Source organism: Microtus pennsylvanicus, chromosome 6 (assembly GCF_037038515.1).
Source record: "Microtus pennsylvanicus isolate mMicPen1 chromosome 6, mMicPen1.hap1, whole genome shotgun sequence".
In the NCBI taxonomy this organism is placed as follows: domain Eukaryota; kingdom Metazoa; phylum Chordata; class Mammalia; order Rodentia; family Cricetidae; genus Microtus; species Microtus pennsylvanicus.
The window spans coordinates 25,642,563-25,786,741 of record NC_134584.1 but is presented as its reverse complement, the minus strand read 5'-3'; the positions used below and the strand labels follow the sequence as shown (position 1 = coordinate 25,786,741).

At 43.5% G+C, this 144,179-nt stretch overlaps 1 protein-coding gene across 4 annotated transcripts; it reads right to left on the bottom strand.

Moving 5' to 3' along the window:
* Positions 1 to 56,008: 56,008 nt before the first annotated feature.
* Npr3 (natriuretic peptide receptor 3) lies at positions 56,009 to 116,904 on the bottom strand. Of its 4 annotated transcripts, none has more exons than XM_075975873.1 (8): positions 116,452 to 116,904; positions 104,587 to 104,709; positions 94,335 to 94,501; positions 73,619 to 73,754; positions 67,023 to 67,117; positions 63,996 to 64,131; positions 62,312 to 62,399; positions 56,009 to 61,325 (listed from the first exon to the last, which is right to left on the bottom strand). In XM_075975873.1, the coding sequence occupies exons 2-8, from the start codon at positions 104,699 to 104,701 to the stop codon at positions 61,214 to 61,216; spliced, it is 849 nt and encodes a 282-aa protein (XP_075831988.1). In that variant the 5' UTR covers positions 104,702 to 104,709; positions 116,452 to 116,904; the 3' UTR covers positions 56,009 to 61,213. The 4 variants fall into 4 exon arrangements, with proteins under 4 accessions (XP_075831988.1, XP_075831987.1, XP_075831986.1 ...); XM_075975872.1 differs by lacking the exon at positions 116,452 to 116,904 and adding an exon at positions 114,750 to 115,721; XM_075975871.1 differs by lacking the exon at positions 116,452 to 116,904 and adding an exon at positions 114,750 to 115,621 and having other exon boundaries at positions 62,312 to 62,396.
* Positions 116,905 to 144,179: the final 27,275 nt, after the last annotated feature.

The following is a 144,179-nucleotide window of genomic DNA, read 5'->3' as shown; positions in this document are numbered from 1 at the left end:
CCCATTTTGCTATTCTGCACAGTGCCAGATTTTAAACGTGCAAAGAGGCCTGCTGACTGGCCCAAGGTCATCTGTCCAGGTTGGTGACAAAGTTATCTGTCTTCTGTTGAACAAAGACATCAAATGATAAAGACGCAGCTGCATAGTTGTGCCAAATTTCCACAGTATTTTTTATTTGGTTTAGCTACGGAATTTTCTAACCGTGTTCCAGGGGATTTGGAGTACACAATTCACAAGTACACAGTTTCTTATGTGCTTACAACCCTCAATACTCAAACAGAAAGGAATTCAAGTTGCAAACAGAACATCTCATGCACTGAAGAGCTCTAGAGAATAACCACTCACATTGTTCATCACTCTAATGGAGCTGCATCATAATTCATAAATAAGTGACGTTTGAATCCTTTTTCTCTTTTATGTTCCTCAATAAAGCCAAATATTACCAAGGACCCTGTGGTGGCACATGTAAAACATTAGTGATGGATCGACGTCTGGTGCCCCATCACAATGTGACTGGGAGCCAAAGCCACACATCTTCCTGCACCCCTCGCTTCTGCTTCCATAAAACAGATGAATTCAGTTGGGTTGATCTCTACATCCCATCCATCCTATTTAGATCCAATGTGAGTTAGTGTTCCTCCGCCTGAAATTCCTTCTGGCTAGAGTCGAATTCATTGTAAGGCCAAACTACAAAGAGAATACCCCAGGGCAGGAGAGGCAGCTTGGTAGGGAAGTGCTTGCTACACGAACGAAAACGTTTAGTGTGGCGGTGTGTTCCTGTCCTGCTGTCGTTAGGAGGTGAGGGACAGGAGGGTTCCTGGAACTCATGGTCAGCCAGCCAGATCCTCAAGCTCCATGTTCAGTAAGAGTTCAAAAAATAAGAGAAAATGATTGACAAGATGCCATCCCTCTGGCCTCTACATGGACGTTCAATACCCTCACACACACACACACACACACACACACACACACACACACACACAGGAATATACACAAACCACCACCACCCCACAGATCATGTTCACATACAAACACCACCTAGACACACACACAAGCACACACTCAAAACAAAGTTGTTAGTTTTTTTAAGCCTCCCAAATTTGGAAGTCTGTCACCTTTGACTCTCTCTGTGCCTTTTCCCACAGTATTTCCAGCAATAACACATTGATGTAATAATAGACAGACCTTAGGCCTCACCAATAGCACCCATGGGGCTTCCGTATTTATATACGCATTTTATTTAATACCAGCCGTCTTAGCGGTTCTCTGAAACCCTACTATCAACTCTTCAGGCAAGAGAAAAAACATGGATTTGTGGTAGGCCATTGTGGGCGTGAATGTCATAAGAGGGCCATCCGCTCAGTCTAGTATGATCAGAAGTCACAGGGAAAGTGACAAGACAAGTAAGTAGATCGGCAAGAAAAGAGACTCTGAGAGATTCTGCGTTCTTGGGTCTTGAGCACCACCTACCCCCGCGCTGTTTATGCAAGCTGCCTTCCACAGATGTGCCCTTGCTATGGAAGAGAGTGTCTCTGCAAAGGATGTGGGCCACTGACTAAACAGATCTCACTCATACATCAAAGGCGTGTCCATCCTGGGTACTTGAGTAACACCTTATTCTTGACCACACATTGACATCCTCTTGCTAAGTGATTTGGTGCTCCCTAATGGTTATTAGATCACTCCCTCACATTAGTTAATGTTCATCCTACCTATGTCTTCCCATCTAGTGAAAAAAATTGAAAACGTGAAAAGATTTATTAGAAGTCCATGTTTAGCCAAAATACAATCCAGTCCCAAGAAGGTTAGCTATTTATCTGAAAATTTGACCAAGCAAATGGACACAAACCAACAAAGCCCCATCAACAGCTGTCTGAATTTATCATACCTCCTCTCTTACGAGCATTCTAACAAAAAAGGTTGTTTTCAAATTCTTAAACACACATTGATAAAGCTGAGCCGAAGAGATAAGAGATACCGTTATCACTTGGCTAATGGGTTCACCCCAGGTTTCTCAGAATGCATACACCAACGCTGTCCTCCTCTAATTTCCCTTTCGGTCCCCTTTCCACATTTTATAAAACAAACCACTTTCCGTTCAGATAAACGCTATGGATGGAAGGTTTGCAGGCCTCTGGCCATTTTCAGTTCCCTGCAACCCTAATAGGAGAGCTGGTGACTACAGCGAGGAAACAGGTTGTGGCCGAGAGAGTTTGGTTTTGTGAGACTATAGAAATGCAAGTGAGGCTAGGCCACTTGTTCCTGCAGCTGCCATTCCTAAGCATTTACTCTCTCCGGGACCACTCTGGTTAGAATGGGAAAAATAATTGAGGCAGATTACTGTATTCTGCACCACAGGGGTGGCACCGGAATGTTCTCTCCCCTCAGATCGAATTCCCATTCAAATTCAAACCCTCAGAAAACAATGTCCCTGCTCCTGGCACCCTTCGGTGCCCAGTGGATAAAGCAGTTTGTTAAAATGATTTCCAGAATGTTGGTAGGAGTACAGAAGCCTGCCATGTGGCCTTCCCGCTTCTCCCCACCACTCCGCTGCTGCCCCGTGATGGGGCTTCCTGGACCCTTCAGAGAAGTACAGCTCAGCTTGAACATCACCATGCTGGTCATGTACGATGGCTCCACCTCTAAGCCTAGAACTCAGGAGGCTGAGTCTAATGTACCTTGAGCACAGGACATTTAAGCACTGCCTCTGACCGCCAAATGAGCTATTTGGCAGGATCTGAGGGGGGAAAAATGAAAGCAGAAAATGCTTAGGTGATAAATCTCCTTGAATAACTCCTCTGTAGTTTTGAGCAATATCCAGATATTCCCCTCCCAGGAGAAGCCATTATGACGATGGTGTGCCGTGGATGTGTGGACATCTGGGAGAACCTTGTCTAAGCAGATCTTGTCACACCGTCTTCCCTCACACTTTCCCTATCTCTGCTGAGTTCATGCTCTTCAGCCAAGTATTCAAAATGGCCATTCTAGGGGGAGGGAAGGACCTGGGCAGGCAGGAGTGGTGGTAGGGGAAAGTGTGGTCGATGCAACATATGTAAAAAAATAATTTTTAAAAAAAATTAAAGGGCATTCTAAATATTCACTGGTCTCCACCATGCAAAGGCTTCACAAAGTCCCCTGCAAGTTAAGTTCACCCTCTCCCTGGGGGTTTGATTGGCAGACCCCTGAACACGAGTGCTCCCTTCATGGTCTGTCTGCTTTAGCTCTCCTCGATAGCCTTTCTCCGTTCATCGAAACTCTTCTTCCAGGAAGCTCTTTAGAGGACAGATCCGCAGCACCCACGTGAATGCTGAGCAGCCCTGCACCCCACCTGTGGTGCCATCACTCGGGGGGCAGGGACAAAGGACACCCCTGTCAGATCTGGGTTCAAGAGAGAGAGGCCCTGTCTGGATAAAGATAGTGATAAAGACATCTGACGTCAGCCTCTGGCTTTCTCATACAAACACAGATACATGTATGTGGATTTGTGTGTGGGTACACACACATGTGAAAAAACACACAGGCACATGTGCATACACACACACACAAGAATGGGATTTCGAGCTCTGTATCAGACCGCCAATTGCAAGCTGCATTTTAGCAAGATCTTGGGAGAATTGTATCTAAGTTAAAGTTTGAAAGGCCCTGCTATCATTGTGCTCTAAGCTTCTTTAGAACTCTTTCCACTGCCTTGTAGCTTCTCCTGGTTTACTACATGGAATTATTCCATCTTTTAAATGTGGCGTTACATTTTACAATGATGCATTGTTTCTTTGCAATTCTTCGCGGTTTCTTTGCAAATACGCAAGTCAATTAGCAAATAGAACTAGTACATCTGTATTTAAGAACTTAAAATCCGAATTTTTTCACAAACTGGAAAAGATACAAAAAGGTATATCCACCTGACATTCAAACTGCCCTTTAGAGAGAGAAAGCAGAAGGAATGTCCACCTTCTGATCCACTAGCAGAAACATTTGTACTAAGCGAAGAAGACCCATGGTAGGAAAGTGTGTGTGTGTGTGTGTGTGTGTGTGTGTGTGTGTGTGTGTGTGTGTGTGGTGGGGGGTGATCAGTACCTAAGTTCAGAGTCCCAGCAAATTCTTAACAAACCGCACATTCACTGACAGTTTTCTGTGGCTCAGAGCGACAGCCTCTACCCTCCAGATTCATGTTCTCTGATGTCATAGGAGTTGTAGCCTCCAGAGGAAAAAATGGGAAGCAACAGAAAAGATTCATGTTCCTTAATGTCTTAGAGGAAGTGAGAAGGATTGGATATCAAAGACATTCTTTAAGTAGCTAGATATAGGAATGAGGGCTGGGTGGGAGAGAATGGAGAAGTCATACGGTGCAGGCAACAACACTCAGGACGAATCGCCTTCCATCTGTGTGTGTGTCTGTGTGTATGTGGATGTGTCTGTCTATCTATTTCTCTTTGTCTCTTGTGTCTGTCTGTCTGTCTGTCTCCCTATCCCTGTCTCTGTTTCTCTGTGTGTGTTTGTCTGTCTGCCTGTCTGTCTCTGTGTCTCTGTCTCTGTGTCTTTGTCTGTCTCTCTGTCTCTTTCTATCACTGTCTCTGTCTGTCTGTGTGTATCTGTCTCTGTCTGTTTCTGTGTGTGTGTCTGTCTCTCTCTGTGTATTTGTCTGTGAATGTGTGTGTGTTTATGAGTGTGTGTTCATCAATGTCTGTATGTGTATGTGCCTCTATCAACTTTAAATTTCAAATATTTAGAAAAGCTGCATGGACCTGTCATTAACATATTGTCACTATCTCCTTTATCTTTTTTTTTTTTTTTTTTTTTTTTGGTTTTTCGAGACAGGGTTTCTCTGCGGCTTTGGAGCCTGTCCTGGAACTAGCTCTGTAGACCAGGCTGGTCTCGAACTCACAGAGATCCGCCTGCCTCTGCCTCCCGAGTGCTGGGATTAAAGGCGTGCGCCACCATCGCCCGGCTATCTCCTTTATCTTAAATGTCTGTTTTCTGTTTCCTTTCCTCCCTCTCTTCCCTTTCCCTTTCTCTGTAACTATGGCTACCTGTCTATGTGCCCGTAACTATCTGATTATTTTTAACTATTTGAAAGTAAGCCACGTGTGTCTTATATCTTTATCTCAGTATTTCAGTGTGCATTTTTTCTGAGATAGAGTCTAACTGCATAGTCCAGGCCGCCCTTAAAGTCACAATCCTCCTGCTTCAGTCTCCAAAACACTGTTGGACTACAGGTGGGTTCCACCACACCCAGCTTCAGCGTGTATTTGTGTTCCATAATCATGTTTTCTATAGTTTGAAACTTGCTAACTTCCAGAGCTTTCTTGCGGCGACTCCACCTATCCTGGCGCATTTCCAAGATTAAGTTAAGTACATCCCCTTGATTCATTAAGTTCAACTTGTTCTCTTGTTCTGACCCTTCAGTATTTTCAATGTGATTTTTCTCTTGTGGGTGACAAATTCAGTATTACATCATGGTTTTCCCCCACCAGCTCTTGTCTGCACAGTGTTCCCATCATTCCCTCCAGCAGACTGCTCCTACTGACCAGGCTATGATAATGCAGAGCCAGGGGTGGTCCCTGAAGGTTCTCACTTCATGGAGTCAGTTGAAGTGCTTGGTCTGCGATCTATTCCATCACCCTTAGAGAAAAATCAGAAAGTATATTTGAAAACCTAAAGCCAGTTTTATTATGTGCTGCTAATTGTGTTCAAACCCTCTTGTAAAGTCTAAACTCATACACACAAAATGGGACTTGGGACAAGTAAGAATTCTCCCCACCACCCTCCCTACTACACAGTGTATGAAATGACCTGTATTAAGTCAAGACTATGTACAAACCATCCATACATGTCTGTTTCTCATTTTCACAAGTGAACATGTATATATGATATGACTGTCTGCATGTGTGGATGTGTGTAGGCACACATCTCCGCCACTGTGTACACACATGTGCACGTGGAGGCAGGAGGATGATGTCGATGTCACCCTTGACTGGCCTCTGGTTTTAAGGTTGAAGCAGAGTTATTCACTTGAACCCAGAGTGTGCCAATTTGGGTAGTCTAACTATCTGGATTTCTTGGGGTATCTCCTTTTCCACCTTCAAAGGGCTGGGATTAAAGGCAAGCCGACACACTTGCCCAGAGTTTCATGAGTTCTGGGGATCTCCGGTCCTCACATTTCTCCAGCAAGCACTTTAACCCACTGAACCATCTTCCCAACCCCTAATACTTGCTTTAACAAGGCTTAGCTTTTAACAGTGTTTTTCAGAAACATCTCTGCTTGCTTCTTGGGGATCACCTGTGATGATACGTCATCACAGAAGCACAGCAAATGTAACACCAGCAGACACACTGCAAGAAGTTCCCAAGAAGTCCCTTAGCCTCCTCTTCTGCTCCATGTCCCCATGATTCTGTGGGATCACCCTCCAAATAAATGATTGTATGTATTTTACAAGAAGGTATTGATTGTCAACTATTAAAAAAATAGTCAAAGGGTGAATCCTTCTAATGGGGACTTTTCCAGTCTGTCAAAGTCTGCTTCAATAGGAATCAAAAGAAATCATTCCTTTCCTCAGGTTACCAGGTCAGGAATCAGGTTTGTCTCTTCTAGTTTGTAGTTCTGCTGCAATGGACAATTGACTTCACCCCTCTTAATTGTAATATTTTTTATCAGAAAAATAACAACAACTACTTCTAGGGCAATTATTGTAGAGATTAAATAACAAGTTATGCAAAGAATAAACATGGTGCCTGGAACATTGTAAACAAATGATTAGTAGATACTCCATTATCGACACCCTTTCTCTCTGCAGAGCACTTGAATTTACTTATTGTCTCTGGAACATCCTTCTGTTTTATTTCTTTATAAAACACGCACCCCAGCATCTGCAGCAGTGTTCCTCAACCCTGCTAGCTTCATTCCTATAAGCAAAAAGGTTTATCCCGTTTTTGTGATCTGCTACCGTCAACATCACTAAAAATACTCTTAGCGACTGAAGTATTTAATTTGAATTTTCATTTGGCTTTACCTTGTATAGCTGGCAGAATGGAATTCATCTTTCTTTTCCTCCAGGCCTCTAGAGCTCAGCAGTTCTATCCCATATTGTGACAGCCAATATTGCACTGTTTTTCCTGTCCTCGGAGGGACACAGATGAGCCAGTCACCGCAACATCACTTTCAAAATGCCTCAAAGGCAATAGAAGAATAAAGAAGGGTATCACAAGCATGATACCCTTGAGAGAGAGGGTGCATGCCTGACTCTCTCTCTCTGACTTCATAGGAAGCATCTTCTACTGGTCAGCCCTTCCGCTCACTTGAAAACTGTCCGATGCTCATCATAAGGACCCCACACCAAACCTTTCATTGTTTCATCTTCCCCATTAAAACTCCTATTAGCTTAAAACCAAGATTTCAATGAGTATTTATTTTTAAGAATAATGACTAGGTCAAATGAATCCATGTCTAGAATAAGAAATGAGTGCTGACTGGAAGATTGGCTCATTCTCTTTCTAGTTCCTGTTTCTTCTAACCCGTTCGTTCTAGTTTAGTAATAAAAGCATGGAAGAATGTATCAAGAGCATCCAGTGTCCTCCTAGAAGACCTCCGCTAAACTCTTGAGCTACTTATCCCTAAGGCTACATTCTCCAAGGTGGAATTCCAGTGTGAGTGGCTCATGTGTACAAGTGTTTGGAGTGGAGGAAAGTGGGGGTGTTTGCCTGGATGTGAACAATTGCTCCTTACATAGCTCTTTGGAAAGTATGAATTATGTTTTGCATATTAAGCAGTCTTAGAGTAGACCCTACCTATGCAGAGAAAATTTCAAACCTGATACATGTATTGGTGAGACATATAATGGTCCTTTGCAATTCTCTAAGTGTCCTTTTTACAGTGGTAGCTTATGTATTGAGGAGACATAATTTAGAATGAAAGGTAGACATATTAGATGGTTATGAAGCTTCAACGCAGAGTCTTATGCTATCGGCATCTTTGAGAAATAAAGTTTAATCCAAGATGATTGGAGAAGATGAATCAGAGGTGAAAGAACACGAAATAAATACTTCTGCTGTTTAAAATGAAATTGCTTTTGGGCATTCTTCCATCTGTGGAGAAGCAGGAGACAAGATTAATGTTTGTTTGACATTCTAGCCATTAGGTATAAAGTTTAGTCTTCGGTGAGGAAAGGAGATCACTTGTACCTTCAAAAATGGGGGACAAAAAAGCCTTCAGCTAAGGAAGGAAAAGTTTAGACAAGATATTAGGAAAAAGAATGATTTTATGAACAAGACCAACAGGGTATTCATGGAGGTGCCCAGAAGAGGTCAAAGGAGCTGCTATGTAAAAATCAAAAGGGGGGGTCTCATTAAGATATCACAGAAGTAAAATCAACGTCTTGAACATGCAAACAGAGACAAGATCTGTTTCAGATCCTCTGAAAACTGAGCCCAAAACTGCACCACTTTATAACAAACCACATACAAAGCCACAGGTAAGAGGAGTAAACCCTGGAAGATTGACATAGTTAGCTTCAGCTGTGGATACAAACATAGAGTCTCCTGGGAAGAATAAACATCAGTGAAAGAATTAGCCCCCATCAAATTGGCCTATGGGCATGTCTGTGGGATTATCTCCTTGAATGCTGATATATATAAGAGGAAGCTGGTGGGCAGTACCATCCCTATAAAGATGGACCTGAGCTGTATAAAACAGAAAGGTGAGTATGAGTCTGAGAAGTCAGTGAGCAGTGTTGCTTGTGTCCTCCCCTTCAGTTCCCACCTCCATGATCCTTCCCTGGCTTTCCTCAGAGATAGACCACAACCTAAAATATGAAGGAAACGCTTTGCTGTCCAAGATGTTTTGTTCGAGCGTTTGTCATGGCAACAGAATATAAACTAGAACAAGGACTCTCCTCCTTCATCCTGACATCTCAAAGGCTTTTGGAAATACGCTAAGAAAAGCATGTTACAGAAGAGTGGGAAGGATCAAAGATGGAGCACGGAGATCTAAAATTTCAAGCACATGAACACATATTTTGAATTCCTTGAAGCCTTGTAGGAGAGCAATAGTTTGTGAACTGGAAAATCACTTCACAGGAAGATCAAAGATTAGACATGCACAACAGACCTGGAACTCACTCTGTTGACCAGGCTGGCCTCCAGCTCACAGAGAAGAGCCTGCCTCTGCCTCCCAATGTTGGGATTAAAGGAAGACGCCACCAAGCCCAGCTAGCAGGTCCGCTTTTCAATTGAAAGACAATTGAAATGCCACTTTATAATTGTACAGTGACACTTTTTGTCATAGGTCCTTTAAAGTTAGCAGAACTTTTTCCAGATTATACTTTTGAAAATATATACCTTTGAAAGAAACAATTAAACTTGGATTCTGTCCTTGGGCCAGTCGGGAGCGGGGGGGGGGGGGGTGGAGAGAAAGAGAGAGAGAGAGAGTCTTGTGATTTGGAGCTTTAAATTTAATCGTTTAATTTAATCCTTCAAGCATGCTATGCATTAGCCCAATGATCCACTCTAAAACAAAAATTCAGTCAGTCATTTGTGTGGACACAGCAGCTAACATGCTATTTGGCTTTGTTTGACTGAACAATCATTTTCACATTGCTCTGCAGTAGCTTTGCAAAATAGTTGTAGACAACGGCCCTTCTGTCTCAGACGTCCCTTTCCCCATTGGCAGACAGAGTGTCTGGCTTTATCTGGCTGGCTAGGACCATGACATTTTCCTTTCTCCCTTCTCTATATAGCCCCATTCTCTATGAGAATGAGCATCCCTGAATTCAGAAAACCTTTTAGAATTTGAAGAAATCTCAATGTTCTAGTTAGCCTGATTGTATTACAAATCATTCCAAAATTTAGTGACTTAAAAATACAACAATTTCTTATTTCTTACACGTTCTGCAGCTCTGAGGCCATACATGCTCAGAGTCTTTCAGGAGGCTTATGAACTCTGGAAGATCTACTTTCATGGGTAGCTTGCTCACTTTAGTGCCAAAATAGTGCTGACCTTTGCCTCTGGTTCCAATTTCTCTTCATATTGAAGTTTACACAGGCCTTCTTCAATATCCTCAGAGCATCATAGCCAGATTCCACCAGAGCAAGTGACCCAAGACTTTTGAATCATCTCTGCTATATTCCATTGGTCACAACAGACCATCTCTGATTCAGTGAGGAGCTATAAGAACCACATGAATAGCAAGAAGCAAAGAGTAAAGGGATCCACATCAGTAGCATTATCAATGGTGAACAAGATGCCAATATTACATTTCTGGATAGTTATTCATCGAATCCAAAGTTGCCATAGCACCTAAGTTATTTGATTTTCTACAGTTTTGTGTAAACACTCAAGGTCTTTCTTCCTCCTGGTTTTAGAGATCTTTCTATTGCTATGGCTGTTGATGTTGTAAGTGCCTATATTTATATCCGGAAAGGCATCATTTGGTGGTTATAGATGTCATAGCACTATAGTTAGCCCCTGGTGGATTTATTTATTGAATAAACATTTCTTAGATGCTTGCTGCATCCTGGGGATACAATAATGAAGTAGACAAAGAAGATCTTTAGTCAAATAAGCAGATCACAGTGAAGGAAAACAGCCACAAGAGACAAACAAATAGGGAAATGTCATATCACTACAAGTTCTAGAATGAGGACCGAGGATGTGGCAGTGTACGTTTCTAGATAAACAATGCTCTAAGTTCAAACTCCAGCACCATTCCTTAAGGAAAGAGATGAAGGAAGGAATGGAGGGGAAGAAGGAGGGAGGTAAGACTTAAATACAGGATAGGTGGGAAAGAGCTAGGAATTGTGCTTTATTTGGGCTGAGAAGTTAAGTGCATTTTCTCTAAGAAGATGGTGGCCAAATCCTGTGTGGACAGAATGCGTCTGATGAGAGAGCACTCTAGGCAGAATGAGCAGTAAACGGAAGATCATGAAGGGAGTATAAGCTTGGTGCTTGTTCAGAACAGAACAGATCTGAAAGGTGAGAAGAGTTGTCAAGAATGAGGGATGACGTCACATGGACAGGAGCCAGGCTTAAGCATATCTATCAACCAGGCAATTAGTCTTATCCTAAGATGGACTGGAAACATTCCAGGGTCCTTTACCTGATGATAAACGTTCAGCTTTGCCCCTCCATTTCTTCTCTGCTTTCATGAAGTTTGTACTGGACTCTTGTAGCTCCTCCCTTACACACAGATTCCATTCCCTATCCCCTAGAAGGCGGATTAGGTCATGTGACTCAGCATTGAATGGTAGACTATGAAGAGACTGACAAGGACAGAAGTCTCTGTTGATGCAAGACCTTAAAATTGCTCTTCTTCTGTTATAGCAACCAAGGTTACATGGCCAGATGACAGTCAGATGTCACAATGCTGAAAGCCTTCTTCAGCCTTGGCTATTGAGTACAAAGCAAGTTCAAGAAACAAAACTGGTTTTGTCTGACTCACGGAGATGCTGGGCTGTTCATAGAACACTCCCTAGCTTCCTCTGATTAATATGTCTCCAAAATGTTCTTTGTTGAAAAATAAGTTCTAAAGTGAGTGGCTGCCAGTTCATGCAAATCACTTTTAAATCCCCCGATGATCGCTCCTCCAATATAAATTCAATCGATATTCCTTCAGATCTTTGATTTCTCAAATATTTTCTTTGTTCTCATTTCTCTTCCCAACTTGAGTCACTAGGAGACACAAAGCCTTGTCACCACTTGCTAATAAATCAAGAAACTCACATAAAGTTCATGTATTCTTGTTCAGAAAGAATGCAGTTCATCATTTCTAGTTTTAAAGGCAGAGTAATGTCTTGCTCACTGACTGCCACCATACTGACTGGAGGAAGGATTTCACAAGGGGAGCAAGTCATAGAGACACCAACTCCCCTTCTGTACTCCAAACAACTCCTAACCAAGGAGTTCCTTCCAAGGGAAGAAGTGACCTTGCTTACCTTTTACATTTCCCTTCTCAATCCATCTGTGACGATCTACATGTAGTTTTTGCTAACTCCCTCCTAAGCTCGTCAAACTCATCATATCTGTCTGCAAACCCCGGGAATAAAGAAAACCTTCTCCACCTCTGCTCTATGGGAAGCCTCTGCCAGGAGGAGATTGTAAATGGGAGTTCCAAGCGAGACAAGTAAGCTTAGCAAAACTCAATTTCTTTCAAATGTCCTTCTTGAATTGCACCACTTCTAGGCACAGCATTCTCTAAGCCATTTCCAATTCCTCTGATCAAACAGGCTCACTAATACCTGGGGGCTTGGGTCCTCCAAGAGAGCTGATTTTCCCAACCATCTGTTAAAGCTCCAAGGCCCTTTATACTTAGTGAGACCCGCATGTCATATGGTATACATTTTCAACCTCTGAACCACGTCTCAGAAATCTTACTGGAGCAACTTACCGCAATCACACGTGATATTTTCAAACACATTTTCCTTTTTTGAGAATTGAGAGTCTCATGTTGTAATACAACTGTTTAAAAATTTACATATCTAGGAAACAGACATAAAACAAGAGTCTTACTTAGAGTTTAATGTCCTAAGTCAGACTGATGAATATCTTAAATGTCACCATAGAACCTTCATCTTGCAAATGATGGAAACAGAGGCAGAGATCTGCATCAGAGCACTGGACAGAGCTCCCAATGTCCAGTTGAAGAGTGGGAGGAGTGAGAATATGAACAAAGTGGTCAAGACTGTGAAGGGTACACCCCACTGAAACAGTCTACCTGAGCTAATGGGAACTCACCAACTCCAGCCGGACTGGGAAGGAACAAGCATAGGACCAAACTAGTCCCTCTGAATGTGGTTGACAGTTGCCTGGCTGGGGCAGACTGAGGGATTTATCTCTACTGCTTGTACTGGCTTTTTGGGATCCTATTCTCTTTGGATGGATACCTTGCTCAGCCTAGGTATGGTAGGAAGGGCCTTGGACCTTCCCCAAGGCAATATGCCTTACGCATTTCTGAGGAGTGGATGGGGTGGGGTGGGGAGGGTAAGTGGTGAGAATGGAGGAGGGGAGGGAGTGGGAACTTGGACTGGGTATGTATAATGAAAAAAGATAGGTTGTTTTCTTTTGAAAATCTAAAAAATAAAAGAAAAAGAAAAAAGAAACTGGTTGTACTATCACCTTGATACTAGACTACCTCCCAAAATTGTAAGAAAGGAAGAAATTCCTTTTGCCAGCCTCTCGTATATTGTTAGGGTAACCTTTGCAGACTAATAGACATTAACTCAAAATGGATCAGTGACCAAACATAAGAACTAAAGCCATAAAATTATTTTTTGTTTGTTGTTGTGGTAGTTGATATTGTTTTGGAGACAAAGTCTCATGGAGCCCAAGCTGGCTCATGAGCTCAATATGTATCTAAAGAGGACCTCAGCCTCCTGATCTTCCTGCCTCTAACTCTTGGCAATGAGGACTATAGGCAGACATCCCAAAGGCCAACAAAATGAACTGTGAAGTTCTGAAAACAATAAGGATAAATCTTCATGGCCTTGAGTTTCAAAATGATTTCATAACTATGACAATAAAAGTACAAGTAGAGAAAAATAATAATAATAATAATAATACAATAAATTGGATTTCATCAAAATTTTAAAAATTGTACCAATTAATGCTATTAAGAAAACAGCTATTAAAAAGCCACAAAACAAGCAAAGTTATGAGTCCAAATTACTTGTTAAGGCACTAGTTCCCATATTATGGAAAGTATGAATTCTCTGATTAGAGTTCTACCCACTTGAAATTTCTAGCTTCAGTTTCCTTGAAGGGAAAATTCACATGCTGATTTCATCTGTCTTGTGTGGACTTTCCTCCACTCTTTGGGAAGCTGTCTTGCCTACACAATTTAACTAATTATCTTGTCGCTTTATCTCCACCTACTTTTTCATTTTGCAGTTCTCTTTTCTCCTTCTTCCTATTTCATCAACTGACAGAGTGTTTAGCTCGTGTCATTCCAACAGCACTTAAGACTGAACCGAGTGAGCTGCTCCGCAGGCTTCAGAGGGGAGCTGATTGCACACTGAGATACAGCCTGTCCCAAAACTTGGTACCAGACAATAGACCTTCCCAGGGTATGGAAAAAGAGGTTAATAAGGAGAAAGGACTAGAAGGACCAGTTAACAGAGTTTCGTGTGTGTGTGTGTGTGTGTGTGTACTTATGAACATTTCTTTAGAGTGGCAGGTTCTCTTCTGGCTCAGAGTTTGGGGGTACAGTTCATCATGGCAGTGGGTGAAGCCTGCTGCTTGTGGGGGCAGGAGCATGAGGCGCTGGCCTATATCTCTATAGAGCAATGCCAGTGCTCATCTGGCCTTCTCATTTTGAACTTTGTCTTTGTTATTAGTATATATTAATCCATTTTAATAATGAGTTTCATTATATTTTATACATGTATATAATGTGTTTTGATGATATTCCCCTCCCATAATTCTCCGCTTTTCTCTCTCTCCCTTTCTCTCTCTCTCTCTCTCTCTCTCTCTCTCTCTCTCTCTCTCTCTCTCTCTCTCTCTTATTCCTGGTGATTATTTTAGAAAATCTCAAGTCAACTTCCTTCCAGATCACAGTGGGTAGCAACATCATCTGAAATAATGCGGCGAAAGTGCCGTGGCATGATTGACATTAGAACATGACAGATGCTCACGGTATGTGACAGTCTCTGGTTCTACTTTGAAAAGTGTTGAGGAACAAGCAGGATATGGTTTGAGAAGGCTCACTAGCCTAGCAGCTTGTCCTGAGCGGCCATCCCAAGTGAAAATCCAAAACAAAACAAAAACAAAAAAAGACCCAAAATAGCTTGAGTATGCCAAGCTAGTCCTCACACTCCACCAAGTCCAGTTTGATCTACTTCTAATTCCAAAAGGAGATGGCGGCTGGCTGGCTTGCTCTTTGACCCATATCCCTGGCTGTCTCTTCGGGTCTCCCCAAGCTATGACGAATCATTTTTTCTACCTTCCAGCCTTTGCTTTCCCAGCATCTCCACAGGAAGACATCCAGGCTCCAAATAGTTCCCACTTTGCCGCCTGGATCTCAGTGGGACACTCTCCCACGCCAAGCTTGGAGGCTATAGTGAAGACTGCATTAGGGACAGTTGCCTGCCCGCTAGCCAGTGGCCTCTGCTCTGACCTGAACTCACAGAGGGCATAGTCACTCAACAGCGTAATCAATGAACCCCTTTGGCTTCAGGGTGGCAGGGGCCAAGAGCTCCGTCAAAGGAGCCTATGTACTTTCAGCAACTCAGAAGATTCCGGTTGTCTTCAGTGGGCCTGAGAGATTAAAATAAACAAATAAGAAAATGTCAGGTTGCCCTCACATTTCTTCGGAGACTTGGTGCCAGCCAGGGCCACTGCCGACAAGCTGTCCCCAAAGAGACTGTGGTGGTGCCCATGAGGCCAAGCCATGCAACCGGAGCTCTCCCTGCGCTAAGGGCCTGCCCCCTCTCCTCACCCCTCTCTGTGTTTCAAATAATTCATAAGCTACCCATGGCTGTGTAATTACCAACTGCATGAAAAGTCCTCTGAGCCATCTCTCCTGGCACAAAGCTCAGCTCCGTTGAGGCAGCCATTGGCAGCCCTTGAGGGCATCAACACTTTTCAGAGTGTTTGGAACAAAACCTGGCTTGCAAAGTCCAGAGGTTGTTTGTAGTCGAAACTGTCAAGCGTTGTGGATTTGCCTGTGTGGCAGCAAATGCCAGGCCTAAACACGAGTGGAATCTCCATGATGGCAATTCTGGGTAAACACACAACCTCTCTGCATGCCCTAGGTCTTCATGCCTTTGTGGGGCTTTTGAAAAAGCTGGTAAACATGCCTAACTGACAGACAGCTTGCAGAAGACACTGGGTGACATCCCACCTCAGGGCTCTCCTTACAGATGTTTTAGGTCTCTCTTTCAGGTGTACAGATCTTCTGGATCACAACGGGGAATAGAAAGATTTTTAATGCTCTTTGCTTAGATTTCGATGCCAGCATTCGGCTTTTCAACTCTGAATATAACAGCATTATAGATCTCTTTGGAGTAGAGTAAGAAGAAAATAAGTGTGCTTTGATACCAGCTCTGCCATGTGCCTGCACTGAACATGTGTTAATTTCCAAGTACATAACCGTTTGGGGTAGGAAGTGGCTACATCAGGACATCCCTATCAAAGAAGAAAAATCTCCACTGTACTAATTAGCCTGTGCTAATAGAGGCTCACGGAGGTCACCAGTCAGTTCCTATCTGCCAAATGCAATGGCCACTTCTCAGCTCTCAACCTCCGTGATGTCCTGCCTGCTTTTCTTCCCGATTCTATGAAAAGCAGAGAAGACCCTGTGCCTCCACTCCAGACACACAGTCCCTACCTCCACCCAGGTACCCTGGCATCCTGAACAAATGCACTCCCCATGAATATGGCCAAAACCTCAGCTTTCTATCCCTCTCTCTTCATTCTCTCTGGGGACACCCTTCCAAGGCTACAAAGCTTGCCACTATGAGAAAGACTTCAAAGTCGTCTTTGCTGGCCCTGACTTCACATCTGGCACCCCGAATGTCCTGTGGGACTCTTTCCTTCTCCCCTCCCTCTACCACTGTGCTGGTTAAACTCCTGCTCTTCTCACCAAGCAGATTACTCAGACTTAGGGTATCATAGCTCTTTTCCCTCTGTCTTCTGCTCCATGTCATGTATTACACTCCAATGCATCATCCCTTAAAGCTTGTGTTCCATTATCCTACACGATGAGAACCAATGGCTACACTAAACAAGGACCAAACAAGTTTAAAGTTGAAATCACTTCACAGTCTACTGTAACCAGTCTACTGGTTGTCCATTGTTAAGCTAAACGGAACCACCCCGATATTATCTGTAAATATCCCCCCACTAATTTTAATGGATTTCTTCATGCTGCCCCACCATCTGGACTTTCCCACTCAACCTGCCGTGATGTGGGTAGTATCTAAGTGTATTCTCCACCTTCCTCCCCACTTTTGGAGATCCTCCTATGGAAACCTTGTCCCCAATATAAAGATAGTGAAAGGCAACAGGACCTTTAAGAAGTGGGGCTTAGGGGCTGGAGAATTGGCTCAGAGGTTAAGAGCACTGGCTGCTCTTCCAGAGGTCCTGAGTTCAATTCCCAGCAACCACATGGTGACTCACAACCCTCTGTAATGAGATCTTGTGCCCTCTTCTGGAAGGCAGACATACGTGCTGACAAAACACTGTATACATAATAAATAAATCTTTAAAAAAAAAAGAAGAAGTGGAGCCTAGTGGACAGTGGTCTGGTCATGGGGGTTCTACTCCATGAGGGACTGATATTCTCTTACGGGTCTGGAATGTGTCTTAAAAGAATGGGCTTTGACAAGGCAGGCTGACCTTCCTTGGCTTGCTCCCCTCTTCCTTCCTCCATAACTGCTCCCAACTCTTGTCATTTAATGTCCCCACACCTTGGAATTCTTCCATCAAGGACAACACCAGATGTGGCCTCTCTACCTTGAATTAGAACTTCGAGCTGAAGTAAACCTTTTTTCTTTTCAACGTAGCCTGTCTGTGGTACTGTTAATAATAAGAGAACATGGACCAAAGCAGTGTCTGCCTGTGGTGGACCGGATGTGTATAACCTCCCGAAGTGCGTGTGTTGACATATTAATCCCCGTACGCTGTTATTGGGAATTAAGACCTCTGGTGGCAGTTGAGTGGAACCCACAGATAGGATTGGTATTGATAAACTACCGCTGCCCCTCTGGCTCTCCCTGACTCTGTCTCTGTTTCTCTCTCTCTCTCTGTTTCTCTCTCTCTCTCTCTTTCTTTCTCTCTCTCTGTTTCTCTCTCTCTCTCTCTGTTTCTCTCTCTCTCTCTGTTTCTCTCTCTCTCTCTGTTTCTCTCTCTCTCTCTGTTTCTCTCTCTCTCTCTCTCTCTCTCTCTCTCTCTCTCTCTCTCTCTCTCTCTCTCTCTCTCCAGGTACGCACACAGATGAGACAGCTATTTGAAAGCCCGAAAAAAAGGCCCTTCCCTAGAACATGACCAAGCTGAGATGCTGAGATGTGAATTTCACTTTCTTAGGACGCACAGTCTATGGCATTTTGTGGTAGCCTGAGCCACCAAGGAAGACAGCCATTTTATACACCCACTGTTTATCCAGCGTCTGACACATCTCAGAAATTTCCAAGTATTGTTCAAATGAAAGGATGAGTATGTGAAGAGGAGGATTCAACCCTGACTTTGCTCAAATAAAGACAATGGGTTCCACCATGGACAGGACCCACCAGTCTAGTTACCCCAGATGCTGAACTTCTCTGGAACCCTGATTCCCCTCTCCAGTTTCACCTTAGCCTAGGTAGTACAAGCTCATGCCTCCTGTTTAGGTGGAGGTAGAAAATGGTGAGCCACAGGCCAGATGTTGCACACACCTTTTTTTTTTTTTTGCTAATTTTACAGTGTTTTTCAAAATATCAGTAAGTGGCTATCATTTAAAAATTGGATAATATATACACATGTGTGTGTGAGAGAGAAAGACGGCAACAGAATGACAGTGTGTGTGTGTGTGTGTGTGTGTGTGTGTGTGTTGTATTGTGTTTGACACAAAGTCCTGCTTTGTAGCTCAGGCTGGTCTGGAACTATCTATGTTGTCCAGGCAAGACTTGAACTCAAAATCTACCTGCCTCAGCTTCTCAAGTGCCAGGATTACAGGCATATTTCACCATACTTGACTTTCCACTAATTCTTTTTTAAAAGTGATTTTTATTGAGCTCTACATTTTTCTCTGCTCCCCTCCCTGCCTCTCTCCTGCCCCCTCCAGCCCTCCCCCAAGACTTCCACTAATTTATGAAGAGAAAGTCATGGACCAGGAGTGGCATCAGCATCTTGGAACTTTTCAGAAGTGTAAGCCCTTGATCCATGCTTGACTTACTAAATCAAGTGCACAGGTGGGACTCGGTCATCTGTGTTGTAACAAGCCTCTTAGATGATGCCATTGTGTGAATAAAAATTGGCAATAATGACATGATGACATCACCAACCTCTTGAGAGTAGAGCCCATATTACTTTCTGCATTGTACTGATTCCAAGCCAGGTGTATACTATTTAATATAGAACCACCGAAGATAAATGGGGGATATTTGGATTTGGAGGATTTTTCTTAAAATGGATTTTAATGAATAGAGAGGGAAAAGAAAAAATTAATTTTTCCCATTGGGCAATGGATTTGTTTATCTTACTCATTTGAAGTCAGGGTCAATAATATTTTTTTAAAGAGCTTGACAAAAGTTTGGCATCTAAGTGAAGTAGACAAATGCTCCCTTGAACATACACATCTTGGAGATCATAATGCTGAAATTAGCCTTCAATCCGAACATTCTGTTTACACATTTTACAAATGATAAAAACCAAGTTTCAGAGTGGCAAGCTGATCTACCAGCCGCTTTACCTCACGCTAATGGTAGAAAAAGGGTTGTTAGGTCCAATCCAGAACTGCCTGATGTTTGGGTACCTGTCACAACTAGGCCATTAGTGACAGAGTAAACGGGAAGCACCTGCTCTACTTAGAATGTCTCCTGATTGCTTTACTGTTGGGTCATTCTTTCCTCTCTTCCCTCCCTTCTACTGGCTTCTTAAATTTCAGAACACATTTCCATTTTTAAGTGAGGGCCTCCATGGTCTTCCCTCTTTTTGTTTGTTCTCTTCTATTTATTTATTTATTTATTTATAGATTGGGTCTCGTGTGTCTAAAGTTATCATCAAACTGGCCTCAGACTCAATCTGTAGCTGAGGATGACGTTGAATTTCTGGTCTCCCTCCCTCCACCTCCCCAAGGGAATGAAAAGCACTCACCACCACACTCTGTTCACGCCATTTTACAGCTCAGACCGTGTTTCAAGTTTGTTAGAAAAGCCCTCTTTTGTCTGAGCTGCATCCTCAGACCTTCCTCCGTGGCCCCCGATCTCCTAGTGTCCATTTCTGACCTCTCAGGTGGGCATTTCATGACAGGAATACAGAGGTGCAGATGGGCTGAAGTCGATGACCAGTTCTCCCTGCTTGGAAGGAAGATGAGTCTTGCTTGTAGGTGGCCCCGCTCAGCGCGAGGCTGCCTATCAACACACCTGGTTCTCGTTTGCAACACCAAAAGCATTTCACGCTTATTAAGCCTCATCTGTTCTCAATTTTTAAACCCCAAGTTTGGCTTGGTTTGCTTTTAATAAGTGGTTACAACAGAGTCCACCTTTGCAGTGTGATGCTGTCTCCAAACCCCAACTATTGGCATCTTGTAGATTTAGATTAATATGGCTGCTTTAGGATTTTAGTGCCATGAGGGACATAAATCCTGACATTTCTGACTTTCTCATGCAACATAGATTTATTTCCAACACATGTATCAGAAAACCGTGGTAGTCATGTTTAAAGAAAATCATGTACAGCCCTTATCTTTGCATGGTTCTTATATCTCTGCTTTGCTGCCTAAATTTTTTTTAATTTAAAAATGTCTTAAACTTTATGCAGAATTAGTTTGGGGGATAAAAATCAATACAATCCCTCATTGTTACTCAATCTCTATTTCTCGGTATTTTGAAATTGGTCTCACTTGGGGTTTTGACAGCCAGTAGTGGCATTTTGTCACTACCGTTGGCCAAGAAAGCAGATTTAAGACATTCATCTTCTTTTAAAGATGAGAGAGTCAAGAGTCTGTTTGTTCCAAGTTAAATATAATCAAAAGTCACAAGTTTTAAAAAAAGATATGTAACTGATAGTTAAATTTTAACAAGACTTTCCAAGTTCCTTTATAATGCATTTAAAAATATTAATTGCCTGGTATTAAACACATGTAACCATCCATGTATTACCCAGGGATATTTTCCTCCTGTTTCTGGGCAGGATACTTTAATTTTAGCCTGTTAAATTCTTTGATGTTGGCTCTGTGTCACAGGTTTGAGCCAGCATGGCAACAGTGGACAGCCATCCCAATGCTCTTCCTTTAAATTAAAGACCAACCTGAACTGATGGACGTGTTTATTTTTCTTCTAAAATGAGTATAATGATGCTTCCAATTTCGCCGACCTTCTAGAGAAACAGTCCTCCTATGAGAGACCAACAACACTCTAAACCCTCTTCCTGTGTGATTTCAAAACAAATCCCCTTTCACGGGCGTTCTTAAAAGCCCAAGGACATGATTCTGTATTTCACAGCTCTGCCATTCCAAAGCATTTGCCCTCTCTATTGCTCCAGTCTCATTGTCCCTTAGCTCTAAGCTATGCATAGTAGGAGTTCTTTCTGACTTCTTCACCACTGTCTCCTTAAGACCTGGAAGAGGGCCTGGTGTATGATAAATACTAGATTTAATTCTTGGGTGACAGGGTGAATAAGGGAACAAATGAATGGGTGCCAAGATGATGAATGGCTACATCATAAATAAATCTATTGTGATCTGTCTTCAAAGTTCAAAATCTAGATTTTTTTATGGGAATGATAGAAAAGCAGGTGAATTATAATCCTAAATTTCTGTTATTGCTAAGAAAATCTCAAAGCCAAAGTGACTTTTCTGTAGTTATCATTTCATTGATCAAATTTATTAATTGGATTATATTCTTTGATTACCATTGAAGTAATTAAGATATTACAGAATTTATGCTTTTTTTTTTGCTTCAGCGTTCATGAACTGCTTTGTTGTGTGGCTCATAATTGACCTTATATTTTCTCATAGGCAAAGCAAAAATTGCATTTTGTGTTTCCAATAAGATTACATAGATTAATGAAGACATGTGATAGTTTTCCTTTGGATGGCCTGCTTATGTTTGGATTCCCTTTAGACGAGGCTGACTTAGTGGCTAATAAAAGATACAGTGAATCTTTTTATGTCTGTTTGTCTTCTCACAATTCAAGATTCCAGGTTGAATCAACATCAACAGCAACTATCTTGACACCATGCAAAAGACCTGTCCAAACTCAAGTCAGAGAATCTCAGCTTGGAGGAAGAGAAGTGGCCATGAAGTCCCACCCCCTAGCTGAGGAGCTATTGGCTTTGGATTGCTCTCAGGAGAGGAAAAGTCAATGTTCTTTAATGCTTTAACAGCTGGTATATTGACTATACTCTAGGTGAGGTACCATGTGCTGGAGTAGTCAGCCAACACAAACTGGGCTCAATGGATCTGAGAAAGAGGTGAGGGGAATCATGGAGTTGAGTGGTTAGAAAGGTGGGGAGAGTTAGAGGAGGAGGGTGGATATGTTTACAATACATCACGTGAAATTCTCAAAGAATTAATAAAACATTATTTTAAAAACAAGAAACAATTTTCACTGGTAAAGACCATACCCTGTGATGGATACCTCTGTTGTTGCTGACAATAAATTGCCCTACAGGCTGCCTCAAACTCTTAAATTTTAAAATAAAATGATTCTACCAATATTATCTTCTACTTTCAGATATTGGTGTTCAATCATTACCTTTTTAATATATTTCTGTTTATTCTTTGAGAAGTGTGACTGTGTATACCCCTCCCAAGTTTGCCTCCAACTTTTCCTAGGCCTCTTACCACTACACCTCCCTCCCAATTTTATGTCCTCTTTCTTTTAACCCACGGAGTTCACTTAACGCTGCCCATGTATGAATGTGTGAAGGGTCATCTGCTGGAACTCAGGCAGCCTACCAGGGCCAAACCCTTTAAGAGAAGGGAGTCTCCTTCTGCCAACAGCCATTAAATTGCCAATAGCTTCTCAGCTAGGGACGGGGCTCCATGAGCTGCTCCTCTGTCCATGCTGGAATTCCTATCGTCTTGACTTTCATATGTCTTGTGCAGGCAATCACAGTTGCTGTGAGTTCACAAGTGCAAAGACCTTGTCATATCTAGAGACACTATAGTTCTGAGTGGTCAGCGTTGTATGCCTGCCCATCCAACTCATAAAGAGAAACTCGGTCCCAGGAAGTGCTGTGGTTTTCCCAAGATCACAGAGAACGTGAGCATGGCCCCACAGAACAGGCTTCTGGCTTGAGTCAGCACTCTTTCTAAATATGGCCTTGTGAATCACCCCTCAAACTTTTCTGGTCACTCAAGAATTTAAAATATACTGCCCACACACCTTTTGAAGAAAGCTCCAAGAGGATTGCCCCATCAGTGTGTAGGAACTACTAAGGAAAAGGATGGATTCAAGACAAGGAATAGGGATCCAACCTAATGGAAAGTCAAGCCAATTCCAATAGCAGCTTACTGTACCACCAACAGGAGGAGCTGTAGGAAGGGGCCCAATAGGGTCGACTAATGTACAAGCAGAATGTGTGGCTATTAAACAATTTCTTCTAATTCATAAGAGATGGCTATTAAATCATTGGAGACTTGAAATTTTTCTTAGAGGAAGTATTTACACTACAGAAATCAGTAAGTCAGTGAAGACGTGCCCTTCTCTGTACAAAGAGTTAGTTTACACATAGAATACCAATTACAGATGAAAGCCATTGTTTGTAGCTTGTTATTGTGTCCTCCTTCATGTGCATATGGCTGGTGGATAGTTCAAATGTAACATTATTCTTCAATGGGTTCATTGTGTTAGTTATTTTCCCGTTGCTGTGCAGAGATACCATGACCAAGGCAACGCACAGAGTTTAATTTGGTGCATGTTTACAGCTTCAGAGAGTTCATCCATGATCATCATGGCAGGGAGTGCAGTGGCAGGCAAGCAGACCGGTATGGGCTGGAGCAGTAGCTGAGAGCCGATATCTGATCTGTGAGCATGTGGAAGAGAGAGAAAGAAACTGGGGCCTGGCATGGGTTTGGAAACTTCCAGGCCCAACCCAAGTGAGACACTTTCGCCAACAAGGTCATACCTCCTCATCCTTCTCCCAAAAGTTCCACCAACCAGGGACCAAGAATTCAAATATATGAGCCTATCTGGGGCATCTTCATTCAAACCACCACAATCATGAACTTCTTGAGAAGTAAGACTCCGTAATTACACCCAACATTCCCCAGTGCCTACCGCATTGATGCAGCTGATATTCAATTCCAAACTGTTTGAATGTATGACTAGAAATCATGCTTGTTTTTATGTTGGGCCAAGCACTGGGAGGGTGCTAGTACTAGTTGAAAATGGATAACACTTTTACATCAGATACTTTTTGAAAGAGGTTTCCTGTTTGGTGTATTAAAGATAGACAACCCTTCCCTGAGAGATTTCTATCAGCCAGGTTCCACTCTGCATGCCATAAGTATACGGACAGGAATTATTTTCCTCATGCCACAGATAAGAAAAAGAAGATGCCCCAGAACTGTGTCATGTGCCCCATCACAGAGTGAAATTCAAACACAATAAATTCTATATGCTTAACCCCATCCTTACCTTACAAGAGAGAAAATTATCTGTGGATATACAATAAGAATGAAAATCGTGGAATGAAGCTGCTCCACCTAAGGCATGAGAAAGGAATGGAGGCTGTAGCAAAATCAGCAGGTGTGGGCCCATCTACAGGCAATACGCTTCTAATATGAGAAACTGTGTTTGCAGAAGCTAGGGCCCTGGGTTCTTTTTAAGAGATTCTGGGATCCTGAAACGAAATGGTTGCAAGCACTTCTGATTTGATTGAAATAGCAAGACTGTAGAGACAAATCATCTATAAATGGGCCATCTGCCTGCAGGCGCTGTGGAGCCTCCTTCCTAAGACACACATTGAGTACCAGGAGGGCAGCAGGAGGGGTCACTAGAAGAGAATAGATACAGGACTTTGTTTGGATCCCCTCTCAGCTTTGTCCCCCCTGCAGATGCAAGGAGGGAAGCAGAGGAGGAGGAGGACAGGCAAGGATCCACTCCTGGTGCACATTCCTTCTTCTCCAGGCATCCCCGGGGAGGGCACATTCCTCGTCGTCAAAAGAGCAGAGTTGTTGATTTAAAAGATTCTTAGGATATTCTATTCAACACCCCAGAGGGTTTAACTCTCTTTGGAAACAATATAGCTGTGTCATGCCTTAGGCTGCGAGGACTCTATGAGCACAAGTTTTGGGGGCCGGAGAGATGGCTCAACTGTCAAAGGTCAGCTAGGCTCGCAACCAAACAGACAACAGAGTGAGCGAAACCAATACCCTGACCCCTAGAGCCCTAGGTAAAGATTCCCCAGGCCTGACAAGTATTTTCAGGCCCCTCTATGATTTCCACTTCCTTTTGCCAGAGAATTGTGCTGGCCACACTAACTCACAAGTTACCACTCTCTCTAGCTCTCTTATGCGTCCTCTCTCTCTCTCTCTCTCTCTCTCTCTCTCTCTCTCTCTCTCTCTCTCTCTCTCTCGCATAAATTTTAGTTTCTGTAGAAAACTGGAAGACTGAATTATGTCATAGAGCAAACCTGCAGTTCATTCTCAATGAGGTTTTAAGATATCGGCAAAGTGCTCAAAATTACCTCTCAGACCATACACGATCATGAAAGCCACCCTCCTTAAATCCTGCAGGCTCTGCGAGGCTGACTGGAAAGTTTAAGCCTAACACTCATGAGGTAACTCAAGAGAGAGTCTATACAAATCAAAAAATGAGATAGGATCATATGATTCAGAGGTGCGCAGGAGTTACGAAGGGAAAGGCAAAGCCTCAATGTGATCAATGGTCTATCTCAGTGAGGGACCAGGTACCGAAGTACATCTGGACAGCTGCTGACATTTAAAATATATATATACATTGAAAAAGCCCCTCTGTTTCTGATAGTCCTTCCCCTTGAATGACCAATTGATAACCATGAAGCAAAAGAGAAACAAGAAAGGTCCATATGAGACAGCAGACTGTGAGTGGGCCCGACTGAACACAAACTGAGCGAGCTCTCTTTGGGGAGGATGTGAGAAGATCTTGCTGTTTGCTGCACCCTCTGCACCCCGGCTGTGACTGGTTCTGCTCCGAGGCCATGAACACAGTACTTTATTAAGCTCTGCTCTGGGATGGTGACCTGGGGTTGTGACCCTAATTTCTTTTTAACATTCTCGACTCAGTAGTTCTTTCAGATTAAAAGTAGCTCAGAGATGTTGGGCTGCTAACTCAGTGGGAGAGAATGGGGGTGGGGGGGAGTAAGGGGTTTAAGTTCTGCTAAATTTGTTATGCATTGATATTGATGCCCTCCAGTCCATGAGTCTAGCAGGAATAGCACAGACACGCACACACCATCCCCCTCCATTTTTCTAGCGACCTTCTCACGACATCCCACCTTCCACCTCTTGTGTCTTCCAGACAACAGCCAGCCAGCCAGTCCGTGACTGTCTGTCCCTGTCTCCCACTCCCGAGTCCGCCATCTCGCGGCAGCAGCGGAAGTGAATTGTTCTAACTCTCAGCTTCTTCGTTTCCGCACCTCATCCTCACACCAGTCCCGGGATAGCAAGGCTGCATTTGTACTACCGCTGAGATAAAGGTCAAGAAACGAAGAGAGTCAAGTGTTGGAGGTTCAAGAGCCAGGAGGCAGCTCCGAGTCTCCGTGCAGTCGGCATGGTAGCCTCAGCTACAGCACAGGCTGTGGCTTCAGCTGTGCGCCTCCCTGCTCAGGTGCATCTCCGGGTCGATATCAAGCCAGCTCTTTTTAATACGTAGTGAAGCTCCCTCGAATCTCCTCTGTGCTGCTTCTTGCTCAGTTACCTAAGTAAAATTTCTTCAGTGTACACCTGAATTGTTCTGTTTGTTGGTTCTAGATATGGAAGGTAATAATGGGCATGTTCCTGTCAAAGGAGAGAATAAACATGCTTTTCCAAGTGAAAATCAGCAGCATACAGACACCCTCTGCAAAGCGTACGGTCCTTCCCGCATTTCATTCTAGCGCAGCAGAACAACGCATTTACTTTCTCCCCCAGGCTGATTTTCCCCTTAATCATTAGCACAAAATACAAGTTTTCTTTGAGATTCTTTTCATTCAATTATAGAATTTTTATATCCATTTTGCATAGCCCTTCCTTCCTCATCCTGTTCCTCCTCCTCACTCAGCCCCATTGCCCCATCGCATAGCATGAAGGAGGTGGGAGAATGAAAGACAACCTAGGGATGAGACAGCCATGAGCCCGGATCTCATCTGCAACCTGCTGACTTTTCTGCATTAATGGTGTTAGGGAGCTATCCTTAGGAAGTCGCTATGGTCACAGACACACCTTTACAAAGGTCTTCCTTCCGAAGGAACTCCTCAGCATCACGTTTTGATTAGCTTCACGTTCAAGGCCTGGTTATTGCTTCCTTGGTGTGGCCTCGGGCCGCAAGATGATTCCCTGTGAATGAAGCAGTTATTGCTCTCACCAAGAGAACCCAGCACTGTGGGCTCACGTTTGCCTCCGTCTCTTCCCCCACTCAGTAGCTTATGTTTTACATGGAGTGACTACATACAAGCAAATTAAACAAGTTAAAGGCAAAGTCTGTACAGGCAAAAGTGCTGCAGAAAGACAAAATGGAATACTTTGTCATGGTACGTACGTGTAATCCCAGCAGTCAAGGGGCTGAAGCAGGAAGACAGCAAGCTGGCAGTCACCCCCAACTATGTAAAGAGTGAGAGAATCTGGGTCTGTGGGATGACAGCTGACAGTGACCTGGGGAAAGGTAGAGATTTTAGGTTAGTCTGAAGCCCGGTAGGTGTATTAGTCTGTTCAAGCTGCTGCGACAAAATATCACAGGATGAATGGCCTCAAAAGCAGAAAAGTATCCTCTCCACAGTTCTGGAGGCTACAAGTACCAGAGCAATTGTGTCAGCTGTTTCCAGTCCTGGTGAAGGCCCTCTTTCTAACTAGAAGAAGACTGCCTTCTGTACTCTGTGCTCATTTGGCTTTTCCTTGTTACCATCATGAGGAGAGAGAAAGGAGGGGGAGAGGGAGGGGAGGGAGAAAGAGAGAAAGGAGAAAGAGAGAGAGAGAGAGAGAGAGAGAGAGAGAGAGAGAGAGAGAGAGAGAGAGAGAGAGATCTTTGTCCTGGCATCTCTTCTAACAGAGACACTAATCTTATTACAGTGTTGCTTCTTATGACTTTATTTAACCTTAAATATTCCTTTAAGAGCCTCATGTGCAAAACAGATACAATATGACTCACAGCTTCAACATACAAATCTGGGAAAGAAACATTTATCACATTGGGTTATAGCCAAGGAGTGTGAGGGAGAGGGGTTCTGAGAGAAAAGTCTGTGTGTGTATGAGAGTGTGCACATGAGTGTGTGTGTGTGCGTGTGTGTGTGTGTGCATGCGTGCATGAGAGAGAGAGAGAGAGAGAGAGAGAGAGAGAGAGAGAGAGAGAGAGAGAATATGTCTGTGTGTGTTTCTGTTTGTCTATGTGTGTGGCTGTATGTTATGCATATAAACTCACACAAGAAAACACTAATTATTCCTACAAAAGTTATTTACTAAACACCACTCTGAGGCAAGCACATAGATACTTCAGTGCACAAAACAGACAAGTGACCGCTCTTGGGAAGTCGATGTTCTAGCAAACAGAAGCAGAGTAACAGCAGTGGATGCTTAGTGAAGGTTGTTGACCATGTGAAAACAGCCAGCACTATGGAAATAAAAAGAAGGGAGAGCAGGCCAGTGTAAGGAGGGGGGAAGGGAAGGAAGAGTAGAGTGTGGAGAGGAGAGACTGAGCCTGGGGAAGGACGCAGGCTGATGAGAAGAGACCTGTGCTGAAGGTGAGATGGGAGTGTCAGAAAAGCACTCCAGGCGGAGATGAAATAAAGCAGAGAGCTAAAAGACAGGAAAACCTTTGCTGCCAAGGACTGAAGAGGCTAATGTGGACTGAGATGGAGGGGGCATCTGAGTGGCCACAGAGAAGCCCAGTTGCTATTCTGCAAGCATCGTGTCGTGTTGAGAGTCTGAACACAGCCATACATCATCTTAAAGAGGTGCCCAGCTAATGTGTGGGGCTCGGCACCTGAGTAGTCACGGTGTTCATTGCAATAATCCAGGGAAGACTGCAAGCTACTGGGGCTGGGGAAAGGGGACGTGAAACCATGGCCGGTTCTAGATGGTCATTAATGTAGAACTAAAACGGTTTACTGATAGACAGAAGAAGAAGCAGGGGAGGCAAATAAAGAAAATTGGGGTTTGTAACCTTGACTGATCATTTCAAGGCCATTGGAGCACATCTCTCTTCTCTGCCCTGGCACACTTTAGGAAGCAAGAAACTCAGAAGCAAGAAGACTCGGGATCTCAGGGGATGCAGTCTCTGTGGTTAAAGGGCAACACCCAAGTCTCTTTGCATTGGTTTATTGGCACCTAACTAATGACATATAGGCAATTCTGACCACTCAGAAAAGATGCAAGCCCCCTCTCCTGACATCCTTTTCTTAGTTCATTATCCAGCTGCCAACATCGCACACAATGTAGATTTTATTTATGTGTGGTATGGATTGTCTGTCTTTTCCCACTAGAATATAAGCAGCATTTTCCTTAGTCTCTTAACTGGGTATCTCTTCTTGATATACAATAAGTATTTGGTAAATATGTATAAAACTAATGCACAAATGTACCAAAAAGAGGAAGAAGCAGAAGAGAAGGCCGGGTCCATCCAGCTGGGAGCTTCATCCAGAAGGAACCATTTTCCTCTGTTCAATTTCTCAGGTATAAATCAGTCTCTCTGAAGATCGCTAAAAGACCTGACCTTCCCTAGTCTCCTCCTCGGCTGTACTAGCCACGCCCAATAAATTCCACTCTTGTGTGGATGCTGCTCAAACCGAGGAATCCAAAGGATGTCAGGGTCCAACAGTAACAGCTGTCAAAATGGTTAACGTTGGAAAAAGGGCCTTGAGCTGCGACAAAATTAATCATGGCAGCAAAGGAGACAGGGGAGCATGCCCGTGCCTGATGTGGATTTCGTTCTTTGATAAACATTCCTGTCCCATCAGGTTGGCTGTGGAAAGTCGTTACTGTAGGTTGCTGTCTCCTTTTGATTCTGCTGAGATGATGCCTGAAAAAGTGCTGGCATTTGATCCCGGTGCACAGGCTTGAGGAGAGCTGAAATATTCTTCTTCAAAACCTGACGTTTTCCCCAAGTTAGACAAAGACCTCGGGTTTGTTTTAGACTATTAAAGTGTCAGGCTCTTGGTGCTGTAAAACAGGAACCCCCGCCCCAACCACCCGCCTGCCCCCGCCCTCGCCCCCACACCTGCCTCCTATTTCCCAGACACGTGCCCTTGGGCTTTCCCCACTGGCCACAGAAAGTTAAAGATAAAACTTCATGGGAACAGTTCGCTCTCTTCTTGGGAGTAAAATGAGAACACCGAAGGGAAAGGAGAGCAGTTTTGGCCAAGGAGAGGCCCCAGGAGGGGTCAGGGGTGAGAAAGAACTCAATTTGTCCAAGCCGTTGCTGTGGACTGACGATACCCGGCCCCACAGTGCATTTGGCTGGTTTCCCAGGGGCATCTATGCTCCGGATTCCTGGTCATCTATCAAGAGCTGCAACTCGGGATGTTCCCCATGCTCCCTTCCCCTCGAGGAGCATTCTTGCCCTTGGATGCTTTCTCGGCTTCTTTGAGAGAGAGGCCTTAAAAAATATACGCAGCGCTTGGCTCAGGACGTCACCCCACCCTGAGCGCCCTGTTCTTTCTGTATCTGACGATCTACAGGAACGAGTCTTCTCATCTGTTCCTTCACTCCTGAAGCCTTGGAGGATTGTGTTTGTTCCGGATTGAAAGCTTAGAGGACTTAAACAAGTGGAATCAGCCAGCGCATTCAAAACCACAATCCAAGGTGATTATTGCTAAGAGATTTGGAAGCTGGTGCATTGAGAACATTTTTCAGCAGTTTCGTCCTCTGCTGAATTAAGGACTCATGTCGGTGGTTTGCCTTTGCAGAGCTCAGTTCTTTCCAAGGAGACTATTTTACTCTGTCCTGTCACGTGGACACTGCCAGAAAGCCTGTGTCTTACCTCATTGTATTCATTTTCTTCCACTTATAATCTTGAATAAGACTTGAATCGTAGTCTGCACCTCAGAAAAATTACTGGATGATTTCTCCAAAACACCAAGACATCTCACATTAGACTCGTGGGATTCCGGTCAAGAGGTCTTCACAGCAAATCTTACACACACTGCTAAAGACATAAACTCAACCTCCAGCCTCCCAAACAGACGGTTCATGGAAAACAGGAAGGAGAGGCAGCTTGGTGTTCTTTCAGTTAACTGTCTGAAGGCATAAACACAGGAACCCCACTTCCTTATCAATTCAGTAATCTCCAGCGACTCTGCTGGACGAAAGCAGAGCCCTAAAGATGTTAACGCAGCTGGGCAACAAGGTTGCGGAGGACAAAAGCAGCTCCCATCTCCGAGAACAATTCTGGAGAAACTTCCAGGAGTTGGCATTTTGTTGTAAACAGTTGACTTCCAATGCCCCAGAGACCGATGGGCTGGAAGAAGGAATGCCCTCATCAGCCTTCAACTTGACGTCAGAAACTACCGTTGCCCACTCTTCCCACGTCAAACAAAAGTGCCCTGAGCCTTTGGTGAGTCCATTTCCCATTCCTGTCACCGAAACCCCCGATGTTTAGATGTCAGTGCCTCGCTAAAGGGCCCCCAGCCCTGCTGACCAGGAAGATGGAGAGCAAACAGATCTTTATCTGCATGACCAGAGGAACACAGTGCTCCTGGGCCCGAAGCTGGCCAAGGCTATGCCAGGCTTTTAGGATGCCTCCTGGCAGGAGGCTATGGCTCAGCCCTCCCCCAGGCCTGGCACCCTGAAAGAACTCATTCACTGCACGGGGTGAGCTCTTTTCTCTCCAGTGGCTACTCACCAATGGCAGACCCAATCACACACAAGAATGACGGTTCTGCCTGGGGTGCTGAATCTTCCTTCATGAAGCTTTGAGGTTTCTTTTCTTTTTCCTTTTTGTTAAAAAAAAAAAAAATGAAACTCACCAGACACAACTCTGATACAAATGATGGGATGGTTTTTTTTTTTTTAGTGGAGACCAAAAGGAAAACGAGAAAGCTGCATAAAGTACCTCAGAAGCTCCGGCTTCTATACTTCCCCCTACGCTCACATACACATATTCATGCCTGTACACACATGTATACTGGTGTGCTTGCACACCCACACACTTTCACACACACACACACTCACTGACTTCCACGCCTTTCTCTTACACCCTCGTACACGGACAAGCACACACACATGCATCCAGCCACAACACTGGATTCCATACCTACGCTTCAGCGTAAGCACACATGCACACTCTTATATGTATAGACAAACACTGACTCCCTCCTACCCCCACTCCTTCACACGCGCGTGCATGCATAATGTACACAGGCACAAACCCATGCACACATAATGCACACACACTAGCTTATGTGCCTCCTCCTGTACTCTCTCACACAAACACACACACGCACGTGCACACATACATTCACATACACTGACTTCCACAACTCCCCCAACAGTTACACACACTGTTCCATACTTTCTTCTATACCCATCCCTCCACACACACACACACATACACAATGTGTACATTCATATATATTGACTCTATACTTCCCTCCTACAGCCTACTACACACATACACTCACACACACTGGCTTTCATTCCTCCTTCCTCCATGTAAACACACACACACAACAATGTACTATAGACGGGCAATAATTCTCAGAGCCAAGAATCGACGTTGCTTTCTTCTAGTGTGGGAAAAGCCATAAACTGTCCTGGGGACCTCTGTGGACATTCTCTCCCTTCCTGGCTGGATTCCTGCAGCCTGAGCTAAAACCTAAAAGGAGGCATTTTCCTTCTTCCTACTTTATCTAGAGTAATTTCTTCATGAAGCTGTGTTGGGTCCTCCCCTGAGGCCTCTGAATTTTATCTACTTGCATTTTTCTCTCAGTGACTACATAGTTTATGAGTCCTAGCATGAACATAAACATGTGGGTTCCTGTCGAAAACAACAGGGAAGGTTTTTCTCCTGCTGGGGTTCCCTCTTCAGTGTATGAAGGTGTTGTGTGTTTTATCTTGGGAGCATTGGGGAACTCCAAATGGAAACCCTCATAGGTGTCTGGGCCCTCACCCAGCAATATAGGGTCACAGTCTGGACCTCACACTGTCCTGCACATACTCCCATGTCCCCAGGAGAGGCAGACGATAAGAGCAGAGAGGGAGGCAGCACACCCACATGAGAGCAGTAACGGGATTGAGAACACAGTGGGTCAAGGTTGCAACCCTTGTGCCCAGCCTCTGTTCCCACCAGACTCACTACATAGCACAAACTCCAGAATGGCAACCACAGCACATTGGACCTCAATATGAAGCCTATCTCAGCGCACGGTGGGGGGGGGCTTGCACAACTAGCACTGGTGGTCCTGTGTAACACTAGTTTTGCTTCCCTCTACTGCAGAATTTATTTGAGCATAAAACAATCGGGACATTTGAATGACTCAGCTGGCAAAAGTACTTGCTGCTCGCTCTGAGAATTTGAACTGATCCCCTGGACTCACATGGTGGAAAGAACCAACTCCTACAAGCTGTGCTCTGACCTGCACATGTGCATACATGCACAATACAAACACAAGGAATAAATGCTTAAGAATACATGGGTTTTCTCAAAAACATGTATAGGTTTAGCGAAACAGATGGACATGCATAAGAACAGTTAGCTGTATGTAATGGGATCTTGTGTTGTTAGGCTCCTTGTTCAGATGAAGGATTACTGGAGCAAAGGTAGAAACATCCTCAGGACTCTTGATGGATGCTAACAGAATGCTTTCTCAAAGACATGACTTCCATAGCCACTAGGAAATCCCAACAAGACACGTAGACCACAGCTCTGTAAATGCTGCTACTCCTCACAGCTTATTGCTATACCCATAGATGAGAGCATTGCTCAGCCCACATCAGAGAAGTTTCTTCTTGCAGTAGAGGATAGAGATCTACAACAGGACAACGTAACGGGCAGAGAGTGAGACTGTCACACCTCTTTCCAGGGCTCAGGGATCTATGCCAAAGAAGAGGCGGAAAGATTAGAGCCTGGGATGCTGGACAACTCCCGGGAAGCTGCATCTTTCCAAATACAAGGCTGGTGCACATGTGAGCTCGCAGAGACGGTGACAGCGGGGACAGGACCTGCACTAATTCAATCCAGACAAAATCTCAGCCTGGAGAAAGGCAGGTGGGCACACGCTCCTACCCCTCATCCTACCCCCAATCGAGAAGCTATTTGCAATTGGTAACTGCTGGGAAATAACTTCAATGGGCATATCGGTCACACTTCAGGGCGAAACCTCACGCTCAGAATTAATGGCCAACAAACAGATTCCACGGGATTTTGTTAATGTGTGCTTTTCTGGTGTTTGTTTGGTTGGCTTTGTTTGTTTACTTGTCTTTTTGAGAGAGAGAGAAGTGAAGTTGGAAGAGTATCTAGAAAGAGTTCAGGAGAGGGGAAATAGTATTATCAAAATGTATAAAATGTTTAAAAAAACAGAGAAAGTTTTCTGTATTTTATCTGAAAATAAGCATCTAAAATGAAAAGTTATTTTACTTTAGGCTAAAATACGACTTTATATACTTTTTGTATGTCTGAAATATTTTGCAGCTTATAAAGAATTTCTAAAATGTTAGGTATGTTGTTTAATAGTGTCATGCATGGAGCAGTATTTTAAAATGTGACCTTTAAGGTTGATCTTAATGGAAAGGTCCATATTCATAAAGAAAGAAGAGAAAATGAAAGTTCTCATCTTGGCAAATATAGATTTAAAGTATGCAGTATATTATATGTTCATAAATATAAAATAGTGCAAAATTAATAACACCTATATTAAATTTTTTTAATTGAATTCAATTTACTTCCTTTTTTCTTTTAGAGGTCACTTAACTTTTTGTTGTTATTGTTGTTGTTGTTGCTGTTGTTTGACGGGGTCTCTAACTTTGAACTCCTTGTGTAACCAATGACTGATTCTCAGGCTCCACCACCCGAGTTCTGAGATTATAGGCAAATATCACCCTCCCCAGTTTATGCAGTGCTGGGAATATAACTCAGGGCTTTGCCCATGCTAGACAAACACTCTGCCAACTGAGCTGCGACCCTAGTCCCAAGGCTGACTTTATATGACCCATCAAACTCTCTTGCCAGCTGTGTCATATCCTTGAACTTATTAGCACAGGAGACAGCGTTCTGAAGAGAACACCATTAGCACAGGCTGTGAGATCAGCAATTAATGAATAGGAGCTCATGAAACTGAGAATTTTCTGCACAGCAAAAGACACCATCATTCAGACAAAGTAGCAGCCTACAGAATGGAAAAAGATTTTTAGCAGCTACACATCTGATAGAGGGCTAATATCTAATATATATAAAGAACTCAAGAAACTGGGTTTCAAATAATCCAATTTAAAAATGAGGTACAGATATAAACAGAATTCTCAATAGAGAAATCTCAAATGGCAGAGAAACACTTAAGAAATGTTCAGCATTCTTAGCCGGCGGGGAGATGCGAATGAAAACTACTTTGAGATTCCATCTTATACCTCTCAGAATGGCTGAGATCAATAACACAAGTGACACCTCATGCTGGTGCGGATATGGAGTAAGGGGAATGCACTCCCATTGCTGCTGGGAGTGCAAACTCTTACAGCCACTTTGGAAATCTAACTACATTTTCATTCCGCGTGGTTATCAATCGGAGACAGCTTCTGGGTTAGGGATGGGAGCACGTGTCCACTTCTCTTCTCTGCTCTAGGCTGGATCTAGTGAGGCCCTGTGCGTGCTGCCCCCGTCTGTTTGAGTTCACTGGGCACTGGTCCTGTTGTGCTTAGAAGCTTGCCTCCTTGGTGTTCTCCATCCCTCTGTACGTTCAGTCTTAATCAGATTTAATCTCTTTGCAGTTAAAGCCAGCAAAAGCAGAGAGGCATGGCCGCTCTAGATACGGAGAAGAAGTGACAGTCATGTGCCTAGTAGTATCTTCATACCACTGTCCCTAAGGCTCCAGAAACAATGAGCAGGATGGGGTGGAAAGAATGAATGAGCCTGCAGATAAGAAAGAAGAGCTGTAGGTGCTATCCTTTGGCATGACGTAACCAGGGCAATCATGGTGTCATGGTAACAGTGACTGCCAGCAGCACCTGCACAAGACTGGTCCTGTTGATAGCCAATCATAGATCAAGGAGCAGCCCAGTTGCCCCTACTCCTTCCTACTAAAATGCAAACCATTGATGGATTCCGTGGGAGGGGCAGATGTTCACAGAAGCCACTGGCTCATTAGATAATATAACTAAAGTGATTACTAGGAATTTGAGTCTCAATTCAGTAACTTTATTTCATGATGGAGTCTATTCCGTTTGTATATTGTAGTCAGTGGTATTCCCAAGAATAAGCTACCTGAAATCTATCAATGTATCCTGATTAGTTATCAAGGGTTTGTTGTTCAAAGAGACTTAACCAATGTCCCACGAGGAGAACAGGGAGGTTCAGTGTCAAAGGCATGTTCTCTAACCGAAGCAGAAGTCAGCAGCAAGTAGCTCGTTCTGACCTGGCTTCACTGACATCCCATCCTCTGCAAAACAGTGCAAGTCACAGCCAAGTCAAGTGCGCCCCTGTTAGAAAGAAGCCAGCAAAACAGACAGAAAAGACATCAACTCTAAACTCACTCTGCTTTCATCTCCCAAACAACATGTTCTTTTTCTCTGGTTCTTTCGGTGTTTCTAACGGAAGTGAAATTCTTCTCTGGCGTCCAAGAAAGATTTATGACTGAAACAGAGCAGATTTTACCTGGCAGTAAGTGCAGGCGGGACGTGTTCTCTCATACCAGGCCCAATTGCTCTTTATTTTGCAGATACTAATATTAGGCCCGGTTAATCATCACACATTCCTTTTATTAGGTGAGGAGTTACATTCTTGAAACCACTCTCAGGAAAATAATCCTTTCCTTCCAGACCACCCTGAGCTGTAGACTTGGAGTTTCGGCAGTGGTAACATGGCTGGGCCATGTGGCAGACGTCTGGGCAGCCTGAAGACATCTGCTCTTCAGCCTCAAGCCCTTGGAAGTGGTTGGGGAACTTCCTCTTGTTTTGTTCAGTTGGCCCAAGGTCCTTCCCACTACAAACACCATGAAAGTGTTGGTACCACCAGAGTACCAGTCTTTATTGCTTCTCTCCCTCTTCATGGAGCCACCTGGGAGGGCAAAGCCGACAAAATAGGATGCATTCAATAAATTTTATTGGAAGGCACTGATTCAGGCAAGTTAGAGCCAGCCGAGTTTTGTACAAAATACTAAATTGTGAGGATACACTAAATTTCATTCAAAATGTATCTTGTTCTAATAGATCTTCTATAGGTTGGTTGCTAATATCCAATTTGCCATAGAAACATTGTGGTCATATTGTGAGCCTGTCCCCTGATGCCTTTTCAACTCCTGCTGTGCCTGGAGGATAGTACTACACCAAGAACAACAGGAAACCTCCCAGTTTTTTAACTTTGCTTTAGAACAAAGTCACCCAAGTTACAGATCAGAACTTCAGAGTGCAGTGGCTCGGGTTTCTGTTCGCTGATTCTCATCCGGCTGTGGTGGGCATTGGCAGGACTCCCAACAAAAAAGGGGGGTTCCAGAGGTAGCATGGAGACTCCAGGGGAGATGGCAAGTGAGGGAATGACAGAAAGCCAGGTCTTCGGTGACTGTGGGAAACAATGACAGGAGCTCACACATTCCGTGATGGTTCCAGTCCCTGCTGGGTGACAATGGTGGGTAAGGACGGTGAGGAGACAGGAGGGAATAAAGGTGGTCTGCCTTCAGAAGCCGTGATGACCAAAGCCTCTGACTTGGTCACGATCCACCAAAAGGAAAGAAAAAAAACTTGAGAGTCTTGAAATAGCAGGTGGGAAAGGGGCAGTTGGGGTTCCAGCCCTACTAGGAGCTCAGGCCCATGTACTCCCTTAGAAGTAAATTCTTCATTAAGAAATTCCCTCTGGGTGCACCCACACACTGAGACAATGGGGATGTTCTTTTGGGAACTCACCAAGGCCAGCTGGACTGGGTCTGAAAAAGCATGGGATAAAACCGGACTCGCTGAACACAGTGGACAATGGACTGCTGACAACTCAAGAACAATGGCAATGGGTTTCTGATCCTACTGCACGTACTGGCTTTGTGGGAGCCTAGGCTGTTTGGATGCTCACCTTACTAGACCTGGATGGAGGTGGGTGGTCCTTGGACTTCCCACAGGGCAGGGAACCCTGATTGCTCTTCGGGCAGATGAGGGAGGGGGAGTTGCCTGGGGGAGGGGGAGGAATATGGGAGGTGGTGGCGGGGGAGAGACAGAAATCTTTAATAAATAAATAAATAATAAAAAAAGAAATTCCCTCTGCTTCTATTGTGGATTCAGAAAGGGAAAGAGGAAAAAGAAGAGAAGAGAGGAAAAGAGGGAAGGAAAGAGGAGGAGATGAAAAGAGAGGAGGGAAGGAAAGGGGAGAAGATGGGAAGAGAGGAGAGGAGGGGAAAGGAGGAGGGGAGAGGAGAGGAGAGGGGAAGGGAAGGAAAGAGGAGAGGAAGAGAGGAAACAGGAAAAGAAGGGAGAGGAGGGAGAGGAGGAAAGGAGAGGAGAGGAAAAGAGAGAAGGAGGGGAGGGGAAGGGAAGGGAAGAGGAGAGGAAGAGAGGAAACAGGAAAAAAAGAGAGAGGAGGGGAGAGGAGGAAAGGAGAGAAGGAGGGGAGGAATAGAGAAGGGAACAGGAAAGGAGGAGGAGGGGAGGGGAACGGAGGGAAAAGAGCACATTTCCCATGTCATAATCACAATGAAACAAAGAGACAAATAACATGTGGCCAGAAAATCCTTACAGGATCAGTTTCACCAAAGAAACTGAGATAATCTGTACATCAATCTGAGACCTAAAAGATGGCACCATGTTTGAAAACCACCGGAGTCTAGTACCTGATGCTCTGCCAACCCTAGACTCTAACTAGACCACAACTAGCAACTGTTTGACCAGCTCTTACTTTATGCCGTGCCCAAACTTAGGTGTGTAATATTGGTGCAACCCACAGATCGTGAATGGTGTGGATCAGAAAGAAACTTGTTCCCCCACGTGGAGCCTCTGGGAGCTTGCTTTCCTCTTACTCATCCAACGTAGCTGAGATGTGCTTCAGCTGATCAGTCCTCAGAAGGAGCTCCTGGGTGCTGAGCTCTCAGAATCCCCCTCTCATCCTCACCCCCAAGCCAGGCAGAGAGCTCTCCTGCCCCAGGACACCATGCCAGTCTCAGCCTCAGACTGAGAACAGGACTGAGATGCCTGTCCCTGACTGACTTCTGACTTCCAGAGAAGAAAAGGGAAGATGAGAGAGAGGGAGGGAAAGAGTGGGGGAGGGATTCTAATTCAAATTGCTTCCCTCCCTCCTTCCGTTCCTCCTTCCCTCCTCCTTCCTTCCCTCCCTCCATCTTCCCTCTATCCCCCTCCCTCCATCCTTCTGTCCTCCCTCTGTCCCCCCTCCCTCCCTCGCTTTCATCTGTCCTTTTTTTTCTTTTTCCTTCTTCCATCTTTTGCTTTCCTTTCTTCTCAGTTTTCCTTCCTTTCCTTTTTCAAAACTGTCTGAAAATCATGTGCATTCTCTCAAGCAAGTCAGAGAGGGACACTATATGTAGCAATTCCAGCATGCAGAGGGTCGCATACTCTAAGCTTGCAGACACTGAAAACTGCAGTCTGGCATTCCCAGCATACTGCTTGGGAAGGAATCCTTACAGACAGTGGTGGATGGTTCCGGCTCCAGCTCCGGCCCCGGCCTCTTAAGCTCCGTTTACATTTCATAGTTTTTCCTGAATTTCCTTCAACTGTGTCTCCAAACATACTTCTCTAGTCCATAAACTGTTTCGGTGAAACTTGGATCACATTTGATTTGATTCCTGTAACTGCGAGAATCTGAGACAACCATTCATTTCGAAGCAACCCTTTCTATTTGAAAACCTCCCTATGCCAAGTCTCTGTCAGGGTTCTCAATCACAGCACCCTGGTGCCCTCTGCTAATCATGGTGGCCTGCATCTTCCAAAAATAGCAGCTGCTGAGACCCTGCTTGTGGCTACTTGGTTTCATTACTCCTTAATAAACCCTTGTTGATTGAACAAGCCAACATGAATCTCCTACAGCCGAATCTGAGATGAAGGCTAGTAACACTGGAGAGTCCCCGCCTTCCCTGACTATTCTTTTTAATAATGCTTTATTCAGTTTTTTTTCTTTTTTAATATTATTTGGAAAATTATGATATAATCACACCATTTCTACCTTCCCTTTTCTCCCTCTAAATCCTTCCATGGCCCTTCCCCCTCCCCATCGTGATCTTGCATATTTGTGGCCTCTTTATGTTGTTACATTTGTGTGTATGCACGTGTGTGTGCGTATGTGTGTGTGTGTATCTTCCTAAATATATAAATACAACCTGCTCAGTTTGTATAATGGTACTTTTATGTGTGTTTTCAAGGCTGACCATTTGGTATTGGATAACCGATTGCTCTCCCCTAGAGAAGATTATGTCTCTTATTCTCAGCATTCCTTAGTTGCCTGTAGCTCTTCATATAGAGCTGGGGCCCCTTGAGTTTGTCCAGTCCATGCAAGCCTGCTTTTGGCAACAACTTTGTTCAGCCCATGTTTAGGCAGCCATGTCGGTGGGACTTCATGGGTGTAGCTTCTAAGAGACACAATGTCACAGCTAACCCAAAGTTCCTCTGGCGCTTACTAGACTTAGCAATAACTTCGTGTGTGTGTGTGTGTGTGTGTGTGTGTGTGTGTGTGTGTGTGTGTGCGCGCGAACCTGTATGCACACACAGTGAGCGTGAAGATCAAAGTACACCCTCAAATGTTGGTCCTGCTTCTGCTGCTTGTACCCCGATCTTGCCATTGCTGGGATTATATGTGCAGGCCACTGTATCCAGGCTTTTGTGGGGGTTGTAAAACCAAACTTAGGTTGTATGCTTGCAAGACAACTAACTGCTTTATGAACCATGCTGTCTCCCCAGCCTTGGCGTTTACTTGGCGCTGAGTGTGGAATTTCATGAAGGGAGCATCAAGGCTATGTTTGAATGCTCTTGTCTCGTAGTATTACGACATCTGCTAACAATTGTGAGTCCGACCACTCTCAGAATCCTGAGGAATTAATTGTTCACTGACTCACTGCTTCCTAGAGTTTCGCTTTGGAAATGATGGGAATGTAACCAGGATGTAGTCGCACCTGTGGGAACACCTAACACAGGGTGTTGTCCCGGGAGGAAAGGAAATGGGTATCTCTCGTCTTTTTTGAAGTGAGAAGGTATACAAAGGCCCTGGAAGCCACCTCCAAGATACAGTCTTTCTCTTAGGCATTGAGCCAAGGCGAAGAACATTCTGTGAATCATTACTCCTTGTCAGCTTGGCCAAAGCACGGCTCTGGGCTAGAGGAGTGTTTTCTGTTTTGTTTGGTTTGTATCTGGGTGGGCACAGGCTCCGCAAATCTCATGACACCAGCAACCAGTTTGCAATCCTGGGTGGTTTCTCTGGAGCAGAAACTCTCCAACCTGTCCGTGCAAACTTCCAGTAAAGTCTGTTTCATCTCAAACTTAATCAGTTGGCCTTTGTAACCAGCCTCTCAGTTGGTTGAAAAAGAATCCTCTATACCTCTCTTCAGAACTCATAAGGTGGCTGTGGTGAGCAGATTTTTCATGAGCACCTTGTGCCCAAACTGTAATCGTTGGTCAGTGAGCGAGCGCGGGTGCATTCCTTTGAGGTCTCCCCTCCCGCCCTGGACTCAGGAGTCCAACAGTGACATTGGGGCCTCCCGCTTCTCTTCCGGAAGATAACATCTTCAAACAGTAACCTTGTTTAACTTAAACAAGCCTTCTGCCCTCAGCAAAGGGAAAAGTTCAGTAGGAAATCCGCATTTGCTGTTGGGGAGGGCAGATAGGGATTGGTGACTCTAATTCTCAAGGCTGCTTACGAAGCCTGAGCCAAGTTTTCATAGAGGGGGAGTATCGCTAGCAACTTGATTCCCTCGGGTCAGTAACGAGTGTTGGTGTTTTGTTTCCTGAGATGACTTGGAAAATAGGAACAGCTTCCACTCCTCTCAAGCAGAGCCCTCCAGCAAGCTGGACTAGTGAGGACTACCTTGATTCTTTTAATAAAAAAAAAAAAAAGCCTGAGGCCAAATCATTCTATAACACTTTTCAGGTATTTGTCTGGCTAATGCACACCAAAAAATTCTTATATATAAAATAAGACACACACATATAATATAAACTATATAGGTATAATATATATTGCATACATAACCCAAGCACAAGTATTTGCCTGAAACAATTCACCCTTACTACATGCTATTAATTTTGCTTTATTTGTCCTATTCCATTCTATTAAATCATATTCCTGTCCTATAAAAGCACCAGTGTTGAGTTGGGGGGGGGGTGTGGTTTGGTGGTTGAGAGCCTGTGTGGCACGTGCCAGGCCCTGGATTCAGCCAGAACAACCACAACAAAAGCCACAGCTTGTGACCCACAGAATTGATGTTCTTATCCATGACCTAACATATGAAAAACACTCTGGAAGGGGGAAAGGGTACATGTAAAACACAAATCCTACAAACCTCCCACTTCTGGGACATCAAATACAACTAAGGATGTCGTTTTTGTCAAAAAACATTCTCACTAAATAGACTCTATTTATGAGATAAATATTTATGAGTGCCAGCATGGTGTGTGACGTTGCATCTGGCATGTCGTGTATTCCACCCAGTGCAAAGAGGCGAGGAGAGTGGATGATAGTGGATGCGGGAAGGGTGATGAGCTAAAGCTCTCAGGAAAGGGTGGTCAGTGCTCCGAGTCTGAGGCTTTGGTCCCGTTCCCATATGGAAGTGGGGCACATCCAGGCTGAAGGTTTCCTCAGCCCACCCAGGGATCCGAGCTGTCCCTTCCCATTCCTTGTGGCCAAGGCAGGAACAGAAATTGCCCTGGACAAGTGAGAACCTCGGGGTGGCCTATGTGGATGCGGTCCCACCTCCTTCCCTCTGGGACCCTGCTCCACATGCTGGAATGTTCCTCAGATTTCTCTTACTTCTGCTTTCCCTCTACTTGGCCATTTATATTTTAAATTCTACTTTAAGAACTCCCATTTTGAGCTCTCTCCCCCCTCTCCCCAGGACTATAGAAGAGAAGGTCTATAGAAGCCTTACCAGGGCTCCTATTAGAATTCTCACATAGATCTTTCCGGTTGTATAGACAGCCTCTCTCCAGCCGGAAGCACACATCACAGAGCAGGGGAGACTTAAGCAGCTGAGGACCGTGACCATGAGCTGTGCAGACAATAGTCTGGAGTAAGAGATTAAAACCCCCCAGAGAGAAGGACCACCCAAAGAGACACTGGTGAGACTTGGGACGGAGTGGAGAAACCCTAGGCAGGGCTGTTGTGTCTTTTGTCCCACTTATCCCTAAACCTCAGTGGATTCCCTTCCCTTCCCTCAGACTAGTCGTTCTTGCATTCAGAGAGCCAGTAAATAATTCCCCTTTTGCTTTTTGCCTAATTCCAGCTGGGTTTCTGTAAATTGGAAAAAAAAAAAACTCTTGACTAATACAACCCTTAATTGTTCCTAAACCAGATAGTCATGTCCTATAAATTTGCATGTTTTGTTTTATAACTCAAAGGTGGGGTCTTCCATTTGCTGCTGGGGAATAGGTCTTGTTTAACCTAACTCCTGGTTCTGGAGTGCCTGGTCACCGATTTGCATACACCATTGTCAGTCGTGGAGAGAAAACATGACTTTTGTCAATTTTTAGAAACAGCTAGTTTCTCCATGGCAAGGAAGAGAATTGCAGTGACCAGATTTCATTCAGAAAAAAAAAAAACTGATTTTTAAATTTTAAGAAACTGACTCACATTCTTTTGAGTAAATTACCAATCCTTTGGAGAACTTCAAGCCTTCTTCTCCTGAATATTAACTGGCTAAAAGTGTGGGCTGATTGAGACCTCAGGAAGAGCAAAAGAGAGCTCCAAATCTAAGTGACCTTGTCTGGTTAATGCTGGCCTATTCCCTGGGGCTATGTCCCTGATGTCCACGCAGCCGTAGACGCCTCTTCTGAAAGCACGCAGGCTTCGCACTGTCAGCCACGGCTGGACTCAAGAATCCAGCCATTTGCCTCAGCACAAACTCACTACACGCTGTCAGGAAACCAAAACAAATCCGGCCTTAGTAACTATTCAAAATATTCTTGTAAAAGAGGAAAGAGACATGCCAATGATCAGAATGCTGGCATTAGTCCTCCTGCACAGTTCAGAACTTAGGCCAAGGGTTTTCTTCTATAAAGAGATGTGAACAAGGCTGAAAAGACCTGGGGATGTGGACGTGCGGTGGGGGTCGAGTCGGGTGGTAGCCAAGACGATCAGAGCACACTCACCCCACAGCCAGATGATTGTGGGGGGAGGGGGATGACTTTTAATGCTTCTTCTGACTGACGCAGGTCAAAGTTCAGAAACCTAGGGCTAGGAAAGAACCCTCAATAGGATTATCAAGTGTCATGCTCTAATTCATCAGAGGACACACAGGTTGGCTCATTATGGCCAAAGAGGAGCTTGGAGAGTCTGTCTGTGGCCCTGTGCTCAGTGAACAGACAGTGTGCCCGACTCTTAACCTGAGCCATAAGGGGCAGGGTGCTCCTTACCCAAGAACTTCTTCACAGTACAGAAGAGGGGCAGACTTGTAAAACAACCTTGTTTTCTGAAATCACAGGACTCTCCAAACCTCGCTTGTGACTCCAGGAGCTGTCTGCATCTGTGCGCCTCCCCTGGGTCACATGGGAATTCCCAGGTTTGGAGATCCGTGAGGTCACAGGGATGGTAGGAGTGGCACCTGGGACTCTTGATCTGCCTCCCTGGCAGTGATGCGCCATGTTGGAAACTGCAGATGTGACCAGTGTCGAAACGCATCTGTGACATTTGCTAGTTACTCCCAGCTCCATGCCAAGAAACAAGTCCACCAGTGCAAGTGCAGCCATCCAGATAGAGCTACAGCCCTAAAATTTTATCTCAGTTGGGTCTCTAAATCTCACTCCCTATCCTGCTCTGACTTCTTCCTCCTTTCCACTGCCCATAGGCATTTCAGTGGTAAGCTTCCCCTCCTTGACACAGGTTTCTGTGTATCATAACTAAGTTCTCTTTTCCTTGTTACTTATACTGAAACTCTGTAATTTAAATTATATTGATAAACAGGTACTCATATCATCTCCTCTAAGGCTTAGGGAACATTTTGGAAAAGACGACAGGGAGAAAGACCATGAACCACCATCTTCTGCACGGCACAGCCTCCTCGTTCATAGCTCCCAGCAGCTGCAATTGGCTGCACCTGCCCTGCAGAGGACCTCCTTCAATAATCAGTGATGGATCGGGGAGGGGCTCAAAGGGCCATGCCCCTCCCTATGGGAACTGTCGGCTATCGATGCACTGAAGAGTCTACCAGACTCCAGGAAATAGTTCCACACCCTGGTCATATAGACTATCCTGGTTAAACTTACACACAGACACAGACACACAGACACACACACAAAGCCATGAACATACATAGAAAAGGGAGTTGTAGAAAGGAAGAGAGATCATAAGGGTGGCAGTAAGATAAAAAAAAAAGGATAGCTGGGAATAATCAAAATGCATTATATAACTACATAAAGCTTTGAAAAAATTACTTATATTTTAATTTTTTAAATTTTGAAATCATAATAATTACATCATTCCCCTTTTTCTTTTCCTCTCTCCAGATCTTCCCATGTGCCTCCACCCAGATGTCTTTGAAATGTATGATTTATGACATCTTTTTCTTTCATTGTTGTTATGTACATGTTTATGTGTACATATAGTCCCAAATACATAAATATGACCTTCTCAGTCCATATAACGTTACCTGTATGTCTAGGTTTTCAGGGCCAACCACTGGTATTGAATAGCTAACTGGCGAGTTCTTCCCTAGGGAAGATTATTTCTCTAGCATTCCTTTTAAGTGCCTTTAGTTCTTCTTCTAGAGTTAAATGCATAAAAACAAGGAAGCAATTTCTATTCAGCTAAAACATGTTTACGCGCAAAAGCCTAAAGAACAGAAGAAAAAACCTCTCAGAAGCAACAAAGTGTGACACAAAAGTAAAGACAAACAAACAAAAAACCAAACAAAGAACGGTTCTGAAGGGCTGGAGATAAAGCTCAGCTGGTGGACGGGTTTCTGAGCTAGGAGTGAGGGCTATGCCTGGAATCCCAGCACATGGAAAGGAGAGGCAGAAATACTGGAAGTTCAAGATCACCCTCCACTACAAAGGCGGTCATGGCCAGTTTGGACTAGCGGAGGGAGGCAAGCAGGGGCTGAAAGGTTAGAGAATCAATTCTCTCACCAAACTCTATCTTTTGCAAAAATCTTGTAAGTCTATAAACACAAACATTTCCATTTAGAATATAAAAGTCAGTCATTGCCTTTTTGCACTTCTAGTCTAATAGTTGTGCTTTCCTCTGAAAACGAATGAATGCTTTTGGCTCAACAGAAGTACTCACACAGAGAGAAGCTCAACTACAAAGTCACCTTGCTGTATTTCAGAATTTCTATACCCTTCACATTAGTAGTGAAATAAAACTCGGGCTAACTGAGCAACCAAATGACTTGCTAATACCCTGATTACATTTATTCAAAAATTTGAACTATTTGCCTATTGAATCCTCGTCATAGGATGGCTGACTAAGGATGGAAGACAGAGTTCTGAGAGGCAGCACTGGGAATATACTTTCATCCTAACGGTGACCCACCTGCCGGAACTTACTCCTGTGAGAAAATTCAGTCCTTTGTCAGGGCCCCATGGACAGATCCTAAAGCAATTGCCCATGAGCCTCGTCTTTTAGCATCTGGATCCTCGCATCATCTTCTCTCCTTGGGTTTTGGTGTTGCCTAAATCCGGCTTCTATGGAGCGTTGCTGTGTCTCTCCCATAGTTAAGTTGGGAAAGACTCCATCTCCCCAAGGGCTTGCTCCTTCTCTGACTCTGAAGAAGGAAGTGGGCATGTTATGAAATCTAGATGGCAAGGATGTGAAGGTGACCTCTAGCCAACAGCAAGGAGGAAGCTAAGGGCACTCAGTTTTACAGCCACTGGGAAATACTCTCTGCCAACAACGTGAGTAAGCCTGGAAGAGGATCCTCTACCATCAAGATGAAAATACAGCCCAGCTGCTACTCTGATTGCTGCATCCTGAATCCAGAGACCGTGGACAAGTTTTGATCAGACTTCTAAACCTCAGAAATCACAAGATACAAACATATATTGTTTTAAGATACCGTGTTTGTGGCAATTATTGCAGAGTAATGAGTACTAATACAGGGGCATGTCGTAAAAGAACACACTGTCCAGACATGTGTGTGTTCTTACCCCTGTGACATAGTATGCTGGATCATGTCTCAGCTGAGCTGAGATCCGGGCAAATCCCATGGAGCAGTTTCATGTCCAGTGATGCCCTTTGCTTCTCTGTGCCTAAATTTCCTCACCTGTTAAATGAGGGGTTTGTGACTGGAAATACCAAGGAACTTGTCAGGTCAAGAGGGTTCTCTACTTCCAAAGGAAAATGAGACCCTTGATAGCTAGCAGGGAATTAGCCTGAAAGTGATGGAAGAGAAATGAATACGAACTGAAGATTCACACAAACGTCTGTTCTGGAGAGACAGTCAGAGGATGCACACAGGGGCAGCCCTTAGAAACCAGGGAAACAGCCACAGGCCCATATTAGTCTATCATCCAAGTGGTCAGAGGGGGTGCCAGCACTTCCAAGCTTCTTTTGTAGACAACATTCTCAAGAAACCTTTTGTTGGAGGACGTCTAACTCAAGTTTTAGGGTTTGGGTTTTTTTTTTCTAGCGAAATTTTTAAAAAGCTGCCCTCAGTCCAATTCTGAGAAAATGAGCGTGGAATCCCACTTCACACACATGCCCCTTCCCTAATGACAGGCATGGCTTCATTATTAGACCGCTGTCCTGCCTTCTGGCTGGCAGGAAGAGCAGAACCAATGTTCTTAGAAGTAAGCCGGAGCAGCACACTCCTGCGAAATAGTTTTGTGGGTCTCCTTTTCCTGATGCTGCATAAAGAAAGGCTTTCAATGGAGCTGTGGTAAGAGGGTTGTAAGATTTCAAAGTCGGTGGGGGACATAAACGACAGCATAAATTCTCAAACCATAGTGCGCTGAATGTTGGAAATAGAGACGTGTTCTTTGCAGTGTGAGAGGGAAAAAAACCTGCTCATTAGGGCCTCAGAATGAATCTACTCTTACAAGCCTAATCCATGAATAAACTAAGAAATAGAACTCTGCTGAAAAATTCCTCATGGATTTACAAGTTGCTATAAGTCCCTGAGGAGCAGAATTTGACCTATAAAGCCGCCTGGGGTACACAGGTCTGTACAGTGCAGAGTGAGTTTGGGATCTGACATCTCTCCACAACAAAGAGTCTACTGATACCAAATCTGGCTTTCTGTTCCCTGTGTTAAATAGCACTTAGGGTGGATTTAAGAGTAACTTGATGGCTGATGGCTTAAGAAAAGGGAATTTTAAGAGACTGCTGGAAATGAAGAAACAGAAAAGGCAATCTTGAGTTCTTAAAACCCTGGGACTTAAAAATCATTGAACCGAATTTCTCCTCATCTGAAATTTATAATTATTCGCAACTACTCTATAAATATCCAAATTATTAATTACTTAGAAATATAAAAGATATATAAATATAAATATATATATATATGCCTTTTCCCCTCTTGTCCAATGAAAAAAAAACTGTCAAAAGGCCAGTCAATAAGAGGGTTTAATAAATGTACCTTTAATTTAATCTCCCACTCTCTTCTTCATTCAAGTGACACATAGGAAGATTGGGTCAACTCTTGGAATTTGTGATTAACTCAGTTAAATGCTGAATGCATTGTTTAGGTTTAACATGTCAAAACACAATAGCAAAACTTAGCTTCCATCACCTTTAAAAAGGTCAGGATTGGGTTCATTATAGTTTTGGTCACAGTGAAAAATATTTTCCTATCAACACTATACTGAACTGTCATCTAAAGTGCCTTTGTTTTGTGCTTTAATTATGGTGGGATATTTTTTCAAGCAATTCTCAAATGCGAGCACATAACATTCACAGGTTCAGTTGCCTCAGTGGGGTGCATAATTTTGAGAACAGCTTCCCTCCTAACGTAACCAAATAGTGTCACAGGCTCATACTAATTTATTTTCAGAAGACAACAAGTTTCAAGATCAGGAGCATTTGGCTGTATTTGACTGAACTATTTGCTTGTTTTAGTCAAGCGTGTGTGACCCACTGTGATGCCTAAAAGCTCTCTCCCAATAAAATAAAATTACCATCGATCATGAGTCTACATTCACCCTGTACTTTCTGTGTTGACCAGCAGGTAGTGAGGAAATAGAGGAATGTACTAAAAGTATGATTGTCGTGGTTTAGAGCTACACAGAGGAAAAGCACACAGAACTGACTGGAAACGCCAGACAACCAGAGACATGCCCCTCTCTCCTTCCTTAGGAATTCTATGATGCTGACGGGAACATGAAGTCACCAAACTAAACATACCACATTTTGATTTGATGTCAAATGCAAACAAAATCAGATAAGCAAAAAAGTTATTTGATATGAAAATGTTTGTAGTCATTCCTTTAAGACCCTAAAAATGGCCTTTGTGTACCCCAAACTAAGCTAGCTACCCCAGCAGGAGTGATGAGCTCAGGGTCTAACCTGGGGAGATGAAAACCGTGGCATATGATTCTCCAAATGACATGGAGATGAAGTGGGCTTCCCCTCGCTGGGGATGCTAATAAGAAGCGTGTAAGGACAGCTCAGCGGCTTATGCAATGAAACCAGGCGGAATTCGGTGATGAATGTTAGCTGAGTGGCAGTGTTGGGAGAGAACCAAGCTCGAATATTCTGCATGCTTTCTGCTCCTGAGCAGAAAAATTTTAATTTGTCAAAATGCCTTTGCAACCTGAGTACAACTTGAACCTCACACTGCCTTTGAAAGTAGAACAGGGCTCCCACGGGTGACTAATTGGATTACTTGTACACAGCCTTAATTCCAGGGATCATATGGAGACATGCGAGAATGCTCTCACTACCTCCCACTCACTCAGATGCCCACCTTCGAAACAATAATAGAAGCAACGAGCGGTAAGAACGTGGAAAACCTGGAGTTCTTGTGTGTTGTCTGAGAGACGGAGAAAGGTTCAGCCTCTATAGACCACAGAGAGGAGTTGTCCTGAAAATGTCTGAAGTAGAACTGCTCCGTGACCCTTATAGCGACCTTATAGCGATCCTATTGTTGAGAATACATCCCGAGAACTGAAGTGAAAGAGTCTGGGAGCTGTAAGTGCACCTGTGTTCACAGTTGCATCGTTCATGCCAACCCAGAGATGGACTAGCTCAGATACCAAGCAAAAGATAGAGTGAGAAGAATTGGGGGTTTATATGTGTACATATATGTATATGTATATATATGAAGATTAATCACTTTGGAAAGAAGACAGTCTGTCAGTTACTGCCCCGTGGATTAATTTTGTGAGCATTGTGGCAGTTTAAGTCAGGCATAAAAGGACATGTGCAGCCTGATTCCACTTAGATAGACATTGAAACGAGAGAAAATCGGCCAGGATATCTCTTGTGGATGACATCTTGCTCCCTGCTGGGAACCAGCCCCAGATTTCTATCCCTGATGGGGGAAATACAGAGGGATGACCTTGATGCTTCTCCTAGCCACTTTTATCTTTTGGAAAGCGTGGCTGCTTTAAGCCCCAGTGACACTTTCCAGAGAGCCCTGGTGCCCTCCAGCACTGGCAGCGTCTGGTGACCTACAAATATTCAAATCTCCTCAACTGGTCCAGACCCAGAAAGTTGAGAAGTAAATCTTCTGTTCTCCTTGCCGATACCAAATTATTCTAGATTCTAGAATCCATAGTCTAGAATCTACTTTGCAATTAAAAGAAGCTTCCTGCCAAGTCTTGGATGTTCCTTCTAAAATATCACTTAATTCTTCCTTTTAGAAGGAAGGAGTTGGCCTTTTATTGAAACAAACTATAATTTCTTTCCTCCAAGAAATCTCAAGAGTGGTAGTTTGGGTCATGGTTGTGTCAAGCCTGGGGCCAGCAAGCTGGAAGAATTGGAAGTCTCATGAAATGACAGCAAACCATTGCTAAGTCAGGGAACTGGTACACATGCAAGGGGAAAAGAGCCCATACTAAGTGCAAAACAGAGTTCCTTATCGGTGGCATTCACCCTCCTGAAGCAAAGAATTCCATGTTTCCCTGAGAGGGTAAAGAGGAGAAGGGCAGTTAGACCGAGGTGACTCACCGCAATGCCCTCAGAGGCTCCTCTGAGTTCACTGGGAGACCCTCGCTGACATTCATGGCTGGGAATTATGGTCATTCCTCAAAGGTAACAAGAGAGGGTCTGTCAGCTGTGCAATTCCTTTGCTTTGGCAGGACACTTTGGAGTCAAGAAAACATTGGCTGGAGTTCAAGGCCAAGATTTTGGACCAGCTGCCACCGTAATTTTTCAGAAATGTGATGACTGTTCCTCAAGAAATAGTTTCCTAAGGAGGCTGCAGGAATGCCCCCTAAACATGACTGGCTGCAGGAATGCCCCCCAACATGCCCAGCTGCAGGAATGCCCCCCAGATATGCTTGGCTGCAGGATTACCCCCGAATGAACATGACTGGCTGTGGGAATGCCCCCCAAACATGCCCGGCTGCAGGAATGTACCCCAAACATGACTGGCTGCAGGAATGCCCCCCAGAACATGCCTAGCTGCAGGAATACCCCCTTCCAAACATGCCCGGCTGCAGGAATGCCCCCCCGGATATGCTTGGCTGCAGAAATACCCCTGAACATGCATGGTTGCGGGAATACTCCCCAAACACGCCCGGGTGCAGGAATGCCCTCCAAACATGCCCAAGGGGGACTTAAAGAATGAACCTCCAAGCTAAACGGGAGAGAGCTCCAGGTCGTATGTGGAACCTGCCTCATCGAACAAAGTGATTGTTTCGAGACACAGGCATGTGCTCTTTATCTCCTAAAGGACAGACGAGCACAGCTGTGTAAAACCCTCCGTATGTTATCTGTATCGGCCTTCTCTTAAAGGCAAGCTCCGTGCTAAGTGTAACAAGCTAAGCTTCCTATACTGTCCAGTAAGGTGTATATGTAAGGCTAGGAGAAGCGTGTGAACATGTGAATGGCAAGCCAAAGTGCCTGATGGTTAGTGAGATCCAGGGTGGAGTCTTCTCACTTTCTTAACTAATCCTGGACTTGCATGTGTATACCGAAAAGCATTTTCATACTTTGGGGAATCATTGAAATTTGAACGCCTAAGTCTATGGCTTGGCAAACAGCACAATCTCGGTTCTTTTTTAAATGCAGTGTAACACAGTATCTAGACAAACACCAAAGCCATGCCAAGGTTGTCGAAAGAAAGATTTACAGTGTGCCCGAGTTGCTCAAGCAGAGAAGATAGGGTTTGAGCGGTGAGAAGCTGGGTTTTAAATACAGTGTACTGAGTCAGAAATACCATCATAGAGGCATAGATGCAGAACAGTATCTGTGATGAGTGGGGGGATCAACCATCTACAGAAGGCAGTGGAGCATGTGTACGAAGAGAGACACGACAGCACTATTTTGCTCACTGAAAAGGTGTGGAAGGACCATTAGCCTACGTCTCTTTAATAATACTAACAAAAATGCCAAGGTTTTGAGGACATTAGCTACACTACAAAATAATAACCTAAAAATATGAGGTAAATCATTAATTTGTTAACAATTATATTCATTTTACTAATCTAATAGAAATAAAAGTAAGTATCTTAAAATATTTCTGCTCTTTGAGAAAGGTTGATGGTGGCTGGTTAATTCACAAGTTTCCAGAGGGAAGCTAATGCTGAAGTGTTTTGTTTTAAAGAAATCATTACCCTTAATTTCAGGGAAGCCTGTAAAAAAAGTCTCTGCTCAACAATGCACTTATATTCATGATATATTATAAACATAATATTTAAAATACCCAACAGTAATGCTCAAGTGGTAAGGACTAAGGCTTTACTTGGAAGGCCTACTATGCTTCAATCATTCTGAATCTTTATTTTCCTATATTTTTATCACATTTACAATCATACTTTATATGTGGGGTATTGGCTATCAGATGGGAATCATTAGATTGAGGAAGAGGTAGGAGACCTAAATGATTCCACAGTGGCATTCCAATTGTCATTTTCCAGGTAAGCTCGGGTTACTCTCCTTCTTATCCAACAAGGGCTTCTGCCAAGACAAAAGTTTGGGACTCTTAACTGAGGCCATAAAAGCATTTTGGTGTTTAAAGATATCTGTTTAGAGAATCAAAATTTCTGATGTCTTGGCAAAGCCCTATAACAAAACTCCCTTTAGAGCGATTGCAGAACGAGGACATTCCTTCTGACTTTGAAGATTCTTTTCCGAGTTGGAAGAACCTCTCATTCCTCAGCTCACTGAGCAGAAGACGGACTTTGAAGCTCTGTGGCGGAGACCTGATTTACTGCTTCCCAGATGAAAGCCTATGAACAGATCACTAAACATCAAAGTCCACAGCTTTCCTCGTCTCTGAAAGATGGACGTCATTGGCATGCAGAGTCAAGCTGGTAACAGGAGGAGAAGGATGGACGGAAGTAATGCTAATCCCCCCATGACCAGGTGTGAAGGGAATGCCATGATTTTCAATGCTGATTCCTGTGGTATAAATATTGATATGATGGCCATTTTAGAGATAACAAGGTGATATTGCTGGCATGGAGTTGGGAGGGGATGTACTGTCATTTAGTATTCCTACCGTAGATATTGGTAGATGGGACTCTTTCATACAGCAAATGTAATAGAAAAATGGAAATTAGAAGGCAATGTGGTTTGAATTTTTATTACCTTAGCTTTTCACAAAACTTATTTAATTACAGGTATTATTTCAATACTAACCAGCTCACAAAATTCCTAAGATTATAATCATTTGTACTCATAAGGCAGTATGATCCAAACCAACAAATTCTCAAAGAAATTCTGAAAAAATAACTTGGAAACACAACTTTCTTGGATGTGAGAAGGTTGGGTGGGTAGAAATGAGGAGAAAACGCAAAAAGCATCCACTCCGATATGCAGGGAATTAGAATCGGGGACTTTCTTTTTGACTCTTAAGCCAAGGAGCCAAGTTTAGAAATGTGTCCATCTGTTCTGTGGTTTGAAAAAACCTGCAAAGTAGAGATGGCTGATGTATCTTACTTAGTGCTATCATTCAAATGAGCTCATTCATGATCAGTTCTGTTATAGAATCTGCTTAGAAGTTCTGGCTAAAATGTCAGTGTTTGGGCTGGTGAGATAGTTCAGTTAATGAGGAGCTGCTTTGAAAGTGCAGGGACCTAAGTTCAGATCCCTAGAACACACGAAAAGCCAAGCATGGTGGTGTATATAATCCTAGCCCAGGGACAACAGAGACAGAAGGATTCCCCGGGGCTCACTGGTCAACTGCTCTCGCCAAGTCAGTAAGCTCTGGGTTCAATAAGAGACTCTGCCTCAGAAAAGAAGGAGGTGGGGAGAGGCTGGTGAGATGAAGCATTCAACATTGGCTCTTTCACACTGATGGGAGAACCCATGTTTGGATGAAAGCGTTCTATCCCTCTCAAAGTGTCTCGTTATCACAGTCTCCCCTTTCAGTTCTTTCCCATGCCTCCTTCAGAGGTTCATCGCATCCATCAAGACCCAGAGGCCACTTGTCACCAAACCAGACTGAAAAGAAGGGAAACTGACGGTGACTTTTACCAGAAAGGACCCTCCTGGCCTTGAAAGCCTTCCAGATTACTGCTGCTTCACCTAATGTCATGGAAACAGACAGATATAATAATTTTGCTGAATGTCTTACAGGATGCCAGGCAGGTGTCTAAGTCCAAAGTCACCTACCTGGTGTCAGCATTGTTCTCATTTTTCCCACAAGATCACACAGCTCAGAGATCTGAGCCAGGCTGTGAAGCAGGAAGGACATGAGTGACCCAGAAGCCAACAACAGCTCTAGCACAGAGCGCGTTGCACACAGGTCTTTGCTCACACCCACTTCTGGTCTTCCTCTTCTCTGATGCTTAGGAGTTTCCACCTCTGGTGACTGGGAGAGTTACAGTAGGCCTGAAAAGGCGATTCTTTTCCTTGGCTCTATTCTGATGCTAAGAGATGATTCGGAAAGACGCTCCTTCTTAAAGGTGTGCCACCCTTGGTACTTGTCACATTAATAGTTGCTACTTAAGTCAACACTAGATGCTCGTGGTTTAGGGTTGGGTCACAGTCCTAAAACAGTGGTGTTTAGCTCCCCTTGGGGCTCCTTAATAAGACATAACTCCATGGTCCCAAGAAGGCATGCTTGGTCTATCTAGAGTTGCTGTCTGCGTATGATGTTTAGAGAGGAGTGAGTGGTAGGAATACAGGGAAAGAGTCCAAGAATCCAGGGCCCCAAAGTAACAGGAGTAATCCCTGTTTCCTAGAGAATTTCTCCAGGCTTGCACTTCACTCCTACCACGTCTTTCCACACTACCTCACTCCAACCAACATCCTGCTACAGCATTACCTCAAATGCACTGCCAGTGTGAGTAGCGTCTGTGGTACCATTCGGGAACCTCACTGGCCATGGTATCAGAACCAAAGGGACACTGTTCCAGTCATGCCAATCACTATGATGACTTCCCAGAGGCTGAGATAGCCCTTTTTCAGCCCAGATGAAGCTAGAGACACCAAAGGGTGGTCACTCTGCCTGGTACACTGGACCTAAGAGCCCTTTGGACAACAGAATTGACGGTCTCTGTGGGTGATGGGCATATAATATGAACCCGTGACATCAGTTGGACACATGATGTCTCACGATGAGCATGGTTATTCTCCATGCCACCTTCTTCCTGTACCTGCGGAGTCTATGTATTCAGGGTTTGGCACTCTGATGCCATGCTATCTCTGTGAGTTTCCTTTTGTGGGGCAGAAATTCTTGAGTCCTTTCATGAATGTCATTCAAACATTATAATCCATCATAGCCATTAGTTGGTCTTTTACTTCAGCTCATTCAAGAAAACAGGAAATTCTCAGAAAACTTGTATATATGCAATATATGTTAGTCAAATTATAGACAGGCAACTGTTTCTGTAGAGTATATTTTTAATGAGAACATTATTATATTTGGAATATGTGGTATTCTTGCTCAGTAGAAACATTTACAAGAACACATACACATCTATATCCAAACCCCAAATGAAGTAGATTGTTTAAATGACCAGTTCTGCACCAGAAATAAAATATATTATACAAAACAGGGCTATGTCCACAGTCATTAATTCTCATTTTCTACACAAAACAACAATAAATTAAATCACATTATATGCAGATAGTCCTACTTACATTAGATAGTAAGCTGTATGTGACTAGTGCAGCTATCTACCAGACTCATGGTAGGTTTGTATTGTTTGGTGGTCCTGTATTTAAATTAGCCATGACTGATATGGCACAAAAGACACGGGCTCCGGGATTAACCTTCTGCAATGCCTAGCTCGTGACCCCCTGGTTTCAACTATGCACAGGGAACAAAGCTCTTATTCTCAGAAACACAGCACCTCCGGCCTGTTGCGGGTACTTCATTGCTGACTTATGCACACCACACTGAACATTTTCAGACACAAGCACCAAATCCTGAATAAGATACTTCATGTCAAAATCCACATTTGCTTCTTTCTTTGCAGAAATAACTTTCTCTACCTGATATTTGCTGTATACTATGACAGCTTTGTTCTAGAAAATAAAAAAATGAATTCGGTAGGCTGTTATGATTCATGCTTGGTAAATAGACCTCTTTGTTCCTGTGCATATAAATTTATGTCTTTAACTATGAATAAACGTAACATGTTTTTATTAACTCTGAGGTCTACGTGTTCAAATCTCTCCACTAAGAGCCATCTCACACCTGATACACCAAGAATTTTTGTAACATATGGACTTTTAACCTCTGAGATACAGCTCTCAGTGAAATCCTTTTCATTGTGTTTAAAGTGGTTTAAAACATAAACACCAACATCAGCTGGTTCTGAATGCTCTAGGTTTCACATGAATTAACATTCGTGGTTAATGAGAGATTTGAACAACCTCCAACCCAGCACCTTTTGAGTGACTTTCATCCCATAGGCCTGCATGACGCATTTGAAAAATCTGTATGCTGAGAACCAAAGCCAGGCTTGTTAGTGTGCAAGAGAATCATAGGCTTGAACTGTCCAAGGGCACCATGGCCAAGTTACTTTAGACTTTCTGATTAGAAGCCGGCTACCTCCTTACAGCCAGGGCTATTTTGTCTCTTTCTCTGAGTAGGTGTGGAGGTTCCCTCACCAATTCCGACCTGCAGGGGAAAGATGCCCACACACCTGTGGAGCCATGACTGACAGTAGGTGGGGCTAAGGGAAGAAAGGTAGTAGAGACAGCAGGGAAGTTCTTCCCATAGTCGCCTTGGGAGAAATAAGCTCCTGGTTCTTTTCACTGGGCATGCCCATCATTTCTTGCTGAGACTGGCTACTGCAGAAGGTCTAAACTGGTCATTATTCTTCAGTTCTAAAGACCAACTGGATGAGAGACAGGTCCCTCTGGTGCCACCAACTCATTCTCCCTATTTCTATGCTGCCCCTAAGTATCCTGGGTTTCTAGACCATTTTTTTTTTATTCCACTGAATGAGAAACTCAGCTCATTACCAGCTTCCTTCTGAAGTCCTGAACCACAGGGTGTAACTAAACAAAACCTGTGACATGTAGGTAGAGGGGCCAAATTTCTATCGCCATTTGCCTTCCTAGCTGCATCCAGTAGGGATCTGAGTCCTTTGTGTCTCAAGAAACATAGGCACTAGTATATTCCAACTTAGAAACACTATTCTTTCTCTTTTATTTGTGTGTGTGTGTGTGTGTGTGTGTGTGTGTGTGTGTGTGTGTGTGTGTGTAAAAGAACTGCACAAGTCACTCAGCTTCAAGAAAGCAATGGTGTCACTAGAATTGGCTTCTGAGCCCACTCACTGTCTGTCTCAGGTATACAAGGCCTCCCCTTTTACACCCACCGCTTGCCTTCCATCCCTACAGCCAGTCCCAATCAGAAGAAAAGAGGTAAGCTAGGGACAGAAAGGGTGCATGTACCTTCGGGCACAGCACTGGAAGCTGGTAAACAAAGCGGGAAGTTACTTGGCATTCCAGAGCTTTTCTCTCAAGGGAGAGAGGAAACAAGGCCACCTGCTCTCCTTCCTTAGGATTCTCCCTTTCCTCCACGAGTTAGTTCTGAGGGGTAAAGAACTATTTTAAGGTCTGTGGAACTAACTATATCTGTGGTTCAGGAAAAGCCGTGCTGGTGGCTTGTAAAAACAATATAACATTGAAGGGATTCCCTGTGAAACCTCTGTTTGGGAGGAAGGGGCATGACTCCACACAGAATAGACTCCGTCTTCTCTCCCAACTCCAAGACAATAATATTGACTAAAAAAAATTGTGTTTATTTCCAATACCATAACTATATGCTTATTTTAGCTTGTTATGAACTCACATTTGACTAGATGAGAAAAATACTAATAAGATATCCTCTTTGAAATCTTAATCATTAGATTTAGGAGTAAAAATGTATAGAATGGCTTAAGAACTAAAGTCCCATTGAACTTATTATGTAATAGTTGGCTCCTGGCAGATTAAAAATGACCAAATGTCAAAGCTGTGGCTTAGCAGTTAGGAATTTAAGTCCCACGATACAATACGGAGAGTTCTTACCCCAGGGCTACCACAGAACCAACATCTATACATTCAGCAGAGGTTTACCAGCTCAGTGGTATTTTCAAAACTTAATGTCATTTGGGCAACTCATATGAAGATTTTTTTTTTCTGGCACAGGGTCTTACTGTGTAAACACAGCTGATCTAAAACTCACTATGTAGACCATGCTGGCCCGAAACCACAAACATCTACCTACTCTGCCTCCCAAGTGCTGGGATTGAGAACACCTTGCCTAGCCATGTGAAGATGTTTAAGGAAGGAAAACTACATAGCAGACATGTAAATGACCTTAATCATACTAGAATTGCTTTATCATGATAAGAAATGACACCATCTTCCGAAGAAGACAAAAGTCACCCATTTTTCAAAGGCTAACTCCCTCCTCATCTTTAACATCCTACCTGGGGAAATGCTATTAAACTTGGAACAATTCCTCTAGCTGAAGTAGAAAGAAAAGGTATTTTCTGTAACAACACTGCCATTAATGCACCACTATATAAATGTCAAGAACGGTCAGAAATATTTACACCAAATAGAATATAGCCATGTAGAGGACTTTCCCCAACACCCCCTCTCCTGTAACTAACACGCAGGTTCAAAAAATAAACCTTAGAAAATGAATATCTCTGAAATATATGGAAAAGATTATTGAGAAAGTAAGAGAGGTAAACGAGCTCTCGGGTTCAGATAACTGAAGCAGTTGCAGTCTGTGCACTCAGTTAACGTAATGTGAGTTCCCAACCATCGGCCACCGCTTTCCTGCGTTCTACCTCACAAACTCTCGTCCTGCATTAGAATTTTGAGATCTACCTTTCTTGCCTACTATTTCCACTCTTTTTGAAGTCGGCACTTTTCCTTTAGCCGCCTAAATGCAGAACCGCAACGGAGCTGCTCTTGTTGTTCACAGCTGATTCTTTCGTCACGTGGTTTGTATCCGTTTCCTGAGCCCTAAGAAAGAAGTGAGCCTCACACAGAAAAAGCCCGTTCACTTTGACGTGGAACGCAACCAGCTGTGACACCATCCTTCCCGGGGAAGCAAGCACGAGCAGCTTCCAGAACTTTGCCCCCACTCAGCTTTCCTCTTCAGCAGACCTGAGCGAATGTGGCCTCCAAGGAATTATGCTATTTCTCCCCACTAAACGGTGTTTGAGGAACTCAAAATGTTACCAAGAGAGGCATGATTACCAGATGGTACCCTTGTTCTCTCCTCAAACGGTAAAGTGGGAACCCACATTTAATCCTCAGCAGACAGGACTGAGTGCGAATCGGATACCCAGCAAAAGCTGACTTGGTCGTTCCCAGAATGCACTTGTCTGTCCTACCGCGCTGTGGGTAATTTGTGGTGGCTGCAAAACTCTCTAGGCTCAGGGAACAGAGCGGATATCAACACTCCCTCTTCCAACCACGTTTCGATAAACTGCGCTCCTTTTAATTTATCATTTCTGTGTTTCGCTGTCAAATTCTCGCCCTCGGTTTCTTCTGGAGGGAAAGATTGGCATGTCTGGGTATCCTCCGCTATACTCCACTGCCTTCCCTCTCTGGATTTTGAAGGGCAATCAGTTGGCCACAATTTAGAAGGGGTGCAGCCCTCCAGAATTTAAAACCATTCACAATGAAAAACGGCTTAAAAATCAATGTGTCCCTTTAGAGTTTGCAAGCTGAACGTATTCCTAGACATCTGCAGTCAAAGCGGCCATTAGCAGTTAGTGTTTGACCACAGCCGCGGGAAAGAGGACAGCAGAGAAAGAGGCCATCCCTTTGCCACCATGGGTTTGTCACACACTTTCTCCGTGCTTTTAGAGTATAAGTGAGATTTAATCTTCAAAATGAAAAAATAGACACATTTCTAATACCAAAATATAAGATTAAAATACTTAAAAATAAAATGTTAGCAGGAAGTAGGGCTTTTTTTTACATCATAAAAGAAACATTTAGACTCGTTTTTCTTATATAAATCCTCCTAACTCACTAATATTTACAATTTCCAGAGTAGTTTTTCTGAGACACTGAAAGAGACAGGGAGGATCATTCTGGAGACACAAGGTCAGACCTGACCGTGGACACCGATCGCAGCCCTTGTCTACCACAAACCTGTCCACTGGCTTTAGGGAGCAGCCCTGCATTCCGAGGCTTGAGATTTTTTTCATTCTATTGTCCTCTTATTGGGTGTTGAATTCTTTCCAGGAATATTCTACTTGTAAAAAGTGTTTTATTCTAGCTACAAAACATTTAATTTCAGAAAAACCACACCTTTCCTTGTGTGAAAGGCTCCCAAAGCCATCAAGATACGGAAACGCTGGATTTTTCAAAACATAAATCTAATCCTATACCCTTCCAGCGGTCAGAACACCTAATAGAATGGCGTTATATCCTCAGATTTGTTTGCCATGAGATGAAAGGCCGGGAGGCAGATAGTGATTAATAATCATTCCTGAGCTTCTAAAGGAAATGGAGAGTGAATGACTACGGCCTAAAACAAAGACTTCTCCACGAGCGTCCTTTCTGCTCCCCTGATGTCTTTCCTTCCATCTATCTCTCAAGCAGACGAAAGTGGGGGATCTTCTAAGCCACCGAAAAGTGAGATCTGATGGAGTCTTCGCGTAACTCTCGATGTTTCCCAATGTTCCTCTCTTCTTGCTGATTTCGCCTCTCAATGGTTATTCTGTATTTCTTCCTATGTAAAAGCAGAATAAATGCAACAATAAAACCTCACTTGATGGCAAAATTATACAGTTCCTCTTACAAAGAATGCCTTCCAGGGACATCTGGGTTAGGTCTGATAAATTAGAAGTGACACAATATGAAACCGTGGTCAGAGATTAAAGTAGTGTGCCCCGAGGCATCGTGTCCTTATTCAAGGAGGAAAATTGGCAAGCTTTCCGATGTACTGTAGAACAAGCCTTCCCCTTCTTCCCTGGGACCGTGTGGGTTCAGTCTTATCTCTTCTGCCCCAGAAACTCTGCTTGACTCCCAGGATATGCTCCCAGATAAAGATCAGATTAAGTGTACTGTGACCAAAGGGACAGGGACACAATTGTTCCCACAGAGAGCTACACACACCCAGACTTACATCTCCATGTGAAAATGAAGAAACCTTAGAAATAAGCCCTGAATTCAGCCTTTGAAGATTACTAAAGAATGGACCACCACGGCAACAAACGACCAAAACCTTGAGCACATGTACATAGCACCAGTTTATGAGCCTGGAGGTTGAGCCATAGCAACAGCTAAGCACGTGACTTCTCCAAACACAGAACACATTCAGCAGCCTGAATGGGAGGTCACTGGGCGCTCCCTCCAGCCCTTCAAGGTGAACATGGCCACTTATTTCTGAATTGAAGGAAGTGTGAGAATAGGTTCATTCTTTGTCCAGATTTCCTCTTCGTGTTTACATTTGGTAGGTAGAAGGGATTCTCATGAATGGATCTGTGGTCCAGAGATCCCAGCAACTCTCTGGCCCGTGGTGGCCAGAGTACAGTAGAAATCCATAACCCAAGATGACCACCAGACCCAAGATCGCACCAAAGAATGGCTTTGATATTTTAACCACCATCCTTCTCTCAGAGAAGGGTGTGGGCAAATCACAGGGAGTATTATGCAAAGACAGGAGACAAAGGCCAAACACGCAGAGTGAATTTTAGCATCTTGAATGGTCCCTACCTGAAGAAGTAGAAGGCCATTAGCAAACCAGCACCAAGTAGGGCCCCCACCACAATTCCTGTCACTGCTGATTCTTCTAGGCCACCTGCTTGAAAAAGAGACATCACTGGTCAGAGCTCATTTGGGAAAATAAGTAGAAATACTTTGGTTTGTGTTCATCTCCCAGTTGAAACAATTTTTTTCCTCTGTGAAATACATATATATATATATATATATGTGTGTGTGTGTGTGTGTGTGTGTGTGTGTGTGTGTGTATATATATGCATGCTTTTCAGAAAGCACTAGACAAATGCATTGTCATGTGACAGTGAAGAGAACAGCAGCAAAACAAGTTTAAGTTGAGACTGGGACAAATGGCGTCATCCTGGCATTTGGGAAGATGAGCAGGAGGATCACAAGTTTGAGGCAGCCTGCACTACACAGCAAGATCTATAACAGGAAAGGAAGAGGAAGACGAAGAGGGAGGGAAGGAAGGTTAGAAAGAATCACAAATAAAGAAAGAAGCACAGATTCGAGCAGGATTTGATGAGGCTGGAAGCTGGAGATTTCAGACACATCCACACTCTGCTTGAGCTGAAAGTCAAGGAGAGCAGCGTCGACGGACAAAGACACTGCCCCAGCTCTTCTGTTTCTCACGGGGGATGGTGACACTCCTAAGTGCTAGAAGGTCTGGGGAATTGTACTGGGTCAGTATTCTGTTTTTAGATGTTCTCTCACCAAAGCCAGAGTCCCATCTCCAAATGGCCTACATAGCTTTGTGAAAAAGCAAATCGTTTGGATCACTCCATTAAGAACTCAGTTCTAGAAAAATCAGCCTCTCCTGTCCTTGCAGAGTTTAGAGTAAGCCTGCAGGTCACGGCCTTCTGGGCTCCTCAGACCAAAGCTGGGTATATTTTACTTTACATGTGGGGAAAGGGAGGCTTGGTGAGTTGAAGGAACTCTCCTAGCCCAAAAAAGCAAGAAGCAAAAGTAAGACTTTGGATCCATGCCCAGAGGCTATGTGGTCAATACACTTCTCCATTAATTCTTTCTCATAACTAGTGTATAGTATAAATTCCTCAACATTAAAAGATGGTCCTGAGACACAATGACCATATATAGTCACCTAGAATCACCAACTGGCCTGCAAGATTGATACCACTTGTTCTTCCTCTTCAGAAGCCCCTCAGAGACAATCACTTAAAAAAATGTTCCTGTCTCTGAGGAAGATACACCTGCTTCTCTTTCTCCATCCAGAAATGGGCTATAAATAATATGTTCAATGCTTATTTGCCACTTTGTAAGTTGCCAGGTATTTAAGAACATTATCTGTCCCATCTTGAAGATCTGGAGGTCAACTGTAAACTTTAAAATCAATAATGAGATTTGTTACAGTAGATGAATAAGAGACAGTTAATAATATTATTTTTCCTCAAAGTAGAAACCTCTAATAACTAAGAGATTGTAGAAAGAGATATAAATCCAGATAGAATATACTATCATCTGGAAGAAAAGAATAAAGGGAAGAAAGCTGGACACTTCTGGTAAGGGAGGAGGGATGGCTATTTTTGAGTTGTTCCCACGGGTTTGAAGACATCAGAAAAAGACATGGGAGCTTTCTGAACACAAGTCCTTGAGAGCAACATGTGCTGGCCCCATGTGACTGGAGAAGAGGAGGAAAAGTGAATTAAGTCTCTGAACTTACATGATTTGCAAGGCGAGCTATTGGTATGCTCCACAATTCTGGTTTCATCTATTCTCAGTTTCAAAGGGCCCCAGGGGTACTTGACATTGGATCGCATTTTGAACCGGCCTTCTTTTCCAAAGTAATCACCAATAACCTACAGAGAGGCAAAAGTCAGACATAAAAAGGGAAAAGCCAAAGTTACCTGTTCCCTGCAAGCAGAGGCTGCTTGTTTGTTTTCTGGCTGCTCAGACCTGGAAAATTATATTAATTACAGCACTCTGGCCAATGGCTCAAGCATATTTCTAGCTAGCTCCTAAATCTTAAATTAACCCATTGTGTATGGCCACAGTGCTGTGGCTTACCAGGTAGAGTTCCAGGTGTCTGTCTCCTTTGGCAGCTACATGGCATCTCTCTGACTCCACCTACTCTCTCTATATATCCCTTCCAGCCTAGCTATATTCTTCCCTGCCATAGGCCAAATCAGCTTTATTCATTCCACATCAGTTCCCAAAGGAGGCACAAAGCTCATAGTCTTGCATGAGCTCCCCAAAACACAGCCTGATCTACACAGGCTACCTCTACACATCATCACCTGCAGGAGAGTGGCAGCAAGAGCTTCAGAAAAGCGTGAGAAACGGGAGGGGTCAGGGGCTCTCCTGCTGTGCACACGGACTATCACAGTGGCTCCTCAAGGCAGCAAAGGAATCAGGGTCACGTAGACTTGAAAAGGTATGGACACGACAGAGACAGTGCCTGGTGAGGCCTGTCTACACTGGAGGCTGCACCCTACCAATGCTATCCCTGCAGGTATCCAGCAGCTGCTACTGCATAATGGGAAGAGTGGATTCTTTTCACTTCCCTATGAAACAATAGTCTACAGATTCACACCTTTTCCCTGGCTCATTCCACAAGGCCCCTATCTGGGCTTCAGCCACTAAGGAGTCCACACTGTCAGTCATGTGTGAGGCCTTTTCCCTTGGGGATATGTGACAGAAACCAATGTCACTGCATACCTGCTCAGGTTAAGCATGTGACAGATACACAGCCCCCTCACCCTCCAGTCAGATCGACATACAATTATAATACTAAAGAATATAATTTAGAGTGATAGAAAGAGGGCTTCAGAGGTAAAGGCCCTTGCCAACAAGCCTTAAGACCTAAATTGGATACCCAGGACCCACATGTTGGAATGAAATAACCATTACACATTGTCCTCTGACCTACACATACACGATAGATAGATAGATGATAGATAGATAGATAGATAGATAGATAGATAGATAGATAGATAGATTGATAGATAGATAGATAGATTGATAGTGACAGACAGACAGATAGATGTAATTTAAAAAATTGTATCTTTGAAGAACTTTTTGGTTGACCTTTTGGCCAGTGCTCTGTCCTTAGGGGTCACATTCATCTCTGATGAACTCACTTCTTGTGCTCTCCCATGATCAGACTGAACTCTGTTTTAGCTGTCACCTTAGATGATATAATTGCAGGGTCACAGTCCAGTTAAATAACTCTTAGATCAGTCACATGAGCCAATCTGGCAGTGCCTCCTCACACAGCTCCTAGGGGTTCTCCACTTTTGCCTGGGCACAAACTTGTGCCTCCTGGGTGGCCTGTGATATTTCTCATCCCTCCTCACTAAGTGGCAGCAGCCTCTCACAGGCTATATCAGCTCAGGGTCAAAACCAGTTCTAGGTCCTCATGAAATACGACAGTGACTGGTATGTGTTGAGTCTATCCCAAGTGCTTTGCATGTGCAGCCTCACAAAGAGATGGGATGAACCATCACTCCCCAACTCTCCAGAGGAGGAAGTCAGACTGCAGACAAGCTCTTGATCTGGGGCGATATAAAAATCATTTGGTGAACACAGCCAGAGGGCTCCTGCTCCCTCACGCCCCATACAAAGGCTAGGTGTACCCCACAGAGAGGAGAGGTATCGTATGCCAGCGCCCACGAGGCAACAGGAGTGATGCTGACCTTCAGAGTGGGAGAGCTGTGTCTGCTCCTCAGCAGCTGCAGCACTCAGGGGAGTGGCCCATGCATCTTGCCTGGGCAGCACAGTAGAGCACTGTGGTGTAGGTGTGGGTAAGCCTACTGGTCTACCCTGAGAGCATGAAAGCAGGAGAACCGGCCCCACCCCTTGTTCATTGCCGCATAGGGTGAACTAGATAGAGCAAGTCTGAGAGCTAACCCTGGTGATGAAATGGGAGGGGGAGTTGGCGGGCTGAACAAACCTGCAAGCATCTAAGCCCAGAACCAGAGCTATGAGTTGACCAACCCCAACAACCACCCCATCTATGATCTGCTGGAGCACATGAAGGGCCACATCCTGCAGATTCAAAGCCGCAGGACCTCTGTGACACAGGGCAGCAACAGGATAGCCAAGAGGAGCCCCAGTGAGGTCCCAGCAATGACCAGAGACCTCAAACCAGACCAATGACTCTTTTCAATGAACACTTGCAAGTAAAGATATATGGACAAGGGATTTACTGTGTGACTCGCTGTGCCACACTGCAGCTCCCATGACAAGATTGTTTTCTCTCTCTCTCTCTCTCTCTCTCTCTCTCTCTCTCTCTCTCTCTCTCTCTCAAACTTTATTAAATTTCATTTTATTTTATTGGGGGGAGTAAAAAGGCAGAGGGTAGATAGAAAGGGAAAAGGAGATGAATGAAATTGAGATGCATGATGTGAAAAACACAAAGGATAAATAAAAAGAAAGGTTTTAAAAAAAAGAGTGATAGCCTTGACCTTGCAAGGAAAAAGGGCAATCATCATCTGTTGAAAAACTATTTTTCAGTAGAACATGTGTTACTTTTCTAGGTTTCACCTCATATGGTTCTAATGATGTCATGAGGCCAGCAAGGAAAATATTAGAATTCACATGGTGGCGTGCCTTCCACCTCAGTGAACAGTGAGCTTTGCCTACCCAGAAGGCTCATTTGTGTTTGAAGGGCGCATTGGACACCAGGACAAATACACCCTCAGAGTCCCCACTTGCCAGAGTGACCAATGTAGAAGTGTCCTTTCCTCACCTCTTGGGTGCCGGCTTCAATGTCTGTCATGGCAACCACGGAGAAGTCCCCATACCGGTCCCCGTTGGCATCTATGGACACCTGCCCAGCGATACCTGCAGGAGAGGCAAAGAACTCTACATTAGTAACTTACGGTACCTCTGCCTGCCAAGAAAATGAATTGATGGGATTTTTTAAAACAAATTCATGCCACAGGGAATCACATCAGACTGGAAGCATTTTTGTTGGCATTTGGAAAGACATTGTAATTTCATCTGTGTCTGCATTCCTAAATTCTTAACATTTCTCCATTTAAAAAAGAAAAAGAAATGATCTTTGGGGAATACTTCTGAAAAAAAAAAAGAACAGAAGAAGGCTAATGTTGAAGGCCATGTGCTTACTCTAGAGTTTTGATTTTTTATTTTCTAAAAAGTAGCAAAAAGGTAAAGATGTCTTATCACACATAGGTCTGGGTCCTCATTGGACAACTCTCATAAGGAAAATCACTCCGACCCAGGATTCAGTAGTATGCTCCATACAGGCTGCAAGAGCCCTGGGGGTTTGGTTGCTGGGTCCCTGAGGCCAGTGTCTAAAGAGCAAGTCTTCATTGCCCAATGATGTGTCTTCATTCATTGCTTGTGCAAACACTATCCGGAAGATTCCTTGGTACTGAGTTAGCACTGCAGGGAAGGCTGAGTTAGAGTAGCTCAGAAGGGGCCTGGACTCAAGGAGGGGCCTGCACTGTGGAGTCAGCTTTTCCTAGTAGAATCAGACAAACAGGTTGGGGCCAGAGAAGTAGGTGAGTGTGCTTGACACCAAGCTGAACATAGGTCATGTAGGTTTGAACTCTGGGACCCACATAGTAGAAAGAGCAAACTGATTCCCAGAAGTTATCCTCCGACTAACACACACACACACACACACACACACACACACGTACTCAAGCACACATGCACTAAATAAATAAATAATTAATTCAATGGAATTTTAAAGTGTGATTTTGGGTTGTTTTTCTTTTCTTTTTTTATTGAAGAATACTGAATTGCCATTTTGTCTTTTCCCACCTCTGCCACCGTGGCCAAAGCATTGGTCCCCTGAATCCCAGCCTCTACAACCAGCGTAAACAAGCATAAGATCATATTCCTACCAAGAAGCAGCAGAGCTGAGATAAAACACGTGGGGCATCACCAACAGATGTTTAAGCAATACCAGCTGTTTTCCTCTATCTGTCGCTACTGCTGTTATTATTCCTACAGGTTGAGTAGCCCTTAGCCAAAGGATGTAGGGCCAGATGTGTTTCAGATTTCAGGTGTTTTCAAATTTCTGAATGTCTGCATACACATAATGAGACACCTTGGGGATAGGATGAAAGTCTAAGCACAAGATTTTTTACATTTCTATACATACTTACACACATAGCCAGAAGGTAATCTTAATACAGTATTTTCTGTAATTTTTTGCATGAGATAAGCATCCATTATGGGGAAGTTTCCATCTATGGTGTCATTTTGACATGTAAAATGTTCCAAGGTGGGAGCATTTTGAGCTTGAGATCTGGGGCTGGAGGATGCTATTATAAAGTTCTCCTTATCATTACTGTGCCTGTAGTATCATAGAGAGTACTTGACCACGATCTACCATTCAAAGCACGACTCAGCACAAGTTAAAATGCAGCCAAAAAGAAAGAAAAAGCAGGGATTATGGGATTATAAAATCCCATACACAGGAGGAAATCTGTGTTTCAAAACACAATCAAGAGTGTAAGTTACTGACCTGGTTTAATTTACAAAGACCCTAAGGCCAGAAAGAACCAGAGAACCGTGAAGTTTCCGATGAAGTGTTTATGAACAGAGCCAGTGAGATGGGAGGCTGGAACAGAGCAGCCAAGGCACAGAGGACCCAGCCACTTTGACAAGCAGTGATGGGTGCTCCCTGCAGCTAATCCCCAAAGGCCACCAGAGAACAGAGGCTGGTGCTGAACAGCCTGTATTTGCATCTTGGTTCACTAAGTAGCAGGATGTGTGCACCAGCCCTGTTCTAATCAGCACAAGCCATTCGTTTCCTTCATGGGAGAATTCTGTGCTGTTCTTCCTTGGTGCTGCTGTCTGTTTGCTTCTCCCCAGACAGAGTGACCGCCTCAGGGAAATGTCCACTGAGGAGCATCCCAAGGGAAAGTTCCATCCTCTCGTGTGGTTTGGAGAGGGCAGGCATTTGGGTTTACTGTCCTTTGGGCTGTGGTTTGAAGGCCCACTGACTTTTCCAGACTTTGGGTTACTTTGCTGGAAACAGAATGGAGTTACCATTCATCTTGGGGTTTGTTTGTTGTTTTTTTTTTGTCTTCTTAATACAGGCAGGTTACAAAGGATGCGCCTATCATGAACTTGTGCATCCTTGAGAGGCTATAAAACTTTAAATTATATACATATAGTATGTATATATGTGTAAATGTGCATATACATATATGTGTATATATACATATACATGTGTGTGTACATATACATATTCACTCTCAAAACACTGTGGCTATCTGAGGTCACTTGTCAATCTGTCCAGCGGCGTTAGGGAAGTGTGCCCTGAGTGATTTACACTGTATTGTATCTGATGCAGTGGTCCTGGGAATCCTGCACCTCATTACACCTTTAAGTGATTGCAATTCTGCCAAGAAGTGGGGTGAGAACTCTCGGGGTGGCTGCTTTGCAAAGTGAGACTTCACCTGAGAGTATCGAGCAGAAGGTGAACTTGTTAGGTGACAGCAGAATTTTCCTGTGTATCAGCAATGAGTCCTTCTAACCCGGTTTCTATTTGCCCAGGCCTGAGCCACACACAGTCCTGTTTACCTTGCCCCTCTAACCTCTCACACAGAGGAAATACGGCCTCTCCTTGGACCGTTTATTGGAAGTCTTGAGAGTTGATCATAGGTTTCACGGCAGTAAAATCCAATTTTGTCAAATAACATCCAGGGTATTTTTTTCTCCTGACAACTTAATGGTCACTTACAGCAACCACTAAAATTAAAATTGTTTTTAATGTGAGGGAGATTTGAGTTTTTCTTCAGCTCTTTGAGGGGCTGCCTTCAAATGGACTGCTGCTTAGGAAATAACATGGGCTCTCTGAACCATTCAAACTCACCTGGGCATTGGTCTTTACATTTCAGACACATAAGATCCTAATTTTAGACTCAACTATACTATTCTTTATACTCTTGGTACATACTGACCACGTAGACCTGACCTTAAAATGGAACCATGAAGATGGCATCTGAGAATAGTTAGTGCCTGTCTCAGCTCTAAATCAAGCTGTGTCCCAGCCATTGTGGACACCTGCCCTTTGCTCGCCAACCTCTCTCAGAGGTGCCTTTGAGCATCCCCAACTCTGGCTCCTGTCCCGCTGTCAGAAGACCAAGAACAAATGACCACACCGTGCGGTGAGTAATAGCTAAGAAAGGGATGTGCCTGACCAAGGTTGTGTCCCCACACACCGGTTTCTCGGTGCATTGTGCACAGATTCTGGGAAATTTGACTTTGTCCTAATATGCCCCCTGAATTACCCTATTTGATTCCTGCCCCTTAGCTGAAGCAGGAAGAGCCAAAACAAGTTCATCCAGGGAGCTTGTTTACCCCCAAACAACTACTTGTCTAAAATGGAAGCTGTCACTTTTGTCTAAGGTAAAACATGGTGTTCACTGAAACCACCATAGAGAAAAGAAACTTACCTGGGCTGCCATATCTACTACCCAGACAACCCTAGCTGGAGCACCACTCCTCCCTTCTGTCCTTCCCTTTTAATATCTGAGGACAAGCTGAGGCCATGAAACGTAGAGGGAACCATCCCATACTCCTCTCTCAAAGCTTGACTCGGCTTTGCTCTTGGCATTGAGAAGTCTCACTCATGTAAACACAAGTACAGGCATACTCCAATCCGCAGAAGAGCTCACAGGACAAGTTGGCACAATGAAGAACTGGAAAGGCCCTTTTCAGTTAGCTTACCCAGTCTCCTTACAGAGCAAATTGGGTACTAAAGGTTGCGGGCTCCTGCTTCCCGCATCCCCAGTCTGCACGCTGTGTTAATGGTTCTCAGAAGATGCTCGCCAGCACGCTACAGGTTATGTGCTACAGAGCAGCAGTAAGGCACACCGTCTCCATGGAAACTATGTCAGCAGTTTCCAGGCCCATGGGTCTGGTCCCACTGCATCTTGAGCTTTGGGTCCTATCACACTGTCCCTTATATTCAGTCATCAGCCACAGAGACCCCCCCCCCACCTCCTCAGGGAACAATCTCCTATTGCATACACCCAGACTTCACTGCAGTGGCTGCCATCTCTGTGGCATAGTCGCCCATATACAATGTCTTCTGTCGCCGTCAGGTCCCAGCCAGCTGCCATGTCCAGAGGCCTTTTGTTGACTGCTCTAACCCAGCAGTTCTTTCCCACCGCTTTCTATCTTCCTACCCTGTTTTATTTGACACCTCCTGGCGTGGGAGAGGGGTGTTTATTGCCTACACACATCTGCACATGAGAGAAACTGATATGGACAGCATCTTTTGTTCTTGGCTTCATCCTCGGCTCCTTGGACAGTACCTGGTCTATCACGGAAGCCTGGTGAATGCACTGGATGAGTGAACAGAAGCGCTGGTGCCTGCTCTAGGAACCAGCCATGCCAGCTTGGCGTGCTGGTGAGGAAGCCACAGCTCTTACATACACTACTGACAAAAATATAGATTCACAGAATTTTTTATGAGATGTTTGGCAAATAGCTCTGAAAACATACTTATAACTAACATTATTCTGACTGAACAGAAATATACATGAGTGTATACATATAGGTACATAGATATATACACATATGCATATAATTAATAATTGGTGGGAAATAAAAGAGGCTATGAATATGAAGGAGAGCAGAAAGAAGAATATATGAGGGTTTGAAGGAAAGGAAGAAAGAAAAAGGAGAAATGGAATTAAATTCCCAAAAACATTTAAAAGAAACCATTTTGGTGGTAAATGAACCAGCACAACCTATCAAAAGAAAAAAGACTGGTGATATTCCATGCATTGTATAAAGCATCCACATACCTAGAGACCTAAATCCCTCACCATTGCAAATGTTCTCTGTGAGAAACAGTCTCTGGCCTGTGACACTGTGTTGCAGAATAACAAAAACTGTAACTAACTGAAGCCTCCACCAATCAAAGGTAGATTAGAAGCTGGGGATGGTAGAACCTGCAATCCAAGTACTCAGGAGGCAGAGACAGGAGAATCTCATGTTTAAGTCTGGTCTGGTCTGGTCTGTATAAGCAAGTTTCAGGCCAGTCAGGACTACATAGTAAGTCCCTTCCTCAAAACAAATAAACAAAATTATTGAAAATAATTTTAAAAAATAAAGGAAATTATTATACAACAGAATCACACTTAACTCTCATTTCAAAATATGTTAGATCTACTCATATGGAATTTTCTGGCATACAAAAGAGTGAAATCTATAAATGGAACTAAAATGAAAAATGGTGTTTTCAATGAATCCGGCTTTCTAAACGTTTTACATTGTTTGCTCTGTATTGTGTGCTATCAGAAAGCATAGCACACTCTGGAGTCATCTGGAAAATTGCTGACAGTGATTGCATTGGGGAAAGGCGACGGCAGTGAAAACAAAGGCTTCACTTTTTATTTTGTACATCTTTATACCATTTAAGCTTTCAAGCCAAGAATAGTCTCGTTTTTAAATGTCAATGTCAGTTGCTGGAATGATGACATAATATGCTTTTGTTGACTTTTCTGTTTGTTTTGTCTTGTTTTCTTGTTTTGTTTTTTTTTAAGCAACTAATATTCACTACTTCGAAAGTCAAATAAAAGCAGAGGGCGTGGACCTGCTAAGCAGCTCTAACCACCAGGTTGGATATGATGGCTAACATCTGCATTTCACTGAAACCAACCTGGTGTGGGTGTGGGGATGTACAGCTGGATTAACACACCTTTAAGCCTGCCTGCAGATCTTCCACACTGGTTGTTCTGTGGTGAATATAGCTTGTGTTTAGTGTGTGTGTGTGTGTGTGTGTGTGTGTGTGTGTGTGTGTGTAAGTACACAGGAGGGCTGGGTTTGTGGATAAACTGCTGACTGTACAGGCACGGTGACCCAAGTTCTGACTCTCAGCCCCCTGTGGAAAGCTGAGCAGTCACTCGGATCTGTAACCCATGTACTGACAGAGGCCGAAACAGGCAGGTCTCAGGGGCTCGCTGCCCAGCCAATCTAGTCAAAACAGTGAGCTCCAGAATCGATGAGAGACCACCTCAAGAACTAAGTTGAGGAACAATAAAACCTGACATGAAACCCTAGCTTACACACACGCACACACACACACACACACATGTATACATATATATAAAGTGTTATATAAATAAGCAAGGAGCAGGATGGTTCTTAATGAAGTAGAATCTGCTCAACGCCATGTTCGCATGCATTGCATTGTTCCATCTTATTTTTACAAGCCAGTGAGGTGAGTTGGCTTATTCTCCATACTTTCAAACTGAAATAAAATCAAGTCTATTGTTGCAGTAGATAGCAACTACAGAAGCAGTGACTCACTTGTCTGCAGTGCCGCTGCCATGGAAACTGAATCCCTACCTTCAAAAGTCCTGTTCCAGGTCTGCTGGATGATTCTCCCCCCGTCCTTCTTGCTGTAGCCAGCTCTGAGAACTTCATGTAAAGCCAGAACGTAGAGGAGGATGGCATCATGGAACCCTTCAACAAACATGTTCACCTGCAAAGGAAACCCACTGAGTGAGCCTGAGAACCTGATGATTGATGTTCCTCCATGATGCAAGCAAACAAAACGGTCCAACCTGGGTCTGTAGATGTGAGATCAAGGGAGGAAGTGGGCAGAATTATCAAAAGTAACTACCAAGAGTCTTATCATGTGTTCCTGGCACTAAGTAGGAAAAACACTTCCTTAGAATTTACAGAGCAAACAAGACATTGCAGAAGTCAAAGAAACCATTCTGTTGTTCAGGCTAATTATTCCCGGAACTTTGACCCTCTTTTCATGCAATTACCCTTCTACCCACATCTTCCATCAGCCTCAATGTGGCATGAGTCCAACACTCAGTGAAGTCTGCTCCAGATTCCACTGCCCGTGTAATCCCTTTACATTCTGAGTGTAGGGCACACAAATGGAACAGTAGTAACTGGGCAAGCTGGGGCAGAGAAGTGAAGGGCTTGAGGCCAGCCTACACTACATGGCAAGACCTCATCTCAAAAGATCAAGATGAAACAAAAATGTAGGTATCCATTTGTTCGAGCTCAACAAAACTGTTACCAACTGCAGACACATAACAAAGATACAAAGAATGGACACAGGACTTTCTTCCTGCCTTGGGAGTGGGCAGCAGTGTTTGCTCCTGCACTGACAACAAACATCTGTCTCTCTTTCCGTCCCCTGCCAAGCTCCAGGGACAGAAATTGATTCAGTCTTGACAGCTTATACATTTTATTTGATCTCTAGCTCAGGAAAAGTTTCACAAATGCACACACTGGCCACTAAACTTAGGGAAGTTGTTTAATCGTGTTGAGTTTTGTTCTTTCATCTGTACCCATGTAGGTGGTGTAGAACCTTCTTTAAGGGTGATTGCAAGAATCACATGGCAACACAGCATAAAGTGTCTAGTGAGTATCAAGTATTCAGCAACTTGTTTTATGGGCCATAGGATGCTCTTGGTACTGTCCTGGAGTCTTATTCAGATACAGTAAATAGAGCAGTTAGTGTTATAGACTGGGGGAGAATAATAAAGAGAAGCTCAAGAGTGGTGGCAAAAGTTGACCTGAATTCTGAAACTGAACAGATGTTTGGAAGTGAGGAAGTCTGGAGAAAACACTCTGGGTAGAATAACGTGGCAAAGACATACCCTGACCACTACTGCATTAAAAATAACACTTCTGCTCAGCTGAAGCGAGAGAAACACGGCAGCATGGACAACCAGCAGAAACTTGGAAAATATTTTGTGCCTTCAATACAGAGTTTGTAAATTACCCAGTGTTCCAAAATGGCATTTTCTCATTTTTTTTCAAGAGTCTGAGTCAATGGCAGAAAGCCAAGGCAACAGGAAGAACTGGGTGTAATAATAGGCGCGGTGGGGCTGCATCCCCAGCACCCCGGCCGCCTGCTTGGCTAGCTTGATAACTGTTTTGTTATTTGTAATTTTGCTATGTTAAAGTTAAAGCCTTCCTTTTTTTGTTTAAACAGAAAAAGGGGAAGTGATATGGGAGTGTCATATATCAATCTGTTGATTTCATTGGTTAAGTAATAAAGAAACTGCTTGGCTGGCCCTCATAGGTTAAAACATAGGTGGGAGGAGTAAACAGAACAGAATGCTGGGAAGAAGAGGAAGTGAGCTCAAACTCGACAGCTCTCCTCTCGGGAGCAGATGCCTCAGAGAGACACCATGCTCCCCGCTCCCGGGAAGATGCATGATGAAGCTCCAACCTAGGATGGACGTAGGCTAGAATCTTCCCGGTAAGACCGGTGATACATAGATGATTAGAAATGGACTAGTCCAGGTGCGAGAGTTAGCCGAGAAGAGGCTAAATAGAAATGGGCCAAGCAGTGTTTAAATGAATACAGTTTGTGTGTTGTTATTTCGGGTAAAGCTAGCCGTGGGGGCAGCAGGGTGCCAGGGACGCAGCCCGCCGCACTTGTTACTACAACTGGGGATTCCTGGGAGGATACCGGCCAGTGCTTGTGTGCAGACTGCCTGCCCTGTCCCTCTACAGAGAAAGAGTGCCTCCACTGATCTTCTGTATGGCCCTAATCAAGGGCGTATGGTGTCACAAATGGTGTCTCCCAGTTCAAAGATGCACACACAAATGGCGTCACGTGTTTCAAGGGCACACTCACAGAGGGCGGCGACACCAGCTTCATTTGTCCCCGTCCCAACCCTCGCTGAGTCCTGTTTTGCATTATGGGAACAAGTATTTCAGATTTGCCAAAACTGGAATCTGGGTGGCTCCAGTTCTGCTTTCTCTAGCTGTGCTCCTACCTCCTTCTGGTCCTTGGATTCCTCATCTAGAAAGTGAAGGAAATGACAGTGCCTTCCTCCTCGGGTTGCTATCGGGTTTTCTCTGAATTGAGAAGTGTAAAGAGCTTCACACAGCTTCTGCCACCATCATCCCTTGACAGCTGTTGTTGTCACGACTTTCCAGAGATGAGGGGTTACAAACCCAGCAATTCTGCATAGCTTCTAATTCTGAATAGCAACATCCAACAAGCGAGCTATCTTATTGACCCATTTTATACCTGATGGAAAGCAGAGCTCCTCGTTCACACTCTGATGCCCCAGGCAGACCTCTTACACCATCACGGTCCTAACAATGCCTAGTAGAATAGCACTGTCCAGACTGGGCTATCCCACTAACCCTCAGGGAAAGACAGACTATAGGATAGATTCAAGTTCACAGAGATCTTGTACTTAGCAACTAGTTCAATCCACGGTCCACACCTAACCCAGATACCTCAGTCTCTTAGCCTTCCAAGTCTTCATTTGTAAAGACTCGCCACAGCACTGGGCCACCTCACAGAGATTTTTCTGGGGTTTAAATGAATTAAAACATTAAACCGTGAAAGCCTTGGTTCTTACTTTTAGCTGTTAAACTTAAGTCTCAAAAACACTGTTTTCTTAGGCAAAGAATGCTATAGAAATAACATCTACCAGTCAAAGATAATTTTCGCCTGCCTTGAATATGCTAATTTAATTTTCCAAAGGAATACAAATTTTTCACTTAGACCATGAAGTCATCATGATTCGAGAAAGCATGCATGCTGATGAATTTTAATAAGTATACTTTAGCTGTTAGAATTAATTCTCAATACATGATCATTTTTCCCCCACAAGTTTATCTTCTCTTTCATAACTTTATAGAAACCATCTTGGTTTCCATTACAGTGGAAAGTCATGGAATCATAGCTGTGACATGTGGGGGATGTGGGTGACTTCAGGAAGCACTAGGGTACCCATATTTCCCTGAAGCTATTGGCTACAAATTTGTTGGCTTCAGGAGAAGGAGTCATTTTCTCCAATGGCATAACCACTGTCCAGTTACCCCTGTTCCAGTAAATAATGTCCTTCTCAGGCTCGTGAAGTAACCCTAATGAAATGTAATGGCTTACAAGTTTTAAAAGATGTGGAATTAGAAAAGGAACTTATTGGGTAAAAAGGGAGTTTAGCATCCATGGGAGAGAAATAAGAGGGGGTAACAATGTAGTTGAAAGTGGCCAAAATACATTAAATATATGCATAAAATTGTTGGACTGATAAACCCTGAAAAGGGGAGACCATTTTTTTTGCTCAGTCTTCCTGAATTTTGTTCGTGCATGCCATGCTCTGTAAATGCATGCTTCCTAGAGCATCCCTGCTTAAAATACGACATGAGCCCCTGGGCCTCATCCTTCTTACTTTGTGGATGTCATCATCTTCCTCCTGCTCTTTCATCGTCCTCCTCTCTAAACCCTCACCCAGGGACCCCATACTGATGTAGCCATTCAGAGTACTGGTCAAGCTACCAGGCACCATGCCTTAACTGGCCCTTCCCATCCCTTCCTTCTTGATGCATCCTCTCTTGTCCACAACAGGAAGAACAATTGTCTACCCAAGAGGATGAACTTGGATTGCTTTTGTTCTACAAGTTTGGTGCCAAAACAGGTCAGACAGGCTCTGGACATAAACTCTGGTCTGAAATCTCCTACTATCTCAATTTGCAAGTGAATCACAACAGTTACCTCCTGCCCTGTCAGAGTGGCTGAGTATCTCCCTCTCCCTCTGGAGGAGGATGCTGACCCCGCTGAAGCTGCGGCACCCTGGCCTGCTGCGGAGGAGGTTTCATCGCACCTACCTCAAACCCCAGAGAGTGTCTTTTCTCGAGAGAACATTCTCACTCTCACACGTGTCTTTTTTTAGTGGGAGGGAAGCCCGTTAGGACATTACAACCGCTGTAAATTGGAAGTGCAAAGTAAGGAGAAAAAAAGGAGAGGGGGGAGAACAGTATTAAGTTGTATCAGGAACAGTTTTCTTTGGACCTCCAGAGAGAAGGAGCCAGCTCACTTGGTCTGCCTCCCTGTCTCTGGACAGAACAACCCTTGGACCTCCAGGCCCTGGTTGTGACACATCACACTGTTGTTATCAATCACAGGAAGTGGGACTCCCTTGCCTAAGCAACCCGTTTGGGTGTTCGTCATCTGTTATAGTTACTTAAATTCCCTGACAAAAGCAATTGAGGGGAGGAAGTTTTTATTTTGTTTCAGAGTTGAAAAAATCAGTTAGTTTATCATGGAGGCCAAGTCCTGGTAGCAGCAACTTGAGGCCGTTAGTGACATTACAGATCCCCAGGAAGCAGAAAGCAATGGGTGCTTGTTTTTAGCTAGCTTCTTCCTTTGGATGTAACCCAGAGCCCAAGTCCGGGGAGGCTGACACTCTCCTTTAGTGTGGCTTTGCCCACCTCGATGAGATAATCCTTCATGGGCATGTCCAGAGACTGGCCTAATCTAAATCATCTCTCCCGGGTGCGCCCGGAAGCTTGTCTCCTGGGAGATTCCAGCTCCACTCAAGCTGACAATCAAAACCCAACATCATGGCGTCCTTTTAGCCAGAAAACCCTCCCTTAACATCACTTGCTGAGGTCTTAAATTCCTAAATGCAGCCACTCCCAGGCTAGATAATGAACAAGTTGGATTAAGAAAACATGACCGTTCACCATCTCCACCAGAGAGAATCATGATCCCCCGCAGAGAGGCTGTACACATGGAAGTCATGACAGGGCCTCCTCTCTGCCAGCGCTGCTAGCCACATTCCCTCATGGAGAAAGCCGAATGGAAGTGATCGTGTTTGTCTGTTTTCACAAGAGCATAGATAGACTTGGCATTCACAACACCACCCCCTCTGTTATAAGGCATACCATCTTCCCTGTTTCTCTCTGGGGAGGCAAATTCGTGGACAGGTGAACTCCTGGATGCTTACAAGTAAGTAAAGCATGCCCTCTGCCTCAAACACTGAGAGAGGTCTGTGAAAACAGAGTGCCTGAGCCAGGCGGTAGTGCCGCACACCTTTAATCCCAGCACTCGGGAGGCAGAAGCATGTGGATCTCTGTGAGTTTGAGACCAGCCTAGTCTACAGTGAGAGTTCCAGGACAGCCAAGGGTGCTACACACAGATAAACCCTGTCTCAGAAGAAAAAAAAAGTGTCTGGACATGAAGCAAGCCCATAAAGCTCTCAGGTGGAGACAGCTGGAAGAAGGCTCCCAAAGGGGAGTGCAAGCTAGACTATCCTAGGGTTTGGCTTGTGGCATTCGCCTGAACTCAAGCGTGCCACACGGTGGTTCTGTCTTCCTTACCACAAACCGTTGGTTCCCAATGCAAATGAGGAAAGCTGTGGGTGCTAATTTCTCTGGAAAAAGAGATGCCTTCTCACCTCTCAGTCGCTGAAGATCACATGGGGGAAAGTGGAATTTGGAAGGAGAACAAGTAAGAGGTCAGCCATGGACTGTTCTTCCCCCTTATCTATAGCAAGGACAGCACCACCTGGTCGAAAGTAAATTCTAGGAAGGCCCTGAAAGTGGATCTTGTCCAATGCCCACGTACCACTGATATGGCAGACATCGGGAGTGGCTTGGGAATGCTATGTGGGTAGCTCAAAGGCCAAAGATAATTCTACATTTGAGAAACACTTAATACATACATCACTCCATTTAACTTTATCTACACTTTGCATTTCAAAAATGAATTACCTAGGGCTGAGAAGATGACTCAGGGGATAAAGTGTGTGCTGTGAGACATGAGGACTGGAGTCTGGATCTGCAGACCCCACAGGAATGCTGGGCAAGCATGGTGGCTCCCCTGCAATCCCAGTGCTCAGAAGACGCAAGCAGGAACCTTGGCCAGTCGGCTGCCCTCGCTGTTGAGGCAAGCTCTGGGTTTAATGGAGAAACTCTGCCTCAGAGAATAAAGTAGGGAGCGACTAAGGGAGACTTCCTGCCATCATACACACAATGTGTTTAGAGAGAAAAGACCCCAAAGAAGAAACTTGCAAAGCAGCAATATTAGTGGAGCAAATAATAATAAAAAAAATCATAAAGAAGACTTGACACACAGATCTTCTTAGAAAACTTGCACACTGTAGAGTTTGGGCAGCCAGGGCAGAAGAAAGTTCCCAAACGAGAGAGCTATCTTTCCCAATGACTCTTCTGAGGACGCCCTCCACTAGAACTGTTGTCATTGTCCCCAGCCGTGGCTAATGCATCTCTGCCTCCAACTTTGTGTTCCTTTTATCTCAGTTAAAAGGCTCATGGGTCCTCACCCATAAAAAGCCACCTGCACAGGCACCGGGCTGTCCTCAGAGGATCTAGAACAATACTGTGTCTCAATGAGGAGTTAAGTAAGTGCTTGAGGGTGTTCACGGAGGCTCAGTCAACAAACATCTCAACTCCATACTCCTGGTGGCGCACAGGTCAAGCGGTCAGTCACTACAAAGGTACACGCACTCAGAGGGCACCCAATAAATAAGACAGCCCTCAGTCTGGCCAATTCAAGGAGGGGGCAGATGGCTGTCATAATATATGTTACCTCTGAGTACAGAAAAGGAGAAATGCCCAAAGATTAAGATGAATGAGGTCTATACTAGTAAACGGCTTAAATTAAAATGTTGATATGATCCTGGACTTCTAAATAAATAATTCCAGTCTCTCTAAGATCTTCAGGCAAGAATAGAAGCATAGATATTTGACTTCACTTCCCACAAAGATGGCAAAGTGGAAGAGGTAATTGATAAAGGTCTCAAATTAAAGCCAAAGTCAAATTTCTATACCAAAAATAAAATCCCTACCTCTAAATCACAGCCAAGGGACCAACATTTTTAGAACATGATCAAATGAAACGAGCTTACTCCGATGGGGGGACGGGGACATACAGACTAACTCATAGTAATCCTAAGGCTCAACCCGGTGTCTAATTGCAAGCTGGTTAAGAGGGTTGACTCTTCAGTAGTATGGTGTTCTTTTCTTCCTGTTTAACAACTTGCTGGATCTCAGGAAAGATGTCACTTAAAACAGCCTCTACATGCTGCTTGCAGGGCCCAGAATGTTCTCCTTACAGCTGCTAAGCTGTTTCCTTTGGACACCCTCACTCAGTGCACTTAAAGTTATAAAATCCCTTTCCAATCATGTTCCATAACTTCTGAGAGTAATTTATTATGATTTTATCCATTTAACAGATTAAAGTCTCTGGCACACAGGTGCCCTTATGTCATTGGCTGTGTTGATGCCATTGTCTTAATTTCATTTCTGTTACTGTAATAAAAAAAAATACATGTATCTAATCTACATGGGAAGTAGAAAAAGACAAGATCTCCCAAGTAAATTGGGAGCATGGGGACCTTGGGAGAGGGTAGAAGAGGAGGGGAGAGAAAGGGAGGGGAGAAGAGAAAAATGTATAGCTCAATAAAATCAATAAAAAAAGAAAAAGAAGAAGGCAAATGACAATAGAAAAAAATATCCTAACAAAAGCAAAATGGGGGGGGGGGACTGTTAAATGCAGAATTCCAGATTGTGGTCCACCAGGATCCAATGGTTCATCAGATTCAGGGATGTCACAGTGGCTGGAGCTTAAGAAAACTGGTCATGTTCCGTCCACAGTCAAAAGAGAGCAATGGATGCATGCACGGTTGTGCTCAGCTCAGCTTCCTCTCTTAGCTAGACAGTCAGGATCTAGGGGATGGTGCTGCCCACTTTCAGGCTGGCTCTTCCCACATCAAATGACACAGTTAAGACAATCCCTCAGAGGCATGCCCAGAGGCCAATCCAACCTAGACAATTCCTCACTGGATCTCCCTTCTCGAGTAGGTCTACCTTGTGTCAAAATAGCAATTAAAAATGGCCATCACACCCATCAACTAACTTCTCAAAGTTATTTCTTTTGTTTTTTGAGATTATAATATATTCCATCACCCCATATACCCCCTGCTCTTTTTCAATTCCAGGGCTTCAGTTTTTATTAATTGTTGTTACACATATATGTATGTATGTATTCCTAAATACATAATTACAACCCAATTGGTGTGTATAATGTTACTTGTATGCATGTTTTTAGGTCTGACCATTTGGTATTGAAAAGCCAATTGGTTTGCTCTTCCCTAGGGAAGACTATTTCTCCCACTCTCCCCATTCCTTAGGAGCCTATAACCCTTTGTATAAGGTTGAGATTCCTAGATTTCCCCCAACCTCTTCCAAGTCAACATGGTTCAGGGATCATCGTGGAAGAAGGGGCAGAGAGATTGTAAGAGCCAGAGACACTGGGAGTTTGCTGCGAGACTGTGTCTCCTAGGAGCTACTCGCATAAAGTCTCACAAACATGATGATCTAAACAGGAGTTGAACAAGGTCAACTAACATTATGGAACCACAACCGTGGGCTCCCCCACTACATGTATCCATGCAGACACCAGCATCAATGGTTAGGCCTCATGAGCCAGCTCTTTGGCCTGTCGCTACAAACCCTGTGGATGCTGTCAGCATCCAATATCAGAGTCTTCTGTTAGGCAAGTGGCCAAAGAAGTTGGATGTGGCCTGTCAAATTGAAAGTCTGAATGATGGAGGAAGGTCATTGGCTAATAAAGGAACTGCCTTGGCCCATTTTATTGGTTAGGACATAGGTAGGTGGAGTAAACAGAACAGAATGCCGGGAGGAAGAGGAAGTGAGGTCAGACTCCACAGCTCTCCTCTCCGGAGCAGATGCCTCAGAGAGACGCCATGCCCCGCTCCCAGGCAGACACACGCGATGAAGCTCCGACCTAGAATCTTCCTGGTAAGACCGGTGCTCACAGATTATTAGAGATCAGTTGATCGGTATATCAGAATTAGCCAGTAAGGGCCAGAGCTAAAGGGCCAAGCAGTGATTAAAAGAATACAGTGTCTGTGTAATTATTTCGGGGCATAAGCTAGCCGAGCAGGCAGCTGGGGTGTTGGGGACGCAGCCCCGCCGCCCCATATTACTACAGTCTGAACGTATGGCATTCCACATTTCCTGCTAGCTCCTGCCAGATAATTTGAGGTGCAGAGTTATTTTTGCTGTGACACTGAGTAGAAAAATGCCACATTCCTCTTGCCATTGGGTAGCTCTACAAGTAGTTCACTCCCATAAGGGAGAAGCCCTGACATTCAAAGAACATCACGATACCACCTCTGGATTCATTCGCCTCAGACCTTCCTTTTCCAGATCCCCTCCCCCTTTAAAGGCAGTCTCCTGGAGAAGCTAATCTACAGCCCTGACATCTGGTGTAAAGGAATTCTCACCAAGTGAAGAAGGGTTAAAGACCCTGGAGTACACAAAAGTCTTTAGAAAAGATGGGAAATGCAGGAAAAAAGAAACAAGCTGAGCTTCATCCTCTAATATTTCTCTCCAAGTCTTCCCACACTCAGTTCCTCAGGTTGATATACTTCTTCCTACAGGTCAACTCGTCTTGGGTCCACAGAATGGGTTTGAGGTGATCAGACTTCTTTAAAAGGAATTAACAGTGTATTTTAGTTGTGAGGAAGTTGTCCAGATGAGCTGGCATACACTTCTAAAAGAAGAAACTCCTTAGCCCTATTCAGGCGTGAATAGTTTTGTACACCATAATGTTATTTCACTTGAGCCTTTCAGTTGCAAGTGGTTTCACACACCTTGATGCTAATCCATTTCTGAATATTTGAGGGTGGTGTCACCATTGCTACAAGATGTCTTTGAGGCTCAAGTTAGTTGAATCACCACACATACTAACAACAACACAAAACAGAGATTGCCCTTCAAAGGGATGAAATGGGATTTTGGCTTGGAAGTCCTTTTGCATAAGCCCCATGCCTCTTTGCTAAACATTTTCAGAGTATGCTAGATCAATAGCCTTTTACAGTTAGAAAGCCACCGATGTGTAATAATCACAATAAAATGAATTCTTATTTATACTCAAAAACACTACAATCCAGATATTCCAATTTCTTCAAATAGCCTATTAGTGTTATTCAATGCTATTTCAAAGCTGACCAGATAATTTAAAGCAATTTTTTAAGAAAATGAAAGTGATTTTTTTTAAAGTTCAATATATCTTCATTTAAAGGCTTTGAAGGCCAACCAATATTTCTTTAGCTAGAGAGAACCCCTCACAATGCCTCCATCCTCCTGATTACATTTCCCTAATAAGATTAATCTTATTAAAATGCTGGCATGCACACTCATCATTCTTATACTGTTGAAAAAAAACCTTGAGGTTTGATTTTATTCTCACAAATAAAATTAGCAAGGCCCTCTTGTGTCTGAAAAGGCCTTTTCACTGGGACAAACTATTCCCTGGCTGACTGTGGAGAAAGGGGTGAGAGCAAGGGAAGAGGGCACCCCTACTAGGGCACCCCTTCTAGTCCGATGCAACCTTGCAGAAAGGCTTGAGTGCGCAGAGCACTGCCGGAAGTGGGGCAGATATATCTTGGATCTGCTGCATTTTTTTCTCTTTCATGCGTTTGGCTGAGGACCTAACTTTTTAAATCTTCAATCTAATTAAGTGATGTGAGACAAGAGGCCAGTTTGAAATGTCTCGTCAAGATTTTTTAACGTTCTGATAAATTTTCAGCTAAGGTCCCTTCCTGCACAGCTTCTGTGTGAAATCAATGTCAAAACACAACTCAGGTCAAATACTACAGTGGCTAGGCCTTCCCCTCAGAGAAATTGTGGAACTTTTTTCAACATCCTGGACGTCCCAATATGTCGTACCTAGCCTCTTTAAACAATTATTTATTAAATTCTGCCTCTTTCAAACCCTGTGGCTAGATAAGCTTCCCATTCTCCAGCCCCACAATGCATTTGTGAGCACCAGAGGGAGACCTGGGGTAGGAAGCATGCTCCAGTACACCCCACCCCACTCCACCCCAACCCAAAACACTGCCAAGCATCAGACTTGCTTGCAGTGTTTGTTTAGTTAGCCAAATTTTCAACTTTTAAATAAGTGCATCACTTGCCTTGCAAGCAGACGGACTTGGGTTTAATCCCAAGAATCCACGTAAAAGAGCCAAGCATGACCCAGAAGACAAAGAAATCTCTAGGGCTTTCTGGCTAGCCGGTCTAGCCCACTTGGCCAGTTCCAGACCAGTGAGGGACCCTGCCTCCAAATACCAGGTGGATGGCACCTAAAGAATGATATCACAGGTTTGCCTCTGGCTTTACATGCAGCTGTGCACATATACTGCATCTGCGCGCGCGCGCACACACACACACACACACACACACACACAGATCAGATCCTTCCCCAAGTTTACACAGGGAAGAAACTGTTCCTCCCCATCCTGGCAGAAGACAGGTGTGTCACTGATGAAGACACAGGCGTGGAAGAGTGTGCTGGAGCAGATGGAGGCTGGGGATGGACCAAGCTGAGAATGATGTTAAAAGTTGTTCAGTCTGGGATCTTAGGTGACACTCCTTCCTGGCTCCCAGAAGGTAATATGGCCTAATGACTTTCCAGAGGGGCTCAGAAGAGAATTCTTTTAATGAAATTGACTGACCTGAGAGAAAAATGTACCCAGAGTGGTAACATTTGGGATAATTTTTTGGACTAGCTAAGCTATTCCATGGAACTACAATACAGTCCACTGTTATACAGGTTGATAGATATTTACATCACATCCTGGGGAGTGATGAAGGAGGTACTCAGAAATAGAAGCAGAACAGCATCTAAGAAATGCTTCTGATATGGAAGACAAAAAGATAAATGTTTAATAAGATGACAACAGATAAGAACCTAAAAGAAATAGGCAATATAAGGTTACTAAAACAATGAAAAGAACGGGAAGAATCCCATCTCAACAAATGTAAAACACTATATATATATATATATATATATAGATATATAGATATATAGATATATAGATATATAGATATATAGATATATATATCAGGGAGGCAGAGGCCGGTGGATCTCTGTGAGTTCTGGGCCAGCCTGGTCTACAGAGTGAGTTCCAGAAAAGCCAGATCTACATAGAGAAACCCTGTTTCGAAAAACCAAAAGCAAGAATGTCATTTAATATGTTTATCTAGATTACCTAGTAAATTATGACAGACCATCAATTACAAAATAAGTCCCGTCTTTAGACAACTAAATAAATAAAACACATGCTCTAGAATCAATGGAAGGGATAGGGATACTAGGGAGATGAGCTTGGCTATCCAAGAATCAAAGTCAAGGTGCTGTTTTGAATCCGAGAGTCACTCAGAAGACAAGAGAAAAGAATGGATGCTTTTGCCAGTACAACTAGGACAGATGTTAGCCATCCATGTTTTCTCCTAGCAACCTGCCTTCTCAGCTCCCTCAAGAAACAGATGCCTGAGTCTCTATGGTGACAGTTAACTGAATGCTTCTCTACCCTCACCTCCTGCTGAGTGTGAGCCCATTGACTCCTGTCTCCCCCTCCCCACATAATCCCTTGTCAGCAGGAAGAAGTCAAACTTGAACCCACACCCCTATACCCTAGGAGTCTGGGATGTTTAGGTGGAAGTTCTGTTGGCATCCATATCTGACCAAAAACGTTGGGATGTGTGGGATCTCAAGCATGACCGTTACGGATCCCACCCTCAGGGTGCTAAGCAGCGAGCCCCTCCCGGGAGTTGCCTCAGTCCAAACTCTGCCCCTGAAAAAGCCCACCATCAGTGGCTCCACCTTAGAGGGTATTAAAAGCCCCCACCTCGTGGGTTCCCCTCATGGTTCTCTCATCTTCCCCTGGGGCCACCAGGAATGCTTTGTTCAGATTAAACCTGGATTTATTAATTCGATTTGATTGGCTTGTTACATTAGCAGTGGCAGATTCCCAGTAGCCAGAGATTCAATTTAACAGTTTGTCTTTCTTTTTTCTAATTTTTTTTCTTCTTCTTGAAGACAGTGTCTTTTACCACAGTCTTGGTTGGCCCAGAACTCACTACGTTATCCAGGCTGACCTGGAACTTGTAGTGATCCTCCTGTTTGGTTTCTCAAATCCTAGGATCATGGAACTGCACCACCATACCCACCTAGAATACCCTTGAAAATCAAAAATATAGCAGACATTTTAGAATCCAGTAGTTTGGAAGATAAAATTTAGGTAACCCCTCAGAAAGGAAAAGGAAGAATTGGAAAATAACACTTGCTTTGACAGCTTATGTACTAGAAGATGAGAGAGAAAATAACAGAACCAGCTAAAGATGGCTAACACTTGGTTCTATGAGGAACAGAGGAGGGTGCTAAAGACACAGAAGCAAGATTTTAAAATACCCACACCAAGCCCAGCATGGTGGCTCACACCTCTAACCCCAGAACTCAGAGGGCTAAGATGGTAAGCTTGCTACAAATTCCAAACCAGTCTAAGCTTCATAGAGAGTTCCAGCCCAGTTAGGGATACAATGCCAGACTCTGTCCCCAAACAACAAAATATAAAATAGCAATAGATAAACAAACAAGCTCACCCCAGAACCCATCATTGTAAATTTCCAGATCAACCATCAGTCCGGTTTTCTGTTTGTCTGTTCTCAAATTCACTTCCCTTCCTCCCTCTGCTTCACTTTGCTCTACACCATAGAGAGATGACTCCTTACGGCTGCATTTCACTGTCATATGGCTCCAGATACCTCAGTCAACATGGAACACAGGCAGGAGAACAGAACCAGGAGGAAGAAGAAAGCCAGGACATGTCTCCCTCACTCTTTCTTTGCCTGGAGTAATACCTCTGTCAAAGACTGCATTTATTCCATCCTAGCTTTTGTAGGCAGTCCTAACTTTGAGAACCTACTAAAAGTCTCTCTTCCTTGGTCCTTCTAGTCACTAGGGATTCTAGTGACTTTTCCTATTTCAATCTCTGACTTGCTTTTCTATTCCATTTGGAATATCAGCTCTTCTAATGCCTTAAACTCTGTTCCTTCTATTCAACTCCTGCTAAATTGCCTGACATAGGCTCTGTTTTCCTAACTAGATCCTCACTGATACAATCAATCACTCAGAGAAAATACTAAAAGCCTCTAAGGAGAAGAAGAAAATAGCATTGAAAAAAAAAAGAATCAGAATGGTAACAATAAGAGCTAGAAAACACAGAATGATTGCATCAAAGTCTTGTGGGAAAAATAATCTTCAAACTATTATTTTATACCCAGCTAAACTGTCAATTAAATGATGCATTATTATTGTTATTATAACACAAAAAGTTTTGTGATGTGAAATGTATCAAAATTTTTTACCATTAATGCCCTCTTTCTTCAAAACAAAAAAGAATCTTAAGAACAAGAAAGGAGATGTGATATCTAAGAAAAGGATCACACAATGCAAGAGAGAACTGAAGAACAGCTCCAAACTGACATTTAAAAAAATTATTACAAACTGGAGCAGAAAAATAAGGTTAAAAGTTTAATATCATTACATAAAATCTCTTACTGAAGCAATAAAAACAGTGAGAACTCTATGAGAACAAATAAGAAAACTGTCATTAGCCAGGCGGTGGTGGCGCACGCCTTTAATCCCAGCACTCGGGAGGCAGAGGCAGGCGGATCTCTGTGAGTTCGAGGCCAGCCTGGTCTACAAGAGCTAGTTCCAGGACAGGAACCAAAAAGCTATGGAGAAATCCTGTCTCGAAAAACCAAAAAAAAGAAAAAGAAAACTGTCATTAAACTCCGGGGAAGGTACTGGAGAAGCAGCAGGTGCTCATAAACACATATGATTATTTTGTAAGTATTTATATGGGCTTAATGAAAAAAAGCCTCTGAATAACGTTTTTTTAGCTTTTCTTCAAACTTTATTTTGTGAAAACCTCTTTTACAAGAAACTGAATCATAAAATATTGGGAGTATAGAAGGAAAAGGAAATACTAGCAGAGAAAGAGTATGTCAAATAACGTAATCTTTTCTCCATTTCAGGAATCAAAATATAAGAGGAAAATTTTAATGTCAAGAACAACATAATCTATTTTAAAAGCATGCAGGCAACATTACAAAAACATTAACAATAATCATCTCTGTGTAGTCAAAAGCACAGAAGGGAGGAACAATGGGGGGAATTTTTGTATGTCTGTAATTCTTAAGGTATTATAAATTATCTTTAATTAAATGCACTACTTTTTTCATTCGTTGTATCATGTCCTATCAATCTGGAAAGCTACATGTTATTTTTATTTAAACAGCAGCATCAGGGAAAGAAGGGGAAGTTCACCCAAGGAGAAAGCCAACTGTTAAAGGGCCAGCGGGTGAATAGGTCTCAAAAGTGCCAAACACAATAGGAAGAATGGATTGAGGCCAGGAGAGGGATTTACAGGAAGGAGAACCCAGGGACGCTGCCAGGGCCAAAGAAGCGTCTGCAGCTCTGGCTCACACCATCCTAAGAAACAGTAGTGAGAGCGGCTGTCTTGGAAGGCAGCTGACTCAGGAGTCCAGAATGAATGAAGAGTAAGTGAGGAATGAGTGAGCATCTCATCTCAGAAATAAAACCAGGGATTTCTCCAACAGAATAGTGCTTGAGCATATTCTCCACTTTTCTTCTGGGAAAATGACTTTTATTTCAGTGTAACCCTGCACAAACATTCTTCTTATTATCCATTTGAATAAACAGGGCTCAGGACAAATGGTATACTGACCAGCCATAGCCACCATCTGGCCCAGTCATTTTTCACCTTTTTTCTACCTAGATCCCATTGATGAAACACTGACTCCTCTCTCCGAATGTATACCCTGTTCACTTCCAAAGTCAGATACGCAACTGCCAAAGGTTAAAACACAAGAAGGCAGGAAACCGACATCTCTTTAATGTGCTTATGGAAACCTGAGAGCCTGTGACAGGGCACGCGGTTACAGTTGTTCTTCTGGGAAAGGCTGTCCAGCCCGCTGCAAGTTACATCAGTATGTCCCAGTGCTAAGGTGCATGACATTTGTTGTGTACTGACACAAGGCGGTATCTCTTCTGGGAACTCCAGAGCTCAAGGCTCTGGATATTTTATTCTCGCTCATGAATTGTTAGAGGGTCGGGATTCCATCTGAGAGCACTCATTTTTCAGGATCAGGGTCACGGTTGTGCTCCCCAGAGAACTCAATAAACAGCCTCTGATGATCGAGATAATGATGGTTTACATTTCAGAAAAAAAAGGGGGGGGAGGATGACTGCAGCTGAAGAGGGTACCGAATGGTAGCCACACTTTGTCAAACGTGAAAGAGTAAAGAAAATCGATAGGTTAAAAGTGTGTGCTTTGGATTGTGGGTGCAGAGAGAAGAAGGCAATGCTTCAGCTTGTGGGCCCCGGGCAGGCTCTCACAGAGGGCCTGATACACTTAATCTTTGGGTCATAAGTTTGCCTCCTTATTGGGCACAGCGTTGTTAAAAGGATCAGACTGATGTAGTGGAAAAAGAAAGTCACTGGCCCAGGAGGCAGGGGACACAACTAATCTCTGCTTGGCCACCACACAGCGCATTCTAAAACCAAATACCAGCACTCTGGAATTGGAACCACTCCTAGAGCAGAGACCAGGCAGCTCCATTAAAATGCCCTTGAGTGAGAGCCACTGCACACATAGGTGACCCAACACAAACCAATGGAAAGGCCAGGCAGGAGCTTGGCAAAACCTTGCCTGAGCAAGGCCTTGAGCCACAAAGGCTTCTCCAATGGGACATTACTTGTCATTCTGGGTTACTAATGAACCCAAGGAGTCTTCAGAACGCCTTTGGTGGACCCTTTTACCACCCTGACACCATCTCCTGCAGTATTAGTGAAGCTTTGTATTCCTAAGGAGGTCAATACACAGAACCATTGCTGATGAGCACTGCTGTTCTAATATATATAGTGGGAAAGGCTAACGCACCTCCCTGAGACTTGGTATCAGCCATTTGAATGAGAAGAGGTTGGGGTTGATGTCTTCTAAGTTCAGTAATAACAAAAATGGCAAGCATTATACAGGTTGAGTATCTTTTACCTAAAATGTTTAGGACCATAAGTATTTGGAGTTTCAGTGGGTTTTTTTTTCAGTTTTGGTAAATAGATATATTTTTGCATGGGCAGCCCGTATATGGCAATTCTGTTGAACTTGTCCATATTGGGTTTCATGGTCTAAGTTGATGAGGATGACTGAGCAGGTCTCTTCCTCAAGAGGGCACCAGATCTCATTACAGATGGTTGTGGGCCAAAAAATGTGGTTGTTGGGAATTGAACTTGGAAGAGCAAGCAGTGCCCTTAACCCCTAAAACAAACAAACACACACACTATTTGGGAAATGGAATCCAAGCATGCTTCTTCTCAACTGCATGTCTTTTTTTATAACCCACTGCATCCAGTTATGGCTGCCTGCATATATATGTCCTCCAATGGATCATGGGAAACCTACTTTGGGCCACATCCTCAACAGGAAATAACTCTCTTTCCCCTGTTTTTCTTAATTAGACTGTTAATATTTTTAAGAAAGAGCAAGCAATAGAGATGAAGACCAATTTTACAAAAACAAAGTTGTATTAGTTGGAGCTACGGAGATGACTCATTTGATGGAATTCTTACTGCAAAAGCTTTAGGACTTAAGTCCATCCTCCAGCCCCCGTGTGAAAATCCAGCCACAGGTACCTATAATCCCAGATTACAGAAGGCAGAGACAGAAAGACCCCTGGGAGTTACTGACCAGCCAGTCTAGTTGAATCAACAAGCGACAGGTTCCGTGATAAATGCTGTCTCGATGACGTAAGATGGAAAGTAAGGAACACATCCCACATTAACCACTGACCTCAACATACATGTATACATACAGGCACACATGCTTGAACACACATATGTCCACACATACACATAAAAAATGAACTTACCCACCTAAGTTTAGTAAACAAAAATATAAATCATTGTACCATTAAAATAGTCCAATCATTTTACTGTTAAAAGAAATTATTGTTATTCTGTCCTTCCAATGTTGAAGTACAGCTTGTCTAAAAAGAAATTTAATCTCATACATTTCCATTTTTGAAAAGAGCATAACTTTTACAGGGGCTCTGGCAACACGCTAATATGAATGTGACTCTAATAAACACAAAATTGGATCAGGGATTTTATTCAGCTTCCAATGCTGAGACAAAACTTCAAAGGCACAAGTCCTTTCCTCACGCCGGACAGTGCAATCCTTAACGCTAGTGCCATTTTCTGCTTCAGTTGTCCTAAGAAAGTGTGTCATTTAAGAAAAGCAGAAAATTGCTACCAAAGAAAAATGAAAGAGAATTTCTCGGTCTAGATACCTTCTCAACCCCCAATAGTAAGCACCTTGCTTTGCGCATCCGCCGGACAAAGAGATGCCATTTGTAGCAACACAGATAAAAATCTGTTGCGTGTTTTTTCATTATAGCTGTTCAGACAACTTAGGACCATGTTGGGATCCTCGCCAGTGCCATAGAACTTATAATTTAATATATTTTATTTTCATTCACCATGCTTAATTTAATAATTTAATTCGACTAAATACAATTTTAATTCAGCCGTGGACACATTAGCATAAACATTAAGTAATGGAAGCACCGAAAGGAAACAAATCAGACCCTGCTCAGAGAACACGTGATTGCCGGTTGTGGGGGGGACGCATGGCGCAGATGAGAACTAATAGGTTCACCAAGCCACGTGATTGTGGGGGTAAGCATAGCTCAGAAGAGAGCTAATGGGGCTACCAAACTTGCTAGGTAAGAGATAAAGACAGAGCTGCAGAGCCCATGCTAGGCTCTGTGAAGTGAGGCTCTGAACACACAGATAGCATAGCCCATGAATGCAAATATGAGAAGCTGAAGGAAAGCTGGGTCTGCCTGATACCTTCAGACTGATGAGGCATCTCCCACGGCACTGGTCTAGAGTCCTTGAGGGCCCAGCCTCCTAACTCTGCTTCTTTTGCTCTCTCCCACAACTTAATCTTAGAAGCAACTAGTGCTCAAAAGCACTACATGAAAAAGGAAAGTGGAGGGGTGGGTGGTGGAACACACACACACACACACACACACACACATACACACACCACACACGCATACACACACACGCATACAAACCCTGGGTTTGACTCAGAAAAAAAAAGGAAAATGTATCTTCAAAATTAGAATAAATTATTATAATTATCTCAATTTCTACTTAATTATAAATTATATTTATTTTAAAAGTTAAATATAGCATGGAGAGGCAGTGCTATAATTCACAGATGCAAACACGTTAGAAAACCCTAGAATCAGGTTTGACAATGTGAAGGATCGCTGCAGTACCAGTGTCTCCTTAATGAGATTTTGCTTGGACTATAATTGAAATGAGGTTTAGTTTTCTGACCAAGCGTGAGTGACAATCCAGAATATCCAAGAGGAATATTGAGAAGCCAACTGTTGTCCAATGAGTCTCATTAATGTCAGATGGCATATGATGAAATAATTGAACTTTAACAACTTCAGGGAGAAATCCAGACAAAACGACACTGTCACTGAGTTTTCAAATCGTAAAGCTAATATGGACCATTAGGTAAAATAACACAGAGGCAAACATAAAATACCTTTATGTTTTCATTATTGGCAGGGAAGACAGACCAGCACACACACCCTAGCCCACTAACTCATAAACCTGCTATTCATTTTGTCCCAAGAAAGGAAGGGTTCGCCATTACGACACTGTGGACAGCTCAGAAACATAGTTAAAAGTGCCAAAGGCTGCCTGAACAATAGCACCCAGGGAGGGGCTTGACCCTTAGCCTAGGACTTGGCTTCTTTAAAATGAATTAGCAACATGAGCCCTACTGGAGTGGGAAGACCTAGAACTCCCAAGTAGGAAACAGCTTGCCACAGACGAAAAACCCCAGTGCCCTGAAAGAGACAGGAGCAGACCAACCAAGAAGAGGACATGGATTGTCAAAAGAAAGAGCCTCCAAAACCTAAAATATTTCTACCACCAAGGTTTGGACAAATTAGGCGTGCAAAACTTGGGCATGCCTTCAACTGCCTCCTCCCAATACCCTCCTTGCTTAGTCAATGCCGGGAGTCTACAGACACCCCGCTCTGGGTTACAGGTCCCCAGGAAAAGGCCGTTTTCCATCCTGCAGCTGTTGCAAAGGAGAAGTGTAAGTGAATGGCAGGAATGATGCTGGGATGGGGGTGGGGGAGAGGAGAAGCGGCCAGGAAAACACACACACACACACACACACACACACACACACACACACACACACACACGAGGCAACAGTGACATTCAGACTTGAACTTGGAATTTCTGAATGGCTCAGAATGGGATACTTTGTCGCCTCTGGTTTAATTGGAAGCCTGTTTTCAGGATGCTGAAGGGCGAGGCTCATAATCAAGCACTTACGTAATCCTCCTCATTGAGCCCTTGTTTCTCAACAGAACTTTTCACCTCCATGGAAAACTTCTCAAACTCAGGTTTCACGGTCCTCAGTAGGGTGACTGTCTGGAGGGATGAGTACGCCTGCTTAGCTTCAAAGTCGTGTTTGTCTCCCCGCCTCCACGAGCCATCTCCTACGGGGGAAATGAAAATATTTATAATTCCAAGCCAGTCACCATAAAGAGACCATTCTCTCTCTTCTACTGCGATGTGTCCCTATGTGGTACTTTGGACAGCTGAGGCAAGAGGCATTGTCATAGTTTCGCACTTAGGTCTAATGTGACAACGTCGAAATCATTAAAGGAGAAGAAGTCCCTTTGGACACATGTTCCTTTGAAATGTGAGAGAGACAGACGAGCTCAGTTGATGCAATTGTCTTAGAATAACCATGGAACTGCAATTGTCATCGTGCCCCCGGAACTGTGGCCCTGCAGAAGCAAAGGGAAGTTCTTGTTCCTTTCCATGCATACTTACATTCAATCCCCACCCTCCACTATGGGGGTGAGCCAAGTCTATTTGTTATGCTGCTCAGGCCTGAAATGGCAGGTTGCAGTAAGGCATGGGGATGGATGGACTCCATGCAGACTAAGTTAGCATGGTTAAAAGTTGAAGGCTACTGATCCTTCCTTCCTGTCTCCAGGATGAAAGTGGTTTGCATGGACTTGAGGGCTTATATCTGTGTTGTATTGGCAGCATCATCAAAATTACTCATTTAAAACAATGCTAAATCAGTGTGTAAAGTGTAATGAGTATTTTGAGTATAAATAACAAAAGATAGATGATAAAAATATATACATATATACATACATAGATGATGGATGGATAATAGATATCTTAAACACTTGTTATTTATAAACTCAATCATCATATTATCCTTTCTATTTGACCGGTAAGGAAACGGAGGCACAGAGACATTGAGCAGCCTTCTGCTTCACAGTCCCTGCCTCACATAGTAAATGTCAATCATCTAGGAAGGTATCATTGTCTTTTCTTGATTTCATCTTTATAGCTTGAAGATGAAGTGGACCTCTGTCTTATGATAATCAGCTGCATTTCAAAGGAATCCTCATTATTAACCTTGCATCTGAACTATGTGCACGGTACATGCACAACTCTACAATAGCCATAGAGAACACTGGAAATGTCTTCAACAGTCTAGACTAAATTTGAGAAAGAGATTTAAACCATGTAAACACCCATAGGGATGGGGTACAGAAAAACAAAGCAGAGAAAAGAGGCAACGAACTCCAATCAGAAGCCATCACATGTGGAGACAAGGTATTAGTCTGGTCCTAAATGTGTAAATAGAATTTTAATAGGTGGAGAAGAAGGTGGAAAGGCGGATCTGGCAGAACTCACACCACTGGGCAAAGGTGCAAACGTGTATAGTATCCAGCAGGAAGATGGATCTCAGTCTGGAAGATGAGGAAAGGCAGAAGTGGAGAATGTGTTTGTGGAAGCCATCTGTTTCATCAGAATCCTAATAATAGCAGCCATTATTAATTGCTTACTATGCCCAGGGAGCTACTAAAGATAAATAAAACAGAGCTGAGAACATAGTTTGTCAAAGACCAAATCTATGCTCAATGACCACAAAATTAAAATTTCAAACTACCAAACAAAATTTGACAAAAGTCATCCTCCTCTTCCTCCTCTACTTCCTTCTCCTCTTCCTCTTCTGTGACCTCTCAACTCCTTAGGAGACCATAGCCTAAAAGAAGTCAGGCCTGGCTCTAGAGCCAGTGACCTGTGCTTCTGTCAAATGCTGGGGAACCCAGACAGGTTCTCAGTCCCCAAGACCCAGAGAGCACAGCAGTCGCCAGCCATGGAAGACCCTCAAGTCCAAGAGTCCCCGTGGAGAAACCTGCTTCCTACAGACATACAAGTAGCATTTATTAAACAATTTTCTTGTTTTCAGTTCTATTTCCTTTTAATTATGGGCATGTGTACGTACACCCATGCCTGAAGAGACCAAAAGAAGGCACTGGTCTCCTCAAACTGGAGCGACAGGGGATTGTTGAACTGCCAAATATGAATGCTGGGACCCTAACTCAGATCCTCCGCAAGAGTAGGACACAGTCTTAACTGCTAACGCTACTTCCCTACCATACCTTAGTGCCTGAATTTGATCCCCACACTAGGTTTAAGAGGGCTAAGTAGGAGTGCTTATAAGAACTGATTTTTCTAGGCAAAGAGAATTAGAGTTTTTCATCAATGGATAAGAGTTTAATTTTCTCTAGGGACTTAAGAAGGGAAATTATTAACCTTGTGGGGCCTTATGCTATGATAGAAAAGATATGTAAACTATAACAACAATTATCACAGCAAATGAAACAGGAAGAACACGTTTCACACAGTCTAATAATGCCATCAAACAGGACCTAAAATTAATAACTTTAGAGTTTCGTTTTCTAAAATAAAGCAATAGAAATTACAATGCTGAATAAATTCAAACCAACCTAAGTAGGTATCTGCTCACAACCGTTAACTTCTCGAGTGAGCTCTTCTCCCACACCCTGAGTAAAGCAAAGATCGATGTGGTGTGCTGTTCCATCAGTGGGAACAAATTTGATTCAGCAGACAACTAGGTGCCTCTGGAGATTTACGAGCGGAACAGAAGAAGGACAGGATGAGGACCGTGCCTTAGGAAATAGCAGCGGATTAGAGTGGGGAGACACAGCTTTCGCAGCCACAGTAGACCAAGCAAAAGGGTAAGAGAGGTCGTGTGTGGCAGGTCACATGCTAGAAACACAAAACATGCCTCCAGGAGGTCAAGCTCACAAGAAGTTTCCTTTTCTTATATCTTTTTATTTTATTTTATTAACTTTCTGGCATTTTTGATACAATAGTAAATTTTTTCCAAAAATAAATATTTTTCTGCTTTTATAATCACAAAAAGAAATAGAACCCAGGAGAATGAAAAGAAGACAACTGTACTAGAGGAATCCCAAACTCTACAGTGGTGAGGGAGGGGAGATCAACAGAGAGGAAACTGTCTCTCAAAGGATGCCAAGGGAAGAAGAGAGACAGTGACAGTCCTTAGAAGAGAAGCATGGGAAGAAACGATGGTGTTAATGTCACTGCAGATCCAAGCTGACTGCAGAATGCCTACGGGATACTGCCAGGCTAAGGCTAGAAACAAGTCTGAAGCCAGAGGGAGTACAGGCTAGAAAAAGCATTGGGTGTCATGTCTCCCCAGATCAGGGATGGAGCCCAGGGGCTGTCTACCCTAAAGAAGAAAGTGTAGGAGGAAAAGGAGAGGGCTGAGCACAACCTGTTGTTAGTGAACAGAAATAGTTAGGGATAAAGAGGCACTAACAGAACCAGAAAGTACACAGTGGCCTCAAAGCCGGGAGCATAAGATTTCCAGAAAGGAGTAGTTAGAAACCACCCCAGGCTATGCTAGAGCTACATCATCCCACGGAGCAGCCACCGGCTGTGCGTGTTACCATTTAAACCCAAATTAACTGAAAAGTCAATTCCTTCATGGCATGTGCCCCATTTCAAGTGTTCAATAGTCAGCCAGGTGTGGCATGTGACCAGCGACTACCCAGGCCACACAAAACAACATTGCAAGCCCATGTGGAGGTGCATACCTATATACCTCTTCTGTCTGCTGGGACTCAGAGAGCGGCGCTAGAAGATGGCAGGTCTCAGGCCATTCTGGGCAACTAAGCAACACCGTGTACCAAAGAGGGGGGTTGGGACATGACAGGAAAAGAAAGAGGGGAAGAGAAGAAGAAAAGAACAGAGGGAGGGGAGGAAAAGGGATGGGAGGGGATGGAAGGGAGAGGAAGGGAAGAAGGACAGATTTTAATATTACAGAAACTCAAGCTTGCACTGAGTGAAGAAAATCCAGAACATGTACGAAAGAGAAGACAGCCTGTGTTTAGCAAGTCTGTGACATCCTGCAGCTCCCAGCACCTCCAAGGACTGAGCACACAGTAGGCCTTCAACGTATGTCATCTGACATGAAGGAATATCTGGGAACCATAATCTGTCCAAGAAACCCGTGCCTGTCATTCATCTACCCTGCCTGCCAACCGCTGTAGCTCTTCAGCTCCAGTGACCGTAAGTGAAAGCAAAGCACCCATCATGCCTCGCCTTACCCAGTCTACACAGGCCCAGTGTCCCACAGTGCCAGAGGCTAGGCTCCCAGACACCCCCACCTGCATGGTCCACATCCGGTACAGCTGCGTTGCCTGAAGCATTGCGCTCTCCTATTCTCACAGCAACCCTATGGAAAACCTTGAACGGTGATCCCTTCCAGATGAGGAAACCAAGGAACTAGGAGATCAATCACAGAAGCAGGAGCAAATGCAAACCAGGCCCAGATCCCTGTCCCACCTAGGCTCGGCTCCTCAAAGCTGAGGCACGCCAAGATTTAAGACTGCATCTGTAGAGCACAACACATGGGTTCAAAGGCAAATGGTAGCCCAGGAAAAAGAGAAGACGTCCTGAGATGCTGCCAGGCAACCGCTCCAGCCAAGGAGAATCCCTGTCTTTTCCCTCTGCTCCAAGTTCACTTTCGTGTGCATATATCATGTTTGTGGCAAAGCGTTATAAATTCAATCCCTCCTCTTATGTCTGTGTTTGACTCTCCGCCTCACCTGAATTCCTGCTGTCTGAGTTCTCAGGAAGGCCAGGTGAGTGAGGCCACAGTTGCGGATGGGATTGGGCAAGTAGCTTCCCACTCTACCCCTTTGGAGACGGTGGTGAGGAGGGTAATAGGACTAGAGAGAAATGCCGGTAGATGCCATAAAAATATCTGTAGGGCAGAACAACTGCCTACTCTCTAGGTTTTTTTTTAAAGTTCAGTTTTAAAAATCCCTTCAAATACTTTCATTCCCCCATGTTGTATTATGCGCTGAACTCTTGTGGCCATAAAATTTGGGCAAGACTGGGGATAATTCTGAGGACTCAGCGAGACTGAGACTTTTAATAAGAGAAGAGACATGCTGTCAACTATATTTTCTAAAAGTACCAGTGAAAACGGATGCCAGGGATGCTGGGCCTCTAGAGGTTCTCAACATGTGTGTCTCGACCCCTCTGCAAGTCACATATTAGATAGCTATCTGCAAATTAGATACTTGCATTACGATTCATAAGAGTAGCAAAGTTACAGTTACAAAGTAGCGATGAAACAATGTTATGGTTGGAGGTCCCCCACAGCATGAGGAACAGTATTAAAGGGTTGCTGCTGAGGAAAATGGAGAACCCCTTTTCTAGAACTGGTATACAGTCTGTGTGAGGGGCTGTCTGTAAAGCCAGATGGTAGAAACTTTTGGAATTACAACTCTGATTATGGGGGGTTAAATTATCAAAGAAGACCCTCATAATGATACTCTGGAGTGCTGGCTCAGGTGAGTCTGTCCACTGTATGTTTCCATTGGTCGCTCATGCTCTGAGGTAGAAGACACTTTAGGGTCTGTGGAAGACGCAGAAAGGTGCCACACAACACCCACCATCCCTCCCCCCTTCCAGAATCTCACACTGGTTTTGATATTGGGGAGTCCAACTGAAAACACAGTTTTTGACCTGGTTTTTTATCCAGGGGTAGGCTATTCTCAAACAACAGGAAGCTATTCCAGTTGTTTGAGATTGGCTACCCCTATATAAAAACCAACAAAGAGAGCAGAGTCACCTGGAAGGATCTCATATCTGCTGTCCTTGACCTAGCTTGACTAGCCTTAAGCCACGCCCCTACAGCCCCGGCCACAATCTTCCATAATTGAAAAGGGACACAGGAAAAGTAAGAAGCTTTTAACAGTAATGACCTTCTTGACAGATCCCTAGCATGAACCTCCCTCCTCCAGAGCTCTTTCAGGTCAAAGAATCCTCTACATCTGCGCCACTCCAGTTGAGGGACTAATCGCTCGCAGGTGTGATTCATAATGCATGCAGCCCTGTAGGGTGGATTAACTGAGAGTGGGTGGCCGCAGCAGCAGAATGTATCACACGAAATAAAACTAGCATCAGAGAAAAGTTCAAAGGCTGTACAGTTTTTAAAGTCCCATGCGCAGTGGTCCAAGCGAACTAAGACTAACAATCAGAGTGGCAAATATTTGTTTAATAGTCATTATGTTTCCTAAGATGGGGGACATTTAACATATATTCTCTCCTGTGTTGACTTGTTCCTCAGCCTGGTGTATCATTCGAACAGACTAAGGCTGCAAGGGAGGGCAGGTTAACTCACTGTTCAAAGATCAAGTTAAGCTGTTGACTCTTAAGTCTTAGTAGAAAGACAGTATAGGGGTCAGTCTCTCAGGCTGACTGAGATCAGAACTCAAAGTCTGAGCAAATGTACGGTAAAATGTAAAATAATGCAGATTTAATCAGAAACATCGAGAATTCATTGTGATTTGTGTGAAACCATTTTGCAATTAAAGAAGACAAAACTGGAGGTAAAGAGATGGGAGTTAAGAGCACTGGCTGCTCTTGTGGAGGACCTGAGCTTGGCTCGCAGCACCACAGGGTGTTCACACCCAGATGCCTTCTGCCCTCTGTGGGCACATGCACACGTGCCGGGCACACACCCGCACACATAACATTAAAGACGTGAATCTGAAACAAAAAAATTAAAGAGATAACAAAAACTTGAATCCATAGACTAAGGTTTTAATGTATAAATATGTAATTTAAATATAAAGATATGCATGAAGTCTATGATTTTTGCAAGTTTTCTCTAAGTCTAAAAGTCACTGGTTGCTCAAGCTAAAGCAGTCAGTTTGCCCAGGCATAGTATCATACACTTTAATGCAGCACCTGGGAGAGAGCCAGCGGATCTCTGTGGGTTCAAGGCCAGCCTGCTCTACATAGAGAGTTCCAGGATAACCAGGGATACTTAGAGAGACTCTGTCTCAAAAAAATAAGTCCCCAGAACTCACATAAGGAGAAACAGCTCCATAAAACTGTCTTCTGAGCTCCACATGCACACCACAGCACGTGTACACACACATCCCACAGCACGTGTACACACACACACCCCACAGCACGTGTACACACACCCCACAGCACGTGTACACACACACACCACAGCACGTGTACACACACATCCCACAGCACGTGTACACACACACACCACAGCACGTGTACACACACCCCACAGCACGTGTACACACACCCACAGCACGTGTACATACACCCCACAGCACGTGTACACACACACACCACAGCACGTGTACACACACCCCACAGCACGTGTACACACACACACCACAGCACGTGTACACACACACCACAGCACGTGTACACACACACCACAGCACGTGTACACACACACCACAGCACGTGTACACACACACACCCCACAGCACGTGTACACACACCCCACAGCACGTGTACACACACCCCACAGCACGTGTACACACACCCCACAGCACGTGTACACACACCACAGCAAGTGTACACACACACACCACAGCACGTGTACACACACACCACAGCACGTGTACACGCACACACCACAGCACGTGTACACACACACACCACAGCACGTGTACACACACACCACAGCAAGTGTACACACACCACAGCAAGTGTACACACACACACCACAGCACGTGTACACACACACACACCACAGCACGTGTACACACGCACACCACAGCACGTGTACACACACACACACCACAGCACGTGTACACACACCCACAGCACGTGTACACACACACACACCACAGCACGTGTACACACACACACCACAGCACGTGTACACACACACACACCACAGCACGTGTACACACGCACACCACAGCACGTGTACACACACACACACCACAGCACGTGTACACACACCCACAGCACGTGTACACACACACACACCACAGCACGTGTACACACACACACCACAGCACGTGTACACACACACACACCACAGCACGTGTACACACACACCACAGCACGTGTACACACACACAGAATAATAGATTAATAATTAAACTACAGAAACTTTGCTTATGAACAAAAATATAAATTCTGATGAAGATATTCTTGCAAAATTGATAAAGGATATACCAGTACAGAAAATTTCATCATAATCCAAAACTATAAATTGGTAAAAACCTCTGTATGAGGAAATTTGCCAATTCCCATCAATGTTTACATATAACAACTGAGCCAGCATTTGCACTTCTAGGAATTTATATTATATATAAATTATATATAATATATAAATATTATAATATATAATATATATATAAATATATAATATATATATTATAATATATGTCTACCTGTGTGACTATAAGTGTATATACGTATCAGACTATTCAATGTGCTGTTCTTAATAACAAGAGGCTGGGGTAGTGTTAAGAAATAGAGATTAATTGAAGATGTACTAGGTAGTTGTACCATAATATGATCATTTTATTGAAAAATATTCTTGCGAAATATACATACATATAATAGACAAAAATATGTATTTTCTTTTTCTTTCTAAAAAATTGCAATTTAACTTTTTATCTGAGTGGTAGAATTTTAGCTTATTTTCTTCCAGTTGTTTTTATAGATTTTCCAAAGTTTCAGCAATGCTCACTTATTATAATAACAGAGGAAAGCAGCACAAGTTTTATCCGTAGATAAAGGAATCCTAGTAGTAGCTTTTATTATTAGAACTGTGTGCATAATACATGTAAGTGTGCTTGTCTGTTTATAGCATGCATTCTTACACATCACCTTAAATTCCGTTTTTCATCTTGTAAGACAGAGTAGATGTTTTCCCTTTAAGCTGTTTTGACCCCTGTGTTAAAGAACTCAATATTGCAGTCCCTAGTATTATGACATTCTGGACTTAAGTCAGTAAGTGAGAACAACATCCTGCTTAACAGAAAAGAGGGACGGAAAGACTATAATGGTAGCATGTAGCATGAAATACTGCATTTATCCAGCAAATACCACATGGCCAGGGCTATCCATTACAGGAAGCAGCGGTTAGTTCTGTTTCTATCAACTTTTCTTTATTCCCCAGAAGTGTGTTATATTATCTGTATATACACAATGATCACTGCTTAAGTAAGCCAGGAAATGGGGGCAGGAAACCACAGTGAATGTTTAAAGGCTTGGATCCTATCTAAATAACTATACATCATCAACAAGCTCTCAGAAGAGCTGTGTGGCCTTGAGCAGTCAGTGTATATGTTTGTAGAAAAAAAAAAAATCCTCAAGTGTCAACTTCCGAGACTGTCCTAACTACAGTGGGAGGAAAGGGCTTTGTATTTGTGCTCATAATGAGCCCCTTAAGCTTCCTTCCATTATGTGGGGGCTGGGGACATGACTCAGTGGTTAAGAGCCCTGGCTGCTCTTCCAGAGGAGCCAGATTCAAAACCCAGCATCGGCATGACTTACAAGGGTTTGTAACACTAGTTCCCAGGGTATCCAATGCCCTCTGTTGGCCTCTTTGGGTACTGCACACATGTGATGCACAGACTGCATGCAGGCAAAACACCAAGATACAGATACTTTATTTAAAAAAATTAATCCTCTATTACACAGCCCTTGGGAGTTTCCCTAAATCCATTATAAGGAATCGAAGATATCTTCACCCTATATGTCAGTGAATCATGAAATTCTACTTAAGAAAGGATTAACATTCAGTAAGCTACAAGAAGGGAGGGTTAGGAACAAAGACTTCCAAATGCTTTTGTCTCAACTTGCAGAGTTCATTATTCTATTTCCTATTGTAGCCTATAAGAAACACACACATAATATGAATAAACAATATATTTACATATTATTTGATTACTAAAATTTTATGACGCAATAACTATGTGCTATGTGCTAACTATAGCACACCTTGGCATATTCTATCCTATAGCCTATAGGATAGAATTCATATCCTATAGTTCTAATCTGTTCGTGCTACCTAAAATCCTATCCCAAATCACACTTAAATTATTCTGGCAATCTGTCCTGACAAGAACATCTGGTGCCGGCATGTATGTTCCTGTGGAGTTAGGAATGGGCTATGCTGACCCACACAAAATTTCCTTGACACCCTCGGTACATGGCGACTTTTGCTCCCACTGGGTTCTTGGAAAAATATGAAAAGCTTGAGAAACTATGAGGCACTGTGGAAGTGCTCAGGATCATGAAGTTTCAAAATCAAATACGGTTCCCATGGTAACAGAAATCACATCTACGGACCTCACTAAAGCTTTTGACTCTTCCTCACTCCTCTTTCTGACACTTGAGCAGAGCTGGAGAAGCTAGAAGCGGTTACCGTAGGAAGAACTGTTGAAGAGCTCGATGTTGAAGAAGGCGTAATCTCCGCTCGTCATGCCGTGTCTGTGCACCGCCAACATGATACTCCGGATGGTGTCGCCGCTGGCACACATGATAACCACTGGGCAGAGAAACAATGTGTGAGTCACCCAAACACAACAGGCTGACAACAGGCCAAAACAACCAGGCGACCGCAGATGCAGACTGGGCGGTCTATATAGTCTTGAATATCTCCTTGTAAACTACCTAATTCATGGTCACCACTTATCCACAGGAGGTACATTCCCAGATCCCAAAGCATTCCCAAAAGTTGGGTAGAAAAACATACCATGTTTTTTTTCCTAAATATACAAACTTATGACAAAACTTAACTTCTAAGCTAGACACTGTGACAGATGGACAATAGTAATAATAATAAAACAGAACAATTATAACAATATACTACAACAAAAGTAACTTAAAACTTAAGAACTGTTTGCTTGCAGAAATTTTCATTTAAAGTTTTCAAACCACATGGCTATGGGTAGCTAAATTCCAAGATGAAACCGTGGGTAAAAGGGAAAGGCACAATAATTTAACTTAGCGAAACTTAGCAAACAACACCCCAACCAAGCGATAAGAAGCAGAATCACTTTGAGGACACAGATACAGCAGCCTCCTGATGGAACACACAGAAGGCCAGAAATACACAAACGGGCAAAGTGCATGTGGTCAGGAGGGAGCAGCGACAGATCCAACCCAAGTGATGTTAGGATGCATGACCCACCCACGCTCCTTAAAATACAACTCTCTGTAAGGTGACATTTCACTTCAGGTCTGTAGTTAGATAGCAGGATGTGTTTGCATTAAGACTCTTGTTTTCAGGACTACTACTGCAGTTGTTTATGTAAACACCCTTGTTCTTAAATGTTTTGAGAAAGCTGGGGATAGGAGTCTGTCTGTAGAGTCTTTGCCTAGTGTGCCCACAGCCATGGGTTTGCTCCTCAGCTCCACACAAAACTGGGTACAGCGTGTACACCGGTAATCTCAGCACTGTGTGGGCCATCCTCAAAATCTGAGTCCAGACTGCGTTCAATGAGACTTTGTCTCAAAAAAAACAAAAAAAGAAATGAGTTTAGTGATACAGAGCATGGTCCTGTTAAATTGTTCTAAAATGTTTCATAACATAATCTTTGTATTGCCTTTGTAATTTTGTACGTATGTATGTTTACACAAACACATCTCAATAGTGTTCAATCCCAGATACTCAAAGGTCGAAAAATCAAGTCTACCTTGGGCTATATAAGGGGACCTTATCTGAAAATCAAATAGATATAGATCGACAAGGGATGGATGGGTAGAAGGATGGTTTATTGATTATTAATACATGCATATGTACATACATACATCGGAAATCAGAAGAGATAGGAAAGAGAGGGAAGTATATGAAATGTTAAGAGAAAAAGACAACGTATCAACAATTGGTGAAATCTAAGTAAAGGCTATACAGCAGGAAGAGCTGGGCATGGTGGTTTGTGCCTATAATTCCAGTGCATGGGAGACTGAGGCAGGAGGATTGCCATAAGTTTCAGGGCAGCCTGGGCTACATAGTGAGCTCTAGGCCACCTGAGCTGCATTGTGAAACCCTGCCTAAAAAACAGACAAATGAAAACAGACAGGGGACAATGATGACTGCTTCTCTTTCTTAATAACACAGTAAACACCTTCTCCGGGGAAAGCAGTGGATGGGATCAGAGAGAACATTCCTCTGGCAAATCATCCATGAGCACACACCTTCTTCTGTGTTCATTTACAAACACACAGAGGAACAGAGACTAAGGTCCCAGCGCACACACACATTGGCTTTTCATGGTCGTACAGTTTGCACTCACGCCGTCGAATATAAGCGGCTTTACACAGCTTTAAGAGATGGTTGCCCGTGACCTAAGGGTGACACGGCTACAGTGGAATGGGGACTTGGCCACTGCCCAGCCAATCCTCCCCCTGACCAGGAGAACTGTATTTGCCTCTTACACAGACTGCGAGGAGAACCTCAGAAGCCTGGGCACTGTAAAAACCGCCTTCTCGTGATGCGTGCCAGCCCTCTGAGATATGTGTGCTCTTTGTAAAAGCTGAGGTGCTAAAAGACATAAAACAAGCTGCAGGCTGTGCACAAACAGCCTTGCCATTCTGCATGGCAGCCTGGACTCCTGTTGATGCCGTTCACTAGGCGCGTTAGCTCAGGGCGTCAGGCTCTGATGGACATTTCTAACTACAGAAAGGCTTCGTGCACAGGGTAGCAGCACCTTAGGAAACATGGTTTGGGGACACAGCAAAATTCCTGAACCCCATAACAGTAGGCGTTGCTTCTTTTGGAAATAATTATACATTTGGGATTTTAGAAAAATCCCAAGATGTCTCAATAAAGAAGCTCTCAAAGAAACTCCTAATTACTAACTTGAGCCCTCATTGTAGATCAAGCCCCTTCAATGGGAAAAATCACAGGCCGAGTATCTCGTAAAATAGCCAACAAGAGGCGAAGGCTGGGCAAGTTTGAAGAGCATGGATTCCAAGAGTGGGTATCTCCAGGGGGGTCCATGGAGCTCTGATTGGCTGTCTACTAAGGATCCCTTATCAATCTGTATCCAGTGTTTAGAGTTCAGTGTATCTCAATAGCCATATGTAGCAACTGGATTCTGCTGGCACATTGGGCACCTAGCCTACAAGTTGTTTATAAACAGATTGTCAGAGCTGTGGTTTGCTTAAGTTCCATAGGGGACCAGAATGGTCACGAATACACTTGTGTGGATATCTCCTGCATCTAGGCATGCTAACTGGGAAGCCAAATTATAAGCAATCGGATGCTACAAAGGAGGTAATAAGAATCGGAGAAGCGGGGGTGGGGGGATTCAAGCATCCAAAGGTACTGGATGTTGACCCAAAGCATCCTTTTTAGAGCCATCCCTGACCTAGGATAAAAGAGACTGCACCCTGAGGCCAAAGAATTAGCACCCTAAAGTCCCGGATGACCTGGTTTTCACGGTCCTTATGCTTTTACATTCCTGCTTTGCCTCTTTATCTTGCTTCTCCCCCTATTTCTACCACTGCTTCTGATTAATTTTTCTGATTGTGGCTGAGCAAGTGTGTCAGAGAGCAACACTCATCCACCTGTTCAGACTTTGGTTCTTTTTAGTCCTGACCATTTTGTGTCGAGTATACGGTTTACTCCCAAAAGGAATCCTCTTGCCCAAGGTCAGGTGCGGGGCATTGTTTCTCTCAGATAATCCAAACCCACAACACATGTTATCATCTAGTTCTAGTTTAAGCCGAAGCAAGAGTTTAATACCACCAACAAAGCACTTAGAATAAAGAACCCTAGCTTTTCAGGGTGTTCCTCGATCTTTTAGGGTTATCTCACTCATGCCTAACTGAACTGTGGGTACGTTTAGCAAACTTTCTTTTGTATGATTTATCAAAGACTTGAAATGTTCCTCTTTTCTGAGATAGTTTCCTGTTTTCACTCATATTCCATTGTTTTATACCGTAACCAAATTACACAGTTAATAAGCACAAGTGACATGCGCAGATTCAGTACAACTGTGGGAATGTACGGAAGCATGTGTCACCCTCAGGAAAACTTACCAGCTCCCCGGACCTCCCAACAACAGGTAAGATTTACAGAGAAACAGGGTCTGCCGATCCTCCTACACAAATGGACGTCAATGCAGACAGCTTTTGTGATATCAACGTGCATTTCAATACATAAACATTAACTGGCTTTCTGTTTGTTTTAGACAGGGTCTCTCTGTGTGACCCTGTCCTGTCCCAGAACTCGCTGTATAGCACAGGCTGGCCTGAAAACCACAGACGTCCACCTGCCTCTGCCTTCTGAGGGTTGGGATTAAAGGTGTGCCACCAAGCCTCACTTTAATACATAGATATTTATTTGAGAACAAAATATTAAACCAGAAAAAAGGGGATAATGATATGATGCTAAGTGTCCTCAGTAGCCATATTTTTCAACCTATCCCCACTTTAACTTGTGACATTAGGTGTCATCCTTTCCCTTCTCGGGGCCACACTGTCCCCCATAAATGCTTTCTCATTATTACAGCATGTTCTTATAATCAAAGGGGTTAAGTGTACAGGAGTGGCTTCAAATGTTAATTCAGAAAGACAAGGGGTATCCACACACATATTAGGGGAATCTCCTTTCCCCACTCGGGTTTCCATTTAGACAACTACAATGAATTAGCACTCCCATCTCTCTTGCTGGAATTGTCTTATTGGTGAGTCGGGAAGAGCAGGAGAAATGGAGAGATGTGCTGGGGCTCTTTCTCCTCTGAGATATCTCCACTCGCACACAACACACTGTGGGCTACAGTAGACACATGGGCAAAGAGTTGGCAGCTCCTGGCAGAGGACTATCAAGTGAGCGATGCTCTTTATGATTTGCGGCTGTCCCTACCTACAGCTGAGGGTGAGCAGACCCTTTGGGCAGCATCTTAAATGCGTGCTCTCCAACTAGTCTAAAGGAGCAGTAAAAAGGGCATTTCCCACATTCCCACCTGACTCTTACACCCGTGTTCCATGGAGGGCTCTACTTAGACACAGGAGAAAGGAACTGCCGCATGCAGGCAGGGCAGAGTACACCATGAGCTGCTCACTGAGAGTGTGATCCTAGAATTGAAAAAGGCAATGGTACGGGCTGAAGAGTTGGCTCAGTGGGTAAGAGCACTTATTACTGTAAAGGACCCAGGTTTGACTCCCAGCACATCACCTCCTCGGCACTAAGGCACCAGGCACGCATGAGATGCACAATATACATGCAGGCAAAAATGCATATACATAAAATAATAGGAATAAATCTAAAAAAATTAAATGTGATAGTAATTTTGGAGAGCAGCCAAAAGAAATCCCCAGAAAAAAGGCATTTGGGGGCAAAAAGTGGGGGACAAGATGCATAGAGAATCAGCCAGGTGCTGATTTAACATCAAGTTAAAAATGCACAGTAAAAATGAAGGGGATAAAATCATCAAAGAAATAGCTTAAGAAATTTTCTTAGGATTAAAAGACATGAGTTTCTGAGGAAAGGGGGCCTCCCAAGCCCCAAGGCAAAATACTGACAGCAATGTGTGTGGTGGTGAAATGCTAGACCACGGAGAGCAAGGAGGTTCTAAGATTTTCCTGGGTGGGGAATTATAAACACTAAGTCTGGAGTGTAAATCAATTCAAACGAACAGCAACTTCAGAACCCAGAAGACAATGGGGTCATTCTATCAAATTTTGAGGAGGAAGGTTATGTATAGCATGGATTTTACCATTATCTATGAGGGCAAAAATGAATAAAATTTCAACCGTGAAACATTTCAAAATGCATCTCTCATCCATCCTTGGTCAGAAATGCCCTGGAAGACGTGGTCCACCAAAACAAGAGCATCAATCAAGAAAGGAGGGCACACAGGGACCAGGCTCAAAATGATAGGTGACGGAAGCCTTGGGAAGACACTAAATAGAGAGCTCAGAAGGATAATAGCACAGGATGCCAGGAAAATGACTAAGCCGAAAGAAGTCAGGAGCCTGGAGTGGAGAATTTACAGACGATGTCAGCCGTCAGTCCATAGGAGACTAAACAAACAAAGGGGCTTTTTTTTTTTAACATGGCCCCAAGTGGATCAACTGTGAACAACATTTAGAAGGTAATATAAATATCAGTTCTGACTACAGAGCTCAGCAAAAAATGCTGACAAGATGCTATCAGAGGAATGAACAAGGGAGACTCTTGCATGTGTAGTTAGCAGATAGTAGATGTTAGCAGAGAACTCCGCCATTCTCCGCTGGCATTCCAAGAGACAAAACCTAAAACCAAAGAAAAAAATCAAAAGTAGCTTATTATTTGGAGTTCCAAAGTCAAATTGCTATGAACATCCACAAGAGTCAGAAATGAGGCCTCTGGTAAGTCCAAGACAGGGAGGAAGTGACAAGAGACTTTCTCCTGATAAGACAAGTCATTTTCTGGTCTTACATAGATATGTACCTAATTTGGATGAAAATAAAAATCTAATTTCTTCCTAAGGCAGGTTTTTCTGCTTCTACATTACAAAGCAAGGGATGCTGTTTACAAAAGACAGTCCACACCCTTATTTCTCCTGTTTGCCAAGCTGTAGCCACCCAGGGGCTCTTGTGTTTTCTGCACTGTGGACTGCAGTACTTTTCTATCCTGCTACTGTGTGCGAGGTAGCTTTATGACGGGTTCTTGGCTTAAAAATTCTGCTGACAAATTATTTGGTCATTTACACAGACTACTAAAAATAAGTTATTCTTGTATTCATTAACTATTTCTACCTCTGAACTCACTATCCAGGCCCAAATAAATAACATAGCCATAACTAAAAGACTAAGACTAGTTTTCATGCAAAACCACTGTGTGTAGATCACTTCAAGTTCTGCATCTCCGAACAACATAAACAAAAGAACTATAACCTTTCATTGCTTGAAACAATGTATTTCTCTCTGTCCTTTTTATAGTAAGTATATCATTTCATCTGATATATCGAGGTCAGAAGTCAGCTGCATAAATGAACCCAGTAATAAATAAAAAGCATCTGTCTGTTGTTTGTTTATACTTTGGGACAGCAGGGCACATTCTGTAACCCTGGTTGACCTTGAACTCGGAATCCTTTTGACTCAGTTTTCTGAATGCTGGGATTACAGACACGTATGTACTGCACACCCATCTAAGATCTCGTTTGTGTATGTGAATGTGTGTGTGTGTGTCTGTGTGTGTGTTTATGCCACAAACATCTATTTCCTAAAGTGTTTTTTAGAATATTCTTAGTAGCTGGAACAGACAAATCCTGAGTGGAAAAGGCTAACAAGACTTAGCCACCTGCCCAATGTATCATCTTGTCCAGTTTCTGTTGGAATTTCTGGTGGAAAAAAAAACAATAATGTCTCCTTTACACTCAAATTTTTATCTGGAATTAAACACAGAAACTTTACAAAAAGACTTGGATATTCAAAATTTACTGTCCAGTGTTCTCTGCCACCCCCCCATGTATATAAAAAATTGGCCACTATCTTGTAATAAATGCAATACATAATCAAACAGCCCCTTGTAAAATCTCATCTCCTGCTCCCTACTTCTCGAAGCTGCCTGCAGCTAGCATTGATAAACTTTCTATTGTCTCAAGCCTGGGAGCTGAGATTGACTCCGTGTCATTACCTTAGCCACTAGTATAAGTGAATGCTATAAGAACACTAAATCACACTTGCCGAGGTATATCTATTTTAAGTATATTAGACTTTTTAAAGTTTTTCAATTATTGATTTAGGTGGTACACCCTAGGAGATAAGAATTATTTGGATTGGGGGAGGGTATGTTTGGTTGGTTGGTTGGTTGGTTTTTCATTTTCCTTTCTAAAGGGCATCATGTAGCCAAAAAAAAATTAATTGCAATATTACTGAAATGGGCACAGGTCACTTTTTAACAGTGAAGATATTCAGATATCCATAATTTGATTTTAAAGTTAAAATGTTTTTTCCAAAAGAGGAGGTGGGAAGGGTTCCCAAGGACAGAAGATGCTCTGTGGCAGAATGCTATCGGCTTCGTTTTTACATTTGGGTAAATACACTCCAGACCTCAGACATCAACTGGAAAAGCCCTGATTCTCATCCAGCTCCTTGCTTCACAGAAGAAACAAGTTCCGAATTCAGTGCTTTGCAAAGTGGAGGAGCTACATCCTGAGGATTGTGCTTCTCAGCCAGGAGTGCTTCCCAGGACCCCAGGACGTGGCTTCCCCTTCTGGGTGAAGGCGATTGTTATCATACAGAAAACAGCACCCACTACAGTGAAGCCACACGTTTATTGCCCGGATCGGTGTTGTTTCAGTGCATTCTGGGGGCTTAGCTCCTTAAACCTTCCCAGCATCCCCAAGATGTGGCTGTTACAGAAGCCTGCTTTACCTCAAGAACAAGCCTGGGATACAGATTAACAGCCCAGAATCCTGCCAGCTAGCATGTGGCTGAGCCCCAAACTCTACTGACAGCATACACTAAAGCTCTACTTAACACCTTGGCTATCCCAGTGAAGTAAAGCTTCAGATCCACAGGAAACATCCTGACAGCCTTAACTTTCTCTACAAAGAGTAGGAAATTGAAAGGAGCGCAGCCTAAAAAAAATATTTTTATTTGTATTTTGGAAAGTCTGCCATATCACTGTTGGAGACAGGTTTTAGAGAAAGAATCCTCCGTATGATCATAACCTTATCACCTGTAAGATGGCACACACCTGTCTAGCAAACTTTCACCTCTAAACTGGATGGCGGAAAGGGAAACGAAGAGATATGAGTGTATTTAAAAACAGTAACAGGGGCAGCATGCAAGCTGCCTTTAAACCAGGACACACCAGTTCCTGAGCCCGCGCTCTCTCTCTAGCCCTTCCCGCACGACGGCTCCTAGAGCCCAGTGCAGCTCCGGGGCCACACAGCAGACAGACGGATCTGCCAGGCTTCTCATCCCAGGAGGCCACTGTGCCAAGGTCACCACCTCACTCGGTTCAACAAGGCAATGACAGGGTTTGCAAACCTGGGATCTAGCCAGGAGGGGACACACCCCCATTCCCCTCCTGCCCTGGGTCGTCTCCAGGTTTTTAGTGCCAGCACCCCAAGAGGCTGCAGTAGCCTGAGGACTGAGAGTGGAAGGAAAGCAGATGTGGGTTTCTCGCCCAGAAGGGACAAATCTGCCACCACGGGACGGAACTTTCTTTCCTTTTACATAACCAGGACCCTGCCGGGGCACCTAACAGTGATTCTGTGCAGAAGCCTGGAGTTCTTATGGTCAAACTTGTCCTGTCCACACTGTCTACAACACCTCTTCACTTTACAGGGCATGCTCACTCGAGTTCAGAGTGGCCAAGTAGGAAAGAGAGGCCGCTGTGGCGCCACTCAGGAAGCTTTTCCTGCCCACCTCACCTGTTCTGAGTCCCCAAGCTTCATGCTGCGCTGTTCCGCAACAGGCAGGCACAGGTCCCCAGCGTCCGAACGTCGGACAAGCCTGAAGCCTTGCTGGCTCGGGTCCCCTTGGGTCTCACCCGGACAGCAACCCGGAACATCCGAAGCTTTGCGGGGAGGGGGGAAAGGGGAAATGCCGCGGATATTCCGAGCGCCTGCGCACCAAGGGAAAGCAGAGGCGGGATTTCCAGAATGTTGTGAACCCCAAACAGGACACCCCGACTCATGCCCTATGCGGAGATTCCGCCTCCTTCAGCTATCTACACAACAGAAAGGCGGGCAGTAGCTTCACACGCACCCAGTAGCCATGGTCGCAACCCCCATACTGAGCTCTCTCTCTCTCTCTCTCTCTCTCTCTCTCTCTCTCTCTCTCTCTCTCTCTCTCTCTCTCTCTCTCTCTCTCTCTCTCTCCCCCTCTCTCTCTCTCTCATTTGGCTATTGTTCCAAGCCCTCTGTTACTCGGGGAGAAAAGCCCCTGGAGAAGACCCGTGGGAAGGAGGCTCCGCACAGGATCCTGCGCGTGCTCGGGTCAAGCCCAGCTCTGCGCTCTTTCAGAGTCTGGGAAGCCAACGCGCCCGGGGGAAGTGAGTGTCGCCGGAGTCCAGACACAGCGACGCACTTTGGTGGAAACCACAGAAGCTTGTTTATATGAGACTAGAGGGGGCTTGGAAGAGTAACACAAAGAGCCTTTAAAGGAGATCTGGGGTCTGGGAAAAGACCAGCCAGGGAAGCCAGGGGACCCCCAGGTAGTCAATGAGCTGCGCGCCACTGCTAGGCGTCGCCCTATAAGGGGGGCGCGTGGCAGCAATGGACAGAGTAACAAGTTCCTTGAACGCTTGGGACCCCGGAACGGTCCAAGAGGGAAAATCCTTGGTGTTTGACAACACCTGTCATACTTCGGACCGCGCTAGCAGTAGGCTCGAACGTTCCCTCGGCCAGATCCACTTCCCCAGTACTCTCTAGGCACACCCCTTCCACCGCGAAGGGCTACCCTCAACCCGCCCCTGGGTCAGGCAGCTCACACCTGAACAAGTCCCCGCGTACAGCCTCCTCGGGTCCTCGGATTTCGGGGGAGGGTGAGATCTGCAGAAGGCTGAGTTGATGGGGTTTGGGGAAAACCACCTAGAACCACTGGGACATAGCCAAGGACCCGGGTGGCGCTCCTGCTCACCTCGCTCACTGCTCTGAATGTAGCGCACGATGTCGTCCAGGTCCAAGTCTTTGGTCTCGTCGAAATTGTAGGCAGACGTGTGCAAACCCTCCTCCTGGAAAACCTCGTGGACCCCCTCTAGGGTAAAGTAGCAATTCCTCTCGAGTTTGTCGTCGCTGTAGACCAGGGCAGCTCGGCTCCAGTGGTGGTGGCGGAACAGGGCGAGCATCATCTCGCCCATCTTGGCATAGGCAGGCGCCACGCGCGTGAGGTGCGAGTACTCCGTGTCCTTGTGCTGGAAGCCGGCGGCCAGAGCTCCTGCAGACAACATCGGCAGGTCCCAGTGCGACGCCAGCCGGGCCACCGGCGCTACCGCGTACTCGCACACCGGCCCCAGGATGAGGTCCGGCTTGGCTCCGCGCGCCGCCGCCACGCGATCCACCAGGCTGAAGAGCGCACGATTGCCACAGTCCGAATCTTCGTAGGCCACCTGGAAGCGAGTGCCGGGAGGCAATAGCCTCCTCCCGGTGCCGTTGCCCTCCACGCTACGCAGAGCGTACTCGATGGCCGGCTTCACCCGGGCCAGAGAGAACAAGTACGAATCGTCCCGGGGCAACAGCACAAGCACCTCGATCTTTTGAGCCGCCAGCGCCTCTCTCTGCCGGCGCCCGCTGCCTGGCCCGTTGTCCCTACCGCCACCACTCGGGCCGCCAGTCAGCCGCGCCCGGGCCAGCAGCACGCACGCCGAGAAAGTAAGCAGCAGCAGGGACTGCATCGTGTTGCCAGCAAGCCCTCGCCTAGGCTGCCCGCTCGCCCTCTGCCCCCCGCCCACCCTGCCTCTTTCCTCCCTACTCTTCTCTCTTCTCTGTCCCTGCGCCCCCTTGGGCGCTCCGAGAAAACAGAATATCCCCTTGAGTAAAGCGCCAAAAGAAAGAGGAAGACTCCTCTTTAGTGTCCCTAGGTTTTCAAAAAAAAAAAAAGGCAAAGAAAGAAAAAGAAAAGTTCACCAAATGTAAACCTGTGCGTCTGTAATATACATATAGAGTTATTATAAATATATAGATTCTCCCTTTGCACATAGACTTAGAGGTGGCTTTCTATTTGGGCGTTGCTAAGGTTGCGTTTGAAGGCGTTATTTGTAAAAGAAAAAAAAGTTAGACTTGTCCAGGTGCTTGTAATTGACGGTGCACCTCCTTCGCGTTTGATCCCATTGATTCGCGCGGGTTCCTGGATCCATAGCCGGTGTTTAAATAGCGTGGCAGTGGCGGAGCGCGTTACCACACATGGCGAGCCGAGGCCGGGCTTGTCTCTGCAGCGGGTGGGGTGGGTGGGGGTGGGGTGGGGTGGGGGTTGGGCTGGGGGAGCCTCTCATTAACATTCTTACATCAGGGCTCCTCCCCGCACCCCTGGCCTACTCGCGGTTGCCCGGTCCCTAAGCCCCACTCCTTGCCGGTGCTCAGCTTTGGCCCAAAGCCGCAGCCGCCCACGTCTACACCCGCGGGAGCCTTCGCGGCGCGGCGCGACTCTAAGGTCCCCGCCTCTCTCTGGCTCCACTCTCTCTAGCCCCCATTAAAAAAAAAAAAGTATAGATAGATATTTGAAAGAAATGCGCGCGCACACATGCACAAACGCACACGCAGACACACACGCTGCAAAAGGGGGTGGGGGTGTCTCCAAATTGGTGGCTTCGGCGCAAATTTCCATAGGTCTCACTCGCTCTCACCTCTTTTCTCGCTCCTGCCTCGTTCTGTCTGGATGCGGCCAGTCCTGTCCCGCACCTGACCTTCCAGATTCCCGGAGCAAGGTCGGAGAACAAGGAACAAGGTCCCAGTGCCAGAAGATTCTTTTGCGGACCTAGTATGCCCATCTGGCCTGGGCGGTTTCCGAACCCGTCCTTCCCCCACCCGGCGTGGCTCCCCTTCCTCCGGGCTGCTGGGGCATGCTAGAATCACAGCGGCTGCAGTCGTCGCCTTGTCTCGGGGCACAGACCCCTCTGCAGGGTCACCGAAGCCAGGAAAGCGAAACTTGTTGCTTCCAATGGTAGGTAAATGATTCCATTCCAGGAAGTGTCACGGAGCTTGAAAAGCATCCCCCAAAAGTTCTGTTTACTAAGCCCCACGGGGGAAAAAAAGAAGAAGAAGAAAAGAAAATCTTCCCCAGAGAATCCCTAAGTGCCGAACAGCAGTCTGCTCCAACCCCAGTGCTGGGAGATCCAGCCTCTTCTGCTCCAGAATTCCTGAGATTCTGGGATGGCCAGAAAGGTCCTGCCTGGGAGACCCAGTTTTCCCACTAGTCACAACTACCACAGCGATGCAGACGGAGTGGAAACGCTTGTGGGGGTGTCCGAGACCCGAGGCGCGGCGCGCAGGACCGCGCAGCTGCGCAGGTCCAAAGGGCCTGAACCCTTTTTTCATTGTCACGCAGCAAAGACATTTGCGATGGGAACAGGCTGTTGCACAAGGTAGTTCTGACACTAAAATCCCGCAAATGAAAGTTAATTTTAAAATGTTTAAAATGTTCTTTAATTTAGCTGGGCGTCGGTGCGTGCAGGAATTCTATTAGTCTAAAACGTACGCCCTCTTTCGGCAGAAACTTGCACGCGATTCTTCACTGCCCAGGGCGGTTTTTTTTTTTTTTTATCCCGAGACTCCAAAATGTCTTTGCTCTCGTCTGTGACTATGAAATGGCAAATTGAGGCGTTCGGGGACATGGCAACTCCTGGCATCAAAACTCTCTCCACCGTCCTTCCTAGAAGTGAAAATGTAATTCTGGACTACGTTTCATGCCCAGAGCCATTGAGATATTAGTTCTGCACTGTGGTCCCTAAAACTTTGCTCTAAGTATGACTTTCTAAATCCTGGGTGAAGTTTTGTTAATTTAATTAGAGCTGCTAACCAGTAGTAAAAGAGGCTTCTATATAAAATTTAATTCTGAAGAATTATCTACGCACATTGGAAACTGATATTTAGCGCTTCACAACAATTAAATCCTTCCTGAACTCTTGGGAAAGCAAACATTTGTTTATAGGCTCATAGTTATTTAAGAAAAAAAAAGACAAGAGCTAAATCCTGGATTCCAAGGGTCTTAGTGGATTTCAACTGGTTGCCAGGAGACATGAAGAACCAAGGTTTCCTGTTACCAAACGGTATGCCCTGTGTCTGGGGAACGCGGGCCAACGGCGATATGATTCTGCAGTGTGTGGTGTGGCCTCACTAGGACTAGGATAGTCTGAGGTTTCAGTGGCACCCCGTGTGAGTGCCTCTGCATCTCAGGCCTCGCCCTTGGGTCAGCAGCAGGGCAGTAGGATTACGTCATGGCTAGGACCATGGCCTCCCTGTGGCCTTTGGGTAGGAGTGCTCAGCTTCCAGCCAGGAGGAAGCTGTGGAACTGCCCAGAAACAGCGGGGAGGGGGTCACAATGTTGCTGCCCTTGTGCTTAACAAATCCATGCAGGTTTCAAATGAACAGAAGTGGGAGTTAAAATAAATAAATAAGTCTTCAAACACAAACAAGAACGAGACTATAAACAGTAACACAAGTCTATGGGTTTGTGTTAGGATGATTTTGTTGGCTGTCCATCGAAGAGTTCTTTAGGCACCCAGCTGAAACTACCACGTAGTTTTGCCATCTTAAGCCGGAAAAGGCATCTCTGCTTCTACAGTTGAAGAACCATGACCCAAAGAGCATACATGATGTTCAAATACCTGTTTGTCCCCTGCGGACATTTTTTATTAGGAAAGATCACCTGTAATACTGTGTAGAACAGGCTCGGTAACCAAGCTGATTCCCACCGGAAGTGATATTCTTGGTATCACACTGATACCTGGTGACCCAGGCCTGAAAGGCCAGCTCCTCTGGAGGATATCGAATTTTAAGGCTGCCTGGGCTATAGAGTGATTCAGGGCCAACCTAGAGAATTTAATTTTATAAGGTACTGTCACCAAATAAAAGGTTTTAAGAAAAAGACAAGAAAAGAGGGCTGGGGCTACAACTCAGTGGAATTTGTCTAAGATAAATTCAGTGCCTAGTAACACACACACACACACTTTCATACACACACTCTCACACACAGTCTCTCACACACATACACAGATTCACATACACATTCACACATACACACAGAAACACAGACATACACTCAAACACATACTCTTATATAAAAACAAATTTTCAGGCTTTCCAGAAAAGCAAAACTGAAAATAATAGCACTTGATATAACCTTTGTAATATTTTAACAGAAATACTAGCAAAACAAGGAAAAGAGAAAGGGAGAAAGGAAGGAAGCGAGAAAACAGAAAGAGCCTTGAACTCAGGTTTTAAATATTGTTCCTTTCAGGGAGGAGGCCGTGGTTTTCCACATTCAGAATTCAATTATCTACTTCAATTGTCAAAGAAAACAAAGGAAAAAGATTGGCCAGTTGAAAGCCCAAACATGTCGGTGTTGAATGTAGTATTTCGGAAACTCGGAGGCTTTTATAGAATTTAGAAATGCTTTCGTCAATATCCGAGAGCTGTTTTGTTTCTAGTTCTGTTGAGTGAAATTTTTGTCCAGATGTGTTGCAGCTATCGCCAAGAAAGACTACCAGGTGGAGAAGTTACCACGATTCTTGGAAATGTAGTTTTAAAAAAAAAAAATGCCTGGGCCTTTTTCTCTATAATCCCCCTGCCTCAGAACCCTGGCTAAGACCTGTAAAGTGAGGGTCCTTGCAGACCTTCAAAGGTCCCTCCTTCTTGTCCAGCCAGTCCTGAAGTCCCACTAAAGACTACCACAGGGAAGCCTTAACCCACAAGAACATACTTCTGGAGGCAGAATTGTTGAAAACACACTTCCCCCTAGAGGCAGGAAAGATGAAAGGACACCACACATAATCCGAGAACCTTTCTGTAGTTTAACAAGTACTGAGATTTTCATTTTTTTAACAGACAGTTGGTGTTTTATAGGAAGCTATTCAAGAAGTGAGAGAGAAATCAGTGGACACAGAAATGCTTAAATCGAAATCTGCCTCTGGGTCTCTGCTCTCCTGGGGGGTCTCCATTAATTGACCCCTTTCTTCTATTGTACAAATCTGTGATTTTTTGCCAATATTACGAATAATAGTATGTGTTTTTATTTAAATTTATGACTCAATTTATTTAGAAGCTATAGTTAAATGTGGCTCCAAGGGCTTCTTTGAAAGTGCAGGCCTTTCTGTCTATTACAATATTGTTTTCATTTCTCTGAAGACGTTCTGAGCCATGATGACAGTAGAAAGATTTCTGAAATCCGTATCCCCCATCTGTGACTTGCCCTGAGTACTGACATTAAAAATACAAACAATATAGTGTTATTAATTTATAGACAACTAGTCTAATGTAGTAAAAACAGGTATGTGGACCAGGGAGATGCAGATAAAGGTACATGCCACCAAACCTGATGGGCTGAGTTTACTTCCCTCGAACACACATAGTGGAAGGAAGGATAGCGTGGTCTCTCTTAAGTGTCCCCATGATCTCCACGCATGTTCCACGGCACACAATACCCTCCTACACACATACACACAAAATACATAAATGTAAAAAACGTGGAAAGTATCTTGATTTACATTCTTAGATAGCAACACTGACTATTTGGTTGGGGTTTCTGTTGTTTTTGGTTTGGTTTGTGTTTTGTTGTTGCTTCCCTTTTTTAGCTATATACTGTGCTCTTTGGGAAAGATTCTGAGAAAGTGAGTAAATATATGAAATGGGATTAAGGGCCTCCTTCTCCTTAAGCCCTTGGAGATGTTAGCTCTTTTATCTGAGTTCCACAGCACTCAACAGGTCTGTGACCACACTAGTCTGTATTGCTATCCACCTACCTATTTATTTAGGTAGAGGCTGGGATTCTCTCCGGGATAGTTATCGTCTGTGAGAGGAGCATGCCCTCAGAAACCTCACAAGCAGACCTGTACACTGTCATTCTACAGATTAAATCAGTTTTCTCATTTGCTTTTGATTTGTTTGTTTCTTTGAGATGGGATCTCCTGTAACCCAGGCTGACCGTGAATTCCCTATGCAGCCAAAGATGACCTTGGATTCTCGATTCCTCTGTTTCTGCCTCTCAAGATCATCTATTGCACCACAATGCACAGTAATTTTCTTGCTTTTAAAATGCAGGTGTTATTCTGATGTCGTATAAGTAAGATTGGGGAAAAGGAGAAATTAAGTCTTGATGTACACTTGGAAATTATTAAACCTTCATTCTTGTTATGAATCTATTTTAATGCCTTAATTGGTGATTTGGGAAGAAATTAAGAAATCAGTTCAAAACTCTAAAATATCTAGTCTGTGTGTAACTTGTTTAAAATAATCCACGGCTACCAATGACCTAATTTATAATGGACAGAACTGTTTGGCAATATCACTTTGACATTGGCCCGGGATTCCCAACCTCGGATATTCCCTGGTAAGCTTGACAGGAGCTTTGCTCAGTATCCCTGCTAAGGAGCTCATCTGCCCTCCACCGTGCAGCTTTCTATAACTGATGCAACTCTCCTCAGAAATTCAAAGGACTAGAGAAAACAGGGACTAACCAAGAGCAATAAACGTAGGGGGAGGGGCAGGTACAAGGCCCAGGATTTTGAGGATGGAAAAGAGTTCAGAAAGAGATTACACGAGATGCAAACAAGATTTTATTGGGAGGATTTACTTTGTACATCATAGACATTGCAATAAATAATGCGAGATCTCAGTGGAGAAAGACATTTGCTGCTGAAGCCTGAAAACCTGATTCCAATGCCCAGCACACACATGGCGGAGGGAAACAACTCCCACAAATTGTCCACAGACCTACACACATGCCAAGGCATTCCTGTGCATGCAGGCACATGAATACACACACACACACACACACACACACACACACACACATAAAATAAATGAATGCATTTAAATTTTTAAGTAACAATAATGAGAGAAGATTGGAATGTATCTCAATGTATTAATGTCCAAGCTATAAAAATTTAGGGCACCAAGCTTTTTGCTCTTATTCAGCAAAATGTACACCTTCACACATCTTATGGACATAAAACAAAAGCTGCCAATGTGCATGGGGGAAATTTCACGTGGATCCACTCCCAGTGATAATTAATGACTTCTAAGAGAAGGAGACTCAGTCTTCTCCAGGGATGAGACCCCCATAGATGGCTCAATGGTCAGCCTGAAACAAATACACTATAAAAGCAATACTAAAAAACCCACTGAGTAAAGTGTGTGTGTGTGTAATAATAATAATAATTAAAGAAGATGACGTCAGTAATTTAAGAAGTGGGAGGGGACATGGGAGGAGTTGGATGGGTATTGGAACTGATCTAAATATAATACTCATATGTGAATATTCTCGGGAAATTGATTTAAAAAATAAAGAGGCATATGAACCACAACAATTGCCTGCACAGCACAGTAACTCCAAGGGTGCGGTGGTGGCTCCACACCCTGGCAGTAACCAACAGCTTCCTAGCTGGATAAGGCCCAGCAAGAGTGAAAGCCTAGCCAACTCCCCGGGGCTGAAGAATCCTTAGATCTTGGAAGAGAACCTATAGCCACCACTTTACTGAAGCAGCGCCATCTTTAGCTACATTCCAAATATTTAGCCTTATTCCCACAGATAACTGGAATCCCCACCCCTCATCAAGGGAACTTCTACTTGCAACAGAAAACCACAGTCCATCAAAATCCAAAGAACCCTAGACCAAAAGCTCCGGGTAACTAAAAAAAGCAGGAAAAACAGTATTCCCCAGGGAAATTCCTCCAACTTGCTATCCCATACCAAATAACCAGCCCCGGAACCATATGCACACTCACGCACACATACACACGCACACACACACACAAGTAATATTATACAGACTGAGCAGGTTGTGTGTGTGTGTGTGTGTGTGTGTGTGTGTGTGTGTGAAAATGACTAAAGAATAAAAGGCCGTTAGTTTGAGAGAGAGCAAGTGGAACATATGAGGGAGGTTGGAAGTAGGAAAGCAAAGAGGAGAAATGATATAATTATACTAGAATTTCAAAAAATATAAAATTATTATTAAAATAAATAATAATAAATGTCAAAAACGGTAGCATTCTATAGCTTTATTTTTCCAGATAGTTTTGCTTTTGTTTAGAGATATTATTTGACCCAAATTATATATATTTAAATCTGTACGATAAGCAGTCATATCACAACAGTCAAATGCCCTAAGGTCCAGACTAACAATATCAGGACAAAAATTTTACCAAATTTCAAAAGTACCTTATAAAAATAATTTTTCTGATATTATTGTATCATAATAGTAAACATTTTATACTCAAGACTAACCAGAATTAAGACAACAATATATAAACTCCATAGGGATAGGAATTTTTTTCTTCAATCCTGCATCTTGAACCACTCAAGAACAATTTGGGGGTTGCACTTAAATTTTCATTTTAACAATGACAAACCTGAAGACTCCAAAGGCAGCCCTACCCAGAAGATTTTGGAGAGAAACAATGAAGCAATTAAAGAAAAGAAGACAATTTGGAGAGAGTTTACCTCCCATACCACAAACTACATAGAATTCTAAAATTAAAGTTTTCAAACCATTGTGTCAGTATCCTGTTGGATTTCAGATTTGGCAGATAACATAAGAAGTCAAAGATTTTAAACATCACCTTTAAGTGGTCTTAGTGTGTGGAGCCATCAACACCTCATCACTCATATTTAGCTCTTGACCTCTCTTCACTAATGAGAAAAGTTAGAAGGCATATTTTTTTCATCTATGCACTATCTTTTATCATGCTCTGACCAGGAATTAGGGGTAATATGGAAACCATCTGTTACTATAATGTGTAATATTCTCAGATTCTTTTTTTTTTATTTCTTTCCAGCAAGTACATTCCACTTGGCATCGACCCACGGATAGCTGACACACGAAACTAAAATAGAACAGAATGCCATGAGGAAAACATCAGGAAAATTCTTGACCTTTGCCCTCTCATATTTTTGGTAATCATGTTGTGACATAGAATTTCGCCCTCGAGTTAGTAGAGAGAATTGCTTCACCCAGCGGCCCTGCTTTCTATTCAGTTCAACATGAATCCTGTTGCCTTGCACACTCTTGGTTACCTTGAAGTCTGACATGTAAATCGCTCTCTGCTTGGGAAGTTACTCATGATCAAGTGAATGTAATGGCACAAATTGCCTCAAATTGCAAATAGTTCACAAACCATTTGTGTTCTTGAGAACCCTTTGGGGCTCTTCTTGAATTTCAGCTACAAACTTCCTAATCAACCACACCTGCAATTACCAGCATCCTCTGTGACCACGGTTCACAGTCCACGCCTTATTCTGACTTCTTCCCTTCATTGTTGTTCCCATTCACGGTTTCCTTATATCCCTTTCCCTTTTAAATATGCTTAATATGTGCCACAAATCAATCAATATTCTTGAGAGGGTGTGCTTCCAGTTTGCATGCATCATTCTGATATGAAAATTATATTGCAGTATTTCTTATTTTCACACAAATGTTCAATGTAAAATCTACATCTTTATTTGGAAAGCACATAACATTCTATCATAGGTTACTCATCCGTTCTCCAGCAGATGACACCCACATTAATTTTTTGCTACCAAAAACTGCCCTGATGAAGACTTCCCTGGAACATTTTTCTGGAGCAAAGGTGTACCACCACCATCACCACCACCTCGAGCTCCAATAACCATCTCTTGTCCCCCTCCTACTCCTGCCAATCCCCTCTCTTTTTCCAACTAGTCCCTTTCTATTTTCACGTCTTTCTGTTTAGTGAACCTATGTGAGTTTCATTAGGGTTGATTACAGAAGTATAGTAGAGGTTATTATTTACCAGAGAACATGTTCACCTTACCAGTGGTTACACCACTAAAAAAGAGAGGTCTCTTACTCCGCCTGTCTACTGTTAACTGCCTGTAAGTCTTTAGGGAAGAATGGAATCTCAGAACCTCTCCCAACTCTATGATGGAGTGTTGAAGGGCCTAATCTTATATTGTGTAGATCATCACGGCCACTGTCAAGAGTGCAGAGGCCACATCGTGCCCAGAAGACCATGATCCACAACAGCCCACCCCATCCTTGGGCTCTTCGCATCGTTTTCATCTTCTCTTCCACAATATTCCCTGGGCCATGAAGAGGACAATATGGATGCCTCATTTAAGGCTGAGTATTCAACAGTCACTTATTCATAGAACCAGATATGGGTCTCTGTAGCTACCTCTGTCCCCTGGACAAGGAAATTTCTCTTACCAAAGTTGACAACCACACCTATCTACCGGAACTAACATCATTGTTTAGACAGCAATTTGATGGACACAACATGTCCATTTAGCAAAGCAACAGCTGGAGTTTCCTCCCTAGGCTCTATGACCTCATTGACTTTTAACCAGGTGTAAGGTCCCGGACGTGAACTCCCTCTCCCTCCTGTGGAGCAGCCTTCGTTCCAATCAGAAACTGGCTGCTTCCTCCAGGGGCATCTGTCTTTGTCTTACTGAGCACAGACAGGTTCCTCTGCAGACAAGCACAGCGGTTTGCACACCCAGAGCTCTCCGTGACCATTTGCCACATGTTGAATTCAGGGACTCTCTGATTTGAGAGTGTCTCCAGGACCAAAGGAAAGGAAGGAACCCTTCTCCTGAGATCCTTCCTAACTCCAGTGTCTGTATCCTGATGAAAAGAGACTTTGTGTAACCACCACATGCTAACTGACTACACCATTGAGGCTCCAATGAAAAGAGAATTTGAACCTGAGTCCTGGGGCTGATCTTTAATTGTTCTAAACTAGGTCAGCTTCCTCTTTCTGTTCATACACTGTGGCCAAAGGAATTCCATATACTAATTAAATAATTGATTGCCCTAAGTAGTTAAAAAGAAAAAAACCAAAGAAATCAATGATGAAAAACCAAAGGCTAGCTGTTAAGTACAATGGTCCCTCAATAGCCACTATTAGGGCTTCTGGGACTTCTCAAACTCCATAGCAAGTGGTCTAGTACTACTAGACCTAACTCACACATCCATACACTTTAAATCATCTCTTAATTCCTTGTAGCATATAAAATGTAAATGCTGTGCAAAGAGTTTTACAATGCACTGTTTAGGAGATAACGACAAGGAAAAAGTAGGTACTCATTCAACCTGGATGCGGTATTTTCCTGAATGTATTTATCTGTCATTGGTTGAATCCACAGGTACAGAAGCAGCAGTAGAGAGTGCCAACTGTCTGTTTGTACCAACAAACCATAGTTTGTGCTCAGGCATATGACTAGCCCAGAACCTAATCCAAACCATAACTTCCCTGAACAATATCCAAGATGTCTCCATTTCCTATTTATGCATAACAAACCACCTCAACATGTAGCACCTTAAAATAGCAACAATCTATTATATCTACTTATAAGCCTTCAGTGGAGAAGAAGTTCAGCTGTCCAATTTTTCTGGAGTCTCCTCTAAGATTGCTAAAGCCAAAATTCAAGAGAGCTTCATATAACTGCCTGGAAGCTACTAGGACTAATAACTGAAGAGTTTCAGCTCTCAGCCAGGCAGCTGATCCATCTGGTTACCCCTGGTTTCTTACAGAGAGGTGGCACCTCTCTAGTAAGGCCACGTACAGTGCACAGTGCTTCTCAAGCCTCTGGGATGACACTTGCTGGTGTCTCATTGACCACAATATATCACACGGCCAAAATGGAAAGGTGTCAGAGCTGTGGGACAATGGTCTGTACCCTGACAATTGTATTTTCATGAATGCTGATTGGCCAGTAGCCAGACAGAAAGTATAGGCAGGACAACCAGGCAGGAAGTAGAGGTAGGGTGATGAGAACAGAAGAATTCTGGGAAGAGGAAAGCATTCTGCAGTTGTGACCCAGCCTCAGAGGAAGCAAGATGTGACTGCCTCGCCAAATAAGGTACCTGTAGGCCCATATTTCTGTATGGCACAAAAGCCATAAGCCAGATCTGAGCTGGTCACGTAGCTCTGCAGACAAGCTGTCTCTGCTTAACAATAGCCAGGATGTGCTACTCCTCTGTAGATCACCTGAGGAGAGGTGTTGGCTGAAGCTGATGACTTAATGGTCAGGATGTTTGGAGGTTATCTTAGAGAGATGCTAATTCAGGCCTACGTGTCAGCTAGCATACTTGGCAAACAGGTAGATGCAGACGTGACAGAAGGCCATTCACCTGGTTACCTAGGATACGAGTCTAATGTATTTCCCACTCAATTGATGTGATGATATATAAGCTGTTTAGAGAATAAATGAGGGGGACATTCATTTGAGTTGTTTTCAGATTCTGTGTATGATAAAGTAATTCTGCTGTGAACATGGTTGAGCACGTGCCCTTGTGATATGTTTGAGCATCTTTTGTATATAGGCACAAACGAGGTATAGCTGAGTTTTAAAGTAATTTGTTGCCTAATTTTCTGAGAATTCGACAACAGTGGAGGAGTTTCTCTTAAGCATAAGTTATGAGCAGTGTTTTTAATCTTGGTCATGTTAAAAAGATAAGATGGAGTCTCAAATTTGTTTTGATTTGCATTTTTTCAATGGTTAAGGATGTTATATTTGAGCATTTTTAAATGTCTTTCAGTCATTTTAAGTTCATCTATTGAGAGTCTTCAGTTTAAGTCCGTTATATATATTTTTAGTGGATTAATTGTTCTTTTGATGACTAATTTCCTGAGTTCTTTGTATGTTTTTGGAATGGATTAGTGATTAGTAAAGATATTTTCCAATTGTATAGGCTATTATGTCATGTTGACTATGTCCTTTGCTATATAGAAGCTTCTCAGTTCAAGGGATCTGATTAATTGTTTCTCTCAATGTATATGCCAATGAGGCTGTGTTAGAGTTTTACCAGTCCATTTAAATGTTAATTTAAAATTTTTCTTGAATGAGGTTAAGTATTGTTGGTTTTATGTTGAGGTCTTAAAAAGAAAAGAAAGGAGAAGATGGATTTGGTTCATCTGATGCATTTTGGGTACAGACCATAGGTCCTCAGAGACCAGAACTCACTTTGCTTATAAATGGAAAAAGATTTTCTGGCCTCCTGGATACTGGCGCAGCCACCAGCCAGTGGCCTTCTAAGTGGTCCATAATGGCGACTATTACACAGTTACAAGGAATTGGTCAGACTAGAAATTCTGGACAGAGTAGTGTTGAACTGCACTGGAAAGATGAAGAAGGCCATGAAGGAACTTTTAAGCCATATATTATTAAAAAGAAATAGGAAAAATGGAGGTTAATTCAGGATTTAGAGAGGTCAATGCAACCATACAGCCAATGGGAGCATTACAACCAGGGCTGCTGTCTCCAGTAGCCACACCAAAAGGCACGCATAAGGTTATCTTAGACTTGAAAGGTTATTTTTATACAATTCCTTTAGCGCCACAAGATTGTCAAAGGTTTACTTTTAGTATTCCTTCAGTTAATTTCAGAGAGCCAATGATGAGATATCAATGGAATGTTTTGTGCTACTTTATGCCAGAAATTTGTAGCTCAAGCTATACAAGGAGATAAAAATAAAAAAGGATGACTTAAAGACTCTTAATGACTTTCAAAGGCTATTAGGAAATACACAATGGCTAAGACCTTATTTAAGATTTCCTACAGGAGACCTTGAGCCTTTAAATAAAATACTTAAAGGAGACAGTGATCTAAATTCTAACAGGCAGCTTTCAGAAGCTGCCAGACAGACTCTCTCACAGATAGAGCAGGCTATACAGGAACAGCAGGTGTGCTGTATTGATTATAGCCAGACATGGCAAGCGTGTATTTTACCTACAAGACTGGCTCCTACAGCAGTCTTATGGCAGAATGAACCACTCTTATGGCTGCATCTGCCTGTGTCACCAGCAAAAGTATTAAATCCTTATTTTGAAGCAGTAACATGCTTAGCACAGAAGAACAAAATGAAATCTAGAAAATATTTTGGCAAAGAACCAGCTGTAATCAATGTTCCTTACACTAAGCACCTAATTGAATGGTTATTTCAAAATAGTGACTTATGGACAACTGCATTTGCTCAGTTTCAAGGTCAGATTAATAATCTTTTCCCAGCTGACCAGTTACTGCAGTTTACTCAACAGCATTCATTCATTTTTTTCCTAAAATAGTAGCAAAGAATCCCTTAAAGGATGCTTTGTTGATTTTCACTGATGGCTCATCTAATGGAAAAGCTGCTTATGTAGTCAATGGCAAAGGACACGTGGTACAGACAGAACCAGCTTCAGCTCAAATAGTTGAGCTGCGGGCTGTAGCTCTGATATTTAAGAATTTTGATAATAAGGCTTTTAATCGATATACTGATAGCCGGTATATTTATGAGGCATTATAAATCTTGGAAACAGTGTCATATATAGGAACTAGCAATGAACTAGTTAAAATATTGTTTCAACAGATTCAGAAAGCCATACAATGTAGAAAGTTATCATGTTTTGTGGGACATATCAGAGCGCATTCAAGTCTTCCTGGTCCATTAGCTGAAGGTAATGCTCTAGCTGATGAACTTACAAAAATAATTGCTATATCTCAGGTTGAACTTGCACAGCAGTCACATGCTTTGCATCATCAAAACAGCTTAAGTTTAAGAAAACAATTTAAGCTGACCAGAGAAGCTGCTTGACAAATTGTTAAGCAATGTGAGAGATGCCCACAATATCTACCTGTGCCTCATTTGGGGGTAAATCCCCGAGGACTGCTTCCTAACCATATATGACAAATGGATGTCAAACTCACATTACTGAGTTTGGAAAATTGAGATATGTGCATGTGACAATTGATATCTACTCAGGATTCATAATGGCCACAGCACAAACTGGGAAAGCTATCAAGCATGTAATAACTCATTGCTTAAAATGCTTCTCATACATGGGAACCCCAAAGGTAATAAAGATGGACAATGGATCCGGATATGTTAACAAAGCTTTTCAAAGATTTTGTACTCAATGAACTGGTATTCCATATAATCCTCAAGGACAAGGAATTGTGGAGCATGCCCATAGCTCCTTAAAAACACAACTCCAAAAAATAAAGACAGGGGAGTTGTATCCTCAGACGCCAAACAATGCCTTAAATCATGCATTGTTTACGCTAAACTTTCTAAATACAGATGTCCATGAGTGATCAGCTGCGGACAGATTGTGGCATAATGGTACAAAAACCACATTTGCTAAAGCAAGGTGGAAGGATCCTTGCTCTGGAGTTTGGAAAGGACCCAATCCCATCCTAATATGGGGTCGAGGGCATGTCTGTGTTTTCTCACAGGATGAAAATCAAGCCAGATGGCTTCCAGAGCAACTAAATCGATGCACCCAGCAGAAGGACAACGGACCTGAGGACAACTTAGCTGACAACCGCCCAACAGAAGGAATGAAAAGAGAAGAGTTCCAGGAGGAATCTGGTAATCCAGCCCACAGAGAGGAGCCTGACCTGGACCTGCAACTCGCATGGCTGCAGGGAGACTTCGGACAAAGAGATCCTGCTGAAATGAGCTGACCGCAGTGTCTGCAGCTGGCTGTGGTGTGAAACCTGTTGCTTCAGAACTAAGATACAAACTGAACATTTGAGTGTTCTCAGTTTATGGGACACAGAACTCATTTTGAATAAAATATTAAACTTAAGAACTAAGACCTAAGCTTCCCCCTCAGGGAAAGAAAGACGCAAAATAAAAAATGACTAAAACCCCTCTTCACTTAACAAGGGGGCAGACTAAGGGTTTAACAGCTACACAGAGACTGAAAATGGGATTTAATAACAGCAAATGGTATTATACTCTTAACGGTAATGACCTGATATTTACAGCTGCATATAAGGTGATGGGAAAAATCTGGTAATGACCAATGGTACTAAATACATCGGTAATGACCAAAAAGAATATGAAATAATGGTAAAGAAAAAATATAAAATTATAAATAATTGGAAAGCTGGTATTGACCAGCTAAATATGAAATTATGAATAATTGGAGAGCTGGTTTTGACCAGCTAAATATGAAATTATGAAGAATTGGAGAGCTGGTTTAAACCAGCTAAATATAAAATTATAAATAATCGGAGAGCTGGTATTAACCGGCTAAATATAAAATTATAAAAATTGGAGAGCTGGTTTTGACCAGCTAAATATGAAATTATGATATGAAAAATTTGAAGATCAGTATTGACCGATGATGTGAAAAAAATCATTATTGTAAATTATTGCGATTGACAGTTGCTGAAAGAGAGATTGTGACGATGAATGTTGAGAGTTGATACGTATGCTGAGAATGTTAGCTCTGAGTGATGTTCTGTACCAGCGGAAGAAACATTTTCAACTCAGGCGATTCTACTCTCCTTTAAGATAGGAGGATATAGTCTTTGGGAGCATAATTATTCATAAAGCATTGATACATCCTGACAAAAGATATGGCTGATACACAGGGCCTGAAAAGTATATTTCTCTCCACTAATCTTTTCTCTTTACAGAGGTCAGCAGTCAATGATGGGTTTGAAGCTTCTTCTCCCCAAATGCCTAAGACAGGAAATCTTGCGAAAGCCACTTTCCAATGATGGGAAAATTTGGGTAAATAAAGAGGACTTTGCCCAAGCCAGGCCCAACCCATCTGTCCTCTTGCAGAAGCACAGGGGTTATTAAAATTTAATAAGAGAGAGTGGATTGTAGGCCTATATTTCTGTATGGCACAAAAGCCATAAGCCAGATCTGAGCTGGTCACATAGCACAAGCTGTCTCTGCTTAACAATAGCCAGGATGTGCTACTCCTCTGTAGATCACCTGAGGAGAGGTGTTGGCTGAAGCTGATGACTTAATGGTCAGGATGTTTGGAGGTTATCTTAGAGAGATGCTAATTCAGGCCTACGTGACAGCTAGCATACTCAGCAAACAAGTAGATGTGGATGGACAGATGCGGACGGACAGATGCGGACAAACATGACAGAAGGCCATTCACCTGATTACCTGGGATATGAGTCTAATGTATTTCCCACTCAATTGATGTGATGATATATAAGCTGTTTTGATAATAAATGAGGGGGATTTTCGGGAGATCTTGCCCTCCATTTGTGACCATGTAAGTTGTGTCTGATTATTCCTCAAGACTCCGTACCAGTTCAGTTAGGAAAGATAATTATCTTTGTTGGACCCACACGGGCTCCAACAGGTACCGAGCCATTATAATGGGCTAATATAAGTTATAAGAGTTAATAAGAAGTCTGAGCTACTAGGCCAATCAGTTTATAACTAATGTAGACCTCTGTGTGATTTCTTTGGAACTTAACAACTGCAAGAACTGGGCAGAACAGAAACTCATGTGGTCAGAAAAAGAGAGATATACAGTAAAGAGAGATTTAAAGACAAAAAAAATACTAAATGGTGTACTGTGTGTTAAAAATATATGCAGGCTAAAAGTTGAAGTGGTAGCACATGCCTTTAATCCCAGTGCCTAGAAGGCAGAGACAAACAGATCTCTGTGAGTTCAAGGTGTAGCAGAACAGGCCTTTAATCCGAATGCCTGGGAGGCAGAGACTAACGGATCTCTGAGAGTTCAAGGACAGCCTGGTCCACAGAGTTATTCCAGGTCAAAAATACAGAGAACCTGTCTCAAAAAGCAAAAAGTTAAAAGTAAAAATAAACAAAATAGAGCTTAAAATAAAATGCACAAAGATGGAAAATACACAGAGAATTTTGATACTGTATGCTATTATGCTCTCTTTGAATTATTTGAATGCTGAGGAAAGAGCAACAGCTGCTAAAAGATATTTATTTATAAATGCTGCTGAACTAATTCAACATAGATCTTTTGAAAATGCCTTGACTTTGAAATTTGGATCTAAGAACATGATGCTTTGGAAAGGAGTTTCTTATTTTGTTTTCACAGAGGATGAGACCCTGTTCATTTCTTCTATTCCGATATGGTATGATGGACCACGCCCTCCTGAAGGGTTACTGTGAACATCTTCAGAAAATTGCTTCGCTCAACTGCCAACTGAGATGAAACTAGCACACAGGTTATACCATGAAAGACGTAATTAATGACGCCCCCATTCAGCAGGAAGCAGTTTGGAGAGAAAAAAACTGTGCCCATGTTCCCAAATATGGTTTATAAACGTTCTTTAACATTTAAAGGGGAATATGATATAGATATGAATAATTTGTATTAGTATAGATTTTGCTTTATTGATAGAGATTTAAGGTCAATTTTGTTATATGTATATGCATATTTCTGCTATTGATTAAGATATTGTGATTGTGTAGTTCATTAAAAAATGTAATGTATAATTAAGAAATATAGGTTAATGGATAATCATCAGTAATAGTCAAGCTTGTAGTCATGTTAGTTAGATTTTCTAGATATATAGAGATACATTTCAGTTAGATAGACATTCTTCATATCTTTCAAAGACTATAGAATATGGCATTTTAAATGTTTTAATAACTTAGGGCTTTTCATGACAATGAGACACAACTGCTCCTGGCAGCACCAATCTACTTCAAGAAGAAGATGGGCATCGTAGAGGATCCCTATGGAGTTTGATAGCCATTTGGGCAAGAAACTGCTCTTGCCTGGACTATTGCATAAACTGGACACAGAGAACCCATAGAGAGAGGACTGCTGAACTTGCCTAAAGGTGAGATGATCTATCGGGGTTCCTGATTCATGAAATAGTCTGCGAGACATTCTGCAGGACATAGCAGATAGTGACTGAACTTACTTGAAATTTCCTGCTTCATGGAAATGTCTCTGGATACTATGGGCCTGTAGGCCGAAGATAGATGCCCCAACGGTACAGAGGAACTTTGGGTGACTGTCCAGGCAGTGAGATGTCTCTGTCATTTCTAGAGTTTTGGATTTCTTGTTTACTTAGGTAATATTATATTCTTCTGGAGTCTTTGATAAACTTGAAGAATGGTTAGTTATAGTTATAGTTTTCCGTTGTTATGATAAGAGATAAGGTAGATATAAATATTGTAACTGTAATTCTTGCTTAATAACTGTTTTGTTATATGTAATTTTGCTATGTTAAAGTTAAAGCCTTTCCTTTTTGTTTAAACAGAAAAGGGGGAAATGATGGAGGAAGGTCATTGGTTAAGTAATAAAGAAACTGCTTGGCCTCATAGGTTAAAACATAGGTGGGAAGAGTAAACAGAACAGAATGCTGAGAGGAAGAAGAAGTAAGCTCAGACTCGACAGCTCTGCTCTCTGGAGCAGAGACGCAATGCTCCCCTCTCCCCGGCAGACACACGCGATTCAGCTCCGACCCAGGATGGACGTAGGCTAGAATCTTCCTGGTAAGCGCACCTTGGGGTGCTACACACATGATTGGAAATGGGCTAGTCCAGGTGCAAGAGTTAGCCGAGAAGAGGCTAGATATAATGGGCCAAGCAGTGTTTAAAAGAATACAGTGCCCGTGTAATTATTTTGGGGTATAAGCTAGCCAGGCGGCCGGGGTGCTGGGGACACAGCCCCGCAGCTCCAATTACAACACTTCTTGATTGTGGACACCATGTGACTAGCCACTGCCTCCTCCTGCCACCATGCTCTCCGGCTCCGGCTGACTGTACATCACAATAAACCCTCCCTTCTTTCCTGGAGCCACTTCTGTGCACATTTTGTCATAACAATGAAATACATAATTAGCGTAAGTCACCAGTGATACTGCATGGGTTTGAAGCCAATAACTGAAGACAGAGGTGGCAATCCCAGAAAGACATGTGGCCTTCCTGTTCTGAGACAACACATGGTATGAAAAGGGAGTCACCAAGGTAATGGTTTCTAAGGTGATGTAGCCACATAGCTACTGGCAAAAAAGTTCAAAATGCAAAAGACAGTGGGTGTTTTAGTTTGGACCTGAGTTTTAGAGCTGGAGACATCTGTTTAGCAAGGCTTCTTGTAGACATGATCTGTACTAGCAGAAACGGCTGGTTGTACATCCAGGTGATATCCATTCTCCCCTTTATTCTTGTTGAACAGAATCCCACTTTTTTAATTAATTAAAAACAATTGCATCATTTCCTCCTTTCCCTTCCCTTCCTCCATATCCTCCCATATCCCCTCCTTCTGACACTCCCCATGCCCCCCTTACTCCCTCTCAAATTCACAGCTTTTCCTTTGATTATTATTGTTGCATACATATGAACACATGGGTACATAAACACGGCCTGCTGAGTCCATTTGGTATAGCTTGTATCCATATGATTTCAGGACTGACCACTAGGTATTGAATAACCAATTAGGGGGGCTCATCCCTGGCAAAGACTAATTTTCCCTTTCCAAGTATTGAATAAGCAATTAGGGGGCTCATCCCAGGCAAAGACTAATTTTCTCTCTCAGCAGACAATAACTGCTGATTGGTCTTTGTGCGGGGTTAGGGCACCATGAGATTGCCACCTTTCATGTTAGTGTGTCTATTAGTGATATCACTGTTCAGGTCTTATTTAGGCAGCCATATTGTTGCTATATCATGTGTGTAGCTTCCTTGTCATTTCTAGAAGACAATTCCACTTTTCTCAGGGCAACAATATGCTCTGCTTACAAACTTCAGCAACATGCCCTCTTGATACTAAGTATGACTAATCAAACCAATGAATGTTTATCAGGAGAGGCCTACAGTCACCGAGGCCTTTTAGGCCTTTTACCTTCTTCTTTCCTGGAATGTGCATGTGATAGCAGTCATATTATATCCTGAAATTATTGTAGGGAAACTGCTAGTTAGTTCCCGGCACTTAGCCCCGAAATAATACACAGAAACTCTATTATTTAAATCACTGCTTGTCCTATTAGCTCTAGCTTCTTATTGGTTGATTCTTACATCTTAATTTAACCCATCTCCATTTATCTGTGTATCACCACGAGGTCATGGCCTACCTGCAAAGGTTCAGCATGTCTGTTTCCGGCGACTCCATGGCTTCTTTCTGACTCCATCCCCTTTATCTCAGCATTCAGCTTAGTTTTCCCTGCCTAGCTCTGTTCCCCTATAACATGACTACAAGCTTGACTATTATAGATGATTACCCATTAACCTATATTTATTAATTATACATTACATTTTTAAATGAGCTGCATAAACACAATACCTTAATCAAGAGCAAAAATAAACATATAACAAAATTGACCTTAAGTTTGTATCAATAAACCATAATCCATACCAATGCAAATCTCTATATAGCATATCCCCCTTTAAATGTAAAAAAAAATATTTATAAACATTATTTGGGAATATGGGCATAGTTTTTTCCAAGCTGCCTTGGGAGAAGTAATTTTTTTCTTTTACCTTCTTCCTTCCTGGAATGTGTATGTGATTGCCGGAACCATAGCAGTCACATTATATCCTGAAATGACCTTGAAGCTTTTGCCCCATGGTGGCTAAAGTTATATTTTAAATTGAAATTACTGTGCTTAAGAGATCTGTGAAGCAGAAATTCCTCTTCTGTGTAATCACTTGCCCGAGGAGAGAAGACTTCCTGGGATGCTGGAGGGAGGGGGCTGTAGTTAATGTAAGATAATAAACCATGAGGTTTCACTTCTGTATAAAGGCTTAGCTGCCTCAACTTCATGGGATGTACTTGACCATACATAGGCAGGAAGTACATCAGGATGTGTGCTCGCCTCTGATTCGACAAAGACAGGAAGTATATAGCCTTGTGAGTTTTGCCTTTATAAGGCCCTGACTGATAAAATTCAGCAGCATACTCTGGGAGTCCCAGGTATGGACCTGGTCAGTATCCGTAGACTTGGCCAGAATTTAATATAATTTGCTTCAAATCTGTCTCAAAAACCATGATAGTGGTCCTATTCTCACCTGGTGGGATTACAGACCTCTGCTCGGGGTCAGACAGAAGAAAAGCAAGTGCTTTGATCCCATATTGATTGATCTACAGTCTTCTTTTACAAGGATGAATAAATTAGTAGATCTTTATGCTATTCTTTGAGTTGGAAGCCAACACATCTGAACCTAACCCTAACTGATGCATGAAGACAGGATGTTACTTGTATTGTACAAACTGGGTTGTTTGTGGCTTCTTGAAACTTGGTGTTTACTTTCTTTTGTTCTTTCTTGTTACATAGAAATGTCTTTTGAAATTCTTCAATTGTTTCATGGTACCCAGGGAGGGCAAGGGGAGAGAACTTTGCCTCCACAAAGAGCATAGCTTGTCAAGGGGTCAGTGGAGGGGTGGGAATGGCGGTGGCAATAGTAAAATGAGAAGACATTGGAGGGAACACAACGAAGACCACAGAGTGAACTTTTCTTTTCACTCGAAGGCTCTGTGGGACAAACACTGGACATCTGAATTACTAGACATAAATGCTCTTTATGAACTCTAGGGAGTCATCAGATAAGCCTCGAGCCATTTTTCAAAAGACAGACAAAGCTTGAAATGAGAAAGCACAAAAACTAGGGAACAAAACATGCTCCAAATATGGTTTTTAGCATAACATTGAGCTTTGTATTGGGGTGGTGTGTTAGTTGGACACTGAAGAATGGAACTCATTAGGAGAAAAGGTTCCTGTTGGGAAGTCATGAGATGTTGGTTTGTGTAAAAGAACTTAAAGGAAATAGAGAAAGCACTCGGTAGTATTTTAGAGCTTGACTCTCTCTGAAATTACAGAGCAGAGCCTGACAATTTCTGAACAAAAGGGTAGAACGATGAAACCAATGATTTTTAAACATCAGCCTGATACTAGTGAGTTGATAGCTGAAGGAGCCTGACCATAAGGAAAAGCTTGCTTTTTAGAATATTCAGAATATGAAATAATATTTTCCTAGATGGACTAAAGTGATGGCAACAGCAATGGTGAACAAGGGAGAAACACAAAAAAGAAAAGTCACCAGGACAGAGTGACGATGGAAAGGAGAAGGGGCATCAGGGGCTTCAAACAACCCAGTAATTTTGACCCTGCTGTGACTATATGGAACTTTATTTATTTATTTATTTATTTATTTTAAAAGGAACTAAAAAGATACTATGAAAGTCATTACTAAATCTGAGTGTTTACATCAGGAACTATTGCTGTGGAAAATCCTTTTGTACGCTGTGAAGATTTGTTGTTGTGATTGATTTAATAAAAAGCTGACAGTAGGAAGTCAGGGAGGAAAGCCAAACTGAGAATGGTGGGAAGAAGGGCAGAGTCGGAGGAGTCGTCAGTCAGACAGAGAACGGATGGGGCATACAAGATGGGATAGAGGTAAAGACCATGGGCCTGGGGCAGCACACGGATTAATAGAAACGAGCTAAGTTGTAAGAGCTGGTTAGTAGTAAGCCTGAGCTGTCAGCCAAGCATTTATAATTCATATGCAGGCTCTGAGTTGACCTCCAGGTGGTCGGGACAGAAGAAAAACTCTGCCTCCGTTTACATACCACAACACATATCTGAAAGCTTTTCTCAGTGAAAGAGATTTAACCTGAAAATCCCTGTGTCGCCCATGTCTGACACTGTTTTATTGGTATAGAAGCTGTTCTATGGAACAAACCAAGAAAAGTGAAAACTGTAAGCCCTGCTAAGCTAAATGTATTATCTTGAATTGGGTCCCAAGATGAGAAAGGTGGGAAAACTGTTGAAAAACAAGTAAAGTCCGGGGATGAGTTAATAGCCTCACAGCTTCAGCAAGTGGACCACCGTCAGACAAAATTTTAGTATTCAGAAAACTGGATACAAGTGCTCCCTGAATTACTCTTGGAACTATTCTAAAACTAAAAAGGTGGGGAGTTGTATAGATGAGAGTTGTTTGATTGACTGGTTAGTTCAGTTTTAGATTTTTGTGTTTTGTTTTTTTGAGATAGGGCCTCTGTGTGAAGCTGTATAAACCAAGCTGGCCTTGAACTCACCACACCAGGCTTTAAAGATCAGGACCCTTGGAGTCAATCAGAGCTCATCAAGGTCAGTTGCATCCATTGAAGACACACCTAAAAGTACCTTTGTAGCTTTCTTCATAAATCCACAACCCCAACATAATCACGAGCGAGAACATAAGAAAACTAGAGACTGAGGAACATTCTACAAGATAATTGATCGGTGTTCTGATCAGTCAGTCAGATAAGTAAGCATTATGTTTTTCCTGAGCCTTAAAACAGCACAAAGGAGCAATGGTGGCACAGGCCTCCTTCAGGGGAAATGGCTGGCATGTCACGTGTGGTGGTTTTCAGTGGCACTCAGCTTCGCTTCTTAGGGTGTTAGCGCGACCAAAGTCCTGGTCCACAATGACTCAACGGTGGCAACTTAATATATCAGGGGGACACTACTGGAATGTGACTCTTCTAAACCAGCTGTTTAAATGGTCACTTTCATTTTTCATAAACTCTATTTTAGCATCTTCACATATTTACAGAGAAGCTACAAGTATATTACAGAATGTTCTTACAATACCCACACCATTTCTCCTACCGTAACATCTTACACAGGTTTGGCACACGGTACAAGAAATGGATCTATATGAAGACATTACTATTCACCAAAGAATGAACCTGTATCTCTACAACATTATTAATCTAAGTCCATGCCTTACTTAGAGTTCCTTATTTTCTACCTAATGATTATTTTGCTGTTCTAAGAACCCGTTCAGGGTGCCACAAGGCCTTTGCACCCCTGTCTGCTTAGGCTGCCCTTATCTGTCACCAAGTCTCATTTCCTTATTTTGACGACCATGACAGTTTCAAGACATACTGGTGGAGTGTTTTGTAGAGTTCTCCTCAGCTTCTAGTTTCCTGATGTTCTCGTGTCTCTATTGGAATTGTGGGTTTCTGAAGAAAGCTGCAAAGTTGCTTTGAGGTGTGCAATCAACCAACATGACTCAGCTTGGGAAGCTAAGACAGTCTGCCAGGTTTCTCTGGAGGAAACTTAACTCTTTCTCTGCATCCTAGGAATTTAGTAAATGCAATTATAGCTCCTAATCAATAAGTGCATTTTTGTGCACAATTCACAAGAGCACAGCCTGCAGTGTCAGAAAGCAAATGTCAACTTTGTGAGGGTTGTACTGGATAATCTTTGAATTACCTTCTGTCCTGGTTAGTGTTTTGTTTTTGACAACTTTATACAAGTTAAGGTTATCTGGAAAGAAGAACCTCAACTTGGAAATGGCTGCATAAGATTGCCTGTGGGCAAATCTGTGGGGCATTTTCTTGATTAATGATTGATGGGTGAGGAGCCAGACCATTGTGGATGGTGCCACTCCCGGTCAGGTAATCCTGAGTTCTATAAAAAAGCATCTGAGCAAGCCATGGAGACCACGCCAGTAGGTAACATTCCACCATGGCCTCTGCTGTGGTTCCTGCCCTGACTCCCTCTCAGGATGGACTAGAAGCTACCGGTAAGATGAAATAAACTCATTCCTCCCCTAGTTGCTTTCTAACACATCAATAAGAAACAAACTAGAACGCCTCCTAAGTCATCGAAGATACAACCCAGGAGAGATGACTCAGTGGATAAAGATCCGAATTGGATTCCCAGAATCCACATAAAAACAGCACTAACAGATAATCCCAATACTGAGAGACAGAGACAGGCAGATATCCTGAGGGTTTCCTAGCCAGTCGTGCTAGCTACTTGGAGGAAATGCGGGTAAATGGGAACCTGAGGAACAACACCTGAGATTGCCCTCTGGCCTCCATATACAAATGGACACACACACAGGCATATTCATACACAAAAGTAATTAGTTAATTGATTGATTACTCAAAATTAAGGAAAAGGTATAACCCTAAAGCATCAAGTCGAAAGAGTGTCACCAAAATCAATAACTAGGGATAATAAAGTTGGATGCATATGACTAAGGAAACCTGTAAATCCTCTGGCCAAGGCAGGGTCTGGAGAAAGATTTCATTGTTGGAAAACAATTTCCTCTCTAATAAGCCTGAAACAAAATACCCGCTAGCCCCTCCTTTGAAACATGGAAGTTTCTGCAGTGGAGATACATGTTCGTCTTTGCTAGCCTCTGATTTGGCAGGCAAGGCCAGAAATGGGGAAGAAAGAGTGGAGGCATTGGCTGGCCATTTCTTAGAGTTGGTAGATATAAGAGAGAATATCAGTTAGATCTACGCTAAAGATTTCTTCTTCGGACCCAAAACCTTGGAATTGAGACTACGGGTCTCTAGGATGGAAGCAGGAAGATGAAAACCCTAGTTTGAGGTGTTTCTGGCCACCCCATCCCCCACCATGGGCTTTAAGTTTCCATTTCTTTGTCTTAACTATATAGTGAGTTCCAGGTCGTCTTGGTGACAGAAGTGAGATGCTATCTTGGCACAAAGAAGGAAAATATTCCTCTAGAATCCCTCTTCCTCTCTGCAATGACTTCTTTGTCCGTTTCGCATTCGTTTTCCCGTCTCTACTGCAGCCTGAGGTGCTACGTTCATCCGGTTTCTGAGACGAATATAAAAATTGACCTCCTGATTCTTTCCCAAGGTCTCCACCCACCCAATTCCCAAAGAGAAAACTGAGCTTAGGATGTATAGGTCCTCAAGCCAAGTTTCTCCTCATCTCTACCGAAAATGGAAAACAAAGCTATGGTATTTCCCACATTCTACCCCTGCAGGTGTCCGGAACGCACAGCCAAGGCTACTGCAATTACTGCATGGGCCCTCTGGGGTGATAATTAAACTGGAAGCTATAAAAACTAATAAGTGTATCTTCTTTCCAACTTTCCCCTCTTTAAGATTGATTTTCCTCCATGCCCCGGTTATGTTTTGCTGCAGAAAATGGAAACACCACAGGTATTTTAAACACAATGGACTTCTATACGGATTTATGTACTTTTAAGACTGTCAGAAATTATTTTATATTTGAGTATTAAACCTCCTCAACGTCCCCCCAACATTTTTCCACTTCTTAGAGCCATGTGTCTGTTCTAACTTTTGCCCGTATTCTGTTGCTCAGTGCTTACCTATGGAGCCCTTGATTTGCATCTGGCATTGGGCCAAAAACTCTCCACACCAGTAAATTAGAGCAAGCAAAAATCAGATTTCTAGGCTGATGCTGTCCCAGCCCTCGCAAAACAGACAAACTTTAGCTGCATTTTCCGGCCTGTGCTACATTTAGCTACTTAGAATTAGTGTGCCCACTTTGATGCCCTTTAAATTATAAGTGGTTGTATTGTTTAAAAGAAATTATTTCTACCCCAACTTAAAAAAAAAAGCAGTAATATTGGAGGAACTAGAGAAATAGCTCAGCTTTTGGCCCATATTTCTTTATTATCCTAAACAGTTGGTAATAATAATTTTCAAGGACTAGGAATTTGCACTACATTGCTAAATGAGCTGTACAGTTACAATACCTTGAACAAGATTAGAAACGTATGTGCAGCATGTTTTAACAAAATCAACCTCAAATTTGTATCAATATACAAAAGTAAAGCTAATGTAAAACACTTAAAACTAATAGTTGCTTTTTAAAAATAGACTCAATAATCTCCCTTTTTATCTTATCTATATCCTCCCTTTTTCTTTTCAGTAAGCCAAAAGTTCACACCAGCCACCTGAGCTGCAAGTGTTCTGACCTCTGTCCTTACTCACACCCACATCCATGTGTATATATAAACAGTAAGAGCTAAGAGCCACGCGTCAGGGAGAGCGCGTGGCTTCTGTCTTTCTGAGTCTGGATCACCTTGCTCACTGTAATAATGTCCAGGCCCTCTGTCTTCCTGAAATTTTTTTTCTTTACTAGTTAATAAATTCTATTGTATAAACATGCCACATTTTCACTCCCCACTCATCCACTGATGGGCATCGAGGCTATTTCCAATTTCTTGTTATTGTGAACAGAGCAACAATAAACAGAGCTATACATGTAGTTAAGGTTGGTTTCTCATTGATAACTTCATGATATAGTTCATGAATTATGAAATAGAATCACTAGAAAAAATAGAGAAATAATGACCTTACGAAGAAATACTGACCCAGAAACTGTTTACAAATGTTTAGCTTTGGATGTCCTCCTTTAGGAGAAATGGATAATTTGTTTCTAGTGATGGAGGAATGAGCCATCTTGGACATGTGACCTTTTATCTGGCTGTACAGTATAAATGTAAGCGAAAAATGAGCTGTCAATATGACTGCTGTAACAGTCAAGGCTTCCCCTACTGTGTCCAAACTCTTCTTGTCCAGCTTCAGAATGACGCCAGAGAGATTCGGTGCCCCCTTCCCACTACGCACATCCATCAGAGACAACCTTCCCCGTCCTTTGCCCTGGCAGCCAGCACACAAGCTACATGGTCTGTTATTACTCCCAACCAGGAGCCTAGAAAAAGGGATGCCTAAGTGAACAAAACCATTGGGAAAATGTGGAGATGCCAAGAGGCAGTCACCGTGTGGTGTCACGGACCTGGCGGGCCTGCCTGTATTTCTGCTATGAAATGTCTTATAGTTCTGGCTCTCCGGGACCTCAAAGCAGCTCAGGCCACGTGGATGGCACTTCCCCTCCCAACCATGTCATCCGGGCCCACAGATCTCTGTTGCCAGGCAACAGTCAACTGCCAGAACCTGCGTCTTCGCTGAATATCAGAATCTTTGCTCAAATCAGGAGGCTGCCCACATACGCTACTGGAGGCCACACAGGCTGAACAGTAGGCAAGCCAAGGAGCAGGCCTCAGCCCAACACATACAGAAGCCACTGCAGACATGTCTGGTGCTGTTCAACTCCAGCAAGATGTGTCTCCAAGCTATGGGTCCCTACAGCGTCTCTCTTCAAGACTAACTGCAAAGGCCACAGTGAGAGCCGCGATCAGACCCTTCCTACCCTCCTCATCACCATCTCATTTCTCTGCTCTCAGAGACCCCAAAATAAACTTCAAATGATTTTTTTCTGGGAGGAACCAAACTCACTATGTTCTCTTTGAGAAAATGGGAGGACACTGGTGGCTCAGATGCTGAGAGTAACAAGAGCTTGAGGAAAACAGGCCACCCACGCACACTCGGAAAGGCAAGCCTGGAGAGATGCTGGAAGAGCTCAGCCCGTGGGTCAGTGGCCTCACAGAAAAGCATCTGAGCAGCATGTCCAGGGGCAGAGTCCAAGCCACAGCCTGCCTCGGGATGTGCGTGCAACTGGAAGAGAGAAAATGACCCTCTTGGCTGCCAGGGGATTGCTGGATACCATATCCCACCAAGACCGTGCACTAGGGAACACTTGGGGTGTCAGCTGAGAGCTGTTACAAAGAAGAGTTGGACTCCTGCATGAAAGAAAAAAGGAAAGGAAAATAGCACATACCCAAGCAGAAAATAATGTAATTAGTGCCTTAGTATTTAGATGTGGATATAGAAGAAATAGTCACTGGCCCTTGTTAAAGCAGAGAAAGGCAAATTATATGCAAGGCATTGCAGAGGGTACAGGAATGCAAGACCAGACAGAGATTAGAGTAGGGATGTGTAGACAGACAGGAAGTACCTCAGGAGAAGGAGAGTCTGGCTAAACTGGCCTAACGGTCATCTGGCTGAAAATGGGCCTAGGTGATCAGACATTTCCTGGGGGGTTA

Bases quoted from the DNA above. Each gene is read 5' to 3' on its own strand.
- Npr3 (XM_075975872.1), bottom strand. From the start codon at position 115,503: ATGCAGTCCCTGCTGCTGCTTACTTTCTCGGCGTGCGTGCTGCTGGCC. The intron at 73,755-94,334 runs GTAAGTGCTTGA...TTTCCTTTGCAG, and splicing joins GGCTCAATGAGGAGGATTAC to GTGAACATGTTTGTTGAAGG. The intron at 62,400-63,995 runs GTAAGTTCAGAG...CTCTTTTTCAAG, and splicing joins TAGCTCGCCTTGCAAATCAT to CAGGTGGCCTAGAAGAATCA.